Genomic DNA, 144,179 nt, shown 5'->3' with positions numbered 1-144,179 from the left:
CCCACTGAACGCACACACACAGAGAGACAGCCTGGCTGTACCCAGGCTGTCTCAGCTCTGTCAATAAGCAGCCTTTCTAGGGATGAACTGATGAAAGGACGGCGGAGAGCGGCACGTTGAGGGTGGCGATCACTCGTCTCAGGGGGGCCGTGGTTTTAGCTCGGCTGTTTGTTGTGACAACACGGTATTTGTCATTAAAACAAGCAGTCACTTCCTCGTTTGGCGTCCACAAGGCAACCCACTCATTGAAGGAAGAGGGGCCGGCTACCGTCCAGTCAGTTTTGTGATCTCACACAGAACCAAGAATTGAACGTGTGGGGGTGAAGAAGGTAAAACACCATTGACAAGTTCAGTCGCATATAATGAAAAAATATGATGACTGCTGACTGACAACACCTTTTGTTCCTTTCACAGAAAGGTGAATCAATTCATCTGGACACAACGTTTATTGAGAGATGAAGCAGTGGAGGTGGAGGTAGTCTGTGTGAAATTACCGGACGACCCCACCCTTAGCAATCGGACCACCCTTAACACTGACCAAGTGTGTCTGCTCCTGAAGCTGTGTCTTCAGTCCACGTACTTCACATACAGGGGGCAGTACTATAGGCAGAGGCATGGTGAGTATGCTATGGGTTCCCCAGTCTCACCTGTAGTGGCCAACCTGTACATGGAGGAAGTGGAAAGGAGGGCTCTGAAGTCCTATCCAGGGACACCACCAAGCCATTGGTTCAGATTTGTGGACGACACCTGGGTTAAAATTAAATCTCGGGACGTGCCACATTTCACCGACCACATTAACTCTCTGGACAACCACATCAAGTTCACCAGGGAGGATGTGAAAATGACAGGTTAGCCTTCTTACACTGTGAAATTGCAGTTGGTGATGGGGGGGGGGGGCATTTGATTGTTCATGTTTACCCGTGAACAAACACATACTGATCACTACTTACAGTTTGACTCTCATGATCCACTGGAGCACAAAGTAGAAGTCATCAGGATGCTGTACCACTGGGCTGACCACGTCCCACCAACACAGCAGCTGGGAAAGGGGAGAAATCCCACATTAAACAGGCCCTGGTTAAATGTGGTTATCCTAACTGGGCCTTTGTCAAAGCCAGGAAGACACCCGAACAGTGCACCAGCCATTTGAAGAGAGAAGAAGGACCACAGCTGCTTAAGCGTAAACCAGTGGTGATTCTGTATGCGGCGGGAGTGTTGGAACAGTTGAGATGCTTATTCTCCAAACATCGCAGCTCAGTGGCTTTCAAACCCCAAAACACACTGCGCCAGAAATTGGTCCACCCCAAGGATCGGGTCCCTCGGCACAAACAGAGCAATATGGTGTACGCTGTTAAGTGCCAGGAGGATTGCTAGGGCTTGTACATCGCGGAAGCTAAACAGACGCTGGCCAAGAGGATGGCACAACACAGGAGAGCTACCACGTCAGGCCAGGACTCCACAGTCTACACCCATCTAGAGGCCAGTGGCCACTCCTTCAATGATGAGGATGTACACATCCTTTATAGGGAAGAACGCTGGTTTGAATGGGGAGTCAGAGGCCATTTATGTGAAGAGGGAACGACCATCCCTGAACCGAGGGGGGGGGGGACTAAGAGTACATCTGTTGCCATCTTACAATGCTGTAATTGCAACCATTCCCCAGTCCTCTGTGAATAGTACAGATGGCCAATGTAGTCTAGTTAATGGTCACAGCAGTTAGCATATGAAACCGATTGTTGTTCTTGGTCGTTATGCCACTATATATATTTTTTTTATTTTCCCGTTTTTTCTTCCCAATTTTACCCGGCCAATCAACCCACTCTCCAAGCCGTCCCAGTTGCTGCTTCACCCTTTCTGCCAATCCGGGGAGGGCTGCAGACTACCACATGCCTCCTCTGATACATGTGGAGTCACCAGCTGCTTCTTTTCACCTGACAGTGAGGAGTTTTGCCAGGGGGACATAGCACGTGGGGGGATCACACTATTCCCCCCAGTTCCTCCTTCCCCCCCCGAACAGGTGCCCCAACCGGCCAGAGGAGGCGCTAGTGCAGTGACCACAACACATACCAACATCTGGCTTCCCACCCGCAGACACGGCCAATTGTGTCTGTAGGGATGCCCGACCAAGCCGGAGGTAACACGGGGATTCGATTCAGCGATCCCTGTGTTGGTAGGCAACGGAATAGACTGTCACGCCACCCGGACACCCCATGCCACTGTATTGTTTATTAGTGTGGGCATGCCTGCAGTCAGTCCTTCTCCTGGATCGCCACCTTGTCGTGGTGGAGAAGCTTGCATGTACGAATGATCCCAAGAGCTATGCCGTCCAGAGCTTGGCTTCTGGTAGGGTCACCCAAGGCAGATAGGTCAAGGGGGAGGTTCCAGACGAAGCGCTATCCAACAAAGACCTCAATGGCGGAACTGGTGGAAGATGTCTCCAGGTCACAATGGCAGTAAAGGCAGATGAAGGCTGCAACAGAGGGTGGTCCCCAATCGTCTTGGTTCTCCAAATAGCCGAGGCAGGACTGTCATCGTTGGACACGACAGACAACCTTAAGGAAGGAAGGTTCTCCATGCCACTGGACTCTGTCCACCCCCTGGAAAGGACCGTGTGGTGGCTGCAAGTGCATTAGCCACTCCATGTAAAAAGCTGTCACGCGCAGGCGTCCTCCCATCATGAGGCTCCAGGATCGGCCTCTACGCCCACCTGAGGACCCAGAGGGAGGACGGTCATACTCGACCCCGAGTGACCGCCGATGATGACCTGTAGTCAGTTGAGATGAAGCGGTCACTTGAATGAGTGATGAAACATCTCAATAAACGTTGTGTCCAGATGAACTGATTCAACGTTCTGTGATTTTCTTACCTGGATTATTGAGCATGCATAAAGACCTTTTGTTCCTTTATTACATTCATTCTCAGCTCTGTTTAACTACTTGATGATGAAAATGAAGTAACTCAGACTCATTTGGCATCTGAGTTATTTCATTTTTTTTTTATCATGTTCAGATGAACGTGCCGACGATTTCAAGATATTTTACCTGTTTTCGCCCACAAGTCAAGTGTCTTGGTTCTTTCTTTCTGTTATTCAAAGTATACTAGCCCAGACCCACAGAGCACTTTGTTGGAATGCTTACTCCACTATTATATATAAATGCCATGTGTATTTCTACTTGAATCCTGACAACACCAATTCAAATCAAGCAAGTCAAACAAACTGGAACAAGAAAGGCAGCTGGGTACACAGTACGTCTGCCAAAATCTGCCATCTCCACACACCCTCAGTACAGATATTTGCTGCTAACTCTGCATGGTTTGCTGGGGACACTGGACGCTGGACCCCGTGCGTCAACAGCACAATGTAAGGTGTTGGTCTCTTTGATGCCCTGACGGGAAGGGGGGTATTTTCTCCCTCAAAGCGGTCGTGTGATGCATCGCCTTTTATTGTTATATTTACTACCCGAGACCCATAATAACATGTTTTCAGCTCCCAAAAAATTTAATTAAAGGTTTACTACCTTTTTATATGTTGTGCCAAATTGTTGTTGCTAGGATAGAAGAGGTAGAGATGTCTGTTTGCAAAGAAACTGTTCATTTCTCTGGGAAAAAAAACAAAACAAAAAACCCCCCCAAAAAACCTCACATGCAGAGTTACATTACCTCTGGCTTTCCTTCTCATTAGCAGCTTTGTTGTCCCTCCTTTTCGCTCCCCTTCACTTCCCTATATCTCTCGCTCCCTCTCTCCCTCCATTTTTCAGAGGGCACAACTCTCCTGTATCAGCAAACAGGCACTATTCACCCCTTTATTCGAGAGCAAGAGGGATACAGGCTCCTCTCTCCCTCTCCCTCTCTCTCTCTGTTTTTCTTTCTCATTCTGTTTTTTCTAGGCTGGGGTCAGCCAAGGGTCGAGCCTATTAGCCTCTCCGCTGTTAGCGGTCGCTAAACAAGACGAGCTTTTATTTCATTCACAGAGAAAAGACACACACTCCTGTGAACAAACGCACATGGATCCAGACATGCACATTTTCTGTTGTGTAATGATTTGTTGTAAGGTTTTGCCGAGCACTTTCTGAATGATGTTGTTTTGTGCAGGAGTCAACCTGTCTTGACTTTACCCTGCATGACACACAAACACAAGCACGCACTCCAGCAAAACACAGGATCCAGCATAAAGTTAACAAAAAGTTGTTCGTTTAGGGTGATTCTATTGTATGCTTTATGCGTTACCGCTGTTCCAGTTTAACTCTAATTGAAACGATGTGACTTGACCTTTGACCTCTGAACGGAGAGGCCATGTCAGCCCCAGTCCGAAGAGCTTACATAACCTAAAAGCCTCGGAGCATGTGAGGTCAGATGACTATTACGGGATATTTCACGGGGACATGGGGAGGTCAACTGTACAAAAACTCTACAGAGAGATGCCAACTTGTAATCAGAAGGTTGCCGGTTCAAGTTGCTGGACTAGTTCCAAAAATGAAGGCAGGGAAAGTTGTAATGATAATCTTTCATATGTACGGCACTTTTTAACAAGAAATGCTACAAAGTGCTTCATGGCAGGGAAAAAGCAAAATCAGGCATGAATGAACAAATAAAAACCAAAATCACACTAACATTACACATAACGACAAATTAAATGTAATAGATTAAACTGAAAAACTAAATAAAGATAGAATTACAATTTTAAGTCAAAATCTCTCCCCTCCCTCAATAGTGTACCTAGTGTAGTGCAAATAGCTGTAGTACCTCTGAGCAAGGCAGGTAACCTCTGGTAAAGCTGTCCATCTGTAAGAAATATTGGTTTTACATTGCAGTTCCATTCCACAATGATCAATGTGGTTGATGTTCCAGCTACTTCCCCCTAACGGCAAAGGGGGCGGACACTAAGAAATTCCTGAGCTGAGAGAAGCTGTTAGCTTGCTTATGACTAGCAGACTTCGCTAAATTGAAGTTAACGGCTTCAAACAATCTTGACAATCAGTGTTTGGCTCGTAACTCAAAAAATTTAATCTATTACTCAGTACTTGTTACTCTTCAAAAGTAATACTATCACTTTACTTATTACTCCCTGGGAACACTAATTCGTTACACTACTCATTATATTACTTTTCCATTACACCCAACAAAATTCATAATTGCGTCATTCATTCACTCATTCATTCATCATCAGCCGCTTGTCCGGGGTCGGGTGGTGGTGGCACTGGCAGCAAGCTAAGTAGGGCACTCCAGACGTCCCTCTCCCCAGCAACGCCCTCCAGCTCATCCTGGGGGATCTCAATGCATTCTCAGGCCAGATTGGACATGTAGTCCCTCCAGCGAGTTCTGGGTCTACCCCGGGGTCTCCTCCCAGTTGGCTGTGCCTGGAAAACCTCCAAAGGAAGGCGCCCAGGAGGCATCCTAATCAGATGCCCAAACCACCTCAACTGGCTCCTTTCGATGCGAAGGAGCAGTGGCTCTACTTCAAGCTCCCTCCAGATGTCCGAGCTCCTCACCCTATCTCTCACCCTTTCAGTCACTACCCAAAGCTCATAACCATGGGTTAGGGTTGGAATGAAGACTGACTGGTAAATTGAGAGCTTTGCCTTCCGGCTCAACTCCTCCTTCACCACAACGGTCCGGTACAATGTCTGCATTACTGCTGATGCTGCACCAATCCACCTGTCAATCTCCCGCTCCATCCTATCCTCACTCGTGAACAAGACCCCGAGATACTTGAACTCTTTCACTTAAAGCAACAACTCATCCCCAACCCGGAGGAAGCAATCCACCATTTTCTGGTAGAGAACCATGGCCTCAGACTTGGAGGTTCTTACTCTCATCCCAGCCATTTCACACTCAACTGCAAACTGCCCCAATGCGCACTGAAAGTCGCGTTCTGATAAAGCCAATAAAACCACATAATCTGCGAAGAGCAGAGATGCAATTCTGAGGTTCCCAAAACGGACACACGCCTCACCTTGGCTTAGCCTTGAGATCCTATCCATGAATATCACAAACAGAATCGGAGACAAGGGACAACCATGGTGGAGTTGGTTTTTGTGTCATTTCTCCTCAAAATTCAGACTTCGCATGTGCGCCTCTGTGAGAATATCAGGGTAATTGCCGGCAAGCAAGGCTAAGGCTTCAAACCTGTAGCATAGGTAGAAATCACAGCGTGGGTGGGCATAGAGAAAATCAGCTGGGCGTGGCCTGTCGAAGACCAATCATACATAATAGGTTCCGAAGGTTCAGTGTTAACCAAAATTGGCCGTTACAACTATACTTGCCTGAAATCACCACAGTTTAATCACACAAGCCTTACACATCATCAGAGTTAATGTTGCAGGCACCAAGACGAACATTAACAGCATGGCCTGGCACGGCGAGGACACACACACACACACAGCTGACAGACACAACAGCATCATTAATCATTATCTATGGATCGAGGTACACCAGCATCAAAATGCCCAGTAACATTAAAAATAACACTTGAATATAGCCTGGCATGGCGACCACATAAACCAAACATATGCAGTGCACACACACACACGACAGACGTAGCAACATCAGCATGAAATCCAATTGTACACCCAACAAAAGCTATACCCAACATTGAGATAGGCAATAAGTCTTATTAATTAATTAAGGCAATTAAGGTGTGACAGAGGAAGATGCAGAGGACAGGAAGAGATGGAAACGGATGATCCGCTGTGGCAACCCCTGAAGGGAGCAGCCGAAAGTAGTAGTAGTAGTTGTATTGATTGAAATAGGCAATAGGCTACAGTTGAAATTGTAAATTAGCTTACTTTTGATGATTACAGCAGGAGATGACTCGGCTTGGTGTTAAACACTGAAATTACGCAACTACTTGGCACTTGCGCAGGAGTAGGTGTCTGGGTTGAGAGTGATGGCTGAACTTGAGCTGAATTCCGTTCCTCCTCCTCCTCTGGGTGTCTTTTTATGACAAACTGAAGCTAACTGTTTTGCACCTTTGGTGTAAGATGGTTGTGAGACCAGCTATGTTATATAGTTTGGAGACAGTAGCACTGATGAAAAGACAGGAGGCAGAGCTGGAGGTGGCAGAGTTGAAGATGCTAAGATTTTCATTGGGAGTGACGAAGGAGGACAGGATTAGGAACGAGTATATTAGAGGGACAGCTCAGGTTGGACGTTTTGAGACAAAGCAAGAGAGGCGAGATTGAGATGGTTTGGACATGTGTGGAGGAGAGGTGCTGGGTATATTGGGAGAAGGATGCTGAATATGGAGCTGCCAGGGAAGAGGAGAAGAGGAAGGCCAAAGAGGAGGTTTATGGATGTGGTGAGGGAGGACATGCAGGTGGCTGGTGTGACAGAGGAAGATGCAGAGGACAGGAAGAAATGGAAACGTATGATCCGCTGTGGCGACCCCTAAAGGGAATAGCCGAAAGTAGTAGTAGTAGTAGTAGTAGCAGCAGCAGGTGGGGTATATTTCCACAAGCTTCACGTTGTTCTGCTGTCGCAGTAGGCGTTTCAGGAGGTTTGAGGTCGTGTTTTTTTTTTTTACAGTGGAAAGAGTCTTAGTACCTGCACACAATTTACATATGACAACGATGTTCTTGTCATCTTTCCTCCCGACAAAATCCAAGTAATGGGGATATTTCCTGCTGCTGAATGTAAGCGTTTCCATCTTCCAAACTAGTTTGCTTGGTAGTGTTGTGTCATTCGCGAACGAATCATTTGGGTGAATGAACTGAATCACTTCCCGGGACGATCCGTTCATTCTCAGCCAATTGCAAGCAAACGTGCAGGGATACACTCACTCACTGCGTGAGTGATTCAAGTCATTCACTTCGTTACAAATTGTTTAAATGGAGACCGTTAAAAATCTTGTATAATAAACAGACATTAGCCATGAACAAAAAAAAAAATTTAAAAGCCAAGAGATTATTTTTTTTTAACAATACTGTAATGGTGGCAAGAATGAGATTTTTTAAAAAAAATTTTATCCAGTACCTTCAGTGTTTGTTTAGAGTTTATGGAGTCGATGCATTGTTGTGTTGCTTGCCTGAGACCAAGTTGTAACACAATATGAAGAGATGGGATAGTAGATCACAGAGTGCATGAACAAAATTGCTGCATCGTCCTCATTAGATTTCAAATAAATTTAAAATAAGCTACGTCTGACAATCCCTTAATTTTTTTTTTAAAATCTCGCCACCTTTCATAGTTGCATGGTGAAACCTGATATATATATATATATATAAAAAAGAGTGGCTGAGACCAGGGCTGAACTGGGACAAAAAAATGGGCCCTGGCATTTTAGCCCATAACAGCCCACCACAATCGATCACACACCATCCATCTTCGCACTCCCCTGATTTGAAATACCAACCCTGCCACTCCCTAAAAACACTGAAGTCATGTAATGCTTAAGAGGGAATCAAGGAAGAGTAATTAAGAGAGAGGAAACATGATAAATACCTTCAAAAATTGACGTTGCCCTTTTTTGGCACTCTTTGGCTGGACCGGACCAGCGGGCCAGCCCTACAAACGTGAACGTCCCTGAGGAACTCATGTGACTGACTGACTGAGTGAACAAGTAACACGATTGGGCCGCTGGATCAGGTGACCACTGACGTCACTGAAGTTACACAATTGGTCGGCTGACCAACAATGTCGCTGGTAAACACAGAAGTGGGAATTTCCCTATGGTTGATGCTAGATCCAACAGGGTGTAGGCACGGAAGTAGCCTTGATTGGCTGTTGTGTCGGCCAACAGACAGCACGGAACCTCGAACCGCACTGACTTGAAACAAATGATGCGCACTGAAACATTTAGCTAGCTAGCTTCCAACTGACCTTAACATTGCCAGATCGTACTGTAACCCTAACCCTACCGCTATTGCTATCGCTAGCTAACTAACGTTAACTTAATTCGCCCCAACTATTGCTCTGTCTGTCAGTCTGGCAGTCAGTGTGCTTCGAGGTTCCGCGCTGTCTATTGGCCGACGCAACAACCAATCACATCTACTTCCATGCCTACACCCCGTTGGATCTAGCATCAACCTTTCCCTATTGGCCGTTGCTCTTTCAAACTGAGTCGGTGCAGCGGTTCCAGCCCATTTCACATTTATCACATGCTAACGAATGGACTAGATTGCTGCCCCTGGATACTACTGAAACGCTAAGAACAGTGTATTTTGCTGCTCTGTCCATACGTGGTTACGCACTGTAACAGTCCAGCATAGAGCAGAGTAGGAGAGAAAACAGCTCTCCATGTGCCGAGAGGCATGAGGGAGAGTACACAATTAGAGCACCCCAAATAACAATCACTCTGACCAAACACTCAATACAGAGTGAGTCTTAGAAAAATGACAGACATCTGCAGATAGAAACAGATAAAAGACAAGGGGGAGTTAACAGATAATTAGAATAGTTATAAGTACAATTAAATTAAGTTCTCTTTCAAATCAAACATCCCAAGATATGAGTAGAAAGTATTGTTCTTGCAACTGCATTAATCACCTTTCTTTTTACTCTAACGTAGCTTAACCATGTCATGTGATACGCTACTTCAGTACACTTTAACAACAAATGTTACTGGGACCACCACAAAAAATTGCAGATGAACATTTAATATCCAGGAATCCACATTAGAGACAATAACACTGACTATCCCTGTAACAAATTGGCCCCAATTTCAAACATTGAATGACCAAACACGGTCCAGCCATATACTAAGTTTTTACCTAGTCTTGTTTGCAGATGCACTGTTTAATGAAGGCACTGAGCCCAAAGGAGGAGGTGATTGTGCCAGCCCAGTGTCAATTAATAATAATAAAAAAAAGAAAACAATGGGCTGCTCTATCTGAAAAAAAAAAAAGAAAGACAACTGTGTCAGCCCAAAAGGCATGTCGGCCCACCGGGAAAGTGCTGGGTCTGCCAAATAGCCAGTCCAGCCTTGGCTGAGACTGTCTCAGATCCCTTCACTGCAAGGGAACAGTGCATGTGCAGCAATTCGCTCACTGAACGTACAAAGAGAACGTCAGTCTTGAGTGATAGACAGTCGCTGAGTCGCTCAAGCCCGCCCCTCTCCCTCTCATGTCTTGAAGTCTCGAAGTAGGAAGTAGTGCCAAATCATTTATTTAGGGGTCAGGAAGATATAAGTACATAATAGCATAGGACTTGACATCAGTTTGCAAACTACATTCTCAGTTCACTGGCTTATTCTTCATGAGCGACTGTTCTCAGTTCACCAGTTAGCGAGCTGAACTGCACGTTTGACCATCTTTCAGTTCAGTGAGTGGGATTCTACTACGGCTGTCCCGAATACCATTTATACTCGGAGCTTCAGCGGGGGTGGGGGAGCATGACTCGGGAAGGAGTCAGCCAGACGTTTCTCCGTTGTTGGCTCAGATGGACGGCATAGCGTTGCAACACGTGTCTTTCAGTTTAATTAAAGATATTAATTGTTAAGGATTCTGTTATTCTACAGTATTGTTTATATTGTCATGTTCCAAAAGGTTTGGTGTAATCCCGAGAGATTTGGTTGAATGAGGTCTGATCTATGCACTTTTTGTGACACAACAGCTTGTAACAGTTCTTTCTTATTGTGGATAAACTATAGATCTGCATAAATGCTCATTATAATAGGCTCTGAATCCAAGGCAATGCCCGAGAAAGCACTGTGAAACAGAAGCGCAGAAAAAGCATACTAGCGCAGACAAATTCAAGATTTGAGATTTATATTTATAAGATTTATATTTTATTGTCATTTCTCAATACTCGCATACATTGAACTGAAATCTGTCCTCCACATTTAACCCTTCCTAGCCACTAGGAGCAGTGGGTGGGGCCAACTCCAGTTCCACATTCCATCAGCTATTTGCCTAAATCTATGTTTTACAACCTGAACCCAGCAAGAGTCAAACAGATTAAAAACACGCTTATTTCTGTTATAACAATAGTTTTAACAAGATAGCCATAATAAGTTATTATTAGTCTTTTTTAGGCCAATAATTGCCTTAGCCCCATAAGCAATCATCTTTAATAATGATTGCTTATGGCATGAAACAGGCTTGTACTGTCTCATAAAGAATTTACTTGACTCACTGGATTATTTTGCTCCTTATTTGTTGAGCACTTTCCCTACCGTTGAGTGTTTCTTTTAACAAAGTTTTATATATATATATATATATATATATATATCACAGAAAAGTATTCTATTATTTGCAGACCTGATATGTCCACCTTGAATAATAGAAATGAATTGGCCACCAGCTGTACACACCGAAAAAAAAATCTCCTTTGTAACTATAAGTAAAACGTCTTTATTATTCTCCCCCCCATTAGATGACACACATATGACATTTAATAGAGTTTTTTTTAAATATTTTTTTAATATTTTAACTGCCTGTCCTTCTAACTGTTCCCCAATAACACGCCACTATATAATTCACATACAGTGCTGCTTGAAAGTTTGTGAACCCTCCAGACATGGTCACCGTTTTTGTAAAAAACATTCAAATAAGCTTATTCCCAATTTGTAAAGCACACCTTCCAAATAATGGACACACACACACAAAGAGATATATATTCATTATTTAATTCAACAAAGGTGGTTTATTTCACAAAAACTGAAAATTTAACATGTGCAAAAGTATGTGAACCCTTGTATTAGTAGCTTGTGGCTCCTCCTTTTGCAGCCATTACTTCAACCAAACGTCTTCTTTAACCACTAACCAGTCTCTCGCATCTGCTTATGGAGATTTTTGCCCACTCCTCCTTGCAGAACTCAGCCAGTTGAGAGAGGTTGGAGGGACATCTGGTATGTACCAACTTCTTCAGGTCTTGCCACAACATTTCAATTGGATTAAGATCCGGACTTTGACTGGGCCTATCCAGAATACGAATCCTCTTTCTCTGAAGCCATTCCTTTGTAGTTTTGCTGGAATGCTTTGGGTAATTGTCTTGTTGCATAATCCATTTCCGTTCCAGCTCCAACTCCCTGACTGATGGCAGGAGATTCTGGTCAAGAATTTGTTGACATGCCGGAGAATTCATGGTTCCTTGGATAATATGGAGTCGTCCAGGTCCAGATGCAGAAAAGCAGCCCCAGACCTTCACATTTCCACCACCATGCTTCACTGTTGGGAGGAGGTTCTTTTCTTCATATGCAGTGTTGGCTTTTCTCCAAACACGTTGGTTTTGATTGTGACCAAATAATTCTATTTTGGACTCGTCTGTCCAGAGAATGGACTTCCAGAAAGTCTCTGGTTTGTCCAAGTGCTCTCTGGCAAAGTTGAAATGGGCAGCTTTGTTCTTTTTTGAGAGCAGAGGCTTCCTTCTAGCAACCCTCCCATGAATGTCATGGCTATTCAATTTCCATCTGATTGTAGACGCATGCACATTTGTCCCAGATGCTACCAGAGAGGTCTGCAACTCTCTAGAGGTGATGTGTGGGTTGGCCTTTACCTGATTTATTATTTTTTTGGTGCTTCTGGGTGATAGTTCTGATGGGCGTCCACTTCTAGGCAGAGTTGCTGTCATGTTGAAGGCCCTCCATTTGTAAATTATATGTCTTACAGTGGATGGATGGAGCTGGAATCTTTTGGAGATGGTCTTATAGCCCTCCCCAGACTGATGGGCTGTCACTACCCTCTGTCCTCGGATATCTCCTTTGCTCTCGGCATTGTTGATTTGTATGGGACCACAGTGGTTTGGTTGGTTTCCTCTCTCTTTTAATTAGTGCAGGCCAAACCCTTTCCCAAGGATGTCTCATTTCATTGGTCTGCTTAAATGATTAATTAAGCACCCAAATGTGTTTCACCCGAGTCTGTTACCTGCTTGACTTAACCAATGAAGCTGGGGGTTCACTTACTTTTGCACATACACTAATTCCATGTTTCATGTAGTTTTTGGGCTACTTAAACAAGTCTCACTAAAAAAGTACATGCAACTGATAAACATATATCTGACATTTCATACATAAAAACTGGTGATGATGGAATAAGAAAATCATGGTAAAACAACAGAAACATCTAAACTGCTCAAGGGGTTCACATACTTTCAAGCAGCACTGTAAACTACCTTGTTATATTTTAATGTACGCCATTTCAACAGTGCCCTGGCCCCTAAATGCTTTTCAAAACAAGCCCCAGTCCCTTAACCCATTGATTGTTAAGTTTTCTAGCCCTCCATTGGCTGCTGTACATCATAAGTACCTACCCCATTGGTTGTTATAATTTAAATATTTCCTCATCTGATTGGTTGCTGTCCAACCGAAATTAGGGGCGTGACGCTGGGCAACGTAAACTGTATGATTCTTTGTTTAACCACATTAGCAACTGATCAGTGTGCGGCGCACAAAACAGGCCTGTACTGCAATGTATCAAAAACTTTTTTTCCTGTATCTGTGTTGATATATATATACTGTCAGGCTATCCATGAACCAGAGCGTTCATGGATAGCCTGACAAAATGCACCATTGCACCATTGCCTTTGTTTCAGCAGGAGACACCCAGGGTGGGTTGCTTGCAGCAGCAAGGGACTGGCAGTTCCTGGTCGACGTAGGGAGACAACTAAGGTTCCCAGACACCATCGCAGCTACCACATTCAGGCCAGACATGGTCCTGATGTCTGTGGCAACCAAGCAAGTAGTTTTGCTAGAGCTAACAGTTCCCTGGGAAGATGGATGGAGGAGGCACAAGAAAAGAAGAGAGCCAGGTATTCAGATCTGGTAGCTGAGTGTCGGAGGAATGGGTGGAAGGCCCACTGTGAGGCGGTTGCAGTGGGCTGCAGGGGCTTTGCAGGCCAGTCTCTACACCAGGTCCTGGGACTCTTGGGGATTTGTGGGCTGCAAAGGAGAAGACCCATTAGGAACATCTTGGAAGCTGCTGAAAAGGCTTCGCATTGGCTCTGGGTGAAGATGGGTGATGCATGGACACAAGTCGAGGCTTGATCACCCCCAACTGGGTTGCTCGGGCAAAGGTGTCTGATGTTAAGACCCGAAACACCTGATGACCCCAGGTTCATTACTGACGATGTGTCCAGGTTGCACAACATGGTGTATCAAAGAACAAAGGGCCAAGAACTGAACCCTTGGGAACACCAAAGTTCCCTGCAGAGTATTTGGAGTTGATACTACCATGAACAACACATCATCTTCTCTAAGCTAAATAGCACTTTACCGAAGAAAAAACAATTCCAGAAACACTTATCTAGTTCTCAAGGTGATCTAAGTATATGCCACTGTCAACAAAAGCTGCAGTATAGCAATAACACTGTGGGAATGCAGGAAAAGAGAACTGAAAAAGTAGAGAGCACGTAGGAGGCAAGAATGGCAGGACTAAGTTTACTAGAGAAACTTCAGTCATCACAAAACAAGATAAAAAAGCAACCACAAATCTAGAGATATACACAAAGCAAATCACAGCACTGCTGGCTGGCAAGGTAAAGCCTTAAATACACCTTCAAGGCTTTGCTTTGCAAGGGGACTTAAATTCACCTTGGCTCTCATAGGACACACCTGGGTGATGACAGAACAGGATGCAGCTGAGATTATTCAAACTTGTGACCTCTGGTGGGCAAATGAGGACACACAGGGCCGGAGAAAGCTGAGATACTAAATTGGGAAGAGGGAGACAGAGATGAAAACACAACCATAACACAATGTGGCAGAATCAGAGTCGATTGCAAGCAAAATATAACTTTCCAACTCATGTACACAGTTTCTGTAAAGGGAAAAAATTTAAACGTAGACTGAAATGGTTCGAAAAATTTCAGTTAGAATTAAAAACAATTTAAGTTGAGTAACCACAGGGGATTTAACCAAATACCAATGCATTATTTTGGAAATATACAGATAATACCTGTTAAACAGATATGAATGTAAACCAAATTGGTGACATGTTGTTGTTATTTTAATCTTGTATTTGTTTTTTTACTTCGCAGATCCCACCAAAAGCTAGCAACCAATCAGACCAGACTGTAGTTATTCAACCAATCAGCAATGAATTATGTCAGATGTTGTACACATTCCATAATTAAGTGCTGTGAGATGATTGGTTGAGTAAGTACAAGCAGGGCTACCTATGCAGTTACAAGGAAAATCTGCAGGATAGGGGTTCCTTGAGGACTGGGTTGGGAAACGCTGAGATAATGCATGTTAAACAGATACGAATGTAATCCAAATTGGTGACAAGTTGTTGTTGTTGCCCCCCTCTTTCTTCCCAATTGTACTTAGCCAATTACCCCACTCTTCCGAGCCATCCCGGTCACTGCTCCACCCCCTCTGCTGATCCGGGGAAGGCTGCAGACTACCACATGCCTCCACCGATATACATGTGGAGTCACCAGCCGCTTCTTTTCACCTGACACTGAGGAGTTTCACCAGGGGGACGTAGCATGTGGGAGGATCGCACTATTCCCTCCAGTTCCCTCTCCCCCGTGAACAGGCATCCCAACTGACCAGAGAAGGCGCTAGTGCGGCAAACAGGACACATACCCACATCCGGCTTCCCACCCGCAGACACGGCCAATTGTGTCCGTAGGGACGCCCGACTAAGCCGGAGGTAACACGGGGATTCGAACCGGAGATCTCCATGTTGGTAGGCAACGGAATAGACCACTACGCTGCCTGGACGCCGCTGTTGTTTTAATCTTGTTTTTTTTTTACTTTGCAGATCCCACCAAAAATTAAACTTGTGGAAGAAAACTTGCATTACAGGAACAATTTTTTCTCGTAATTTAATGAGCTCTCTGAGAGCCAGCTCAGTCTGGTCTGTCTAAAGGCACCACAAACTCCACTCGTCTGTGACTCACCAGTTTAATCCCTGTCCTGCTCACTCAAACACAGCAGGACTGAGTTCCAAAATAATCAAAAAATAATCCAGAGATGATGAAAATTTACCAAGTCTATAATGTGCCAAGTATATATTTCCAAAAGCCTTTTGTGCCATCAGCCTCATCTTTTAGCAAAACGCCATGTTGAAATTATAAATCCTTCATCTATGAACAGAAAATTGCTATACTGGCTCAATATTTTTGTCATCAAGACAGTTGTTAAAGGAAATGTGTTTTATGCATAAATTTATTGACAATAATACAATTGTCATTTACTTCAGTCTTGCATTTTAGTTGAACGTGTTCTTGTGGGAAACGACTGTTTGCTGTCCAGCTTTATTGTTGAATAGCGGAAAATGAGTACCCAGTGTGATCGAATGATAGATTTTTTTTTCATAGGTGACGGGCTTAGTTGTCATCACCAACTTTGACAACATTTCAAGTCAGTCATCATTAATACTGTTTAAATTTGACCAAAATTACTCAAATTCTTACCAAAATCACAATGTGTCACATGGTCTCTGTGCCACCAAGACAGAATTCCTGATTATTTACTGTTGTAGGAAAATCAAATGATTCTGGATGTGGCTGTACCAAAGAGTGTGAAGGAACGAAGAGGGAAATTAGAAAAATACGGCTGGGAGATGTCATCATCGAAAATGAAAACCACTGAAGAAGTCCTCACTGCTTGTTGCACATGCGCAAGAATGTCTTGCTAAGAACCCCCATGTGCCTGTCATGCATAGCAGGTTAGTTAGCTAATAGCAACATTAGCTAACTGACCGGCTACAAGTATGAATGCAGAACGTCTGACTCACCTTCAGTTGTATGTGGAATAGGAATCAACAGCTTAAATATCAGGAATGTTAATGTCAACACTGCAAATAAAGTATTTTCTCATTTTGATGCATAAATTGACAACATAGCTAGGCTAGCTAGGGCTTCTTCGTTAGCCTAGCTTTTTGTAGCAAAAACCTACCAAGGGCCAAAAATATGTCGTCGATGCACACCCAAAAGATGTTTAATATGGCCTTTTCAAAAGATTTACAGGATTGCCTTCTTAGTTAGATCTATAATAACATTGCTGAGACCACAGACATTCCAAATATGTTGCTCAAAGAAATACGTCTCTTGTACATTTACTGGTAAAGTCCATTTAAAGCGCATTCCATTCATTTCTAAGCTCCGTGGTCTGCATATTTTTCTAGTGTTGATGATGAACATAGCCACAGAGTTTCCCGTCTTGCGTCTTCCTGTCTCCGAATGAGCCTTACAGCTTCATCCCTGCTGTTTTCTCAAGCACCCCCTTGTTGCCTCCTGCTCCCTGATGTGCACTCGGTCTGTTGATCGGGTTCCTCCCGTACCCTGCTCCCTAGGTGTGCCACTGAGGGGTAGATGTAAACTCTAATGCTGGGCCTGATTAGGCCATGTCCCACTGCCGTCATTAGGACACAGAGGAGACACTCATCTTAATGGGGGAGACACATCGGGGATAATTGCCTCAATTTGGATGAAGCCCCTGTGACAGCTCGCCGGTGAGGAAGGGCACACACAAGGTCAATTGTCCTGCGCCTGAATACTAAACTCATTTCTGATGTGTTATGATTGACTGAGCAGACACTAATGAATGGGAAAGGGTCATTATTGCAGGGTTTGGGGAGTACCCAAAGCACAGCAGTGCAACAAGGAGCCCCTTTTCTGCCTGGATGCACAGTGGCTTGGTGAACGAAATCATATCATTTCAACTTCCGTCATTCTGACGTCAGGCCAGGCCATTTGGAAAATGAGGATAAACGATAGTCCGCACACCGTAGCTCACTAAAATACAAATTTATTCAGACATCCAAAAAGTGACGTTTCAAGGTACATGCACTTCTTCAAACTTGACAAAAAAAAATTATTTTGAAGGGGGTACAATGAAGTGGGGGAGGAGAGAAGGGGTGAAAGGGAAAGAGGACCAGGTGAGAGGGGTAACAAGGGATGAGACGGAGGAGGAGGAGGAAACAAGCGGGGCGTGAATTTTGTTGATGAAAAACAATTTCTTTCCATGGAAAAAAAAGGAGAAACTCACAAAATCAAAACTCGTCTTTGTAAATGAAAACCATGACATTTACATTTCCTCATGGATTCTGAGATACCTCTCAGACTGTGGGGGAATTTTGATTCCCTTACTGCCTTGTTTTGGTCCAGTTCTGAGCTAATCCAGTTCTGAGCTAATCTAAAAGCTAATCTTTTAGCTCAGAGCTAACATTCTTTGTTGTTCTTCAGTTTGTCAGTTAACAAGCTACGTCAGTGCAGCCACAACGGAAAATAAAGGTGGAGTTTTGTTGGTTATTGGCTCATTTTCATCACGGAAATGTGGCCATGGCCGAATATTTTTCATCACAGTTACCGTGAACTGAATTAACACCGCAACAGGGAAGGGACAGGGGAGAAGTGAAGTGAAAGAGATGAGGAGGAGGAAGAGGAGGAGATGAGGAGGAGGAGGAGATGAGGGTGAGGTGCGGGGTGAAGCGGTGCTTAGAGATCAAACCGGGTGCGTGTGTTTAACCCAGACACACTGGAGACTCTTCAACAAAGACGAGGCTCATCATGCGATGGGCAGCTAACCGTGTGTTAATGACACACGTATGGACGGCAGCTCTTCATGTCCACACACACAAACTGGACAGGAATCAGAAACATGTGAACATGCTTTCTGACCATCTACAAATTAAAGGTTTCACTTTAGAGCTGTCTTTATCCCCCAAATTAAATATTAATAGCAGAAATGTAAATAAACTAACTAATGAGTATTCCCTCTGAAGTGCTGCTTTTGAAAGAAAAAGACCCTTAGACAGCCGATGACTTCAGTTCTATTCAGTGATGAGTTTGCTCGGAAGGTAATATTTTTCTAAGTGAGCAGTCGCCGCCTTGTTTTACTTTCGAACCCGCTCGCTGTAAAAAGGTGTTCGGCCTCTGAGCCGGTTTCACTTTAATCTGCCAAGAACATTTCTGTTGCCGTGGACGGGTTTACGTTTCCATTGTTGGTGGGTGGTGCTAATAATTTCTCTCACAGCATCTGTGAAATACAAAACTGCATCAACATGTGATCTGTAACAATTTGGTTTGATATGGGGGGGGGGCAGCACAAAATAAATAAATAAAGGAAAGTGAAGAGATTTAACAATAATAATGATAATAATGAAAACGACAATACCATTAGTAGTAGAAGTATGTTATCATTATTATTGTCATTATCATTATTATTATGAATAGTATTAGTATCATCATTATTATTATAATTATGATCATTATTATGATTACTATGGTTATTATTATTATTATTTCATTAATAGTAATGTTCATTTTATTTGTTAGGTTCTTTCTGAAACGGGGTTTCCAAAGGACTTTACAGGTAGAAGAGCCGTGCAGTAAATTGCCACCAATGGAAAACTGACAGTAAAAGAAGAGTAAAAGAGTAGCAACACAAGGGAAAAGAAAAAGAGAAAGAAAGAAAGAATGAAAAAGAAAAGGAGAGAAGGGAAGACAGACTATAAAGAGAAAAAAGAGCGGAGGCGGTGGGGGCGGAGGGGAGGTGGGGGGGTTGGGGGGTTGTGTGTGACATTGCCCTTTCCACTCCGGAACACCACTGGTGGCACATTCAAACACTGAAGCTGCTAGCCAATCGCCTCACCCCGTTTGCCCTGTCACCCTACATCATTAGGGTCAAAGGGCACTGTGCCTCCCAATTAATGAGCCAGCAAGGGCTCCGCCCCCCCCCTCCGCCTCTCTGCACTCCCACAAACTCCCACAATTCAGTGGGAGACAGGAGAGCCAACTACATGCTGGGTTTACCAGTCCGCAGTACCTGAGGCTTCTCTCCTCTGCTGGATTTGACTGCAGGGATCCAGCAGGGCTGGACGGTTAGAGCGCTGGCCAAGTCAAGGTGATATGTTGCTATTTCAAAAAAAAAAGAAAAGGAAAACTCAAGTTTTGTTAGACAAATAAGTGCAGCCGCCCCATCGCTAGTTCCCCTTTCCCCCAGTGGTAACTGTTCACCCTTGTAATCAGATCATGCTTGCTGAAGGGTCAGGAACAAAGACATGCAAATTCTAATTAAATGCGCAGCGTTGGGACAGAACCCGTTTGATCGCGAGCCCTTTCATGCCCCCTAATCACTCCTGACAGCTCCTTCCAACAGATTCTGTGACAAACTTCTCGATTCGACCCAGGGGGATTTTTGAACTTTACTTGCTCCTGTGGCCTCGGCTCTGGGACTGTCAAACAATCCCGTTCAATGACCCAATTGACCACTGGTCCTCTTGTTGATAACCTCAATGAGCTCTATGTTGCCATTCATTGTGTTGTGGGGCTAAATGCCCACAGCATTTTATGGTAATTGAACGTTCGTTTGGTACCTCATTGAATACAAACACTGGGTGGCTGCTTCACATCAAATGGCTGGGCCTTGTTTGTGTGCGTGCGTGTGTGCATGTGCGTGTGTGTCTGTCTGTGTGTGTCTGTTTGTTCACATTTGTGTGTATCAGGCCAGGAGTGTGTGTGTGTGTGTGTGTGAGAGTGTGTGAGTGAGGGGGTTCATCCAGAATGCACAGGGCAGAAGTACAGGGTATTGCAGGTGCAGGCGATGGATGGTACTGTAGGAGGGAGAGTAAAAAGGGAAGAAGGGGTGGGGGGGGTTGGACGTGTTGGGAGACAGGCACGGCTCTGGGACTTTCCCACCAAATATGGCCCCGCGCCACCGGGGCCCTCATTAGGTCATGACAATAAGGAAGGAGGCACTTTTTTGTTTTATTAAAAATCTCATTAATCCCAAAACAAAAGGCGCGTACTGACCTCATTGGTGCCCCTGTTATCTGAATATGCCTTTATATAATGGACTGTCTAATTGCATCTCAGCGCCTAGCGGCTTTCCCTTGCCATTCGGGCCTGCAGTGTTCTGATTTAGAAGGGTGAAAGTGGAGCTAAAGAGAGGTGGCCTCTCAGACTACCACTGACCTAATGAGAAACTGTGATTTTTTTATCCTGCCTTCCACCATCCAGACCTGTTGGAAGTATAGATTCTCTTGGACTCTTACGGAGAGATTTGGAGAAACGACCACAGTTGAAAATACACAAGCAGGCGATGCATTTTCCTAGCGAAGAGATATGACCAGAGAAGAAGAGAGAACTTTTGAACAGCATGACTGAGACAAACAGGCTCGCATCAGTCAAGGACATTCACACAGGTCAATTCCATGGAAAAGACACAACTCCACGAGAGTGAGCAAGGTTATACAGAAAAAGCTAAGCCATGGCTTACATCTGTGAAGTGCAGTGTTTTGTCTTTGTGTTAATGTACTGCTGCATGAGGGACTGTAGTCTGGGATTATTTGTAAGAGGTGGACTCTAATCTCTGATGTAAGGGAAGGAAAAGGTTCTTTGAGCGCTATACGAGGTCTGCTATGTGACTGTGCAGGATCAGGTCAGACCGAAACCAGGAAAAAAATGGAGATAATACGTAAATTCAAAAAACTGCTCCAGGCAATCTCAAATGCATCGATTAAGAATCCTTCTTTACGATTGCAGAGCCATATGAGGGAGGATGCAAACCGGGGGACCTGGGATTTCTGCTTCTGGGGTGGGAAGATGGCAGCGCGAATTCACGTTTGTAGCGGCCTCACCCAGTACCACTCTGGGAAGTTGGCGGCGCAAATTCACATTTGTGGCGGCCTCACAAAGAACCATCCATACAGTTTCTTTGTTCACGTCTGCACTTAAGTTTGTCTTCATTTGATGGCCGGGAGAGCTGGCACTGGATTGGCTGGGGGAGCCTGGTCCGCTGCATCCAATGGGCCCAAGGTCCATAGTCCTGCCTGGAGCTGCACCTAAGGAGGAAGCACCGAGGGTGGTCTGACAGGATGCAGAAGTGCGGCAGGCAAAGCTAACGGCTAGCCTATGCAGACCGGCAGTTCCGACAGTCATCCTGGCTGGCGTTCGTTCCCTTGGACAGTGATTTTTTTTTTATAGTTTGGATATATGTTAGTTTGGATATATGTGTTGATTAGTACATGTATTCTTGAAGTTGTTGTAGTTTTTGGATGTGTTTTTGTCTTTGTGTTGCACTGCTGTGGGCTGGGGGAAACGATGACAAATAAAGTGTTCCTGATTCCTGATTATGGCCCATGTATAGCGGCTGATGCCTGAAGGGTCCATGTGTAATGGGGACTGTGGTAAGGTAACGCCACAGTCAGGGTTCTGAGCCCGTTCTCATCCCATGGCGTCATATGTTTAAAATATAGTGACTGCACTGACAAAGCGTCAATATGTTATGCCCAATTTACCCTTTTGAATGAGACACAGGGCTCCTAGTCCACCACAATGCCACCACAGAGTGGATATACATTACAACCGAGTATGACGGAGCTGATAATGCTCAAGACTGTGGATATGACAGTGGACTTTAGGAGACACCCCTCAGCACTGCTCCCCCTCCCTCACAATATCCAACAGCCCTGTGTCAACCATGGAGACCATCAGGTTTCTGGGAACTACCATTTCCAAAGACCAGAAGTGGGAGATCAATATCAACTCCATCCTCAAAAAGGCCCAGCTGATGATGTTCATTCTGCAGCAATTTGGGAAATGTGGTCTGCCACAAGAGCTGGTGGGCTAGTTCTACAGTGCAGTCATTGAATCAATCATGGTCTGGTTCAGAGCAGCAACAAAACAGGATAGGAACAGACTGCAGTGAACAGCAGGAAGAAAAAAAATCATCGGCGCTCCCCTGCCTACCCTGCAGGACTTGTAAACCTCTAGAGCCCGGAAACAGGCGGGCAGAATCAGAACAGAGCGCTCACTCCCAGGACACAGTCTGTTTGAACTCCTACCCTCTGGCAAGCACTACAGAGCAATGTGCACCAAAACTATCAGACAGCTCTCTCATGAGCACTTAACAGCATGGTGCAGGAACAGACACTTATTATGCAAATATGACACTTTGTAAATAGCCCCCTCTGGCCACGATGTCTCATCTGCATATCTACAATGTGCACGACCGCTTTAAACCAGCTGTGCAACACAAATGTTTGTGCAATACAAATGTACAATTGTAAATACACACACAACTGCTGTATACTGGTTACAAATTATTGTTGTTATTGTTGTGGTTGTAACATAGGTATATAATATAGTATGTATTGTGAGGTGGATGGCAGGTGAATATATAGTGTATACTTCTGGTACATAAGATAGTATAGTGTAATATAGTGGGAGTATATAGGATTGTATATGGGCATAATGGATTGTGGAGTTGTGGTGTGGGATATAGTATAGTATTATTATTACTATTATTATTATTATTATAAGCCAAATTCTGATGGTATAATAATAATAAAACAATTTATTGCACTCAAGCAGTTAGAAGGTCCTCCTGTTTAACTTTTACAGTGTGAGTACATTATATGTAAAATAAACAAACACCCTTCTCCCCCAGAATAAGGAAAAATTAGAGTAAGAAAGACCTGAGTACAGAAGACAACTGAAAGACTTTTTATAATGAATTAAACTCATATTGCTGTACTCTTACATAAACATGTTTCACTAACAACATGTGACACGAGATATGTTGTTTGTAGCGAATAGGCTGAAATTAGCGCAGTATGAAATCCCACAGGATCATCATTATCATCATCATCATTACTGTTGTAAAATATTTCACTGTAACAAAAAGCAAATGGGCTGAAGTGATGAAAAGGACAACTTTCCAACATACTTCAATAATGAAAGTCTGGACTGTGTGTGTGCGTGTGTGCGTGTGTGTGTGTGTGTGTGTGTGTGTGTGTGTGTGTGGAGGGAGGGGGTATGGAATTTATTTCTGAACTTACTGCACCAAATAAATATGCTGAATATTTTAAAGATAGGCACTCTGCGCTCCACATAGCTAAAATTCGGTCTTTCCTGTCCATGGCTGATGCAGAGACTCTAATACATGCATTAGTTTCATCCAGACGTGATTACGGTAATGTTGTGTTTTCAGGTCTGCCACATTCTAGTACTAAAAGTCTTCAGATGGTTCAGAATGCTGCTACTAGAATCCTAACTAAAACTACGAAATTTGACCATATTACACCAACTCTTGCCTCCCTTCGTTGGCTTCCTATCCATGTTAGATCAGAATACAAGGTGCTTCTGCTGACTTATAAAATCCTAAATAGGCTTGTCCCATCTCACCTGTCTGATCTCCTTAAACCGTACATCCCATCTCGAGCTCTTCGTTCTCAAAATACAGGGCTCCTGTGTGTACCCAAAGTTAAAAAGAAGTCAGCAGGTGGCAGGGCCTTTTCCTATCGGGCCCTGTTCTTGAGGAATAACCTGCCTGCTGCCGTCAGACAATCAGAGTCTGTTGAGTCCTTTAAATCCAAACCTAAAACTCATCTTTCAGCCTTAACCTACAGTTAGTTGCCTTTAAGTTGAGTGCTTCACAACCTGTACTGCATGGCGGGTCGGTTTCTGTCTCAATGAATTTACCAACCACTGTTCTGCCCATGAGATTATAGAGTATAGATTATTGACTACTACAAGCTGTTCTCTTCTCTCACGTTTTCTCTCTCCCTGAGTGATGTCTTCTCCTGTCTCTTCTGCTGTGTGTGTGAATGGTGTGATGCGAGTCTCCCTTGTGTGCATATGCAGTCTGTCCTCCTGTCACGTCTCCATGGTGACGGTGGTCGCGTGGCTCAGGTCCTGGGCTGTTCCGGTGGTGTCTGGACACTGCTTGGCATCCTCCTCATCATATTCTTCATATATTTTATAATACCATTATAATTTTGTTATCCTCTCTCAATATTGTGTTGTGTAAATTGTGTAAACACAACATCCATTGCACGTTGTCCGTCTTGGGAGGGAGATCCCTCCTCTGTTGCTCTACCTGAGGTTTCTTCCTATTTTTTCTCCCTTTTTTTTTTTTAGGGAGTTGTTCCTTACCCGATGCGAGGGTCTAAGGACAGGATGTTGTGTTGCTGTAAAGCCCCTTCAGGCAAATTAGTAATTTGTGATATTGGGCTATACAAATAAAACTGACTTGACTCTTTGTGTGTTCTGGCTAAAAGGATGAAAAACAACTACAATTATTTTTTGTTCTTTCCCCCAGCTGTTAGAAATAGACTAAAACACTATAAAGAACACAATGTTAAGAAGAATGGAGTGGGGGGGGGAGGGGTCTAGGGTCTTGGTTTGACAGCGAGTTGAGTTTACAGCCACAATAGTGAACATTGTGTGTCTGACTATAGTTATTATAGGATTATATTAGTAATTAGTATTATAGTAGCTGTATGGGTGTCTGACCACTCCAAATCCTGGAGATCCATTCAAAATGACCCAGAGTCACCAGTGATGTTGTCCCCACCTTCCCCATTGTCAAATGATGATGATGTTGTATTGTCTCAGACAGACGGGTGACCTGTCCTGAGTGTCTCCCTGCCTTTCACCCAGTGCCTGCTGGGATAGACGGCAGTCTCCACGTTTCAGAGTTGGTTTAGGTGGGTATAGGTGATGGATGGATGGATGGATGGATGGATGGATGGATGGATGGATGGATGGATGGATGGATGTTGTAACGGTCCTCCGCAAGCTTGTTCTGCCATAGCTGCTTGTTCGCCACAACTTCACTCCAGCAAACTCACTGCCTCCTGCCCTTTTCTCCCACATTTAGCGGCCAAATCAAGTCAAACAAATGTATGTAGCCCTCAATCACAGTTACATGCCAGAGGGCATCACACTCACATTCCCATTGTTAAAACAGGTAATAAAATGCACAAGTTATGCGTCACATCATTTTTCCTGGGAAAATCCTTCCAGACAGTTACCATCAAAATGAGCAAACAGAAAAGCATGAATACCTCTCTTGTTGCTAATCCCCGGATTCTTGCCACCACATGGATTAGTTATTGTTTTGAATATGAAAGGGATGGACGGTATCAAAAAAGGACATTTATTTGTGTGTAAATCTTCAGGACTGCATCTTTAAGCAGTAGATTATACAGATTTAAGATGCTCTGAGTCAGTCAGATCACCTGGACACACACACACTGTCAGTGAGTGGGAGAGAGACAGAGAGAGAGGGAGGGTGAGAGAGAGAGAAGGAGGGGGAGCGCAAAAGAATGACACCTTTGACATCTCAGCTATCTCTATCTGATAGGTAGGCTATCCACGAGAACAAAGACCAACAGCCCAAAAACAAATTGACTTTCTGCATGATCCAGGATCACCCCCAGCAATGAAAATGTGCAAAAACCAGACATAAATCCGAGATGGTTAAGAAACAACGCCTGCTCCCCTAAAATGATAGGACATGACGGGCACCTTTTCCAGTTATGAGCCCTGTTACTGAGACCTTCCCTAACAAAATGTCATATCTCATTCATCATGACAACAAAACCTGCTGTCTTTTATGACTGACAGGTCAAAATGGGGTAGCACAACTTCATCAGAAAGATATTCTGTGACTGCTTTAATTCTTATTCTATTTTCCATCTGTTGTCGGGGTGCGCTGGCGTGGATGCTTGGCCCCTACAGTGTTGGTCCCTGTAACACAATCGCTCTAGGAATTGCAGTTTGCTGGGCTTTTATAATCAAAGTGAATTATTACAGATAAGCGAATCAAATGAATGGCTGAGATGTAAATAGCGCATGTAAATGACATGTCATTTCCTCCCCACTGTGCGTCACTCTCGGCGAATACATGTCAACACAACGCAGAAAGATTTTCATTTAATCCTCTTTGCATTCACAAGGGTGGACTAGGACACATGTGACGCTGGACATGAGGAAGGGCGCTCGACACATGAATGAGCCACATGACACATGCAAAACCTCCTGTCATAATAAAGAGCTGTGTGTGTTAATGTGTGTGTGTGTGTGTGTGTGTGTGTGAGTGTGTGTTAGAAGAGTGCTGCTGTTGCTTACCTCCTGGCAGACAGCAATACACAGTCTATTCACCAAGCCGTCCTCCATTTCTGGTGTAGCTCAGCGGTGGCATAGGCTGGCTGTTGATGGGAAGTAAAAGCAAAAAGTTAAAAAAAAATAACAAGTAAAACTATGTTAGGCTACCCATTCAATGCAGTCCTTCCATAAAGTACACAAGAATACAACAAACAACAAGTTAACACCACAACGCACCTAAAGAAAGCAGCATGGGGCACAGTCAATTCCCACACCTTCATGGAGGCCCGGAAGTTTGCCTTTGGGTCTGTTGTGTCAACAGTGGCGCATGTTTAGTGTTGTGAAAAGTAAAATGTCATGAGTCACCCCAGTCTTGTGTGTCTATGTTGTATTAACGTTTCTGCAACTGCACACGTTGGAAGCATGGTCGCCTCAAAGCAAGAAGGTCCTGGGTTCGAGCCCCGGGGTAGTCCAAACTTGAGGGTCGTCCTCTGTGTTTGCGTGTCTCCCCATGTCTGCGTGGGTTTCCTCCCACGGTCCAAAGACATGTAGGTCAGGTGAATCGGCTGTACCGAATTGTCTCTAGGTGTGAATGTGGGCCAGCCCTGTGATGGCCTGGCGGTCTGTCCGGGGTGTCTCCCCGCCTGCCGCCCAATGTCATGACCTTCGTTTTTGGCGAGAACGTGATCCGACCTCGGACCGACCCCATTGCAGAAGGCACTGCGCATTTTTGGACTAAACGGTCTCCCGTAGCCAGCTATGCTGTGCATTATGGGATACTCATGAAGCGTCTCGATATGCGCCTTCGGCGTCTCCAGTGCATCAGAACGCTATCTTCAAGCCGCGACTCATTTTCAAACTTTATTGTTTGCCGAAAGTGACAAATGCAAACGATGTAATAATAATAATAATAATGATCAACGCCAAGATCAACCCGCGCAGTTGTCTCTCCATTGTGAAATCACTGCGACATTACTTGTGGCCCGTTGTCCGTTATTCTACTTCCCGGGGTTTCTTTCGCGTTTTCTCGCATGGAAATTCTGACCAATTGCAGAGCAGTTTAGGAGCTACGTCATTGCTCCCGCCCCAGACACATCTGACCAATGAGTGAAATTAACTGTCTCACGTGGCTTGGTGCGGCTGCATTTTGGTTCGCTGCAACAACCCATCAACTGATTCGGAGCAGAGCAAACGAACGGGTGTGACAGGGAACCGAACCAGCCGAAGAAGAAGCGGACTAGAAGCGGACTATCAGGTGTGAAACGGCCCTCTCCTCAAATGAACTGCTATCACGGGGGTCTCGGACTTTTTGTTTTGTTCTTCAGCAATGGCGAGTTGGCAGTAGGGTTTGCAACAAAATACGTGTTGTCGAAAAAACATTTAAAATCCCATGTTCATTTTTTATCGTGCCTAGTAGCAAGCGTCATTTCCTGTGCATGAGGAAACGATCACATCTTGTTAAAATGTAGCACCGCTTAACCTGTATGTCATTGATATTAATGATTGAGGGCGGAAGTTCAATAATGCTGGAGTTTTTGCAACAGCCACTGCGTGTCTATACAGATGTGGAAGGGGACTTTGCACGTCCTATCCATACATGACGCCATGGGATGAGAATACGTTGCAACATGACACACGCTTTGAGGCAGAATCGTAAAACCAAGGGGCAGAAATCTTCAATAAAGGATGTCTAATAGAGGTGACACACCCTCTCCAGCCCATAAATTGAATTGAGGCTAAATTACTGTCCTCTTGTTTCTACTTTGTGTGTGTGTGTGTGTGTCTACATCTTATGACATGACAATTCCTAACAAGGCTATTCCTATGTATTTTTTTTTTTTTTTTTAAATAGTTCTAGGTATATCCCACAACTGAGTGCATGACTGGGTTGGAACAGCTCCCAACCCAATCACTGAGTCTGGGCCATGTGAAAAAAAAACAAAAAAACCTTTGCGTGTCATTAACACTATTATTATTATCACTACTATTATCATTAACACTACACATCAACAAGACAACTGTAAACCATCAACATTTTGTTTAGTTTGTGTTGAGATAGGCGTGTTGTAATACACAGTATGCGGCGGAGAGCTAACTACGCTCACCAGTGGGGATAAGGCAGTCCTGTCCCCTCACTGCTGTGACAAAACATTCAGAAACCACACTGCATAATTATAGTTAATTTTTTTGTCACGACATTAAATATATAATGTCATTTCTCCCAGGCTTTCACAGATACAGAAACCTTTGAACACTTGGATTCAACCAGATGAATAAAGATTAAACTAAGTGCAGATTTTCTTTGCATTTACTCTTTTACAACAGTGCAGCGCTTTAAATCTGCCCCACCTCATCTTTCGAAAGTTGACTTTTGCTTCCTAAGCTGCTTTCTCCTTCTTGCAAGTACCATAAGAATATGCAGAGAAAAAAATATTAGAAATGTATTTTTGCATTATTACTCCTTTTGCTTCATTTGACTTTAAGTGTCACAACCTCTAAATACAATCTCTGACAAATTTGGCATTTGGAAAACACACAATATAGCACGTGCTTCTTAGTAGACCTTAGTTTGTATTTGTTTCATAGTTCAAGGCATCTTGCCCTACAGGCTAAATCAGATTCATGAACCTCATAATGAAGCTGACTAATGTCCTGAGATTTAAAGCTATCCTTAGACCGTTTTAGTTAGACAAAAAGAAAGATATCCATCCATCCATTATCCAACCCGCTTATCCTGCTCTCAGGGTCACGGGGATGCTGGAACCTATCCCAGCAGTCATTGGGCTGCAGGCGGGGAGACACCCTGGACAGGCCGCCAGGCCATCACAGGGCCCACACACAATTGAACATACGGACGAGGAATTTTTGGGACAACTGTAAAAACATGGTGCTAACTCAAGGTCTTGATCTGTTATTTAGAAAAGTATTTTACTGAAAACACAACAGCAAATAGATTCATAAGTCACCTTTGCTGACACATCCTATGAAAAAGAGTAACCTGCATACACATTTTAATTGCAGCCTATTGTTTTACTGCTGAAATGAAACTGGAGTCAGACGCGGCTGCTGCACCGACCCACGGGACGTGCGAACCCAAACAAAGCGAACATGGTGGCGTCTCCACCGAACCACCGAAGGAAGCATTATATAGGCAGCAATGACTCACTATAACCACTAGATCTGGCAGCACCACTTGTATAAAATGTCATGAGAGTTGGTCTGATGGCAAATTCCATTTCAACATTTCAAAAGAGCATATGCCACTTTGTAAAGTGGAAACAAAAAAAAACTACTTCAGCGCAGTTATCACAAAATTTTCTGTTAGCATCTTGCTTGATAAAAAATAACCCTGTTTAGTTATCTCCCCAGTGTTACCATAGAGACATATTTCCAGATGACAATGTGTCTCCAAAACTGTAGGAAAGAAAATGCTGGTAAAATACTGAAGTTGCAAACCCAAAAATTAAATGTTAATATAATGTCACTTACTTAAAAGTTTGATGAAATTGTTGAATGATATGTTATCTGCAGGGGAGAGAGACAAAGTTGAAATGCAAGGATTCTGACAGGCTGGAGCCAAGTTGAATCACATGCAGTCAGTGAGCACATAAACCTGTGCAACAAGTGTGTACATGTACTCACGTAGATGTGTGTGTACGCAAATACAAAATCTGTCTCAACATGCCAATATGTAGTGCATAATCATATACATTGATACACCACCTACATTGCTAATCCCACTGGCACTGGCAGGTTTGGGCTTCCTGTGACAGTTCTAGGAGGATGAACAGCCTGAACTGTCAGCTCTGCTCTGTTTAGTCTCCTTACGGTGCGGTCTGTGGTAGCACCAAACCATGCTGGAGCTGCACAGCTCAGCCACAGAGCAATTCCCTGGGGAAACCAAGAGATAGTTTGTGGAAGTCTGGCTCTGGTCTGATGCTGTGGTCAGGGTGGTCCTGGAGGGGGTGTGAGGGTACTCCTCGTGCTCTGCTATGTCTGGCTGGACTCAGGTCTGAGAGAGAGGGAGGTGGAGTTAACAAACAGTAAGTTTGAGAAATCCCCTTTTGAATCTAGGGTTGGCTTTAATCTTCTCATTTGCCTTTAAATTCAGGAAGTTTTCTTTCTTCAATAATCAAAATTATAAGACTTTAAAAAACATGTATCCTAAATTGAATGAATATGAAGGAACAGAAAATCCTGGGTGTATGTAAAACTCAACAGAATGTTGGCCGTGCACGAGAACAAGGCAGTTGATTTTTGCTGTGATTGAGACAGACACTGAAAATGTCTTGAATTTTGCTTACTAGGATACATTTAAATTGGGATTTTGGACATTAAAGACATCTAGGCAGAAATCAGTGTGGGTGGGCACAGAGAAAATCAGGTGGGCCGGGCCCGTCCAACACCAATCATACGTAATAGGTTCTGAAACGCATGCGTTAACCAAAATAGGCCATTACGACTATATTTGTCTAAATGCACCACAGTTTAATCATACGAGGCTTAAACCTCATCAGAGGTAATGTTACAGGCACCAAGACAAACATTAACAGCATTGCATGGCCTGGCACATGGCCACACACACACTATGCACAAGGCTAACCTAATACAATGAGTCACTGAAGGTGGCGGTAATACACCAAAAAGCTGTGGCAAATACAGCTACAAGGGGAGAAAGGGAAAGAGGCCTTTTTGTTAGCTGTCATTAAATAGGGCGATGATAAGTAAGTATTTGTCAAGTAATTTTGCCATAAATATATCAGTGTCTGTGCTCGTAGAAAATTTTTCAGATTGTACTGTATAATAGCAATAACAAATTTAGCTCCATCAGTATCATTCCATGTCAAATCCCACACCACCATCTCTGTTCTGAAATGGTTCGTGTGGTCATCTGAGACCATTTACATTTTAACTCCAACAGCCAGGTTGTCCTCATTCCCAATATCACCCTATCCTTAATTCAACCATAACACTTAATTTGTCTTGGTTGTGCTGAAGATACTGAAAGCTTAAAGAGCGAGCCAATTCAGTAGGAACTTTATACTTAACATTATACTTTATCATTTAATATAAGATGGACGGTTTCACGACTTAACATTTCGGGTAGGGGACAATGTCAAAACATTCAGTGAAAAAGTACATATTAAAAGAGAGAGACATAGCCCAGCTTCAAACATAGAGAAGCGGTCCCGGATGGATTTCTTACCACTTGTGTCCTAACTTAATCATATACAAATGTCATAGATCTTGTAAGATTACATTGTCCACTTTGGAATCAGTCAAATTCCGTTTTTACAAAATAATTTACAAAGTAATAAGTGGGTTAAGAGTAATTTATCTAACGTTCACAATGTCCAATTATAAAAATCCCTTCAATGCTCTTAGAGTGGGTGTCAGAGTTCACTTTTTGGTGTGATCTGACTTCCAACTCGCAGTGACTTAGAAAGCACTACATCTCAGTATACTATCTTACAGGAGCATGCCACAAGGTATATCCCAAGACAAAAACCCGGTGTGTGGAGGACCTCATTGCTGTCTCGCTGAAGCATGCCCCACAACGTGGGACAGCACCTGAGCAGGTACCCTTCTCAAGCACACAGATGGGTGACAAATTAAAGGAAAACCCCGAATAAATGATTGAAGAAACAAGTGCAGATGCTTCTGCAAAAGTGTATGGCTGGAAGCTTATAGTGGCCTAACACCTTACTAAGACAGTTTGATAGTTTTTCTTTTGTCACCCATCTGTATACACATACCCTTTAAAGGGTCTAACCTATAATACAATATAAAACTGACTTTTGTTAGATTCAAAATTAGCTGATTAGCAGTGGTTGAATGTTACTAACTACATTTACTCAAGTATTGAAGCGCAGCGGGCTAAGCTAACTGCTAGCCCATTTTATCAGGGTTTGTACCCCTGATAAAATCTACAGGCTACATTGTCCTTCTTAATAACTCTGTGACTGTGGACATTAAAGCAGCTGTCAGGTGCGCTGCGCCAAGGTAAATTGTGCCCCCCCCCAAATTGTTAGCACCAGCTGCCACTGCTATTTACATCTGACAGTGCCAAATTGGTTCAGTTTGTGCCAGGCTACAGCCATCACATTGTGTGAGGCAGTTCACATGCACAATTTGGAAAAGCTGGCCATCATGCACATGGACGTTTTATAATTCAATATGCCGGTTCACCGTGTGGTTAACTCATGGCTAGGAGCTGCCTAGCTATAGCGTGGTATTGGGATTCCATTCCATTATCCAAGCCATTTACCCAAATTTGGGTCACAGGATGCTGGAGCCTATCCCAGCAGTCATTGGACGGCAGGCGGGGAGACACCCTGGACAGGCTGCCAGTCCATCACAGGGCCGACACATTCACACCTAGTGGACAATTTAGTATGGCGGATTCACCTGACCTACGTGCCTTTGGACTATGGAAGGAAACTGGAGCACCCGGAGGAAAGCCACACAGACACGGGGAGATCATGCAAACTCCACACAGAGGACGACCTGGGACGACCCCCATGGTGGGACTACCCCGGGGATGGAACCCAGGACCTTCTTGCTGTGTGAGGCGACGGTGCTAACCACTGCGCCACCGTGCCGTGTGGTATAATAGTTGTGTTGGGATCTATTATAACACTGTAGATGTTTACATGTATCCTTTACATTCTTGCTGAAACTATTTGCATGCTTGGGTATGTGTATATTGTTCCATTTTTAGTGACCGCCCCACCTTAACCACTCATCAGCCCATTAGCATTAGCATTCGTGTCACCATTCCACATTTACTTCACAGTCTACACACACGTCAAAGAGATATTGCCAACATTAACCAATGAGGACACTAGCAATCAAATTACAAGTAAAAAAACATAGTTGATAGATTTCTCGGAGCAAAAATGTAGGTCTTCAGTTTTGATTTAAAAACAGGTCATGTGATGGCTGTCCTCAGGGGAAGGACTAGTTTGATCCAAAGTATGGTGGCAGCAACACAGAAAGTCCTAAAACCAAAAGTGGGTCGACTGATATTTTTTCTTTGGGTTTCCTCCTGTAGTCGGGCCCACGTGCTCCTGGATGCAGGCTGGCCTCCCGTCAGCCCGTCTGCCTGCTGCTGAAGGTCTCTCTCATCACGGTGACGTGTCTCTCCTGGGAGGTCTCGCCCACAAGAGAAGACGTGCGTCTGAAAGCCTCTGAAGTTTCCGCTGTCTGGTTAAAACGACTTTTAACAAAAAGTTGCCTGTCAACACCCCCTCCCCCCCGTCTCTCCTCTCCCACTTTACCCCTGTCAATTAGGCACGAGAGAGATGGAGGCAGGAGGAGGAGGAGAGCTTTTTTGTTTGCTTGCATGTATGCATCTGACAGCAATAGTAATGTGTGTGGTTTCAAGCATGAAGGTCTGTCTGTGTGTGTGTGTGTGTGTGTGTGTGTGCAACGTGCTCATTTCAGTTTTGGATTGTGAAGATGTGTGAAGAACAGAGAGGGTAAATTGACATGCCAAACCTCTCACACAGAAAACTGTGAATTTACCTGTTGTAGATGGACCACACACACACACACACACACACACACACACAAACACACACACACACACACACAGAGGACATGGAGAGGAAGAGGTTCACTGTTTTAATGTAAATGTTGCTGTATATCATATAGAATTGTAATCATTCACAGAAACGTCAGTAGTATTTAGTACTGGTTGTGTCAGTATTGAGAAGCTGAACTGTTCTGCAGCATCTCCTCGCCGGCCTTCTGCACGGTTCACGGGAACAATCATCCAAGCCTTCACAAACCACAGTTCCCCTTTTCAGAAACGGGAAACTCACGCTACAGTCAGACATGTCTAAGTATTTCCCGTGAAGAAATATACATAGCAGCCAACCAGTTTGACGCCTTCCGTCAAATTAAAATGAATGTATTTCACAATGAATGTATTTCACACTTCTGCTTAAAGGTTTTTCTTGTTAAATCCACACCAGTCTCTGGTGAACTGGTCTTCATGTCGACTTCAGACTCTCAAGTCCAGAAGTCGACAGACGGCTGAGGTGTACTCCGCCGACTGTAAAACCTTCTTTCCTCCAAATCTAATCAGGTTTTTGATTGTATTCAAAACATATTCTGAATGAATATAGAATAAATGAAGATATGTGCGGCTGTACTGTGAGCCTCCCGTTTCCAAAAAGTTGTATCATGGTGTTTGAAGGCTGAAACGATTGCCCCATTGGACCGTGTTAATGCCCAGTGAGAGGATCCTGCACATTATTATTATTATTGTTATCATTATTGTTGTTGTTTTTATTACACAACAGGATCGGTCTGCACCACCCTGGATGATGCCACACCACATCTCCATGAGGTCTGCATGCCAACAAAGTGAACCTGTTCCTTAACAAGTAGGAGTGAGGATGAGGGAAACGGAGGAAAGGTAAAGAAAAAAAGAAAGAAAAGCACATCAGAAAACACTTCACATGTTTAAGACCTCTAAAACCAAATTTAAGACCATCGTGGTTCCTTAAATCTTTCATTACGCGATCTTTCAATAGGCCAACAGTGTCCATCCATGTGTCAGTTTAAGACCTGTCAATCAAACAATCCCACCTCCCGCCACCACCAACATGCCCGCCCCATCTATGGCCCACCTTAAATTTGAATAAATCACCATTTTCCCCCTCAAATATTTAATCGATTGGGTTTTTTGCAGAGGAGAATAATTTCGTTTCTTTAAACCTCGGTACAAATTCATGGAGTCTCATCCCTCCTATTTATTCATATTTTGTGCCTCTCCTGACTGTACAGCATGAAGCAGGTTTCTTAGACATTATGGTTATATGATTTAAGATGTTTTCACACTTCTTCAGAGCTTATGGATTTCCTGATTCACAGTGGGGTGGGTCTCAACACTGAAATGATGCCATTTTCACATTCATCCGTAACTTAGGACCGCCCTGAACCCTGCCCCTACTTTCCTTCTCTTATACCAACCCAACTCCACCACCACCCCGACCTCCACGTCCATCTCCACCCCAACTTCCACCTTCAGCTTGACCTCCATCCCCACCTCGACCTCTACGTCCATCTCCACCCCAACCGCCATCTTCACCTCAAACCTCCACCTCTATGTCTGCCTCATCTCCATTTCCACCCCACCTCCACCTCCATCTCCACCAACTCCACCCCAACCTCCTCCTTTGACTTCACTAGCTGGCATCAGGGATTGACCCAGTGATGAGCCAATCACGTTACATTTTATCTTTGCCTGTTGTAAGTTTGCCGAACCATGTCTTTAGCGACTACTGATATCTCAAATCTAATCAAAGACCGACGCAAGATCAAGAGCTCGGGGTGTTGTTTTCATCAGCTTTGTTGAAATGTGCTTAAACATCAGTTTTTAATTTCAGCATCCCTAACACGACAAATTCCTATTCTGTGCAAACTTACTCGGTTGTTAAATTAACTTGAACTTCACATTGAACTTCAACTAATTTGGAGGGCCCAATCTGTTCATAAAAAGAAGAAGAAGAAGAAGAAAAAGGTTTGCCGATGAAACAGTTTGAGTGGCCGGTAAATGTTGGGGTGTAAGTAAGAGATACGGAAGCTGACAGGAAGGAGCTGGTTTCCTGCCCTGCTCCATGACCACATGTTGAAAACCTGCTGAATGCCTTCTGTTCAGAAGAGGAGGTTACAACAACAGTTATAAAAGTAAGAGTGCAGTTTGTTGAGTGGGTGGTCTCCAGACTGGGAGATTTTGGGTGGGGATACCCCACTTTAGAACCCAGACACAAGCACTAAAGTATGAAATATGAAGGACATCACCTCATAAGTACAGACAGTACAGTACAGACAGGAGGCTGGAGGACTACAGACATGGGTGAGAAGAGAACAAAGCTCAAGTAATTTAACTTAAATTAACTCAGACATACACAATGGGTTTATTGGTAAACTACTGGTTCTCTCTTTCTCTGTGGATCTGGATTATTTTTGGATAACCAGAAAATCACCTTGAAAAGATCCAGGGTGCTTTATTCCCAAAGCTGAAAACGACTACAGCAGTACAGGTCGGCGGAGGAAAGATGCCTGTTGCAAGGGGCTGTAACACGTTATTTGGTGGTGGTGATTCTCCTCCCAGTGGAAATAAGCACACACTGCACCACGTTCCCCTCAGCATCCTTTCCGATTTGAACGATTTTCAAACATGCACGCAGGCACGCCGCGCGTGTGCACACGCACGCACGCACGCGCGCACGCGCACACACACACACACACACACACACACACACACACACACACACACACACACACACACACACACACACACACACACACACACACACACACAGGCCCCTCCATTAGGGAGGATGGTCCTCCCTTGGGCCACCCTCCCTAAAAATTCAGAGAAAAATAAATACACGTAAATTAACAGACTGATCTGTTAAAACACTGATAACCTGGACTGGCCACCCGGAGAACCGGGAGTTTTCCGGTGGGCCGCTTGACAATCGGGGTCGATGCAACGCAAAATATAAATAAATAACCCCAGCCCCCACTTCAATAAAAATAACCAAGTGGCCCAGGTGAGTGGGCTGCTGGCCCACTGTGGTTTGGGCCTCTCTCTCTCCCAGCCAATTACTCTTGGCCCGATCCATTCTAACATAAAGGTGGTGCTGAAAAGCGGAGAGAGCAGAGGTTGGAGTCCCTTGAGACAGCCAAATGCACTCAAAAAAAATATTTAAGCCCATAAATTAAAACTTATGTATTTCAATTACATGTAAATTTTCCATCCAATTTGATCAAATAACTCCATGTAAAATGGAGTTTTATATGTCATATTTTACATATAATGTAAAATATGACAATTCATGTTTATTCTTGAAGTGTCATATTTTACATTGGGGTTACAAGATCAAACTGGATTGAAAATTTACATGTAATTGAAATACATAAGTTTGAATTTATGGGCTTAAATATTTTGTTGAGTGTGTCTGAGTCAAAAAGTCCAGGGTCACTTTTGACTCCCAGTCTGCCCCTGTCCTGCCTGTGGCATAGGCAGAAATCAGTGTGGGTGGGCATAGAGAAAATCAGGGGGGCCTGGCCCGGCCAACACCAATCAGACTTAATAGGCTCTGAAACGCGAATGTTAACCAAAATAGGCCATTACAACTATATTTGTCTGAATATTCTCGGCTCCTCCTGGCAAAAATAACGGTGTCCCTGAGCAAGACCCTGGACTCCTCAGTGCTCCCCATGAGCAGTTGTTATCTTGCATCTTGCATAGTTAACATGCCATCGTTGTATCAGTGTGTGTGTGTGTGTGAATTATTTAATTGTAAAGCGCTTTGAGTGGCTGTTGCAGTTAGAAAAGCGCTAAATAAAATGTGTAACTTGATTGATTGATTGATTTCACCCAAGGGCGTAAGTTTGGTCTCAGTATTGGTAGGGACACTGCCAAACAGTGCCCCCCCTCCCCCCGCCTTTCCAACCCACACACTGAATTATGCTGAACAAGAAAATACTTTATTAAAATAAGTTACAATTTACATGGCCACTAATTCACCCAAACATCCTTCAATTTCACTGCTCATATCTCATCACAGAACCATTTTAAGACCTCACCTGAAGCCCTGGCGTTCCAGCTGTTGCTTCCTCAACATGCACTACATCTGTACTGGATTTCTGAGTTTCCTGGATGTATTTCAAAATAATGCATCAATGAATAAAACTTTATCTTTATATACATTACACATATCAAACTTATAAGAAAAAAACATTTGGATAACATTTGAAGAGTAACCTCGACACCCTTAATTATGAAAATCAAACATTTATCTTCAAAATAACCAGCATGATGATGAGATTCATAGGTTACAACTGCAAGGCATCCTAAAACAAAGAACTGCAATCATGTCATCTTTATTCCGAACAAAAATGCTAATAGACATTGTCAACACCTCATCTGAAACTCTGTTCCTGATTCATCATCAGCCTGCTCTACATTTGTTGCTTCATGCTGCCGTTTTTCCTGTGTGCAGTGATTCATAGTTACTAGCAGTTACTCACTAGTTTAACCCTTGTAATTGCTAACATTGGTTCAAAGACTAGAGGGGACACAGTTAGCTTTACTACTACCCTCGAAACGTATTAGCTACCAGTTATTTTGTCCACAGTAGAAGACTGGTGATATTACGCTAGACTAGCATGTTTGCATTTGTGTGGGACCGCATCCACGTGTCTTTAAATCGACCGGCAAATATTACAGAACCCAGTCAGTTAGCTTCAATAATAGCCTCCATTACATTCACTACACTAACACCTTAATAACACTTTTCCACAGCAGAATGGGTCATAACGTTAGGCTAGGAGGCGTGCATTTTGCGGGCAGTTAGCTAGCTAGCTAACAACAGCCTAGCAGCTAGTCTACTACTTACTCTCTGGGTGGTGAAAAAGCTTCGGGTGTCTCTTCTCTTTTTCGGTGGCATTTTCTGTCTACAAAGCAGAAACACGGACAGAAGTGTTGAGGCCAAACGAAAAACTAATGTGAGGATTTACTTTCATGATTTCCTGGTGTGTTTACGTCGACCAAGTCTGAGACAGCCAGCCTGACATCTTACCGCCAGTCCCGCTATCTCGCAGCGACTCCGCCACACACACACAGCGCGTCTTCTTCGGGAGAGAGGTGACGAGGGGGGCTTCGATACGCTCACGGGCCGAGAACGTGATAACCCCTCAGCCAATCAAATGGCAGCATATCTAAACGCGTTGCCTCGCAGGTTACGCTGAAGACTGCGACGAGAGGGCACGTCGGAAAAATAGTTCTCTGCATACTTTAATACGACGAATGAGTTTGCGAAAACATATTATATTCACTGCATTATGTAAAAATAAAAAATCGTTATATTAAAATATATCAAAATATTAATAGGGACAACTCTGCCTTTCCCAAACTTTGGTTGTGTAAACTACTAATAAGACACGTTAGCCGCTAGCTAACGGGTCTGACCCTTTAGCCGAGCGGTTAGCGATGTCGCCTTGTGGTGCAGTACACCCCGTATCGAATCCCGCACCGGGCAAGAAAATAACCGGTTACAGTTGTGACATGTCCCTATGGTCCTTATACAAACTTACGCCCGTGATTGCGCCACAATTTAATCATACAAGGCTTAAACATCATCAGAGGTGATGTCACCGGCACCAAGACCAACATTAACAGCGTTGCATAGCCTGGCACGTGACCACATATTCTCACACACACACACACACACACAGGGCTGCTGACACCGGGGGAGTACCGGGTCAGTTGTCCTGGGCTCTGGGTCAAGGAAGGGTCTAACTCCGACGGCTCCCGCAGCCGCCGCTCCGACGACCCTCGGAGCGCACAACCCCAGACGCCGTATAGCTCCGCTGGAATAGGGGGACCCGCCCGAGCCCGGTCGGGATTGAGGTCCAGACTAGAAAAGAGGTTTACATGTGTGGGCTGTTTAAGGTCCCGGTGTATTTTTTTCCCATGTAAATCAGATATATAGTATTGTAACGACCACGAATAAGTAGACTCGCTAGCCCTTGGCTAACGGGTCGGACCCTTTAGTCGACTGGTTAACGTTGTCGCATGTGGGAGCCACGGGTTCGCGTCCTGGCTGCGGCGGTCCCCCCGTATGACTACCTGATGTAGTGAAAGTGTATGACCGACCCCCCCCCCCCGAATCCGCTACAGTATGCTCAGATCATTAAGCAACCACTTTGTTATCAATTTTCCATGGACAACTTCAAAGTATTGTAGCTAATTCGGGGGGCAGTCCGGGAACCGTCACCACAGCCGGGACGCGAACCTGTGGCACCCACACCGCAAGCGACAACGTTAACCAGTCGACTAAAGGGTCTGACACGTTAGTCAAGGACCAACGTGTCTACTTATCCATGCACGTTACAGTATTAAAGTTGGGGTTTGGGGATGATAGCATGCCTCTAATATGACTGAATTTTGGTGGTGGGGCTACCCTGGTAATTAGCCAATATTTGGATTAAATCGTGTGTGGAGAGCAGAGCTCTTTTTGCCGTGCGCAAATGGAACACACGTTGTGCGCGTTATGGCCAGTGGCGCCCCTAGAAATTTTTCATAGGGGGGGCCAAATGGGGCCACTGAAAATCTTGGGGTGGCACACCAAAACCAAAAGCCATGACTGAATTTCGGGAATTCTATGATGCTGTTGTAGTATACTGTATAGGCTAGTGGAAACCTGTCAATATGAGAGTTAAGAAAAATATACATTATTGATTTAAATGAACAGCACCTAATGTAAGATATCAGATGGAAGCATATTATGCATAATCAGAAGCATATTCTGCATATGCGACTCGTGGCTGGGGGGGCCAGCGGGGGGGCCAGGGATAGTATCAGGGTGGCCGTGGCCACCCCTTGGGGGCGCCACTGGTTATGGCCAGTCAGCGACTCGTGCGCAGATCATCTAGTCCTGGGCACGAGCAAGACACATGCGAACATAGCCACATAAACCACGCGCACACACGCAGTGTTGTGCATGTGCACATTGAACGGGCTCGTGTTTGTGGTGAACTGAAGCTGTCTATGGCGAGCCCTTTTAACATTCATTAGCTAGACCAGATATCTTTTAATATGGGAACCACCACCCCAGTCTGCCACTCCACAGGTACTGTCCCTGACCTTCACACGACACTGAAGAGGCGTGTCAACCAAGACAGCCCAACAATGTCCAGAGCCTTCAGCATCTCAGGGCGAATCTCATCCACACCCGGCGCCTTGCCACCGAGGAGCTTTTTAACCACCTCAGAGACCTCTGCCAGGGATATGGGTGAGGCTTCCCCCGAGTCTTCAGACTCTACCTCCTCCCCTGAGGACATGTTAGCCGGGTTCAGGAGTTCCTCAAAGTGTTCTTTCCACCGCTTGACAACAGCCCCATCGGCAGTAATGCGGACATTGTACCGGACCATTGTGGTGAAGAGGGCGGTGAGCCGGAAGGCAAAGCTCTCAATTTACCAGTCAGTCTTTGTACCAACCCTCACCTGTGGTCATGAGCTTTGGGTAGTGACCGAAGGGTGAGATCGTGGATACAAGCGGCTGAAAGGAGTTTCCTCTGTAGGGTGTCTGGGCTCAGCCTTAGAGATAGGGGTGAGGAGCTCGGACATCCAGAGGGAGCTCGGAGTAGAGCCGCTGCCCCTTCGCATAGAAAGGAACCAGTTGAGGTGATTCGGGCATCTGATTAGGATGCCTCCTGGGCACCTTCCTTTGGAGGTTTACCAGGCACGGACAACTGGGAGGAGACCCCAGGAGGGACTACATGTCCAATCTGGCCTGGAAACTACTGAGGATGCCCCTGGAGGAGCTGGAGGGCGTTGCTGGGGAGAGGGACGTCTGGAGTGCCCTGTACTTAGCTTGCTGCCACTGTGACCCGACCCCGGAGAAGCGGCCGAAGATGAATGAATGAATGAATGAACGTTGTCTTGTTTGATTATTCATCTAAAAGTTATTCATTTCATGGGAATTGGTATAATTAGGGAACCCTAACTAAGATGAATGTAAATTGGATTAAAGTGAGAGAACCTAGGGCCCTGCCCTCTGTAGTCATGAGGTAAGAGAGGCTACACAAATGGTGCCTGCCGGGTCTGAAAAAAAGTCCGAACGTCAGCCACATCGAGTTGAAGCTAGTGCAGGTGGCGTAACACATTGTGCGGCACAGCTGTGCTTATCCGTAGCAATACGGAAGTTCTGCGGTTGGGAAAATGTTTTGCCAAAAACTGATTCACTGTCACTTTCTAAATAAACACTCAAGCACAGGACGTCTAGCAGTCCTAACCAATGAGGGAGCCAGCCAGTTAACCCTTTCTCTGCCAAGGGACAACAACAACAAACTCTGATTGAATAACTCGATTTCCATGGTTTCAGGGCAGTAACCCTTTCATTACTGAAGCAAACTTGATAGAGACTAGGGCTAAAATTAGAATTCGAAGAGAGAATTATTATTAAATGAAAGATTTTAAATATGGCATCTAAATGCTGTTATGTTGGGCCTTCTCTGAAGTCCTAGAAGTCCCTAAGGGTTCCCCTCTGCTTGCTAGTCCTTAACCAATAACAACCAGAATACAGTATTGACATCGCGTTGATCCAATAATAATTTCTAATTTCATCTTTAGTTCTCTACTGCTGTATTGTACATGAGTGTGACGAACAGCGGGTAAAGTGATAGATTAAATTAGATTATTTTATTAGCCACACGTCCAAGGCCGGTGTAACTGTTTTTGGTACACAAACTCTGCAGCACAATACAGACACGGACAACAACAGACACTCCACATATTATCACGAACAATACAGTTACACAATAACAGAAATAAACATCACACATAACAGTTAGGTGAATGGTGGTATTTATGCCAATGGTGGGTGAGGAGGGGACTATAGGGAGGAATTCAGAGTTCTTATGGCTAGGGGAAAAAAACTGTTTGTGAAGCGTTTAGTCTTAGTGGACAGTGACCTGTAGCGCCTCCCTGAGGGAAGGAGCAGGAAGAGGTGATGAGCAGGATGTGAGGGGTCGGAGATGATCTTCTTTGCTCGCTTTACAGTCCAGATAGTATGTAGAGATTCAACTGAGGGGAGTGGGTTGCCTATGATTTTGGATGCCTTGTTGATAATCCGCTGCACTGTAATAGAAGATGTTATGATGGACTCGATAATGGCTGAGTAAAACAGAACGAGCAGTTGATGTTTGACCCGGTATTTTTTAAGCTGCCTAAGAAAGTGAAGTCGTTGTCGAGCTTTTGCAGTGATGTGTTCTGTGTTAATTTGGAGAGATAGATTCACACAGTAGCGTATTAAAAAAAAATTAACTTGCATATTGCAAACTACTTTTAAACATATAACTTCAAAAATTAAATTTTATTTAGGAGTTTCAAACAGTCCAAATGTATTTTTTTCAGATTTACGTTTCCCCTTTGTTTTATCGAGCAGTGACAACAGCCACTCTGCCTTGTGACCAACAAGATCCAAAGAAAAGGTGAGCATTCATAGCTCAATTTTGTTTTTCCCCCTGTTCTTTTCCAATCTCTATTAAACTGCCAACGCTTGATTTGTGTTGCTACTTTACTGACTAGACGTCTTCTGACCTTGCGTGAGCCAAAGTAGACAGCCAGCCTTTACTTCTCTCTTGCTCTTGGAAGACTGGATGCAACAACAGGCCTCACAGCAGATATGAAGATAATGTCCCAACATGTAAAGTGAGTGGAAACCTCCCACAGGCAGAAGAATTCATAACACACTTCAGTTTTGCTTTGTTTTTAATAATTACAGATTTTTATCTCTCATCTCTCATCATCAGCCGCTTCTCCGGGGTCGGGTCACGGTGGCAGCCAGCTAAGTAGGGCCCTCCAGACGTCCCTCTCCCCAGCAACGCCCTCCAGCTCCTCCTGGGGGATCCCCAGGCGTTCACAGGCCAGATTGGACATGTAGGCCCTCCAGCGAGTCCTTTGTCTACCCTGGGGTCTCCTCCCAGTTGGCTGTGCCTGGAAAACCTCCAAAGGAAGGCGCCCAGGAGGCATCCTAACCAGATGCCTGAACCACTTCAACTTGCTCCTTTTGATGCGAAGGAGCAGCAGCTTTGCTCCGAGCTCCCTCTGGATGTCCGAGCTCCTCACCCTATCTCTAAGGCTGAGCCCAGACACCCTACGGAGGAAACTCATTTCAGCCGCTTGTATCAAAGGTCATGACCATAGGTGAGGGTTGGAAAGAAGATTGACTGGTAAATTGAGAGCTTTGCCTTCCCACGCAGCTCCCTCTTCACCACAGCAGATTGGTCCTTGGGACAGATTCTTATGGTTTTTGTAAAATTAAATAAGATGTTTTCAAGAAATCTTGTAAGCCATTGTTTTACTGCTTAAATTTTCATTGAACATAAGAAATGGGGGGAGATAAGTAGCCAACTGGTGTAAAATAACATGACGTCATGGGTTGTTTTTCCTCCTGTCCTCCCCAATGTTTTGAGTCACCAGCAGAGAGAGAGAGAGAGAGAGAGAGAGAGAGAGAGAGAGAGAGAGAGAGAGAGAGAGAGAGAGAGAGAGAGAGAGAGAGAGAGAGAGAGAGAGAGAGAGAGAGAGTCAAGTCAGTTTTATTTGTATAGCCCAGTATCAAAAATTACAAATTTGCCTCAAGGGGCTTTACAGCAACACAACATCCTGTCCTTAGGCCCTTGCATCGGATAAAGGGGAGAAAAAATAGGAAGAAACCTCAGGGAGAGCAACAGAGGAGGGATCTCTCTCCCAAGATGGACAGACGTGAAATGGATGTTGTGTTTTACACAATTTACATAACACAACATTGAAAGAGGACAACAGAATTATAATGGACTTATAAAATATATGAAGAATATGATGAGCAGGATGCCAAGCAGTGTCCAGACGCCACCGGAACAGCCCAGGACCCGAGCCACGCGACCACCATCACCATGTAAAAAACAAAACAAAAAACAAACGAGAGAACGGACATATATCCAACAATATAGAAATAAACAGATGGTGTAAATATAAAAAACCTTATGTGCTTAAAGTACAGTAAACCACCCTACAAACATACACTATATACATTTACATACACGTCACAAACATACATTATAGAAATTTACGTACGTCATCCATTACATCCATCCACTACATACACACGCGCGCACGCGCGCACACACACACACACACACACACACACACACACACACACACACACACACACAAGTTGTAAAGACCACAGACAGAGTAAGCAATTGCATTTGCCATTGTGCGGTTCATTAGGTGTTGTGGTTTATACTTCTGACCAGCAGGTGGCAGTAATCCACATTACAGATGGATATCAACCATGTCGAAATGCACGAAGAAGAATTGGGCAAACGTCATCAGTACGCGACAGTACGTGGGAGGACCTTAAAGGACGCACAGTCGAGGATAGATGGACTAATTTAAAAGGTTGTTTTAATTTCAACTATATACCTGACATGACAGCGAATCTAAGATACGAACGGTTGTCAAAATTGGGTTAATTTTTTCTTTACAACAAACGTGGCAAATCTTTACATTAAGTCTTGCCTTAGCCGACACAAGCTAGTTAGTTAGCTGAACATGAAGCCTTAGAGGTTAAGCTAACCAACGTTAGCTTGTCAATTTCTTTGTACAACTGTTGGTAACGTTGACATTTATCCACGGCAATGATGGGTAATGATTAATAGTTAATTGATTTATTGATCAGAATCGCATTTTATTATTCTGACTGGGAAGACGGACGTGCTGACTGGTCAACATTGTCTCCTGCCAAACAACGAGAGACCGTTGTAAGCAGGCAAAGTTATCCAGAAACGTTGGTTGACTTATTTTGCCAGGGACGGGGTAAAACACCCTTACTGAAACTAGGACACTAACACATAAAACCTTTATTATTATTATTATTCTCTTTATTACAGCCGTGTTAAGATAGCGCCATGGCGCTGTCATGTCTCACGCGGGCTCTGCGCTCGCTCTCTCTGTCCCCGCCTGTCGGCTTGTCTTCACAGGTACACGGTGTAGTTTCATTATTGACCTTAATTGAGGATGTTGTCATAAATTGCACTATTGCAAGCAGTTGTTAAGGTTCTGCTTCTACTTGTGTTTACAGGCAGTTGTACAGACTAAACTGAGAGCTCAAATCAGCCCCAACAATCCGCTGTCATTGCCAAGTGCAACTTTTATCAGCAATGTACAACAATGCAGAGGGTTCCTCACTACAGCATCTCTGGACCAGAACCGAAGATACTGGAAACAGAGGGAGAAGTACACAATCAGGCCCATTGGCATGAGAAAGACAGGCGGCAGAGATTATACAGGTGAGAAAATTGACCCGATCACAGCATCCACAGTTGAAATTTGGCTATTGACCTCTCCTCTTATCAGTTCTCTCCTCACCTCAAACTACCTATCTCTACTGTCTTGTCATAATAAAAGCTGAACCCCCCCCCCCAAAAAAAGTCATAAACACACAGGGAGTGGACGTAGTGACACTAATCTATTAAACAAATATTTTATTATTTATTTACCTTTATTTAACCAGGTTAGTCCCATTGAGATTAAAATCACTTTTACAAGAGAAACCTGGCCAAGAATAGCAGTAGTACATCGGTTTCAGCACACACTCACACGAAGACAACAGAATAGCTCAAAGTGCAAAATAGCATAAAAATTAAGGGAAAAGATACAAACCTGTTAGCAATTGAAACATTTACAATTTCCAACAGACTGATTCCATAGACTTAACCATACCTTTAAAGCCAGATAGAGTAACCAAGCCCTGGAGTTTAAGTCTATTCTGCAGGCTATTCCAGGCAGATGGTGCAGAAAACATGAAGGCCTTCTTGCCCAGCTCAGTCCAAACTTTAGGAACAGTCATTTGCAAGGTGTCCTGAGACCGTAACCCATAAGTGCCACGTTTCATGGACAGAAAGATAGATAAATAACAGGGGAGGGTGCCTAGAATGGCCTTATAGATAAAAACATACCAGTGACTAAGTTGCTGTGTTGATAGAGCAGGCCAACTGACTTTGGAGTAAAGGACACAGTGATGAGTGAGGGCTCTAGTTTGTAACAAACCGTAATGCTCTATGATACACAGTGTCTAACATATGGAGACAATGGGCTGATGCGTTCATGGACAGTAAGTCACCGTAGTCAAGAACAGGCAAGAATGTTGCTTCAACTAGTCTTCGCCTGACATTGAGAGAGAAACAAGACTTGTTCCTAAAATAAAAACTTAACTTCAATTTTTTTTTTATTTAAAAATATTGAATAGAAAATGTAACATGAATTTATACAGGGTTGGTAACTTGTGACATTGAGACCCTGTAAGAAAAATTTCAGGCATGTTTGACCATAAGAACAAACAAACAAACAATTTTATTTATATAGCACTTTTAAAAACATAGTTACAAAGTGCTTTACGCATAATATACAAAATACGAATAAATACACAAAATAGATTAAATGAATATACGACATGGCATAGGGAGCAACAGAGAAAGTGGAGCATTTCTGTATGTCTGTTGTAAAGCCACTAGGAGGCACCATGCAGTCTGCTGGAAGAGTGCTGTGTGCTATCACATGCATAGTCAGTCTCAATTCAGGGGCCGCATCCTTCGAAGGACACGGGAAGGCCAGAACCGAGTGTTGTTAAGTTAGACGGTCTGGTCTACTGAGGATTTCCAGCTGCGTCACTAGCTGTTCCTGCCACTCCTGTTGCCTAGCAACCATGACAGCTTCAGTTGACATTCAGCTAATTACGCAGCTGGGAAGCCTCAGTAGACCACCGTGTCCTTTAAAGCTGGAATGCGGGACTTTTACATATAAATGAATGTCCGTGACATTCAAGCTCTTGCCAAATGAGTTCCCACAATAATGATGAAGTCTATCACCGCAGGTAAATCTGTATTTCTCAGTATACTGGAGTCTTAAATCTGGTGTCTGTGGCGACATTCATACACTGCATTCCTGCACTGGTGCACTGGAAGTGATGCATAGTGATGCCTTTTATGTCAACCAGCAATAGATAGTCAGCATTTATGGGAACGCCCACAAAACGTCACATCCGTTTATGCCGTGGGGGAAAACAAATCTTTCGAGTTAAGGCCGGTAGACCTTTTGAGGTCGTTGATCTTTGCTATTACTATTACTTTTTATCTTTGCTCACTACCATGCCGAAAAGTTGTTGTGTAGCGTTCTGCACATCAAATAAATTTAAAAATCCCGAACTAAAATTTTATATACTGCCGAATAAACTTAACGGAACCAGCAAGGTGAACAAAGCGGCTGCAGGCTATCAGGCGGCAGGATATGTCAGGACATTTATGGGATCCTACATCTAGACATGTATATGTGTGTAGTTGGCACTTCATAACAGGTAACTTTGCTTTATCCAAGTGTTATATTATTTCAGAAGTGGCATGAATATTGGGTTAGTTTTGTTGTGGGTTGTGTTGCGGGGCAGGACCCCGCCCCCTCATTCCGCCGGAGTTGGATGAGGCAGCACACGTGTTTTATTTCATCAATGAGGGAAGGGATATATTGGGGCTTTCTTTGTCTACTGGTGCACAGATGTATGTGGGCGATGATATGTTGGCTGTGAGACTTCCAACTCCAAGAGTATAGCGGTATGTGTTGATGGCATCTTGCTCATGGTGTCTCCCCCACTGGATCCATGGCTTCATAATAGGCCTGTGTCTTTGTCGGCATATGTCATTGATTAACGACCTGCCTGGATTGGCAGCAGTCAGGACACGGTGCGCTATGGAGCCTGTAATGCGATCCACTTGCTCCTGAGGCCACTGCACACAAGATGCCTGGCTGATGGTTGCTCTCTCCAACTTGTCCACCTCCTCTTCGGTCACTTCATGCAGGCTGAAATACCATGGCTTCTTGGATGGTGTGGCGAAAGCTTTGAAACTGTTCAGCATCACTGCATGTGATGATTTGCCAGCCAGCATGGTCAGAAATTGCAGCTGCTGTGAAGTAGAGGCTTTTGGGATTGGGGCTTTTATTTTCCCTTTTCCTCCTGCTGATGTTTGCTCAGAGTAGTTTCTGGTACAAGTGCAGGCTCAATTTTTTTTTTTACACAGACCTGATTCCCTGTGCAGGCTTTGATGGTACATGGGACTTTATTAAACCCCATCCTAACGCAAGGCTCTAATTTAAAAAGAACAGCAGCCACATGGAAACACGACTCATCCAGACTGGAAAAGAAAAAAGCAGAAACAGTAGTTGTGGAAATACAAAGTGTGAAATATATCAAGCTTAATAGTCATAGGCACTCCAGATACACCACTTCCCCTGCCATGCAGTCGCAATGACCTGTCAGAACTGTCCCGTCCCCCTGCACCGCAACCCAGGTCCGATGAGGTTTTTCGGTAACCCTCCAGGATGGCTTCACATCGCAGTGAAATAAATAAATGTCGCACCCTGACATTTTGTGACGTAATACCACCCCCACAAATCCACTGGTAAAAAAAGCGTGAGCCTCCAGGGACCTGCTGTAACTCTTCAGGTTGTAGTGCGAGTAGATCCCTGTGTGATATAGCACATCGCCAAAACATAGGCTAACAGCATTGAGTAACGTCGCTGCTACAGCCCAAACTGTGCATGGAATTCACTCATTTTTGTCTTAACATGCTAAGACATACTAGTCTTTATATCATAGCGTTAATGAACGTAGGATACCAATACAGACCGTAGGATACTGATATTACAGGCAGTTTGTGTAATCCTATCTAAGGTTGTAGCTAAGTGTCTCTTACCTGGAGACTCAACCAGATAACAAAAAATGTCAGGAAACGACACCTCTGGCCATTCAGTTGGGTCGTTGGGCCAGTCCTGTATGGACAATCCGACCCAATACGACTCAGTTTTTCTATCTATCGTGCTCTGTCGAGCGGCAGCATAAGCCACGATGGGTTTAAATACCGCGCTTTCCCCACCCACGCAGACTCCGCCCACGCCACGCCCCCAACTATGACTAGCCACTGTCTGTATCTGTGATTGCTTTGTCAGAGCTGAACTTCGCTGTGACGAAAGTGTTTGTATGCCTCCGATTGGCTTGCCTTCAGGGCCTTAGACCAGAAAGCTTCCGGGTTTGGAAGCTATGGCGAAAAAAAAAAACCCCCCAAGAAGCGGCCAAGAAAAGTTCTCTGATGCTGCAGTGAAGAAAGAAACTTGGCGTTTAGAGGAAGGATTAAAGAAAGCGATCGACGGCGAGGACAGACACTGATAGCCATCGGTGTAGCTTTCCTCGGTGGAGAGTGCTGAAAGAAGAGAAGTAATTAATCTCACTGCCAGAAGGGGGGGATAAAACTTCCGCACTGCAGGTTTAACGATGCTGGGCTTAACATTAGAAATGGGGCCAGAAAATGTATTTTGTTTTACCATTTATTCAAAGAATCGGAGATGCTTCACTGCCGGTGCTAGCGTGTGATTTGTCTAATTGATGTCCGCAGTTGACAACGCCATTTTATCTTTTGGGGGAAAAAAAATCCAACCAGACCAAAATGCATACTGGACTTGTGGTCCATGGACGATCCATCCGTTGCATCCTTCAAATTCGGGAAAAGGAGGCCGCATTCCATTATAATTCTGCTGTCCTTTCTCAATGTTGTATTGTGTTTTATTCTGTACACACAACATCCACTGCATGTCAGTCCGTCTTGGGAGAGAGATCCCTCCTCGGTTGCTCTCCCTGAGGTTTCCTCCTATTTTTCCTCCCTGCTAAAAGGTTTTTTTAGAGAGTTGTTCCTTATCTAATGCGAGAGTCTAAGGACGGGATGTTGTATTGCTATAAAGCCCCCTAAGGCAAATTTGTAATTTGTGATATTGGGCTAGACAAATAAAATTGACTTGACAATTCTCGGCCGCATTTGAAGGAGCTTTCAGAACGGGACAGCCTTGGCACGCCGCTTTGATGTAATCGGTCTTCAAATGCAGCATTTGAAGGATGTGGCTGTTGAATTGGGACACGGCTAGAAACTCCCAAGGGCGTCGCTCTTCAATACAGAAGAGACAAAACGTGTAATCAAAATCAGCTTCCACAGATAAGATGGCAGAAAGCAGCGAGTAGGGGTAACGCTGTCTGTCCTTCAGTGTAGGGAAACTGGAAAAATACAAAACAAAATATAATGGCCTCTGATCACAATACTTCAGGTCTTATTTTCTGTGTGCTGAGCCGATGTGACGTGAGAGCCTTTATGTAAGTGATCCGGGAGATTTCTCTTGAGTGGTTAAAATAGATTTAGTGTTGACATTAATAAAGTTGTTGAAGATGAGGGAATTCTGCTGAAACACTTACTTTCAGAGGCAAATCTTAGTTGTGTAAGCTGTTTATTTTCAATCATTCATTTGATGCCACAGTTTATTATATCTTCATAACTATTTTCCCCATGTATTTACCTTTCCTTTAATATCAGGTACCTTTTTTGATTAAGTTTTACTACTTCTGGACTGTGTTTAGTGGAATATGGGCCCGTTCTTCAAAGAAGAAAAGCCTCCGGTTCTTTAAGCGATGAAGGAAGTAGGAATCCACTCGGTAGTTTTCACTCCGGAACTTTCCGTTGAGGTTCAGTGGTGTTTAGATCTGGTGGTTGGGCGGTCATGAAACCCCTCTTGAACTCGGTGAGCAGTGTGTATGGGGGCATTATCTTCATGGAGTATGGGAATATCATATGGGAACATAGGGTGCACTAGGTTCTGTGAAATGGCCTCGTGTTCCTCGGCCTTCATACGAACATGCAGAGAAAGCATCAGACCTAATGACTCCCTTGAGATGTCTGCCCGTACCATTACTGCTTCAACACTATGTTTAACAGTTGGGCACAGATGTGGTCGGTTGAAAGTGTACTTTGGCTTTCTCCAAACGTAAATCTGCCTGGATTCAGGAACAAAAAGTTTAAAGAACTTGTTTTTTCCATTGCTCAGTGGTCCGGGTTTTTTGCTTCTTACATCAGCTTGTGTCTTTGGGTGTTGACTGTAGATGCAAGTGGATTCTTTATGGCAGCCCCGCCATAAATTCCAGCTTTGTGACGCTCCTGGCGTAGTTTTTTTTTTTTGAGACTGGGTTACAGAGGTGTTGACAAGTTTGTGGTGGTATTTTTAGGCCATAGCTTTTTGGTGTTTAGCAACTGTCCTGTTCATTATCTGTCTACCCCTGTTGGTGAGCTTCGACTTGCAACCAGTTCCTCTATGCTGATGCAGTTTGTGTTCGGCTTATGCCATTATAACTTTGGGGACTTCCTCGTGACACACTAAATAATTCAGTATTTTTTTGTGACCAATAAACCTGCAATTTGGGCACTGACGATCTCGCCCCTCTGGAGTTAGTTGCATCATAGTGCTTTGAAACCTCGCATATTGAAGCGCTGAGTTGGGATTTTCTGACCTCCGACTAGAAAAGTATAACCGAACGCCCCCTCAAACTAGAGTTCCTACTTGTAAACTCGGGGCAAATCCATCTACCTCAGCTTCATGGAGAAGCAGCTGTTTGATGTCAAACAATGGCAGCACCCATGGAGGTGCATAGTGTTAATGGTAAACCATGAACTTAAAAGGCAACATAAAGTATATCTGCCTGTATTTAGTAAAAATACTTTCATATATTAAAACCTGTTCTGCATGTACATTTTGGACGTTTTCGCCTATAAAAGTGCCGTAAAATAAAATGTATAACGACGTGTTACTTCATTGTTTTTCCTCCGTTTCATTCTTATATGTAGGGAGGCTGCACTGCTGACAGTTCAGTTGGCTATACATTTACCTTTGTCACGGTCTGCCATGTTTTTTGTTCACATTCGGCATCATGCACCTGTAACGCTTGGAGGTTGGAAATTAGACATTTCAACTGGGGAATTCCGACCTCGAACGTTGAACGGGACACAGCATTATAGTCAGATCTTTGTTCGAGCCAACATACTGCCCACTGGCCTTCAACCTCACACGACTCACCTGTCTAGCTCCCCTTGTCATTGTTATTTAGTTACTTCAAAGTTCAAGTTCTTTTCCACGTGGTGTTTTTGGTATTTTGGCTGCACCGTGCGCATGCTTCTTCTAATCTGAATTTTAAAATAACTTCATCTTTATCTACTGTGAAGGAAAGATACAGACACACGGCATAGGCGGTGGCCACAAACAAAGATACCGCTGGATTGACTTCCAGCGGCTGAACTATGAACCAGGCAAAGAGGGCCAGCCCTTCGATGAGAAGGTTGTTGAAGTCCGCTACGACCCATGCAGGTGAGGTGCCTCTGAAACATCCCTGCTATACAACACATTTCGTTAACACGTCAACAAATGCTGATGGAGTCAATGTCATGCTGTGATAATCTGTTGTGCGCTTTCTGCTCAGATCTGCAGACATTGCTCTGATAGCAGGAGGTAACAGGAAACGGTGGATTATCGCCACAGAGAACATGCAGTCTGGAGACATCCTCAAAACATCTGCAGTTATTGGACGCATGGCAGGTGCAGCAAGAGTTCACCTTTCAATTTAACCACCGGTTTTAGTTAAAACGCCTCTCCAGATTGCTGGTCGGTGCTTTGCAGTTGTAGTGGGAGTTCTTTGGCTTGTGTTTTGCCGTCTGGCCCTCACCAGTTGTTTCCACTCTGCAGTCTCAGCCAATGAGGGTGACGCCTACCCACTTGGGGCTCTACCTGTGGGCTCACTTGTGAACAACCTAGAGATCTATCCGGGGAAGGGAGCAGAGTATATCCGCGCTGCAGGTAATCATCTGTATTGTTTTTTCAACTTGACACGGTTTATTAGCTACTGTAATTTGACGTTTCAGTAAAACCACACTTTTTCTTTTCAGGCACAAGTGGGGTTTTGCTCCGTAAAGTAAACGGAACAGCAATTGTCCAGCTTCCATCAAAACGGCAAGTTCAGGTGAGGTTCTTTAGGCTTATTTGTCATGCAAGGGGGGGGGGGGAAATCAAGATTTTAAACATATTTTTCATTGTTGTGACAGGTGCTGGACACTTGCATGGTGACGGTGGGCCGCGTGTCCAATGTCGATCACAATAAGCAAATCATCGGGAAAGCAGGTCGCAACCGCTGGCTCGGCATTCGCCCTTCAAGTGGCTTGTGGCAGAGGAAGGGAGGCTGGGCAGGACGCAAGATCAGACCGTTGCCACCGATGAAGAGTTATGTTAATCTGCCTTCGATCGCCGCTACATAAGGACACCGTGAGCCTGCTGTTTAGATGTTGTCCTGTTTTTACCGAACGAGTTCGGTAAAAACTCTGTAATGCCATTTATTGTTTGTCATTAAATTGGAAGTCATTAAAAGAGCAGTAAACCTTTTTTGACAAGGCTCAGCGTTTTCGGTTTTTATTGTTCAAAGCCATCCAGCATGCCGAATTTCGCCACAAGAGGGCACTGTTACATAACCTCACACGAACATGAACAACTTTTGGCTCCGCGGAAACATAAAATCCGGGTGAAAATCAGTTTAAATTGATCTGCTCCTTTTAAAACATCTGGGTATTTTTCGGTGAAAATCAGTAATAAGCAAAAACGCTGAGCCTTGGGTATGGACTTAAGATGGTAGAACCGAACCCACACGGCCACCAATGTCCTCTTCATCTACACCCTTGATAATTTTTCTTAATGAGAGCGGGTGGAGACAGGCTAAAAATACGTGCTTGGCTGCACTTTAAGTTACACAGACTGTTGTTCACTGGAGGGAAAAAAAAGTCAGGCGTGAATGCGGACAGCTGTTTGTACACAAGATTAAAAATTTTTATTAAACACAACTGCTTGTGAGAGCATGGAAAGAAACAAAATATAAAAATCCAAAACATATTTACACCTATAGTAAAACATGCAAGAGTAACCAATATTTTTAGTGGTAAATTTAAAAATACTGTCATGTCATTTAAAATAGGGTTTGTGCAAAGACACCGGGTGGCATTTCCAGGAACCGGATCAATGAGGCGGCGTGTTGGAAACCCTCGGAGGCAGGGCTGCACGATTATGGCCAAAATGATAATCACGATTATTTTGATCAATATTGAGATCACGGTTATTTATTACGATTATTCCTTGACTTTAGGGACGAAACATATTTTCTTTTAAAATAATTCTCCTGTGAGGTCTCGTGGGAAAGATGACGTTTGCAAGCATCGACTATTCATTTTAAAATCGCTGTTGATGAAATGAATTGTCAGGCTCAAGTATGGCTCCCTGGTTCTGCTTGACCATAGGTCAGTGGTAGTCGCAAAGTACTCGACAGCTGTGACATCCCTCTCCATTTCCCCTTGATGCTTTGCATACAGCGCAAGTAATGCCACTTGGAAAAACAATTGCGTGAGGGGATCACATATCTGTTGTCCAGTGTGTTGACCATTTTCCTGATGCCTTCATTGCTCACGGTGTTTATTGGACACGTGTCTTTGGCCAAATGGGATGCGACTGCATTGGTTATTTCAATCTGTCTGTGGGAGCTGGATGGATACGGTGACTCGTTGTAGAGGGTTGCTGTTATGGATGTTTGAGTTGACGTTGGACAAGGACGGTGATTCAGTGAGCTAATGCTAGCAATGTTATTCTTCTTGGCCTTCATGCATTCTTCCTACTGCAGTTTGTGGTGTTTTTTCAGGTGGTTGAAAAGGTTAGTTGTGTTGCTTTGTGGCGTGCACACAATTCTACGGCACTTTGGTCTTGGTTGACATCGCTTGCCCTGAATATTTCCAAACAAGGGATGATGATCCGTTTCAAGGGAGTAGTGCGTCGCTTTCTGTTCCATCCATCCATTATCCGAACCGCTTATCCTGCTCTCAGGGTCGTGGGGATGCTGGAGCCTATCCCAGCAGTCATTGGGCGGCAGGCGGGGAGACACCCTGGACAGGCCGCCAGGCCATCACAGGACTGACACACACGCACGCACATTCATAACTAGGGACAACTTAGTACGGCCGATTCACCTGACATACATGTCTTTGGACTGTGGGAGGAAACCCACGCAGACATGGGGAGAACATGCAAACTCCACACAGAGGACGACCTGGGACGACCCCCCAAGGTTGGACTATCCTGGGGCTCGAACCCAGGACCTTCTTGCTGTGAGGCAACCACTGCGCTACCGTGCTGCCCTGCTTTCTGCTCCAGACATTTGATATTCGTTTTGCCCTTACTTGTCTACTCCGGGCTGCCGCTGCCACAACCAGAACATTTTTGCACTGGCTGCCGCTGCAGGGTTGGCACTTAAAGGCAACAGCCGTGATTGGTCAGGCAGTTAGTATACAGTGGAGCGTTCCATGAGCGGAGCACGCATTTTAAACGCCAACATCGCAGTCGATCGTGTTCGTTTAATTGTGGGAAGCCAGAATCGTGACTAATATTCGATTAATTGTGCAGCCCTACTCGGAGGGAGACCGCTGTGGGAACAATCTGTGTAATGTACATAAAGCAGCTAACTTTCTGGAGTGCCATGTTTAAATCTGAAGAATATTTTGTGAAGTTAGCCAACTACCTCATTGATCCAGTCTTACGGAAAACACCCCCATGCTACCACTAGATCTAGGGCAAAAAAAAACAAAAAAAACAAAAAACAAACTGAGGTCAAATACACTGAAATACATGTAACCACTTATGCCCTTATAGTATTGAAAGGGCAAACACGTGAAAGTCCTCTCCAAACGTAGTTCCACCCTGGCTAGCACTTCACAGCCCAGATTCACACGTGTACGAGGGCCAGGTCATCTCGGTACAGAGGAAGAGAGCAAGAACTCCAAAAACAAAGCTAACAATGACAGCAGACACATACGGTGATAGATGGTGAATAAACATTTGCCGCACGCGGTGACAAAAGAAATGACACAGCCGTCAGTCCGAGACCTCCAAAGGCGCTTAATCCCAACACAAACATGACGTTCCCACTCAAAAGGTCATGTTACAACTAAACAAAAAGCCACCTTATGACTACAGGTAGTGGTTAATATCTCAAACATAGATTCTAACACTCCACTTCAAAACCAAAGTGTGTCCTAAATAGAGCCGAAGGATGTAAAAACCATAAGAAAGTGCATTACACAGTGGAAGAGATGAGAAATTACACATGGTAGTGTTTGAATCGTAAAAATCGAACAACGCAGTCACAAGTTATGGAAATTTGGCATTAAGAGTGAGAAACAAACCTTGAATGTTTGTGCTTTCGGTTTCGTGGGGGGGGGGGTCGCGTTTCACAACAGTAACATCTCGAATCGTTATGTACAACACTATAAAAGCAAGCCGGTCAAAGCTCATAAGTCTTCACTTTATAAAAAGCAACAAACAAGTAACTGATTTCAACAGGAAGTCCTCTGTCTTAAGGTTTCCTGTCGCAAAAAGTTTGCCTAAAAAATACTATTCAGGGAGTACCTTCAGACAGCAATTACCACATTCATACACACACACAGATGCACACGCACACACACACACACACACACACACACACACGGGCAGTGACGTGGACATCGGCCAACACTCCGAACATTTCTTTCATCAAATAGTGTTTCTTTCAAAACAAACTGCTAGAACTGTACTGCGCTCGACATTCCTGCCAACGCACACTTCAAGTTGTCTGTACAAAAACGGGCCTACGCAACACTGGGTGGGTAACTTGTCTGGTTAGAGTACATGAAAGGTTATATAGACTATTTGTGCATTTTCCCCCACAACGAGGCAGCTATATAACAGGACACAATAATATTAATAATAATAACATATTGTTTAGGATGCGCACGTTTCACTTTGAGCCAAAATATAAACGACTTCCCACACAGGAAGCCTGTGAATAGTTGGCCCCCCCCCCCCCCCCCGACACTGGTCTCAACAGGGATAACAAGCGTTCTACGTGTGGGCAGATGTTCTTTGTTTAGCAGGTGGAGCGCAGCACTCCGGTAGCTGGACTGTGAAGCTAACTTGACTTTGGCACGACGACCCATCAGGTCTGACGCAGAGCCCTGCTGGATCTCTTTCACCTGACCAAGTTTGTGAAACGGGGGGAGATGCACTTACAGTTAAGCCAAAATACCCCAGGGACCACCTCTGGGACTGAACACGAGCCGGCCACGTTTTCTCAACGTGGAGCGAAGAACCTCAAATTATCCCGGTCAGGGTCCAGATTACTCAAATAACGGCAATTCAGAATCAACTGGAGGGAAAAACGCAGAAGAAAACATCAGGGCCTTGAATCAACATGACCAAGTCCCAAAATAAAGGGATTCATACATTTGGCATTCAGCTGTAAGAGTTTAAATACATCGCCTTATATATCGGATGACCCTGTTTTAAAAGTGGCTGAAACTTTGCGGGCCTCGAGCCGTCGATAATGAACGTATAACCGACACCAACACACCTGTACAAACAGAAGCACTTGACATGAACGGATAAAGGTTTGATTCGACGAGCTGTTTACATGTGTTAAAAATGCATTATAGCTACATTCATAATAGCTACCTTCCAAAATACCTTGCTTATATTTTTCTTTTTTTGATTTGCTTCAGGTACACATTGTGCTTCAGAGCAACAAGGCAGAAAGAACATCACATGTTCCTTGCAACAAAAAAAAAAAAGTTACCTTTTTTTGTGTGAAAAATACACGAGCGGGACTAGTAAGAAAACAGAACACTGAGTTAGAAGGGAAGTTTTCCATCTAAATTCACAGCAATATTCCCACTTTCAATAACAAACACAAACACCGTCTCAAACAATCTCACACACGCACACATACACACCACTGCACATCACCATCACACTCCTGCATTGTCTATAGAGTAACAATAAACATAGGATTTCACAGAAATAATAAAATGTTAACAAAAATCAAAGTGCAAACACAGCTGCCAATGTCAAAATGTGGCAAATTGTCAATAACCCTCGGAATACTTGTGAGGTGGCAGCAACATATCTTACAAAATAGTACTTGTTCTTTTTTTGTAGTGTGTAGTAAAAAACAAAAACAAAAAACGACAACATCAAAACATCAAATTGACAACATGAAATTTGTTCTGTGTATCTTGAACACGTGGTTACAAGTCAGTTAAGGTTTCCACAGGAAAACTATCACTGCCAGGGCTCGTTGGCGTTTCCTCCATTTCGCCTAGGCCCCTCTGTGAGACAAGTGCAGGGAGAGTCTGGTAGCGGTCGGTGGCCGGGGTCACATGGGCTTGGTGTAACCAAAGATTCCCACTGGGAAGTGCTTGACGTGGGTCGGCCACTGGGCAGCCAGCTGGAAAAACTTGACATCGTTCCACTCCACGCCGTCAATGGACACTGAGGAAGAGAGGAAATTCGTAGAGCTCAGAAAAAAATATGGACTCTTTATAGTCACACGGCAGATAGAAGCCTGTTTGAAGAGGCATCTCTCATGTACGATTCTTCACATACAATGGCTATCCTCCCGCATGACCACTAGATGGCAGTAGAACCTCTCAAATCGGATGGCATGTGTGCGCGTGTGTAAGAGAGCCGTTTTGTGGCCTTACCTCTCAGCATCGTGTGCTGATGCTTGGCAGTACAGATCAACCTGCTGATACCATCAATTACTTGGCTCTTAGAGTCCAGCTCTTTTTCCTTGGGCTTCTTGCTGAGAAAAATCACTGTTGCGAAAGGGGCGAAAAAAACATTGTTATTTCGCATCGCACCCTATTTTCCTGACTGACAACTTTACACAACCAAGGGAGAGCCCCCGCCCAATCTCCACTTTACATAAACTGCATACTGTGCTGGTGTATAAATGGCACATATTATGTGGCTGTTTCCTCCTCGCGCTCCTGAACTAGTGGTTTCTTTGACTACTATGGGCATGATCGAAGAACTCCAACCAACTCTACAGCTTGTATGTCACCTGCCGTAACACCCGTACATCAACCCGGGGGTACAAAGCATCAGTGAAACCCACGTTTGATCCCCTGCCCTCGGTCTTCGCCAGTCACGTTACCTTTCTTGTTCTTCTCCTTCGTGACGACGGTCATGGCCATGCTGGGCGGAGGGGTGAGCTCTCCGCCACACGGCAGGCGGCTGACTTGCAGCGAGCGGAAGTTGCTCTTGAGCGTGTTCTTCAGCCCCACATCCCTCTTCTCTCCTTCCTTCTTCTTCTCCGGGCCCTGCCACGTCCAGTAGTCCACCTGCAGCCCCATCACCTCTCCGCCTGAACATGGAGAACTAAGAAGGGGGGGACAACAGGTCAGGAGCTAATTTTAGCACCTCTTTAACAGAAGCGTAAAATCAGTGATACAGGCACATGATAAAAAAAAAGAAAAGTGAGAAGGTTGGAAAAAATAGTCATCACCAATGCACGGCTTTGTTAGCATGATCTGATCCATGACATAGTAGCTAAAAAGAAGCGTAATGCAGACTCGTCATACCCAGCTCCAGAGACAGCGGTGGAGACAGAGGGAGACTGAGGAGGCGTGCTCCCGATCTCCTTCCCGTACGGACCAGCCGACGGGGGCGTCGGGGAGGACAGGATGCTGGTGCTGCCCACCATGGCGTCATCCGAGTCCACTGCGGAGGGGACAGGGATAATTTCACTCACAAGGCTTCCAAGTGAAAACACGCACACATTGCGGGTCTCAGAAATATGTTCCAGTTCTTCAAAAATAAATTGACTTGACTTCTTACCATCAATACCCATGTTGTAATACATCACTGTCAATTCTGCAGTAATCTCATAATATCTGAGCAAACTCAAGGTGTCACTATTTCAGCTAGTGGATCTGATCCATTCTGCCCCTCGGAGCTGATATCTGTGCCCTTGTGCAAAAGTCATTTTTCAGACCACAACTTCTGTCTAAGTATTTGTCCAGTGCTTGTGAATTATTAGCGTAACTACTATAAAGTCACATCAGCGCAGAGAACAGGCCTTCTGGGTGAAGCGAGTTTTCTAGCTGTGTGAGGCAGTTTGTAATGGCTTGTGCCTTTGTGTCAACACACACACTCCTCACCCACTTCTCAGGCCTTGTTCAGACTGCAGACAAATCGGATGTTTTCCTCAAACCAGATCTTTAAGAAAGACTGTCTGCACTGTTATTTGCAAGTGATCAGATCAGATTTGTGAGTCCAGACATCACCAACCTATATGCACGGGTTGCTGTGGTAACGACGTAGGTGTGAGTAACTACATATGCTGGTGATGCGGTTTAACAACACGGAAGCATGAGAAACAGAGCTCCATCATCTCGCTCTCTAAACAATCGCGCTGTCAAATCGTGGCGCAGAGCTCCTCCGTCGCACTAGACCAGCGGTCGGGAACCTATGGCTCGCGAGCCATATATGGCTCTTCCGGTGACGGCATATGGCTCCCAGACAATTTTGAGTTGAAAAATTAAAAAAAAAAAAAAATCAGTTTGTAACTGATTTTAAAATACGTGTGATATTTCTTAATAATACTGTGTCATTTTAAAGTAAACAGAAATTAGTTTTGAAGATAAATGTCACGGGTCACCCGTGGGTCGGGTCGGGAACCAATGGCTCGCGAGCATGTCCGGGTCATTGTAAAGGTGAAGAAATCAATTTTATCAGATAGCCAACTAGTTTATCCGCTTCAACCCTTGTAACGGAAAAGATGGCGAAAAGAAAAAAAGACGATGATTACCGTGCATTCCAGGCTGCGTGGACAGAGGAATTTGCATTTGTGGAGAGAGCAGGATCTGCGGTATGTCTAATATGCAATGATAAAATTGCATCGATGAAACGGTCAAATATAAAGCGGCACTTCGATACGCACCATGCTTCATTTGCATGGAAATATCCAGCGGGGGACAGCAGGAAAAGGGCATGCGAGGAGCTACAGCGGAGAGTGCAGACGAGTCAGCAGCAACTACGTGTGTGGACCAAGCAAGGGGACGGGAATTCCGCTAGCTTTGCGGGGGCTTTGGCAATAGTAAGGAATGGAAAGTCATTCACAGATGGCGAGTATGCCAAAACATTCATGCTTGATGTGGCCAATGAACTGTTTGATGACTTCCCAAATAAAGACGAGATAATCAAACGAATAAAAGACATGCCCCTGTCAGCAAGAACTGTGCACGATCGTAGCATCATGATGGCAAATCAAGTCGAGGAAACACAAATTAAGGACATAAACGCCGGGACATACTTTTCTCTCGCGTTAGATGAGTCAACAGACGTTAGCCATCTATCTCAGTGCAGTATAATTGCCAGGTATGCTGCAGGTGACACACTGCGTGAGGAAAGCTTGGCTGTTTTGCCAATGAAAGGGACAAGAGGAGAGGATTTATTCACGTCTTTCATGGAGTTTGCTAAAGAAAAAAACTACCGATGGATAAACTTATTTCTGTCTGTACTGACGGTGCACCCTGTATGTTGGGGAAGAACAAAGGATTTGTAGCGCTTCTCCGTGAACATGAAAAGAGAGCCATCCTAAGTTTTCATTGCAACCTGCACCAGGAGGAGCTTTGCGCTCAGACGTGTGGCCAGGAGCTTGGTGAGGTGATGTCGCTGGTCATTCGAGTGGTCAACGTTATTGTTGCCCGAGCTTTAAATGATCGCCAGTTTAAAGCTCTGTTAGAAGAAGTTGGGAATCATTATCCCGGTCTGCTTTTACACAGCAATGTGCATTGGTTGTCAAGGGGGAAGGTGCTCAGCCGTTTTGCAGCTTGCCTGAGTGAAATCCGGACTTTTCTTGAAATGAAAGGGGTCAAGCATCCTGAGCTAGACAACACTGACTGGCTCCTGCAGTTTCACTATCTCGTGGACATAACTGGCCATCTGAACCAGCTCAATGTGAAAATGCAAGGTATTGGAAATACAATCTCATCCCTTCAACAAGCAGTGTTTGCATTTGAAAGCAAGCTGGAAGTCTTTCTCAGGGACATTGAAACAGGTCGCCTTCTGCACTTTGAAAGACTGCAACAATTTAGAGATGCATGCTTAGCAAGTGACTCCACTCAACATCTGGATCTCCAGCAGCTAGCTGGCTTTACGTCCAATCTCCTGCAGTCATTCAAAGCACGTTTTGGAGAATTTCGTGCGCGCACTGGTCTTTTCAAGTTCATCACTCATCCACATGAGTGTGCAGTGGACAAAATCGACCTGACATGCATCCCCGGGGTCTCTATCGGAGACTTTGAGCTGGAAGTTGCTGACCTGAAGGCATCAGACATGTGGATGAGTAAGTTCAAGTCACTTAATGGAGAGTTGGAAAGTCTTGCGCGACAGCGAGCAGAGCTGGCGAGGGAACACAAGTGGACAGAAATTAAAAATCTTCAACCTGAAGACCAGCTGATTCTTAAAACTTGGAACGAGCTTCCTGTGACATACCACACAATGCAGCATGTGAGTATTGCCGTATTGACCATGTTTGGCTCTACATATGCATGTGAGCAGTCATTCTCGCATATGAGGAACATTAAGACCAACCTACGCTCACGTTTAACTGATGGAAGCCTCAACACCTGCATGAAGCTCAACATCACCACTTATGAACCAGACTACAAGGCCATCAGCAAAACCATGCAACACCAGAAGTCGCATTAAAAGTAAGACATATTTAATTTATTATACGTTAAAAATACTATATGGCTCTCAATGAAATATATTTAGAAATATTTGGCTTTTATGGCTCTCCCAGTCAAAAAGGTTCCTGACCCCTGCACTAGACAAACTCAAGCTGGTATACACTGTGATTTTGATGTCGTCATTGTGTGTCGTCATTGTGAGTGACGGTTTGAAATCCGATTTGGGGTGGCCAGAGCATCCGGAATAAGATGCATCTGTAGAAATCTGATTGGAATCGCATTTCAAACCATCCCCATGTGGTTTAGATCCAATTTGCAAAAATCACATTTGATGTGGTTATTCTGCTGTCCAGACTTTCTAAAATCAATCTGGATACAAAACGGATTTGGGCTGGCAGTCTGAACAAGGCCTTAAGTAAGGATGCAAGGAGTAGAGGTGATGAAGGTGGATGAGTTTAAATACTTGGAGTCAACTGTTCAAAGTAACGGGGAGTGCAGAAGAGAGGTGAAGAATAGAGTGCAGGCAGGGTGGAGAAGAGTATCAGGAGTGATTTGTGACAGGAGGGTACCAGCAAGAGTTAAAGGGAAGGTTTACAAGATGGTTGTGAGACCAGCTATATTATATGGTTTGGAGACAGTGGCACTGACAAAAAGACAGGAGGCAGAGCTGGAGGTGGCAGAGTTGAAGATGATAAGATTTTAATTGGGAGTGATGAAGAAGGACAAGATTAGGAACGAGTATATTAGAGGGACAGCTCAGGTTGGACGGTTTGGAGACAAAGCAAGAGAGACAAAATTGAGGTGGTTTGGACATGTGTGGAGGAGAGATGCTGGGTATATTGGGAGAAGGATGCTGAATATGGAGCTGCCAGGGAAGAGGAAAAGAGGAAGGCCAAAGAGGAGGTTTATGGATGTGGTGAGGGAGGACATGCAGGTGGCTGGTGTGACAGAGGAAGATGCAGAGGACAGGAAGAGATGGAAACGGATGATCCGCTGTGGCGACCCCTAACAGGAGCAGCAGAAAGTAGTAGTAGTAGTCTGAACAAAAGCCTTAGAGTTTCTCAGAGACCAAACACCACGTGGAGGAAAAAGGCTCCAAATCACAGATGACATTAAAGTAAGGTGCTGAGATATGACTATCATGATTTATTACAAGTACTAAAAATTAAAGTGCAACTGCAGCTTTTGGAAAATTCAGCATGAGGTCTAAAAAAAAAAAGAAAGCAGAAAGAGAGCCTCACCTGAGGTTGACAGACTGTGCTCCACAATGCCAACCTTCACAACCTGAGAGAAACAAGGTGTCGGTGTGAGTCAACAAAAAACAAAGATGCATAGAAGGTGTCCATGTTCTTATTGGCTGGCTTTGTATCAGAACAACTCCTTACCCCAATAAATGGCACAAACTTCTGACAGGAGTCTTCATCGGGGCTGTGGACAGAGACGAGAGGCCGTGAGTCGGGCTGGATTTGGGTGTTTGAACACTTCGACACTCCGGGGGCACACATGAACACAACTCGATGACCCTGAAAGGATGATGGCTTTCGCATCACCTCCACCATGCCCCATCACAGTGGCGATGGCACATGACTGTCTGGGGTGAAATGGGGGTTATTCTGGGGTTCACGCTACGATGAGATGAATGAGAGGACCGCTCCTTACAACCAAAAAAAAGAGAAAGGGGCCGTTTTCAGGAGAGCAGCTTGGGTTAGCGGAGCCACGTATAGCCACGTTAATGGCGACGGAGAGGTCAGGCCCACTGCGTGGCTGGTTTTAAACCTCGCAGGAAAAGCGGTTGTAGCTGTTGCTACATTAAAGACTGCCGACCACATGGACGACCCAGCAGGTCTGACCGTAACACAATAGGGGTGACCTGACTGTCTCCCTGCTCCCCGACCGTCTGAGGGAACTAGGAAAAGCAGAGCACACTCTATCATCTCCACTGAAGAAATTATTTAAGGGGAAAAAAAGCTGCATTTTGCACACCACCATCAAAAGTAAACTTGCAGCTATACTAAAATGATGGTCAACTCATGTCTTGAAGGCACAAGCTTATGTTGCTTACAAGCTTATGTAGAACATCTACATAATTCTGGCATCACATCTGAAAATCAGAAATCAATAAAACAATAAAGTGCTTGGAGAGTTTTATGGTGTGATATTTATATTTCTGTGGCCTAACCGTAGTCCAGGGCAAGCGATGAAACTGGGAGCATGGCTTTGTTTTCCCATATCCCTCAGCAAATGCGCTCCCCCATAATGATCAACAAATGAAAGTCAAGGGGATCATAAACAATTATTCATCTACTTATTTGATCAATATTGACACTTAAAAAAAGAAAAGAAAAAGGAGGCGTGTCCTGGCTGGCGCGATGACTTCGATTCACTTGAGAATGGTGATGGCTGGCTTAAACATTGCAACATTACGAGACTCAGCCTTTCACGTCCACGCATTCCATGTCCACCCAGGTTCTTCCATACTTTCAGCACCATCCATCCCCCAAGAATATCCCATGGAAAATAAAATAAAAAAAGAAAGGATCGTAGACTGTCTGGGACTGTTAGGTTGTTAGGCATGTCTTCACAGCAACAAAACAAGAGGACTGACAGTCAGAACCACGGTCACAACAAACCAAGGAAACGAGTGGGGACAGAGTGCGGCGTGGGGTTAGGGTGAGTATCGGGTGAGAAACGGGGGGATGTGAGACACACAGCGAGAGGCTCGGGCCAGATGGAGGAGAGAGGATACGGAGGGCAGAGGAAACAAGTTGAATTAGATACCTGATGTAAAAATCAAAATACAAACTTCTCTTCCTTGAATGCAAACCAAAGGGATAGGAGGGGGAGGAAGAAGGAATGCAACAGTGTTAATAAACGTGGCATATTAAGTACCTCCTGACCACTATGAGGCCACTCTTGACAAACAGGGGTGGGGGGGTGGGGGTGGGAAGGACACCATTTAAAACCTCACAGGAAACAAGCAAACCGACACGCAAGGCAACAGGCTCTTTGTTCAACAGCTACGAAAACCAACAGGAAGGTGTGTGGGTGTGTGTGTGGGTTTTTTGGGCGGGGGGGGGGGCGGGGGGGTTCTTCCTTTTCCCCCCCAATTGTAACTGGCCAATTACCCCACTCTTCCAAGCTGTTCCAGGGGAAGGCTGCAGACTACCACACGCCTCCTCCGATACATGTGGAGTCGCCAGCCGCTTCTTTTCACCTGACAGTGAGGAGTTTCGCCAGGGGGACGTAGCATGTGGGAGGATCACGCTATTCCCCCCAGTTCCCCCTCCGCCCCGACCGACCAGAGGAGGTGCTGGTGCAGTGACCAGGACACATACCCACATCCGGCTTCCCATCTGCAGACACGTCTGTAGGGACGCCCGAACAAACTGGAGGTAACACGGGGATTCGAACCGGTGATCCCCGTGTTGGTAGGCAACGGAATAGACTGCTACGCTGCCCGGACGACCCTGCATGTGTGTGTTTGTGTCGTCTTGTGAGGCAACTGGATTCTTGTCAGACCACGCCAGGGTAGGGAGCTGCGTAGGTCTGGAACTTCAGCCCTTGCACCACCCTTAAAGCTAAATTAGTTATGAACATGAATTTGAAAGAGGCTTGAACCTCCCATGTGCCTTGAGCTCTGTTGGGCCCGGGTCAAAAGGCAAACCTTCATCTCAGAGTAAACACATGTACGCTCCGACTGAGGATATGAACCAACTGAGACGACAATATCACCCCTTGTGTTTGTGTCTATCAATGTACATGCCTGTATGTGTAAATTTGCATGCATTTGCATTTACTGCAGCCAGTTTCCGCATGCGGTCGAGTTTGTGTTCCACTGAAAGCCGTGCTGGAGTCCAGAGAACAGGCTAGAGCAGCTGATCCTGGACTTCGGTGTATGGCTACATGCCATGAGAGGAGAGACATCGCAGAAACCGCCAACATAAGTGCATAACAACCGTTCCAAATGAGCACATGCGTCAAGAAGACATGCGAAGAACACACATGCACCCACATACACACACATGCATGCTCACACACACACACACACGCAGAGTTACAAAGACAGAACATTAATGTGCATGAACAGCCGTCTGGACAACGGGGCTTTACCTCTTCTGTTTGTAGGTGAGCATGGCTTCTGAGATGGGGAACTGGTGAGACACGTTGGCTCCGGCCAGGTATTGGACAACCCGCCCTGCTACATCGATGTTATCTGCCAGCAACAGGGACAAACACGAATAAGCAACGCAACCCGCTTTACTGATAAAGTCACACGTTTACCGAATAACTAACAAAATGCAAACACACACAGACCACTAGAGGGGTTTTAAAACGGATCAGTCACGCGACACCAAACCAAGGAGGGTGGTTAGTGCAGGAGTGTGCACTGGGTGTGTAATATCATTAAAACCATTTGTGGCTGAGGGAAGCCATAAGATGCTCAAGATAAATGATGTGCCCGACAGGTGGGGGGCGCAACGCTGCCGGACATTTTCTAGCTGAAATTTATAGACTGCACAAACTCAGATTTGCTTCTCCGTGAATTTTCCTGCAATTCTCTACAATGCAAGTATTGCACACGCCTCGCACTTCGACAAAACAATTCTAAGGGCAGGTAAAGTCAAAATACTTTCACCAATGGATGAGGATCCAGTTTTTCCACATGTCCTTGTGGACTGTTTTTGGGATTATTCACACAGTATGCAGGTCCGTGTCTCGGATTGGTGTCTAATGATCAAATTCAGTCTGATCAGTTAAACTGGAAGGTGGGGCTGTGTGAACACTGGACCTGGCAAGGCAAGCGAGGACGGGGGGGAAGAATGGAGTGAGAGGCTTGTTCATGAATGCTGATTTGTCTTTGTGTACGTGTGTGTTCACATGTTTGTAAGCCAACAACACCGAGCCTTACAACCCGCACGTGGCTGTACACATGATGACATGAAAGCCACTTTACTTGACATTGTATTCGTACAATAAAGAGGATTTTTACAATGAACGTGTTCTCTGTATTCAGCCCATCCTCTGGTATAGCAGCTACGGGCAGCTTCAGCGCCCGGGGACCAGCTCCAGTTCTTCTTTCCACTGCCTTACTCAGGGGCACAGACAGGAGTATTAACCCTAACATGCATGTCTTTCTGATAATTGATAATCTTCTTGGTCATTGAAACGCAATTCTAATTATTGCATCAGTTCTAAAGATACCCCCCCCCTTTCTTTACCCTATTCTAATGGAGTCCATATTGGTTATTTAACAACTGGTTTCCTGGTGGCAAAATATAATGAACTGCAGTTCAAGGTGATATCATAGTTGATAAATTACATTAATCGAATAAGAAAGAAAAGGAAATGTGACACAAGCACATTTTTTTTAATCTTAGATGAGTCCGACCTGCAACGCTACGCGGTGTCAGTTTCCAATAAGGGACACTTATGGGAACGGGGTGGTGGGGGAAAAGCAATAACATGGAATCATTCCACCGGGAAGAGACGGCCACAGCTGTTTCCAGCCCGTGCATCCAAACCCACCTTCCCCATCAGCCACCCTCTGACCCACGCTCTGACCCCATCTCTTCCCGTTTCACGCTGGGCGAACACCAGACACACAAAGCTGCCTCAGGCTGTACACTGATCCATACTAGAGACACGGAACGATGAGAAAACACAGGCTCCGACCTACCTGAGGTGGGCCGTTCTGACCTGCAGAACAGCTCCCTCCATGCCGTGTCCATAAAGATGCTGTTGAATCTGCTGTCGAAGGAGGCCACGTACTTGGCCAGGGGATGAGAACCTGTGCGTAAAAAGCAAAGTGTGAGGCCTCCGATGGATTTGGGTATAAAAGTAGCTGACAAGCTAGTAATGGGTACATTTACATGCACACTGATAATGCCACCACAAACTAATAAAAGTGCGACTCCCACTTCAACAGCAGTCATGTACAGTCTATGCCTTCATCTGATCATTTTTATTTGTTTAAGTCAAAACTGAAGTAAGTGTAAAGTGATTAAGATATTTCACCTTGGTGTTTGCTTAATCTTATGATGTAAGGTGCATTTATTTATGTACATGTCTTGGTCAGGTTGGTTTTTTGAATGGCAGAGCCCTTCCACTAAGATTTTACAAGGATCCATTGTTGTCTTTCCATTATGCTGAAGCCAAAATAAAGTCAGTATGTGCTGTGCCATGCTGGTGAGGAGTCATGTGCAGTTTTACCGCTTGTGTTTCCATTAGTGTCGGAGGTAAAATCCGGACTTGAACGTTCCACAGAACAACTACAATGACAAATGACGCCATGCAGCAGTGTCCATTAATGTAATGTACATGACCAAGACACATTCAGACATTTCTGTTGGTTTTGCTTTCTGATGGAAACATACAAACGCCTGCTCATTTCAATACAAGCTGTAGGATCATTACAGGACGACACAATGGCGCTACAGCTGATCATCACCATACCAGATGTGGCGTTACTGGATGTGACCTGGATGTAAAACCAATCGCTGAATACCAACATCATTAACCACTCCCACTGGCAAAATCTGGCTGGGTTGAGCACGGTTATCAGACGGTGCCGAAATCCATCCAATGGGATTGGAACCATTGGATGGATTTCGGCACCAGTGGTTCCAATCCATTCCACTTCAAACTACGAACTATTGGAAATGCAACTGGAATGGTTACTTTACGTGCTCAGAACCATTCTGCCTGTGCTATGGAAATGCACCACATGTAAACCTGGGTATTAGAAAAAAATGCATTGTTATGAACAATGTAAATGCTTTATTAAAAATATCAAACTCCTTAAAGTGATTACTCCCAGTAACTGTGGCATTGGTAAGCATGTGAACGTGCTGACGGAATAGTATTTGACATCTGCCTTACCAATGGGGATGATCAGGAAGCGTATGTAGCTCAGCCAGTCTGGGGTCTTGTTGGCCAACTGCTCCACAAAGAACCTCAGGATGGTGCTGAGGTAGCTCTGATCTCCTGCTATGGCCACCTTGATTGTAGGTGGCGTCTGTGCATTGCAGTTACAGCTGCGAGGGTGGTAACACGGTGATGGTTAGCAAGAAAATCAGGATGTAAAGTATAAGTTTGTCAAAAATAGGTAAATAAAAGAGTCTGTATCAGAGAGGGCGAAGAAGAAAAGGGTGGCTTCTGAGACAACGCTGTGCACCTCAGCCAAAGCAGTGACAGGCACTGAGCACTTGTGTTAACATCATGGGAACAATGTGCATGGCTCTGCAGGACATGACCCCAGCTGGAGTAAATCAGGGTGACTCGGGGGTGGGGGCAGGTGTGTGAGAAAAAGGTCCGCTGTGTGGCAACAGAGAAACGAGACATGGGTTTGACAGAAGCAACGCAGCCTTGTCTTCAGCTGACACAACTTCCTGGGGCTATGGCAGTTGAGAGGACAGATCCCAGACAGAAACGAAAGGCTGAAAGTCAGCCTTTATGGAAAAAAGGGCTTGTTCTGAAGAGATAGAGTTCACAGGCAGGGGGTGCGCCTGCATACGTGAGCAAATGTATCCTCAAGTTGTCTGGCAGACAGCCGAGCTACGTGTCAAATCTTTTGTCAAGGAGCGCTTTCAGACGATGAGCCAGAAGGGACCTGGCTTTGGGATTTGTAATAACTAATGTCACTCATGGAGTGCTTGTGTGCACACTTCTTTGCAAAAAACTCACAATCTCTGGATACGGGTGACAATCGTGTTGAAGGCAGCCTGAACATCAGCAGCAGAGCAGGTGGAGACAATGGGCTGGCCCTGCTCGTGCAGCAGCTCTGCTACGTACTGCACCGAGACACACATGAGAGGGATGGGGTGAGTATATGGACACACACAGACAGGCAGGGCTAAGCACGGTAAAATAAGATAAACAAGACAAATACACTTGCGAAGTACAGGATGGTCAGTCTCCCAAACCTTGTTACTTTTGTACTGCAGACTAAATGAAACTCTTTTTCATAGTTTTTCTAGATATCCGTATTGTTTTTAATGCTGTTATTTTAGTCAATAGGCGGTAAATATGGGGAAATACCAGCTCTGGGAACAGCTACAGGAATAACAATAGACTGGTAACATCGCTAGCAACTTAGCTGTAAACCCTGCATGAAGCCGCATGGCCTGTGTGTATCTGTGGATGATGGGCTGAATGAAAAGGACTCAATGGTAGAGGAATTAGTCCCCGAAAAACACATACACACACTCACGAACCTGTCCTTGCCATTCCATGGTGTTAATGAGGATAATGCTCTCTGGGAGGCGCTCATCGGAGATGAGTATCTGGTTTAGCTGGTCGTACACCGACTTCCTAGGAACCTGGGAGCCAGTCAAAACCAGAGAGTCAGAGAATGGCACCAACCTGCGCATCTCTGTCTGAAAACTGGAGCGCTGGAGAGGACAGCATATTTTAGGTTTGACGCCATGTGCCTCATTTCAGGCGCTCTTGCTGGACACGTGACAATCTCTACCTGCGCTATGAGCCGTGAGTCTGGGGAGCATTCACTTTCCATGCTGCTGGTCCTGTCGCTCTGGGCCTTGGAGTTCTGTCTGTCCTTCATGGAAGTGCTTCGAGGCCGCCTCTGGAGCTTGTTCTCCACTTTACTGAGTAGTTAAAAAAAAATGCAAGGAACTCAAATGTTGTGACAGCAAAAGAAACAGGTCCGATGGGCTCTTATGTGTACTGGTAGATATAAGAACAGAAGTAAAATATAGTCTACTCGTGCCTCCTTGAATTTTATTTCGCTCTGGCTGCCACCAACAACACCTTGAAAACTAGATACAATGAAACTTCATCTGACCCTAGTGGCTTGGTCAGCCCATAATACACAAAGATTAAAAAAAGGGTTTCAATGCAGCATCATTCTCCACGTATCATAAAATAAATATCCAGATCAGAACAGTTTTTGAATGAGAACCCTTTGCTGGACATGATCATGGAATGTGTCCCAGGAAATACTGACTGTACTAAATGTTATGTATAGTAATTTCTAAAATAAAGATCCAGCACAATTTTTCTTCCCTATAACACAGTTGCTGAAATAATGAAGCCTGTCTTCCCACTTTGTTGCTTAAAACATTCATCTAGCAGCATACCTTGGGGACATGTGGTTTTGGGACTCCGTCTTGCAGAGCTTGCCGACAGTGCCGGCCAGCCGTTCGGTGCTGACATCCCAGCTGCCACTCACCTCTGCTGTCCCCGGGCCTCCATCCTCAGGCTCCGTCTCCTAAAAGGGGAGGAGGGTAGGGTGAGGGGAGACAAATACTTGTTAGTTTCAAGGGGTTGCTCAGGACAATGTCGATCCTTGTCTTGCGAAACCCCTCTCTGCTTCAGCTTCTTTCTCTTGCTTTTCCTTTCCTTATTTGGCATGCTGCACATCACCACCAACACATCATAGGCAAGAAGAGCGCACCTACTTGGCAGGTATAGAGTGTTGCAGGCTTAGAGGGGAGTTTAACTCAGCTGTTGAGGCCGGTGTGTGTGTAGTGGTAACAATGTTGTAGGCCCACCGTGACGGAAGAACACGGAAGATTGAGGTGTCTTGGCAGGTGGCCAGGAGATGTTTCTCTTGCCCCCTTGGACAATCAGTACGATGGAGCAGTGAGTTCACCCAGCTAGCATGCTGGTTGTGCGTGTGTGTGTGTGTGTGTGTGGGGGGGTGTTACAGAGGCTGCTTTAGACTAACAAACAGCATGTGGGAAACAAACAAATAAACAGCTGTGCCTCTCGGTCTTTCCTCCTCAAACAAGATTTCTCCAGCATGAGGCCGCCCTGTCTGCTCTGCTCATCCATAATAGATGATGTCAGGGTTTTTTTTTCTTTTTTCTGCCCCACTAGCAAACTATCTCCCCTTTTACTTTCTCGACCTGGGACGGGGAAAGACATTATAGCAGAGGGAGAATACAACAGAGAGAGGACAGAGGACATAGTGGACAAGTGAAAGTGCTGTCATTCCAAAAACAAAATCAAGGGGAAAAAGAAAAAAAAAAGTACCCCAACAGTTGTTTCTGGGACGCTGTCATCCTGATACCTGGCCCCTTGCATTTTACATCTGTCCACGGATAAGAACTCGCCGCTCTGCAGAGAAAGAATGCACAAACGCACAGTTCAGAACCCTTTAAACATTTGGTGTACTGCCGATGTATAAATATCGCAAACTCTGGCAGCCCTACGTGGAGTGTTGTGGTCCATCTGTTCAGGCCCAGGCTGACCGACTTCATCCCATGTGCCAGACTACATACCAACTTCACAGAGGAGGCTCAAGCTCTACCTAGCCAAACTTGGTGACAGTGGTAGATCTGGCAGAATAAATATATACATGTAGGGTGCCCGACAGCCAGGGTGGGCTTCGACGCCTGCTCCCTCTCAGTCAGCTCCAAATTCACCCAAGCAACTTCTAACAAGCATGTGCGAAACAAAAAGTTCTCACACTCGCCTGTCTATTTGTGTCTGAGTGCTTACAGCAACTTCTAGATCTACCTTCCACTCTGCACACTCGAAGCGAAAAGATTTATTAGGTTATAGCTGTCTGCAATACTGTGGACTGTTTTAGGAAAGATTAAAAAAGATTCCCAGATATTCATAAACAATTCTCCCAGTCTGGCCATCCTTCTCCCGGCACCATAAATCACCGGGACCGAGAATCAAGAGAATGCTGCATTCAAGCGCTGTATATGGGTTTGAGGGTAAAGTTATTTGTTTGTGGGGGAGGCAGTGGTTGGAACTGGGGGTCATTTACTGTCTGTCTCTATAAATAACAGGAATGAAGTTTGTGTGACATGTGCCCCCTGTACCCACCATACCCTGCATGGTTGGGGGTTTAGCAGGAAGGAGCCATGTTCTAGGATCACGTTGCAGTCCGTACTCAGAATGACTGGTTAAAAGCATCGCGGTCCAAGCGTGCCCTCGGGAATCCCTGGACCGCTATACAAGGCTAATGGCTTGTCCGGACTTTAAACAGGTACTCGGGGCACTTCTTTTACGCAACACTGAGTCCAAAAAAAAAAAGAAAAATATATATCCACTGATGGTGAGAGGACAGAACGTGAACGAGATGAGGCGGGGTTAGCAGTTACAGGAGTTAGCTAATTAAGACTTGGGTCAGATACGCTATCGTCAACTTACTGGACATGACAGCTCTCTCTGTTGGCTCCTTTGACTGTGAAGGCTTCCGATCTCTGTCTGGGAACTGGAGTGAGACATCCCTTCAAAAAACGGCCTGAAAACAAAGATAAATATTTGTGTTCATGTCTGGATCTATGACCAGTGTTTTTGTAATAACATTTAAAAAAAAAATTTCTTAGCCAGGCTCATCAAATATAGGCCTAAAGAACCTTAATTACAGATACTATGTTAGACATGAATATTTGAACTGGGTACTGCTTGCTGATCTTTTTACAACAACCACACTGCAACTTAACTTGAACTACAGCTCCGTGGCTAAAACAGTTCTTTCAACATTATGGGGCAGATGAACTAACATGTTGGCACCCGTTTTGGGCGTGATCGCAACGTGCGCCTAAAAAACATGGCATGGTATGTATGAACACACCACACATGGCTAAAACCGCATTTTGCCTGCCACACTAGTGCAGAATGACAAGTTGCGCTTCTGCTACTCATGCATAAGCATTCACAGGAGGGTCGAGGGAAAAGTGGGAGTTTTGCACAACAAACATGGGGGAGATGCGCAAGGAGAGACTGATGACCTATTCCGTTGCATGTTTATTTTGCGGTGAAATTTGTCTGCCTCTTAAAAGTAGGTGTAATCCAGGTAGCCCGAGTTAAAAAAGTTGAAACATTAACAATTACCTGCCAACAGCACCAAAATAACTACTGCATCGCTGTCTTTATGCATGCTCAATAACCCAGGTAAGAAAATCACAGGAAGTATGAATCTGCATTTGAAACTGGTGGTTTTCGGTTGTTATGCCCACTGTATTGTTTATAAGGGTGGGGACACCTGCAGCCAGTAGAGACTGAAGAGGTCACGTAGGTGAGTGATGAAATGTTTCTCCCAATAAACATTGTGTCCATATGAACTGATTCATCTTTCTGTGGCGCTGCATCACTGGTTACTTTTAACATGAGTAAGAGAGCGAATAACAAGTCTGAACACAACTATGAACAATAACATCGTCCAGTTACTTTTTAGGAACGTTAGTTGTCCTGCGAGGGTGTATATAAATAAAGAGTGAGGCTCACAAAGCCCAGAAGAAATTTCGCAACAACTTATCTCAACAGACCGAATTAGACTTTCATCCTGTAGAGGGCTCAGTCGTATCTACGCCCTCCACATCTCTACCTGTTCAGTAACCACTGTCCGCCCCCCCCCCCCTTTCTCCAATTATACTTGTCCAATTACCCCACTCTCCCAAGCCGTCCCAGTCGCTGCTCCACCCCATCTGTCGATCCGGGGAGGGCTGCAGACTACCACATGCCTCCTCCGATACATGTGGAGTCACCAGCCGCTTCTTTTCACCTGACAGTGAAGAGTTTCACCAGGGGGACGTAGCGCATGGGAGGATCACACTAATCCCCCCCACTTCCCCCTCCCCTCCGAACAGGCGCCCCGACTGACCAGAGGAGGCGCTAGTGCAGCGACCAGGACACACACCCACATCCGGCTCCCCACCTGAAGACACAGCCAGTTGTGTCTGTCTGTAGGAACACCCGACCAAGCTGGAGGTAACACGGGGATTCGATCCGGTGATCCCCTTGTTGGTAGGCAATGGAACAGACCGCCACGCTACCCGGACGCCCATCAGTAACAAGTGTTTGCTGTACAATTTCTTCCAAAGGTGTTAAATCTCTTTATTGTGGAGGTCCTCCACGTCTCCACCAGTTTTGCTGGCTTGTGCCCTGTTAAAAGCAACCTTTTCCTTTGTTTTCCTTTTGATGTCCTGCCATCTTTTTTTAACTTCTTCCACTTCCCCACGAGTAGCTAATACAGCATTAATTTCATTTGTTATAGCCGTCCAAACAGAATAATTTTTGGGTGGGAGTACAATTACGCCCCTTTAGTATCTGTAGGTTTAAATGATACCCATACACAAGTATATCCATTTCATCAGCGCTAAACTTTTGTTTTCTTTTTCTGAGAGTCGGCGAGTCCACAATGGATGAAGGGAGGCCCGTTCCATTGCTTGTTTAAACCAGGCGCTGCAAATCACGTTTAGAGGGCAATGAAGTGCGCCGAGTACGCGCTAAGCCACAGGTCTGGTACATCCGACATAAAACGAAAAGGCACAGCATACGCTTTCTGCGGACTGGTCAGGTTGCCGTTTGTGCTGCGCTCTCTAACATACGTACATCCGCCCCTATGACTGAATAACAAACCATATATTTACACTAAATAGCTGCAATTCTGCATTGGATTTGGCCTCCCGGCAACAATGACTGCATAGGGAAATAAGGGGTTTAGTATCAGAATCAGAAATTCTTTTATTGCCATGTGCACTACATGCACTAGGAATTCAGCTTGGCAATGTGGTACAACAAAACTTGTATTGTTGTTTAAGTCCCTTCCCTTAATAAAAACAATGAAAAAGGAACAAGGGGGTGACAACAAAAGAATAAAGGGGGGTTACCAAACAGTTCAATAATAGTCCTTCGGGAATAAATATTTTTAGTGAAACATAATCCAGTCTACATGGCACATATCTGCCTGAGACAGGAGTTAAGAGATCATGTGTGGACGTACTTAAGTTTCGGCTTGGGTGTGCTGAGGACACTCTCATTGTCCTCCATCTCTGGCCCGCTGTCACTCTGATTATAGACCTCCAGACTGTCATAGAGCAAATCCAGATCCTCCTCAACTTCTTGGGTCTGGTCAACTGGGTCAGAGTCCAGGACCTGTTACACAACGTCAGAGACACGTCGTCCACAAATCGAATGTAATGAGGCATCAGCAAACAAGGACGTGTTAAATAAGAGCGGGGAATGACTACTGCTGTACATTAGCTAATTACGTAGAGTTGAACTAATGGGGGTAAGAAAATGGACATGATGCATTGAAGGTCGTAAAATTAGCAAATCTACAACATAAATACACCTATGCCTCGTCCCTAAGCAAGCTAATTAAAAGGTAAGTGAGTTAAAGGATGCTAGGAGGGAGCCAAGGTGCTCAGCCTTCATCTGGCGGCTGCACGGTGGGGCTGTGTATCGTAAGCACTGCACACAGGAGGGACGGGGGACTAATCAGGTGATTAATGCCACGCCATAAGCGCAGGAGCTGGCAGGAGAGCATAAACACAGTCTCCCCCTCCCCTCCCTCCCTTGCTGTGTATTTATAGATCTGTAGGCCTGCTGGTCTGCTGCAAGGATGGGATTAGAGACAGGGAACGTGATAAGATACCAGCGGGCCACCTGGAGGCTTCTAGAAACATCCAGCCAAGTACAGGTCAGATGGCCTACGGGCTTTTGGAAGCGGCAGAAGGTTAAACCTCTATGATTCATGGTCCAAACAATGTGAATTAAATGCAGATACTGTAGAGATTACAAAAAAGAAATGCAAATCCCCATTCCATATATCAAATTATAAGTAAAACAAAAAATGCTACAAAACCATGTACAAGCAAGATTTTTTTCTCAGAGCCATTAGTAAACAGATTTTCTTTGAGTCATAAACACGGCCACATACAAGTGCACCAGATAGCTCAATAACTCCCATAGATTATGCTGTTATATGGTAATTATCCTCATATATGCCTGTGGCAGTTCATCTACTAATGGACAGCTAGGATAGATGCATAGCAATGACCTACAGCTTTTGACGACCTGATTTAAAGCCATTACGTAGAGTAATTCAAAGAAAGAAATATTATTCAAAGTGACCTGAGCAAAATAAACACGTGACCCTGAAACAGGACAAGCTCATGAGCTTTCATTCATCAGTAGATTACGAGGTAGAGAATGAGGCTGTTAATGGATTCACAATGCAGATCACTCATAATGGCAATGTAAGGATCATATACACATAAGCAGAGAGGCGATGCAGCCTAGCACAAAAATGATACTCGAACTTCTACTACGGCAATGATTTCTAACAGGCAACTCTCCTCCAAGCAGTCCACTCACTAGCAGCGGCATTACAACACGCTGTTTAGAGATTCGGCACTGAAGCATTTTATCTCCATGCCCTCAAAAGAAAATCTGATATCTGATATAATTCACATCTGAGTGACTGAGAGCACCGTAACAGAAATATTGAAAGATTGTGAGTCCTGTTGAGAGCAAGCATGGAACGGCAGCTGAATGGGAACATTTAAACCCCCCGGCCATCCCTGTTGTTCCCTCATTTGACATGTTCTGCTTGGCAGCAAACCATGTAAACGTGACCAATTCTTTTAACGGCCTACCTCATCTGTAACCTTGAACCTCTTCAACAAGGCCACAAACTTCTGCTTGAAGTTCGGTTGCTGTTGACAGAACAAGGAAAGAGCAGACATGACATTGCTGTGCTAATAGTCCCCCTAAAAGCTAAAAACACTGACTGAATAAGCACAAACCAGCTGGGATGGGATTATATAGTTGTCTCTGTAACTGTCCTCTGGATTACTGATTCACAGCAGGTCTATGTAAAGATCATTATAAACAGTTCAGTGAACACATTGCTTTCATTTACATGCTCATCCACATCCCCCTTAATGGCCTGAACAAATGGAACACACTGCATCGCTCTCCTTAAAAGCTTGCCCAGCGCAAACACAAGTCTTGAGCTACGCTCCCGGTCAATGATTGACGGGAGTAAAAACTATGTGCGTGTGGCGGATGGAGAAGGAGCAGCTAACCCTGGTCATTGAAGTGGTCCGGATCATTTTCCGACGGGCTTTCTTCGGTTTCCTGACTTCGTCGTCCTCATCATAGAGATCCTGAAACACAGGGAGGAGAGTTCCAGTCTGGATAAAATCTCACACAGTGAAATTTTCAACATATGTTGGATTATACCTAGCCCCCATTTTAGTGTTACTGATTGACACCCTGGCCCATAAAAGCCGCAGTCCTCCGTGAACTATGCAGCAATGTCAGCAAAATGACATCTACTGAAGGCATTTGAAAATAGCAGATGTCGGCAATAGTGCTCGGTATTTCGCAACCTATCTATTTCAATTTGCTTCGGTTGTACATATTTCATTTTTTGCTGTTATTCCCATCGCTGAACTCTGGAGATCAGCACTAACAGATTACACATAGACCCTTTCAAAACATACCGGCAAATTAATTAGAAAAAAAAAAAACCTATCTAATACTGTTTACTAATGTGACTTCTATGCAAACAGTTTACATGCATGTAGACTACAACACGGACCTGGCCGTGCACGGCGTCATCACTGGCTTCCTGTTCTGATGAGTAGCTGTCATCGTCCTCCTCAGAGTAGTTATCCATGTCTGGTGAGCGGTCTGAGGAGGCAACACCAAACACAAACAAACACAGACATGTCAAAATATGGCTAAGAGCACGTTCAGATTTATATTCGGGCTGTACTACTGCTCTGTGTACTCAAACTGGCAAGTTACCCTAACAAACATTTATTTTTAATGGCGGACTTGAAAGTAGTCAAGTTAAATTGATGACCTGAAAGAATAGCCGTCCAAGGTCACTGTCTTATGTTGAAAGTCATACAGATGATATTTTTAAGGTCTGCCAGGTGCTTCAATGTTTTACAGTTGTGAAAACAAAGTGGTAAGTACATTTCACTGGCTCAAACAACGTCCATTCCCAGCGGGTTTGAAGATTTGAGTGCACATTTAACTGCGAACAACAGATAAGTTGATGAAAACCATCTTTGCTCTGGACAGCTCAGGTCCAGACAGGTCAGACTTCCTTTTCACTGCGACACATCCTGTCTTATTTTCCTTGACAGGATTGGATCTTGTGAGGGATTGCTTTGGAAATGAGAAAGATAAACATTCTTCCTTTCTCTCCGAGTGACACTGGTTTAATACTTGGCGCATGAGCTCATCCGTTATGTTTGAGATGGCCTCCTTAATAACAACCAGAGCAGGGAGGGATAAACTTTGCAGGACGAAGGCGTGGGCACGGCTGGATCAAGGTCCAACATGACCTCCCTCCTGAATTTGAGCAATGAAAGGCAATAGCCCCCACATCTGTTCAAGCCCCAAATGAATATTACAACCACAGATAAAGAGAATAACATATCCTTGGCCATAGCTTGGCCTGGGCTCAGGGGAGTATACTCTGTCCTTGGTTGGGAAACAGAAGACGTAAGAGGGGAGGGGAGAGAGGGGCCCAGGCATGCAGTGCTACCTCTGTGATGCAGGCTGAAATTACAGGCAGGATTTGGCAGGTTAACATGGGTAGAGGTCTTTTTAATAGACCGGGGCTGAGAGAGGGAGGCTGGCTGTGCCCACCTGAGGCCTTGGTCTTGCGTCCAGCCTGGCCACTACCATCCTCGTGGTCGATGGGCTGGCTAGACAGAGAGTACACACTTATCTCCGCCACACGCACTGGCGCCTCCTTCACGTTGCTATGGAGACCCAGAATCTGTCCGCCGTCTGTCGGGTGTTGCATCACCTGGAGACAGAGAGGAACAACGATGGTGAGACAGTCTTCATGGCCAGGGATAAATCCCCACAAAATGAAACTCATAAATTATACGATAGTAAAACAACGCTGTTTCACATTATCTCACCCTTGCTTTAAATGTTAGCGAAAAGTGAAAAGATCATCTTGTCTGTAATAAATATAACTGTGACAAAACCTGGCTTTACTAATTCGGATTACAAATCTCTTTCAATTGACTAGGATATGTTTTTACGTCTGTCGATTCATGTGTCTATCAATCATTTGGGCATGCTGCCCTCGACATACATGGAACAAATCGAAACAGACAATGACAGACAGACAGAATGAGAAAATTCTCTCTCTTTGCTGAAAAATTGCAAGTCTGACAGAAATAGGGATGAAATTCATTACATCACTGTATGTTTGCCAACTTTTTTTGGGGGGGGTCCTCAAAAAAAAAAAAGCTAAAATGCTGTCGGAGTAGAGCAAATTTTGCTCAAACGCTGGCAGGAGGGTAGCTGAGAACTGCATGCTAAGCTCAATAACTGACTTCCTCCCACAAAATATCCCATAAGACTCAAAATGAGGGAACATGAGAGTTTACACTAAAGCTGATGACAACATAATCACCCATAATGGGATACAACAATGGCCGATCTGGGTTTACACAGAATTCTGTGGCTTGTTCATTGTCGATACAAGCGCCACCGAGGATGTGTTGCATGTGACATTGCAGTGATATGCTACTGTCCTTTTCAGATGTCTACCAATGCCTGTCATGAGACAAACTGGCCATTATCCTAGGTTCTACGCAAACACTAAGTGAGTTAAATGCTGCAATTAATAAGGCATCAGTGTTAGCGGGTCTTGTGCCGGTTAAATTGTAGACCAAATCATGGCATGTATGTGCAAAACTCTTGCACATACAAACACATATAGACCCTACATAAACGTTCATGCAGGTTAACAGTCGGACCCCACTCCATTAGCTGTGCACTGCCTGGTGGGACACACTGTTGTTTCAGAAAAGTGCATATGAAATCAGCTCCAGATGGCCCATAATCTCACACAACAGTATGTGTGATGAGCACGAGTCAACTAAACTGGTGTGCAACACAAGACACCCTCTCTCTGGTGAACGAGACACGATGCGGATACTAGATTCTGATAGCTATGTCAATCATCGCCATGACAGGACAATTCAGCATATTTCTCAAGAAGAAGAAAATAAAATCAAAAGAGTGAAAAAGTCGTGTTGAAGTCCATTTGTAAAGAGATAGATTGTAAATGGCATGCCTGTGGACCAGGGCCATGCTATACCTCTGCCATGTTGATAACTCCCACAGCCAAAGTCTTGTAGCCCAGGATGGTCCGGTTCTTGTAGCGTTTTCTCCTCTGCAACATGATCTGGAGTCTGTTGGCATCTCTCTTCAGAAAATGTGGGTACTGATGATAAAACGAGAAAAAACTCAGCTCAACAAACGCCCCCGTGATCCCCATTACACATATACCAGCTTCTAGATAAATCTGACAAGAACATAACAACATCGTGTAAATGGGCTCGTGAATTTGTTGGAAGCAAAAAGGCCAACATCAGGGGAGGCCGTGTTTTGAAGTGATCCTTACGAAAGCCTAGCAGGTAACTAAAACACAACACAGGGAATAAAAGAAAAGAAAAAAATACGACTTTATTTTGGACATATGGATTCAGTTCACAGTTATTAACACTGATTGTTGGAGAGTTCATTTTGCACATCTGAAATTTTGTCATCTTTCCTACACTTACATTATTTTAAAACAGGTTCACTCCGCGTAATATTTACATGCATTAGCAGTTCTTTAACAGCCTCAAGCTGCGTTGCAAATTAAAACCAACTGTGCTTGCGTGTAGCATAATATGAATATATCAGTCTGAAAGAGAAAAAAATGCCTTCCATCTGGAATGCCAGAAAATACAGAGCATCAGTCGTGTGGCAACAGTGTTTCAGAGCAGGGATTCTTATCTGGATAAGGTCTGTCAAGTAGCTAGCATGCCATGAATATGTAGGAGTTAAACAAATAAGGACTGCGTCTTTTCACCTGTAATGAGAAGGTGAGCTCTAGATCGGTCTCCATCAGGCCGCTGGGAGGAAGGATGTACTCATTTGATCTAAGGAGCCGTTTGGAACCCTGGATGGCACAGAAAGGCCTCAAAGTAAATACACGTGTATTGTGGACATTAGGAAATAAACAGAACAAACAAACAAAAACAGCTTTGCTGAGGTGAAACTCATTGAGACCCTGCTAGATATTTATACAGATTCACACTTGTGGGCTGCCCAGCACAACCACAGTTTAAAAGTGTTTGTCGGGGGTCCGGGTTGCCTGGCAGTCCATTCCATTGCCTACCAACAAGGGGATTGTGGGTTCAAATACCCGTGGTACCTCCAGCTTGGTTGGGTGTCCCTAAAGACACAGCTGGCCGTGTTTGCGGGTGGGAATCCAGATGTGGGTATGTGTCCTGGTCGCTGCACTAGCGCCTCCTCTGGTCGGTTGGGGCGCCTGTTCGGGGGTAAGGGGGAACTGGGGGGGAATAGCATCATCCTTCCACCCGCTACGCCCCACTGGCGAAACTCTTCACTGTCAGGTGAAAAGAAGCGGCTGGCAACTCCACATGTATCGGAGGAGACATGTGGTAGTCTGCAGCCCTCCCTGGATCGGCAGAGGCAGTGGAGCAGCGACCAGGACAGCTTGGAAGAGTGGGGTAATTGGCCAAGTACAATTGGGGAGAAAAAGGGGGAAAAATCTGAAGAAAAAAAAAGCGTTTGTCACTTGAATGTATCATCGAAGTAGCTGGGCATTACACTTCTGGCTCAAGGGCACCTGAAACAGTAGCTGTCAAAGGAAGGGAATCTATTTTATTTTTCCCTGTGATATTTTCCCAGCTGTGGGGAACCAAATCATGAACTTCTTTCTGCTACGCTAAACTACTGCTGCCCGAGGCATATTGACAAATGAGCAGTAAGAATTCTTGATTGAATAGCACCAGTTTTTTGTGCGAGTCAGATATTTCTCTGGCCTGAGAGCAGAACTTGGTCAAAGCATGTTTATGACCAAGAAAAGGGGGGGAAAAGAAAGAAGAAAAAAAAGAAAAGAAAAAAGGTTTGGCTCTTGGGAAAACAACATATTTCCTAAGAGGCAGCACAATACTGCGAGGCCTTCTTGAACAGCAGTAAAGCTCTCCAAAGAAAAGCCGGACTGACAACTCATTTTGAAAACACCCAGAGGATTTTGAATTTGGCCGTTACATTTGAATTTGGCTGTTATCTCCGACCAGAGACCTTTGCCAGCAGCCAAATGACTTAAGCTGCTGCTCGAGCTCATATTTAGCTTAATTAGCCGACACACAGTATCCTGGCCGTGAGCGAGAAAGGCTCGTCACCAGGTGCCGGCACAAAGTCGGAGAGGCCAAATAGCAGAGAGACTTAAATCTCCTAGGTTTCGACGGCCTCTTGAGAACTTGAAAGGACACCGAGATCCGCAGTGTCCTCGGAGGAACTTTTATCCACCTCAACAGCAAAGATCATCGCAGCGTGTCTCCACCAGCCTTGTTCGAAATAAGCTTTGTAAAAAGCTCCATCTTCTGATTTTTGAAGCTTTTCCTCATTTTAAATACCTTGGCAACAAGGTAAGCTGATTGCCCTCATTGGAACAGAGACTGCTCCTCGGTCCTGCTTTACCATTCTGGGACGGTGTCTGGCTCTCCTTAGGAAAGGCGTGCATCCGTCTCACAACCCCTAGCAACACAAGGCCCAAGTTTGGCCCTGGGTTTTTCTTATTATTTTTAGTTTAATATTCACTTCACGTACCTATGCAGTCTCTCAATTGCATAAAATAAATTTGTGAGCACCACAGGGCAGCTAGGATATCCTGTATCTGACTTAGTACCCCGGTGAGCGACCCATTAATAGTCAACCCCAGCGGGAATGACATTAGATCCTAATGCCACCAGCTTGACTGGCAGCGAGCTGCGGAATCATGTAATACATACCAAATGAAATGGCCGGATGTACTGAGGAATCAGTACAGGGACCTGAAGGGGCGCTTTTAGCCTTATTCTACTGAGGAGACACTACACAATACAAAAATCAACAAAACTTGCTGCATTAAAAATGTCCTGTATTCTGGAACAAACTACACAATAAAAACAGATACACGTAGTAATCAACCAGAATAGTCAGTCAATTTCAAACTAACAAATAGCGTAAAATGTTTTTCTCCATGAGACCAATTTTTGGAGTTTTTACTCTGTGTGTAACACACACACACACACACATACATTTATATTAGGGTTATCGATCAATAAAAAAATAATTTGCACAAATTTCTGTGACTAATCACGATTAATCACTTTTTTCTTCTTAACACTGAAGCTTGTTATAGTGGATATTTTTTTTATCCCCCCCCCCCCAATTGTATTTGGCCAATTACCCCACTCTTCCGAGTCATCCCAGTCTCTGCTCCACACCCCTCTGATGATTTGGGGAGGGCAGCAGACTACCACATGCCTCCTCTGATACATGTGGAGTCGCCAGCCGCTTCTTTTCACCTGACAGTGAGGAGTTTCCCCAGGGGGACGTAGCGCGTGGGAGGATCACGCTATTCCCCCCAGTTCCCCCTCCCCCCCGGACAGGTGCCCCGACCGACCAGAGGAGGCGCTAGTGCAGCGACCAGGACACACACCCACATCCGGCTTCCCACCCGCAGACACAGTCAATTGTGTCGGTAGGGACGCCTGACTAAGCAGGAGGTAACACGGGGATTCGAACCAGCGATCCCCGTGTTGGCAGGCAACGGAATAGACCGCTACGCTACCCGGACACCCTTATAGTGTATATTCAAATGTAAAATCACCAAAATTAATGCAGAATCTATTCAAAGGAAGCATATTTAAATTCAAATACTATTGTTTAATATTTTTTAACCTTGAGCACAGATTCTCTCCTGTGAACTTCAGATTTCCAATTAATCCATCAAGGTCATCAAAACTGACTGTCAGCTTGAAGGGCACATTTCTTTTAAACACTAACAGAAATAATAACAAAATCCAGACCTATGTTAAAGTGCCATTTGAATTTCACAACCATCAAGGCCATTACAATTAGATATCAGCTTAGAAGGCAACAATTTGCTGTATGTGCTAATATAAATGATAATTAACAACAAAAACTGTGTTCCACGTTCAAGTGCCAGTTGAATTTAAAGTGCCATGAATGCACAACACTCATTATGTGCTCATAATGGCGCATCAAATAAACCCATATGCGCCCCAATGGCACAGTACTAGCATATCTAATATTGAACTGAATTTATTTAAGGATAGCCCCTTGAGATGTAGCATCTCATTTTCAAGGGGTCCTACAGACAAATACAAAATGATAAAACACATACAAATGAAAACAGCATTACATCACAAACATACACTGCAAATACACAGATACAGAAAACTCCCGAACCCTCTCCAACCCACACCCCCAGTCCTCAGAAGGGGTAAAATTGGACACAATGACCCGGATAATAAATCAATTACACCAACATAAACAGCAATCGAAGTGGTTTGTCTTCAAATGGGTTCCAGACTGACAACCAGACATTGTGGTGGTCGACAAAGAGCAGAACACACTAGAAGTGATCGATGTAGCATCCCGAGTGATGGCAACATCAGGAAGAAAGAGCATGAGAAGCTAGAGAAATAACAAGGGCTGAAGGAAGAACTAGATCGGATGTGGAAGGTCAAATCCACAGTAGTCCCGGTGGTAATAGGAGCACTAGGGGCTGTGACCCCCAAACTGGGAGAGCGGCTCCAGCAGATTCCAGGGACAACATCTGAGGTCTCTGTCCAGGAAAGTACTGTCTGAGGAACAGCTACGATACTGCAAAGAACCCTCAGACTCCCAGGCCTCTGGTAGAGGACCCGAGCTTGAGGAAGACACACACCACCCAAAAAAGGGTGAGAGGGAGAGTTTTTTTAAATATATGTTAGCGATGTCAATGAACGGGTTAATTTTTGCAATTAATCTTAAATATTTAACGTGTTAAAAAAGTAATGCAATAAACAAAGCTGGGTTTTATTTACTTCCTGTGGCAGCTGTGTGAGGCTGTTTCACAGGCATATCGGGGGACCCAGATAACATGACATTGCAAGAATGTCACCATTAAGTGCCCATCTGTAAGTGCCCACAGCCATTCCAGCATGTACCCTGGCTCTGCCGAATGACGGAAGCCCAGCGGGTATGGGCTCGACTGGTACTTTGACAGGAGACCTGGAAAAACAGAGTTGCTGCTGGAAGTGGTGTTGGTGGGCCAGAAGGGGACAGTCTGGTCCTAAAAAAATTTTTTTTTAAATCCCAATGCCCCAGTGCAGTGATGGGGACACTGTCCTGTAGGAGATGCCGTCCTTCAGATGAGACGTTAAACTGAGGTCCTGACTCACTGGGGCTTTTGTTAATATTTCTGTTAGTGCATATAAGAAATGCCCCTTTCAAGCTGACGGTCAATTTTGGTGGCCTTGATGGTTTTATTGGAAATCTGTAGTTCACAGGAGAGAATCTGTGTTCAGCGTTAAAAAGACGCTATTAAACAACAGTATTTGAATTTAAATATACTTCCTTTGTGTTGATTCTCCATTAATTCTGTGATTGTTCATTTAAATATCCATCAATAACAAGCTTCAGTATTAAGGGGGGAAAAAAGCAATCATGATTTATCACAGCATAGTTTCTGAAAAATTCCTTTTTTTTTAATTGATCGACAGCCCTATTATATATATATTTTAATTACCCACACCGAAAGTAATGACACATGAACAAATAATAAGGGAGAAAGGGACTGGGAAAGCCAAGGAAACAGACGGTCTGGGAGACAGTAAAACTGACAAAGAGCCAACACAACAGGGAGCTGTCACCAGTGGCATTCTCCTAATGAGCCACCGAGGGGAAGAGGAGAAGCAGGAGGAGTCACAGCCCAGAGAGCTGGCATACATACCTAAACTTCAATTAACTAACTCATAGGTCAATCAGGCAGGAGAACTGGCACAAAGGGATGACCAGACTATGTAGCTTAATGTCAGGGAAAAACCGACAAGCCCACAAATCCATGCCTTGCGAGATGAAAGTGAGAAGCTCTTAGATAAGAGCACATACTTTTCACCCCGCACCAAAACCCCAACTTCTATTCTGGGAGCGGCTTTGGCAGGAATCTGAATGACGGTTATAAAGACGACCAACGATAGAACATTAACCTGAACCACGAAGTAACTTGCAGCTTATGTTTGCCTAACGATAGTGACCTTTATTGATCCCCTGTTTACAGAGAACACAGTTTTTACAGCTTAACAATAGGTGGGTTTCGGGCATCCAGGTAGTGTAGCAGTCTATTCCATTGCCTACCAACACAGGGATCGCCGGTTCGAATCCCCGTGTTACCTCTGGTTTGGCCAGGTGTCCCTACAGACACAATTGGCTGTGTCTGCGGGTGGGAAGCCGGATGTGGGTATGTGTCCTGGTCGTTGCATTAGCGCCTCCTCTGGTCAGTCGGGGTCCCTGTTCGGGGGGGGGGGGACTAGCGTGAGTCTCCCATGCGCTGTCTCCCTGGTGAAACTCCTCACTGTCAGGTGAAAAGAAGTGGCAGGCGACGCCACATATATCAGAGGAGGCATGTTAGGTAGTCTGCAGCCCTCCCCGGATCGGCAGAGGTGCCCTGACCGACCAGAGGAGGCGCTAGTGCATTGACCAGGACACTTACCCACGTCCAGCTTCCCATCCGCAGACACGGCCAATTGTATCTGTAGGGTTGTCCAACCAAGTCTCAGGTAACACAGGGATTCAAACCGGCGACCCCTGTGTTGGTCGGCAATGGAATAGACCGCTATGCTACCCGGATGCCCTTTGCTGTGATCTTTAATCATAATGTCTTTTTCAGATGTGTTGATTCTCTATAGTCAAATTCACTTTTGAGAACAGGAACAAAGCTTTCAAGAGTAACTAAACCCTAGACCATTTTAGAGAGTCCGCTGACTTCTACATGATACAAAACATGTAAAAAGTTAAAAACATTCCAGAGTGCAGATAATACAAATTTATAATGGCTTGGTTGAATGTAGCTGTGTCAGCACACAGACAGGGCCAGCACTAACAACTGTTAACAGTTGACAATACTGGTTTTTTGACACACCATCCATCAGACCCATTATAATTTTTTACAAGCTGAAGCTGTGTTTATCCTGCTATGCTTACATCACAGAGTACCGAGACCAGCCTGGCATGTTTTAACCTTTACATGGCTTTTAACCTGTAGATGTAACTCACTAAAATGGTCTAGGGTTTAGTTACTCTTTAATGAATTGAAGCAGCTTACAATAAAAAATGCTAAGTGTGGCTTAGTTTTGCCTAACAGCCCGTTTTACAATGTCTCTGCACAACATCATGACTCAGTATGCTTCAGCAACATAGCATGGTGGCAGTGCCTTGACGGTATTCACCGCAGCAGTTGCATTATTCATAGGAAAAAAAGAAAAAAGAAAAGGGTAAATCACGGTGTCCAAGGCTGAATTCTTCACTAAGTGAAGCGCCACAAAGAGAAGCCTTGTATGCCCTCCTTTCTCAAGCTTAGTGGCTTGTACAATGAATCAAGGCACAAAAGCCAAGCGAACCCTAACTGCCTGACATGCATTAACAATACAGAGTCTTGGCAAGGCAAAAGCTTGTACTCAATGTCCTGGAACCCCGGACCACCACCCCTACCCCCACCCCCTCAACCCTTGCACCATTACAAGCCTCTCCACTCTGTGTCCTACTGGGGTCTGATTGTAAGAGTGTTAAGACTTCCCTCTTCTTACCAAGCTCCAAATGCCTGAGGAGAAAGCTTGGCCAAAGCACTATCACTCCGTCTCCAGGTATTCAAAACTCAGACAGGAAGTGATTCAGGGTCAGGACAGGACCTCTGTGTGCGACTGTATTATAAGACATTTGAGCTGACCCTGCGCATACTGACACATGCACACACAAGCTTATAATTGGATCATATCTGAGCGCACTGGAAATGTAAGTGCTTTGGACAGTGGCTAGAGCTAAAATGAGGATTTTATGCTTTTCCTCCCGTAATCCGGCACGAAACGATGTTGCCTCACAACCTCAGGCACTTAGAGGACAGAGTGCATGGAATATTTCCTCTTGCAGTCCTCATGCAGAACCAATGCACTCCATCCTGGTAAGTATGGGAAAAGTTAAGAAAGGTTTGTCTGAGGAGGACCAAGCTAAACAGTGACTCGACAGTCTCCAGGGGCCTCATTCACAAAATGATCAAACACAGAAATTTGTTCTTACACACTCGTGGAATTTTTTCAGCTGTCAAATTTGTCCTAACAGTTATTTGCAATGACTGACATTTATTGTCTACCTCTTGCAAATAGCAATTGCCCTGGCTTTCAAAGACACAAACATTAGACAATTTGTGTCTAAATACAGGGGTTACCCAGGTTCTATGTCTTTTCTATGGGACAAAGTTGGAGGATGAACGATTTCATGAGTGTGTTGGACCAAATTTTTGCAAACATTTCATTAATGGGGCCCCTGGCTAACAGATGGAGGATGAGCTCCCCAGGAACACCAAGCCACCTGGAGACTGAGCTGCCCTCTCATTACCCTTTGCCATCAGACTACCATTGTGGTCTGGGCCCAAAAGTTTAGCGGTTCACATCCCAGGGGGTGACAGTGCACGCACTCCACTTAACCTGATGAGCACACCAGAGAGACAAAGAGAATAGTGCACATATAGAAGAGAACTGATGACATGCAGTAATGAGGCTCTGTCATCCACTGTCCAAAAACAAAGTCCTGTTCTTCTTCCATCATCTCCTCCGACTCCCTCTGCATCTCCCCCAACATGTCTGTTCTCTCCAATGAGAACCTACTGGAAATAAGATTTAATGCTCCAGTTCCTGCGCTCCAACAAACAGAACTCACTCGGCTGTCCTCCGGGCGGCTCAGCAGAAATAGAGAGATTTCATGCTCTGGAGACAACACAGCTCATGGATAATGCCACACTTGGTTGGCTGTTCTCTCCTTCAGGATGAGTATTAAGGGGTGGGGTGTGTGATTTGCTTTCCTTAAAAAGGATGACCTACCATGAATAAAAAAATCAATTAAAGATTTCAACGAGACAATGGGAGGGTTGACTGAGAGCACCAAAGTAAACTTATAATGAAATCAAGGGTATTAAAATGACAGCTTCCTGAATCGACATTACATTTGATTCTACCGGTCATATGGTTCTGATCTGTCCCGAAGCTGCAAAGAAATAGTTGGTGATTTTTAGACACTTTGCACTGCTGGGTACAATTTTAAGACAGGAGGGAGCCATGCTGCAGAACTTGCTCCATTAAGCAAAGGGAGAAAAAAAAGAAAGGATAAAAGTGACAGAAGATGGTATGATGTTTTACAGCACAAAAATACATTTTTTCACCTGTACAATGAGTAGTTTCAGCCAAGCAATCTTGATCAAAGATAAATTCCAGCTATGCTGACAACTCCCGGAGAGCCTTTAACTGCCTTATAAACAAAAAAATGATAAAAACTTCTCTTGTGAAGACAGAGGGAGTCACACTTTCTTGTGTTTCATTTTTAGTACACTGTATTGGAAGTATTCATTTTAGACATTGAGTATTACCTGTTATCTCTGATGGACTCTATGATGTCCGTCAGTGTCATACCCCCCCCCCCAAAAATCACAAGCAAAAACAGCCTTGCGGGTTGCAATTATAATTCTTATGCACTGCCTATTCTAATGCCATTGAAATACGGCTTGGATTCATCCAATTTTCCCTTGATAAAACTGTGTTGCCTCCCTTGCACATGTCAGGCACAGCATGTCTCCCAGAGAGGATGCAGGTGGCACAGGCCATTATACATTACTACTATGGGTGGGGTGTCCGATTTAGTGCAAAATCACGATACTAAGCCATGACAATTCTAATATTGCATAATTTCCCTTGAATCGCAATGCTGAAGCACAATGAACAGAGTTTGATGTACTGATTTCTCCATCTCTGAATGTCCATCCAACCATCCATCCATCCATTATCTGAATTGCGTATCCTGCTCTCAGGGTCGCGGGGATGACTGCTGGAATAGGCTCCAGCATCCCCGCGACCCTGAGAGCATCTCTGAATGTATGAATTTGAATTGTGCAAGTGTTCACATAGAGATGTAAACTTATGTTAAAAGATTTTGTAACACATGGGACTTAAAATAAATGCAGTTGTATATGTACCATGTTCTTTGATTATTTTAGATTTCACATTTTACTGTAGATATAGGTGGAGGGACTGAGCCTAAAAAAATCTTAATATCAAATCATAGTAGTCATAATATCGTGATTAAAGGATCGCAGTATGTATCAAATGGCAGTAAATATTGTCATATCGAATCAGGAGATACCTGCTGATATCCATCCCTAATTAATACCTAAAGGTCAAGTGTGGGGAGAGACAAGGCAACAGAGATTTAAAACCTTAAATATACACTCACTGAGCACTTTTTTTTGTTTTGTTGATATTTCCCCCTTTTGCTTCCCAATTGCACCTGGCCAATTACCCATATTTCTCCCCAATTGCACCTGGCCAATTACCCCACTCTTTCGAGCCGTCCTGGTCGCTGCTCTGCCGATCTGGGGAGGGCTGCAGACTACCACATGCCTCCTCTGATACATGTGAGTCGCCAGTCGCTTCTTTTCACCTGACAGGGAGGAGTTTTGCCAGAGGGATGTAGCGCGTGGGAGGATCACGCTATTCCCCCCAGTTCCCCCTCCCCCTTTAACAGGCACTCCGATCAACCAGAGGACGCGTTAGTGCAGCGACCAGGATAGAGACGCGGCCAATTGTGTCTGCAAGGACGCCCGACCAAGCCAGAGGTAACACAGGGATTCGAACCGGCGATCCCCATGTTGATAGGCAACGGAATAGACCCCTACGCTACCCGGACGCCCAACTGAGCATTTTTTAGGAACATCTGTACACCTACTTATTCACGCAATTATCTAATCAGCCATTCGTGTGGCATCAATGCGATGCATAAAATCATGCTGACACGGTCAGGAGCTTCTATTAATGTTCACATCAACCATCAGAATGAGGAAAGAATGTGATCTCGGTGATTTTGACTGCGGAATGATTGTTGGTGCCAGACGGGCTGGTTTGAGTATTTCTGTAACTGCTGATCTCCAGGGATTTTCACGCTCAACAGTCTCTAGAGTTTACTCAGAATGGTGTAAAAAAAAAAAAATCCAGTGAGAGGCAATTCTGAGGACGGAAACACCCTGTTGATGAGAGAGGTCAACACAGAATGGCCAGACTGGTTCGAGCTGAAAAGAGAGGTAGTAACTCAGATTAGGGCTGGGCGATATAGCTGAAAAATATCATGATAAAATGTTTCATTTCAGTCGATATCGATTATTATTGATAATTTTAATGACCTATTTGTAATAGAGACCAGGAGAAAAAAATGTTGAATTTAACCACTTCATTTTGATCCAAGAAAGTTGAATCATTCATCTGGACACAAGGTTTACTGACAGATACATTTTATCACTCATCTAAGTGACCTCTTCCATCTAAACTAACTGCAGGTATCTCCACCCTTATAAACAATACATCAGTTTCATTGGCAAATCGGGACGTGGCCACTAACTGGCGTTACAGTGGCCATGTGTACTATTCACAAAGGATTGGGGAATGGTTGCAATCACAGCATTGTAAGATAGTGACAGATGTACTCTTTGCCCCCGCTCTCAGTTCAAGGATGGTCTTCCCTCTTCACATAGATGGCCTCTTTGACTCCCCGTTCAAACCAGCGTTCCCCCCTATCAAGGATGTGCACATCCTCATCATTGAAAGAGTGGCCACTGACCTGTAGATGGGTGTAGACTGTGGAGTCCTGACCTGATGTGTTAGCTCTCCTGTGTTGTGCCATCCTCTTGGCCAGCGTCTGTTTGGTTTCCCCAATGTACAAATCACGGCAATCCTCCTGGCACTTAACAGTGTACACTATATTGCTGTTTGTGTTGGGGTGGACAAAGTTCTGGTGCAGTGTGTTTTGGGGTTTGAAAGCAGCTGAGATGCGGTGTTTGGAAAATACGTGTCTCAGCTTTTCCAACACTCCCGCCACGTACGGAATCACCACTGGTTTACAGAGAGCTGTTGTCCTTCTCCTCTCTTTGATTGGCTGGTGCACTGTTTGGGCGTCTTCCTGACTTTGACAAACGCCCAGTTAGGATAACCACATTTAACCAAGGCCTGTTTAATGTGGGATTTCTCCCCTTCCCCGGCCGCTGTGTCAGTTGGGCCGTTGTCAGCCTGGTGGTACAGCATCCTGATGACTCCTAGTTTGTGCTCCAGTGGATGATGAGTGTCAAACCTTAAGTACTGATCACTATGTGTTGGTTTAGCAGGGATAGGCAACATGGTCCAGAAAGGTCCGGTGTGGGTGCAGGTCTCTGTTCCAACCAAGGAGTGACACACCTGAGTCTACAAATCAAGGTCCTTAGCCAAGACTATTGGTTGACTAATAGAATCAGGTGTGTAACTGCTTGGCTGGAACAAAGACCTGCACCCACACCGGACCTTTCTGGACCATGTTACCTATCCCTGGTTTACGGTAAACATCAACAATCAAATGTTCCCCATCACCAACTACAATTTCACAGTCTAAGAAGGCTAACCTGTCATTTTTCACATCCTCCCTGGTGAACTTGATGTGGCTGTCCACAGATTTAATGTGGTCGGTGAAATGTGGTACATCCTGAGATTTAATTTTAACCCAGGTGTCATCTACAAATCTGAACTAATGGCTAGGTGGTGTCCCTGGATAGGAAACAAGAGCCCTCTGTGGCCATCTATGTGAAGAGGGAACGACCATCCCTGAACCGAGGGGTGGGGGGTGGGGTGGGCTAAGAGTACATCTGTCATCATCTTACGATGCTGGGTAACACTTTAGTATGGGGAACATAAAAAAACTTAATTACTAGTGAATTAGTAATGATCAAGATGTCACTTTAGTATGGGGAACATATTCTAAGTAACAAAAACTTAATTTACAGTAATTTAACACTATTAACACTTGTAGTTTTGTGTTTTGTTATGTAAGAACAGACCATATTCATTAAGTGTTAGTAAGGGAGAATAACTCTTCATGTGCTACTACCACCTTATAAAGTCCATACTAAGCAAACCATATTGAGATGGTACTACTAATAAGCAATAATTCTGAGGTTATAGAGGGAAAACTCATAGTTAATGGCTTACTGGTTGTATAATAAGGCCATGCAGAATAAGGCATTAATGAGTACGTAATAATGACCAATTAAGAGCCAATATGTTGCTAATTTGCATGCTAATAAGCACCTAATTAATGGTGACTACGTTCCCCATATCAAAGTGTTACCCAATGCTGTGATTGCAAACATTCCCAAACCCTCTATGAATAGTACACCTGGCCATTGTAACAGTAGTTAATCATCACGCCATATTTGCATATGAAACTGATCGTTGTTTTTGGTCGTTATGACACCATAGTGTTTATAAGGGTGAATAGGCTACAACAGCAGGCGACCACGTCCGGGTCCACTTCTGTCAGCCAAGAACAAAAAGCTGAGGCTGCAGTGGGCACAGGCTCACCAAAACTGGACAACTGAAGACTGGAAAAACATAGTCTGGTCTGATGAATGGATATAAATGAAAGGATATAAAGGGGTGTAGATGTCGAGGACAGTGATGGAGGTGTGGGTTAGACTGAAGGTGTCAGTGTTGTGGTAAAGTCTACCCAGAGAGTTTCGTTGGCTAACGCCGGCATGTCCCCTTTCTACTCAACTCATTTTACTGGTCTAATGTGCTGGACCCCAGATGTTTCGCCCACGTCACAGGAGTCTTGGCGTCTTTGATGCCTCCATATTACGTAGGCAATTTGGAGGGGGATGATTATAATGTGCATTTCCCCCAAAGCCACTGTTTGATGTGGTCTCTCTTTTTTTTTGGTTGAATGTATCACCAGGGCAATACCTTTTACCATATAAGCCAGTTCCAACCCCACTATAGATGCACAATCCTGTCTCACTCAGGGTCGTGATAGGAAGGATTAGCCGCAAAACCTCTGAAAAAGAGTCTGATATAAAGACAGAATTGTCTGGATAAATTGATTCTTTTCGGCAAGTGAAAACCATAATGGGTTGGCAATAAAAACCATCAACATGTCAAATTGTGATTGATAATTTCAAAAGCTTTTATTCAAACTTCCTTCTTGTGTTATTTAAATCCTCAGTTAATTCAGGTATGACCTGCGGTAAGAAAAAAAACTGCTTTTGCTGTAAAGCCGGCACGAGTCTGTTCAAATTCTCTTTGACCTCTTTTCCTTGACTACTGCAGGCAAGTAAGTTTCAATGACTTTTTCCTGAGGAAATTATTTCCACATGACCACCTTAGGGCAGAGAGGGAGAGTGTGTGATTGTGTATGTGTGTGTACACAGACTAAGGTGTAGTAGTACCCGCTGCCCTTAGTTCTCTCAAAAACTTGACTGTCTCAGAGGCAGTGGACCATCATCTCTACAACCACTACTTGGCTTACCGCTGACTTTGTTTTAACATTTTGAAGCTTGAGCGCAGCCCGGAGGCAATGTGTTCCAACAGCTATTTGAGGGACAGTGTGCCAACAGAGATCAGCCTAATAAGTAAAGCCAAGATGTACCCCGGAGGTAGGGTATATTAGTGCATTCCCTATCTTTAGGAGGTACACAGGAAAGGGCTAGGCGACATGTCTTGGAGCTCTACATACAGCCTCACCCACAAAGATGAATTAGCAATCAGAGAAAGATACAAACTCCGCCCCCTGGTTCTAATGCCCCTGCTTAGTCTGTTAATGCTAGTTTGCCATTTAAAGCACCTGAGAGCATGTGACTCACAATCTCTTCCTGTAAGGGTTTTTAAACAATCAGAGGGATTACCGGTATGACTTGTCACTGTCTGAATTTGGTGATTTATATTAAACAAGGTGTAACCCTGGCTAAGCATTGAGCAACAATGAGCAAGCTGTGACACACAGCCAGGAAACATGTTTCAGTGCAATACAGTCATCACCATTCAGTGCAAAGAACCCACCTGTATTTTGACGGCTATTGACAGGGAGTTGAGTTCTTTATCAAGTTCTTTGAGGACAATCAGCTTCTTCAAAGTGAGACTGCAAAGCCTGAGTAGGAGACACCGGGGGGGGGGGGGGGGGGAGAGAGAGAGAGAGAGAAAGAGAGAGCAATTAGTGGCATGACTAACCTTGTGTGAACACACCTTCGTCATTCTTGACTGCGTGATGATGAAGGATGACAGACAATCTTTGGTTCAAGACAAAACAATATGGACTATCGTCATATTCAATTTCCACTTCATTTTTCCATCTTTATTTTTCCTGTGATAGCAAAATGAGCACACACTCAAGATTCATCGGTAATACACAATAAGGTAATAAAGAGAGTGAACAATTGATTGAATCCTATTCTATGTGGCCCCATCAATCCACCCATGATCCAAACCGCTTATCCTGCTCTCAGGGCCGCGGGGATGCGGAAGCCTATCCCAGCAGTCATTGGGCAGCAGACAGGGAGACACCCTGGACAGGTCGCCAGGCCATCACAGGGCGGGCGGGCGGGTGGGTGGGCGCACGCACGCACGCACACACACACACACACACACACACACACACACACACACACACACACACACACACACACACACACACACACACACACACACACACACACACAGTACAGTTGATTCACCTGACCTACATGTCTTTGGACTGTGGGAGGAACCAGAGCACCCGGGGAAAACCCACACGGACACAGGGAGAACATGCAAACTCCACACAGAGGATGACCCCGCCACGACCCCCAAGGTTGGACTACCCCAGGGCTCAAACTCAGGACCTTCTGGCTGTGAGGCCCCTTGACTTCAAATACTTGTGATTCTGAAAGGATGCCGCACAGCACTGTGAATGAATCTTCTTATCACCCCCTCCTTGAAGTTGACAGCACAGATGAATTTTTCAGACACAGTGCAAAAGAACGTCTTCAGCCTTGTACACACTGCCACAATGATGCCACAGAGCCTCCAGTGACTCACAGCCATCTGTTCACTGTTAAATAAAACAAGTACGAACAACACTCCTGCCCCTCCACAGGGAAGTCCACATTTGACAGGCTCACTGAACCTTATAATGCCAAAGATTTTCCTAGTTAAGAGTAACCACACTAGGAAATTTAAAAAACAGAGCCGCAGTTGCTTGGGATGACAAATGCGTAGCGGATGAAAACAGACTGACGTCCAAAGGAAGGAGTTATTTATTGTAAGCGGTTCTGGATAATTAACAAAGATTGCCTTTGCAAGTGGAGAACTTCAACTCCACTTGCAGATTGACTCCGTCCAGGACACGCTGCCATACAAATCCCCCCGTGTTGTATGTCAAGCCTACGCACAGCACGGGCTAAAAAAACAACAACAAAAAAAGGGGCCGACAATACTTTTAAAGAGGTCAACACAGAGCGCTGGCATTCAAAAGAGGAGCTGAGTGAAAATGTTTTCCATCACATGTGGGTCAGAGGGTCAAGCGTACGTCTGCAGGTCAAGTGTAGCTGACAAAACAAAGAAGCAGACAGAAAAACACGAACGGTAACCAAAAAGGAAAAACAGACGCGAGCTCACTTCCACATGTTGGGGGAGTCTTTAGTCTTTCCGAAACGCAAAAATAAATAATTAAATTTTTTTTTTAAAAAGTGAAGAGTTCACATAGCTGACTCAACCACCACCACCTTGCCTCTGCAACGAGACGCCCCACCAGAAGTCCCACCAGCTCCAAGTCTGTCTTAACTTTCTCCTGACCCACTTTTCTCCCGCCGGTCCTGTTGTGTTCAATCGTAACCACGTTAAGCCAAAGTCAGAGAGGGGAAGAAAGTCGAGGCCCTCGGTTACAACGCAAATCAACAGCTGTCCTCTCACCCCCCCCCCCCCCGTTTCTTTAAGGGGGCAACTGAGATGGACTCTCGCTCACACAGGCACCCCCTTGTTGCAGTGTTCAAAACCACCCGGGCCTTATTCATAAAGGCCCATCGAGATCTCAAGCGGCGCCGACACAACGTGGTAGTCGAAGACGGCGGCAACACTGAGGCCGTCTGTTCAGAATGAATGCTGGGAGTTACGTAATCAAAAGCGGAGACAAATAAACAATAAGCAGCGTGGGACCTGCAGGAAAACGGCTGTCCTTTAAAAAAAAGGCAGAAGTCACAACTGCAGCGATGCAAACACCCAAATACCAGGGTAAACCCACTCGTGTATTTGTTTAGGTGATGGTTTTCACAATTAATGAGCCTCCTCCCATTCCCTTCTAATATTTTTAGAGACTTGGGCACAACCCCTCCCTCGCTCAAATCACATCATCTATGGATGGGCTACAACAGATTCTAGTAGTAGCTAGCATCACTATTCATCTTCATACGGTAACTACACCCAAAAATTCAGCCAAATGAAATCCAACTGACCTTGCTTACTTCACCGAGATAAGCCCGCTTTTGATAGGGCAAGAATTCAGGAGAGCATTTTGCTTACAAGGCCAGAATGAAAGACGTACAAATACCAATATATCCAAGTGTATTATTCTTACCCCAAATTACCATTAAATAGTACCCACTGCAGGAAAAAAAAAGCCTTTTCACTACATTAAACTCTGTTCCTGTTTGAGCGATATCGTTCCGAGGCCCACTGGCCTAAATAGGCGGAATTCCGCTACATTTTACAGGGAGGTGATGGGGCAGCTGTGTGTGAAGCGCCAGCGTTGGCGCTCTTGAAAACGTACGAGGTTCACCAGGTCGACGATTAACCTGGTTACCTCATGCACACACAAAATGTGCATCTATTTTAAGGTTAGAGTAATTAAATGTTAAACCTTGTAAGTAGTACACAGATCCAGTTTGGCTTGTGGTGAAGATGGGTCACCGGACGGCCACATTACTGTAAGCGGGAGGGGAGAGGGACAGAACGAGAGCACGACTGACGGTTTCACTATGTCTTTATCCCAAACTGGCTCCGTCTCAGTGGACCTAGGATTCAGATGTAATTAAACAGGCTGCAAGCGCTGAGGGGGTCACCTAGGGAACAGTTTTTTCCCTCTATTAGACAGAGGTGTTATCTCCAGTCCAGCCTGCCAGCGTCGGCCTGTAAGTGAAACCCATGGACATCTGGCTGGCCTGGTACCAGCCTCCCCTGTGCCCCTGGCCAAGCAAATGTCCAGCATGATACCAAAATGGCGACATCACCAGACCAGGTGTCGCACACAATCCTTAAACACTGTGCTAAAATATCTGGCGGCAGCACCACACTAGGTCAGAGATTTAACAATTGGCTGCAGAGAGGAACAGCAGTGTAGACGTGGGGTGTGTGTGTGAGAGAGAGAGAGCAAGAGAGAGCAAGAGAGAGAAGGCCTGAAAGAGGTGGAACCATTTTAGATTTGTGGTCTGGTCTTGTGTCAACCTGTAATCAGTCTCTCAAACCAACAACCGCACAAACACTGAGGATCAAAATGGGGTTTGAAGCAGCCCCTGAACAAAAACGGAGTTATCTTCCCTTTTGGCTCGCCATTCTCCCATTCCCAGAATTGGCCCTGGGGGTAGGGTGGCATAGGGGGGTATGCCCGGGATGCCTCTCTGTGCCAACATAAAAATGGCATTAACAGTAGAACACAGTGGGTGGGTTAAGAGATTCATACAGCTGCCTCCAGTTCACTACTTGTGTGAAAAAGCAGTGGCAAGTGAAGAGAAGTCATAATACAGCTTCAGTCTACTTCCCAGCTGATAAGAGCTCACGGGGGAAATCCCTGCCAGTCTTACAGATTGTGCTGGTTAAACCAGCACGCCTCTTATCAAGTTGTACTGGCTGTGTCATTATTGCTGTAGCCTGAGTTTATTGCACTACACTGCAGTTTATATTTCTCTATTGCAAATTCTCCCACTCTCCACTCCTCTGAATCCGTCTACTTGTCTTCCTTGGCCAGTCTGGTGTGGGTGGGATAAGAGAGTGTGGGCAAAATTGTGCTAAGGTCAAAAGACAGAGAAAAAAGCTAGTTTAGTGGTAGGTAGCGTAGCCAATTTTTTTTTTTTTTTTACTTTGGAGTAAAGATATACTTCATGGCTTCGTAAAGTATTAACTCCCCATTATTTCTTATATCGCAGTGTTCTTAAGTTAAACTAAAATAAATGTAAAATTGGATTTTCCTATTCTACATTTGTAATCTATACCTCTTCGATGTCAAAATGAGATGAGGTATTTAGAGGTCATTAGAATTATATTAAAATAAAAACCCCAAATTCCTTCATTGATGTTATTCACCCTCTTTGTGTAACGACTTAAATTGGTCCAGGTGTTATTTTTCTTGAGATACCACTGAATACATTAACAGCATCCATCTACACTGATTTTGAATCCGACAGCGTTCGTGTCCACGATTGCATAATAAATCCCCAACTTTATGAAGTCTCACAGCGAAACAGTAAACCAAATTAGTCCCGTTGTCATTAACACCAAGGTACTGCCCAAAACATTTAGTTGTCGGGAGGCAAATAGCTGGAGGTTATATAAAGAATGGCAAAGTCTGGAAAATTCCTCGAGTTGCTGTAAAGTCAACTGTAACAAAAAGGAAAAATTATGGCACAACCCAGACAATACCAAGATCAGTCCATACCACCAAACTGAGCAACTGTCCGAGAACTGAACAAGAGACCGGCTGCAGTGCACTGACAGAGTTGCACAGCGCACTGGCTGAAATGAATGAAAATGTTTAGAGACCAAGAATTACATTAGAGCCTCGACACAATTACATTTACACTGATCTCGAGTCCTGCCGTGACAATGTCATTTTGTGTCAGAAAAAAAAATTCCACGAAAGCCATTATGCAGTTACACACAAAAACATTGTCCATAGTGTTTTGAAACTTTCACTCGCCCAATTTCCATGTGGGATCAAGTGCGCAAGCACTAAGGGCGTTCAAGATGGAGTGATTTGCTGCCCACTTAATGCCTTTATGAAAGAAGGAGCAGCTTGCCATAATTGCCTAATTGAAGTTGTGCAGTGCACGTTAGAAAATAATGCATATAAGTGATTACAAGCTGGCCACTCCAGTGAGGGCGCTGAAGCCATAAGCATCTTGAGGGCATTGAGGGTATTCTATATAGCAAAGTACCATGATCAAAACATAATCCCTTACACAAAGGTCTGGTTTATTGTCCATCCTACACGGCATTGTTATGGGCTAATCTTAGCTCTGCAGACAGGCGGCTTGCTAAATGATCCAACAACACAGCAATTAAGTGGAAATCACAACAAATTCAGAAAGCCTCTATTATGTGTCCTAGTAAACCCTGAGGTAGGCCGAGGAAATAACAGGAAAAGTTACATATCACTTATATACAGCTTTATAATTTTTAAGACTATTTCCCACCATGCAATTGAAGCATAAAAACAGAGAGACAGTTGTTTGTGTAAGTTATACCCAATAAGTGGCCTCTAAGACTCGGAATTCTGCAACTGTTTTCTTTCCACTGTTGAAGTGCACAACAAAAAATGGTGACGGCAATGTCTGGCATCTCAATAACATGATATCTGCTGCAGATGAATCATTGATTTTTGAATTTCACAGTACCTACTGTAATCATCACCTCATTAGATAAGAAAATACTGTGTTTATAACCTTTTTAGTGCCTTTGTGGGTGTGTGTGTGGGGGGGGTGCTTTCTGGATGAACATTTCTGAAAATAAAGATAAAATTAGATAGAAACAAGCCCAACAACCATCTTAAAAAGATAAAATGGTCACTTTTTATGCTCCCTCGGTGATGGCTACATCTGTTTAACATTAAAAATACTGAACATACGGATGCAAGTCATTGTGGAAAAACCCTTCAGTGGTTTGCAAATTTCTTCATATTCTGTCAGTGCAAAACTATTGCTTCAACGCATCCAAAACAGCATAAACAAAACAAAAGGTAGCTAATTTAAGTACTACAATGATTAAGATATCTAGTTGTCATTCAATGGATTTGACCAAACAGTTACAATTACAGATAACAGGATTAAGGTCACCATTTCAAATGACAGCTTGATAAACACATCATAACAAAATGAAGAAACATTTATATTGGTTCCTGCAGTCTTAAAAAAAATGGCCATGAATCACCATTTTACTTCTTTATGAGAGGCAGAAACCCATAAGCACCTTGCTAAGTTGTCATGGAAACTAAACTGGGCTAAAAACATGGCACCTGACGACAGACTCGGTACTCTCAGCATAATAAAGACGTAAAGCTCAGAAAATAAAAATCAAACTGCTTACGAACATCACAGTAAACCCGATCATTGCCCTCTTCAGCAGTACATGTATAAGACAAAAGTTGTGAATACAAAAGCAGTCACGTAAGGGCCCCTCACTCCTTTACACCGAAGTTGGTGAAGGAAGAACATAAAAACAAAAACAAACAAACAAAAAAACCTTGTGGAGTTACCTGGAGTTGTCTCTTTCAAAAACAAACAATCCAGCAAATAAGGATTCAAGGATGATATTCATCAAACTGATACTCACAGCTTGCCAAGTTAGGTAACACCCTCAACTTGCCTAACATGTAGTTTAATACATAGCATTCTGATGGTTTCATTTGTTCCATTTCTAGGGAATCGCTACGATACACTGATGAGCCAAAACATTATGACCACCTGCCTAATATGCTGTTGGTCCTCCGTGTGCCACCAAAACAGCTCCGACTCGCCGAGGCATGGACCCTACAGGACCCCTGAAGGTGTCCTGTGGTATGTGACACCAAAACAATAGCAGCAGATCCTTCAACTCCTGTAAACTGCGAGGTGGAGCTACCGTGGATCGGACTTATCAGTCCAGCACATCCCACAGATGCTCAATTGGATTTGAGATCTGGAAAAATTTGGAGGCCAGGGCAACGCCTTGAACTCTTTTTCATGTTCCTCAAACAACATGTGCAGTGTGGCAGGGTGAATTATCCTGCTGAAAGAGGCCACTGCCATCAGGAATACCACTGCCATGAGGGGCTGTACCTCATCTGCAACGAAGTTTAGGTAGGTGGGATATGTCAAATTGACGTCCACATGACTGGCCGGACCCAGGTTCACCCTCCACCGGCTTATCATCTTCCCACATTGCATCCTAGTGCAATCACTTCCCCAAGTAAACATACATGGTCATCCTTGTCATCTAAAATAAAACAAGGGCTCTGCTCTCCTATCCAGGGAAACCACCTAGCAATTGGTTCAGATATATGGACGACAAAAATTAAATCTCAGGATGTACCATATTTCACTGACCACATTGACTGCGTGGACAACCACATAAAGTTCACCAGGGAGGATACAAAAAATGACAGGTTAGCCTTCTTACTGTGAAATTGCACTGTGCCGTTTATAAGGTTGGGATACCTGCAGTCAGCTGAGACTGACGAAGCCACTTAGACGAGTGATGAAACGTTTCTCCCACTAAACTTTGTGTTCAGATAAACTGATTCAACTTTCTGGGATTTCCTTACCTGGATTATTGAGCAGGCATCAAGATTACCATCTAATCTACACAGACCTTGACATGTGCCTTTGTTTGGAGATGGTCAGTATCATTCGGTTCACTCGTGAGTGGTCATAATGTTTTGGCTCATCAGTATATGTCCTAGTTTAATGCTTAAAATAGAATTAATCATCCTGCCGGCTTGGGAACATCCTAGGGTATCTTTCTACAAATGTAGGCAACTTTGCTGAAATTGACTGCGTTCAACTGACCATTTGCAAACTAATGTTTGACAAGTGATGTAACCTGGATAAAGACTGGAAGAGCTAATAAAGATATAACGTATCAAAAGATTGTAAAGAAAATAAGTAAACGAAAGGTAAATTACAAGATACTCATGTCACTAAACATACAAGTGGCTATCAGCAATCTTAATTTAGGACACTTTTTATATTATCTGGTCAAAAAAAATTTTTTTTTACATCCTGACAGCTATCAAGTAGATTGACTGAGAAAAAAAAAATCTAGCCTTAGGCGCTGTAAATGGAGAGAAGCTCTCTGGATCTGCTCCTTATCAGCCAATCAGGATGAGCATTCACGAGGCTCTTAGGCAGACGTGAAGGGGAGGATTCTTTCGCCATGTTTTCAAAATAAAACTAACTTCTGCCAAGGATCACTTATCCCCACTTCAATATAATTTATGTTTATGATAAGCAAATGTAAGATAAGAACTGGGGCCATATTCGTGAAAAATCTCAAAGGCCAGAAGTAGCTGCTCACTGTCTGGTTAGGAGTAAATACTAAAAATAATGGGCATGTCACTCCTAATTCTAAGACTCCCAAGTTTCTTGGCTACGATTAATTTATGAAGCATTTTAGCTCTCAAACTAGCACTTAAATCTGCGACATGTTAGGTGTCCTTCTTGACGATTCCGAAGTCAACAAGACCAAATCATAACAGTCCAACAAGTGGCTGCTGTGATTAACAGCTGCTGTTGCTGGACTGGAAGCTGACCATGGGTTTGATTACTTCTTTCCTTTCATGGACAAGTTGTGAAAGAAATAAAAGCTGGTCGAGTCCATTTTGGTTTCTGTTTGTTTGTGGGGCGATATGCCCAGCTTGTTCCCATCAGCCATGGTCCTTCTACATTATTAAGCTCATGAATAGGCCGCATTTAGAAACCTATATAGCCTATCTGATAATTATTTTAGGAGATGCTATATGTGGAAGAGGCTTTATTAATTGCCTGAAAATAAAGCCTACTTGATCAGGTTATTCTAGTTTTGATTTCACGTATGTATTTCATGAATGTAATCAGTGGTATTTACATTTTCATCCATCCATTATCCAAAGCGCTTATCCTGCTCTCAGGATCACGGGGATGCTGGAGCGTATCCCAGCAGTCATTGGGCGGCAGGCAGGGACACACACACACAAGCACGCGCACACACAGTACGGCCGATTCACCTGACCTACATGTCTTCGGACTGTGGGAGGAAACCGGAGCACCCGGAGGAAACCCACGCAGACACGGGGAAAACATGTGAACTCCACACAGAGGATGACCCGGGATGACCCCCGAGGATGAACTACCCCTGGGCTCAAACCCAGAACCTTCTTGCTGTGAGGCGACCGCGCTAACCACTGCGCCACTGTGCCGCCCATTTATATTTTTATTACAACTAAATTCTTTATTTGACTATAGCAACAAGATCTCTTGCCATTTTATATCTCACAATTTTAGTCTACGGTACTGTATGCTGTTCATAAGTTGACAAAGACGTGGTCAAAACATCAAGTGAATAAATTCAGCAAGTGTGTGGACTCTATTTTTCTTGTTTTCTTTTGTCTTTTTTCCTGTTCGGCATCTGACTAGAGATTTCTTAGTGGATGCATCCGATCAAATAGTTTTATTTAATTGTCTACTGTAATAATAATAGTCTACTGTATAGACCATGTTGGGATCACTTCTGAAGTGTTTCGGGATCCCGTCCGATTCCAACTTCAGTTAGTTTTGTTTTTTTAAGAACCCACTGACACAGACCGGTCCCTGTCAGCCAATCACTGTGAGTATAGGAAGTGAGCGTGCTCATGAAACACGATGTCATCCATAGCAATAAGAGTCAACCCCACCCTCTCCTCTTAGCTTAAGACTTCGCCTAATTCCTTGGTAAAGGTTGGTCTCAGCAGCTTGAATCGGGCACGGTCACTGTTTGAACTGACTGTGTGAACTGACTGGCTTTCAGTGTGCTAGATTTTCAAATGGCCTGTACGGCTTGTCACCTGTACACCCAGTGGCATAATGCCAGGTCTTCCAAAATAGCAAAGAGCTCTTTGCCTGCATGTGTGTGTTATGTATGTACGTATGTGTATATATCCTTTCACTTTGTTCAGCTCAAGACTCAGCTGATAGCTCTGGGCAGGCATAAAAAAGAGAAGCCAAGCAATATGTCAAGTACTCACACAACCCCACTAAACATCTGGGAAAAGATATTTCTTGGGTCAAATCTTTGTTTTTCAGGTTTATTATCCTAGTGCCAGATAACACCCAACTTCAGGGCATGTTGCCAAAGAAAACTGGTGGAATTGGTTTGGGAAGGAAATATCTGCCAACTGTCAAGCAGTGTCTTTCTTCAGTGATCCAAGACATTGCTACATTATGTTATTTGTTCCTTTACTTACCACAACATAGCCTCGTTTTAAAATTAAACCACACAAGTAACTTAATGAGAAGTATTATATTTTAGAGGACTCATTTTACTGCTAATCCAAAACACTATTTTCTGACCAAGTATTCCAAACACATTAGAATACTGTCTGAGTTATTTTGTTACAACTGCTCCTCAGTCCAACAAAATACATAAAATTAGTTAAATACAGTAGGGACTACGAAGCCACTGTCACATCCATTGTGCTATGAAAATAAGGCTGCCTGCTGCCACCCTCACAATTATCTGCACTAAGTTACTAAATAACCTTATCAGGTAGCACACTAACAGCCATGGACAAATAGTTGGCTTTTGATAAGAGAGACCTGTGATTGTAGGCAATGATGCGTTATCTTATCTTAGGTGCTTCATTCAGTTTTTGCAGTTAAATAAAAAAGACTAGATAAAAAAAGGTAACCAGCCCAACAGTCCACACAGCGCTGTCCAGGCCAACTACTAGGCAACCTATCACTCAAGCAACACCGGGATTACAAAGCATGCAGAATAGCTGTCGATAGGATTTTCCAGAGTGGCGGCTTGTTTACACCAGTGTCAAGGCATGTCTGTCAGTGTAATAGGGTTGGGCGATGTCTACCAAATTGGCATATGACGCCATCCACAGCGAAGCATGACGATGGATGATATAATTGTGTGTGTGTGTGGGGCTTTTAAATCACGATGTTAAAATGGCAGAGGGCTAAGTGGTCGATGAATGTCAGCCATCGGCGATCGGCCCAAGCCTACGGTGTAACAGTCCGAAAGGGCTAAACGTCAACATCTTTTTTTTATTTTGGATTATTTTTCTCCCCAACTGTACTTGGCCAATTACCCCACTCTTCCGAGCCATCCCAGTCGCTGCTCCATCCCCCCTGCCAATCTGGGGAGGGCTGCAGACTACCACATGCTTCCTCCGATACATGTGGAGTCGCCAGCCGCTTCTTTTCACCTGACAGTGAGGAGTTTCGCCAAGGGGACGTAGCGTATGGGAGGATCACGCTATTCCCTCCAGCCCCCCCCCCCGAACAGGCGCCCCAACCGACCAGAGGAGGCGCTAGTGCAGCGACCAGGACACACCCAGATCCGGCTTCCCACCCGCAGACATGGCCAATTGTGTCTGTAAGGGCCGACCAAGCCGGAGGTAACACGGGGATTTGAACCGGCGATACCTTTGTGGGTAGGCAACGGAATAGACTGCTACGCTACCCGGACGCCCCCTAAACATCTATTTTCACTCAGATTATTTAGTGACAAAACCATTTTCATTTCAAAGCACAAGTATTGCGTGCTAGGTGGGACAGTTCAAAGCCTATATTGTTTAAGACATGATTTATATATGCTCATGAAGTGTATCTCAATGTATATTTGTGAAAGCCATTCGCAGAGAAAACAGACTAGATGCCAAAACTATACTTTAAACAACATGTATGCCACACAGAATTGCAGCTGGTGTAAACACTAATAACAGGCCTGCCGAATGGGAACAAACAACACTATCTGGCTGTTCTGCTGTTGGTCTATGTGCTGTGCAAACCCAGCCTTAGGCATGCAATTTATAAAAATATTTTACTTAAATGACAACTGAGTTTTTAGGACAGAATGGAGACAAATGATGGCTCTGAAGAAAGGATCAATGACAGCTAGAATGTGAAATTTTTCAGACAATTGCTGAACAACATGATTTCAGGGTTGAAATCACAATATACACTTCCAATCACATGACAAAGGATGCAATGTAAGGCAAACTGGGCCCATCAGTCCTGTTAGGGCTTGAACTCTTATTTCTTAATAGAGAATGAAATCGAGCGGTCTTTTTTTATTATTATTATCAACACTCGAAGAGAAAACTTCTCGCATATATACCAGAAAACTGCCCAATTTCACCCTTTAGAGCAGGGGTGGCTAACCGTGTGCCATGGACAGCCATGCATATGCAGGTTTTCATTCCAGCCGGACTCCACACCAGGTGATTTCACTGATTAGCAACCCTTCAACCAAAGAGGAAGAATGTATCAGTGAAATCACCTGGTGTGGAGTCGGGTTGGAATGAATGGCTCTCCATGGCACATGGTTAGCCATCGCTGCTTTAGAGTCACTCTAAAGCATTGCTAGTGATAATTTGTTTGCAAATGGAGCATTGAAAGTTAAAAGTTGCATATACCTGGTGAGATTCTGTAACTTGTTTCTAATCTTGAATCATGCAATAAATATTGCAAAAAACAAAAATATCAGTTTTTTTTCCAGTATCATTCAGCCCTAGTTCCAAATTACAACCACATCATGCCTGTCACTGCTGTACTAATATCTCAGTTAGACTGGCACAAATCAATCCTGCCATGTCAACACACTGTCTCTTTATCCCTGTCAGCTTATTCTGATTAACTGATTTGGTCTGTATTGATGTTAGTCTGGGGCTTTGGAGGGAAACAAATTAATTGGCAGGAGGCGGATTACAGACAGAGAAGTGGAAGTCAAGGAACAGTGCCCATGTGTTCACAGCTCATGTGGTGAAAAATTCATTTCATCCATTGGCCCTTCTCTGACCTAGTCCTCCCAGAACTCAGGGTGGCCAATTTACCCCATGCAGGAGCCACACACAGAATGTTTAGAGTCCTGTCTCAAAGAACACTGCTGGCCCATCACCAAGCATCAGTCACTTTGCCCTTTGAGCTGCGTACTTTGGTAAAATAATATGCCTGTCAGGAGACTGCACATATGCCAGTGGAAGCAGTTTTCATTGCAGTGACATATAAAAAGGTATTAAATTAAAAAAAAAAAAAAAAAAATCAAGCCTTAAATCGGAATCGACTCCCCAGACTCCTCCAGCTAGGCTTCAGGTCTTAGAAGATGTGACTGCGTGCAAATGAGGGAATAGTAGTCTGGACTGCACGGGAGAACCAAGCAACTACATGACTTCCTTTAAGTTCAGCCATGACTGTAAAACCACAACTCCATCCAGCCATCCATTATCTAAACCGCTTATCCTGCTCTCAGGGTCGCGGGGATGCTTGGAGCCTATCCCAGCAGTCATTGGGCGGCAGGCGGGGAGACACTCTGGACAGGCTGCCAAGGCCATAGAGCCAATTCAAATTCTTCCCTAGAGATCTTTCTTCATAAGACAAGGAGGAATAACCCAACAGGTGTAAATGTAAAGCGTTATGCTTTCTGATTCATGTATCATCCAGAAACTCATGCAACAATAGTTCAATTGACACGAGCTATTATGAGGGGGGTGGGTTAAAAAGGCCATCTTTACTATGTTAAAGCAACATCCATATGCCATCACATGGGAATTATCAAACACTAATGACTGGCTCTTGTATGGATTCAGTGAGTTCATCAACCTGTAAAGTATAGGCTAGTATATCAACACTTCTATCTTTCGTCCCTCAAAGCCATTAAGTCCAGGATGTGCTGCTAGGGAAAGAGTTGGGATGACTACTCTATTTTAGGACCACTTCCATTACAGCAACATCTAAAATTAATTAGTGATGGAAGCATCCTAAAATTGAAGAGACTGGGGATCGTTGTCCCACGGCAGCCAAAAAAGAGGCCTGAGGATAAGAACACGGATCCATCAGTAGCAATGCTGAGACGAGTCAAGTTGAGCTGACTGTTTCTGGGTATGTTTCAAAACCGCTTGTGCTTACATTTGCCAAGTAGACAGATCAGAACATTAGTAATTGGTTTTCTCCACATAACTAGTCACAGTGCAACTATTCCACCTATTTATTTCTTCATGGTATAAGCAATTAAGCAAGCATCAGGGTCAAAAACGGAATTTATCAAGTACTGTTGCAAAAACGGCCATGTTACACATGGCGCTGCATGGCATCAGCAGAGGCCAAAAAAATCTCTAGATTGAATGATCTGCTGCCCAAAGAGTGGAAAAAAAAACCCCACTCTTCCTCCTGGAAACATTTGTTTTCCTCCTGGTCAGCATTCTAGATGATGTTTTGCCAGTCCCTCTCTTCGGATCAGTGCACAGCAATAGTTAGAGGCACAAAGCTGGGGGAAGGGGAGAATAGAGAATGAGTGACGTAACCCAGGGCTCAATGAAAAGAGGCAGTCATGTTTGGTGTTTGCCAGAGGAGTGAAAAGGCCACAAAAAAATTTTTTTTTTTCAAATTATTCTTTGAATGCTCTGAATGTATTTTCTCTACAAATTTCTGCGGTGGTTAAAATTATGGTAAAAATCTTTTGATAAAACACACCGAAACATATTGCTCCGAGTTGAATTGATCCAGGAAGCTCTGTGCAGAACATGGCTATTTTAGGAGAATCGTAGAAAAGCTCTTTACTTACCAGTAACAACCCGTGGTATAAAGAGCAGCAGCACTTTGTTCTTCCACAACATGACTACCTGCTCATGTCTAGCACTCGTTTAAAAGGTGCTGCTCCTGAATATTGCATTCCCTTAAAGAGGAAAACCTCAGAGGACAGTCTACTCATGGTTTGGCCTTGCCTAGGCTATTTCATGGTTTCTTTCATTTCCACAGTGCTTAGACCACTACGGCAAAGCAATGGAGTGTGAGGAGCTTTAGAGTAGACGGAGGAAAGAATGAATAAGTTAAGAGATTAAAGGTAGGTTATTTGGGAGCAGCTCAATTAATTTTTCAATCCGGTCTACATTATGAGTGTTGAAAACCAATCCAGGAGATTGAAGGGCTCGGTCTTGACAAGTTCACACAGTGGGATGTGCCATAACAGATTAGTCTGCACTTAGGATTGCATGCAAAAGCTATTTTAGCCCCCAAAATATCTGGTTATCTGTGCCAGATGGCCATATGCTGGTCAGACTTTTAATTCCCTGAATAAAATCTCCTCCTGTCCAGTACGAGAAGAGGAGGAAAAGGCTGTGACTAGGGTACCAAAAGGGACCAAGAGGAACCTATTCATTTGGCAAATCCCAGTCCCAGGGGCTACCTAGTTCACATCAGATTCAGCCAGGGAGGAAAGTCTGATGTCCACCATCCACCGTAACAGCAAATACTGTATTTAAAAAACACATTTTAGTCTCATTATTTCAAAATAAAACAATTTTCAGAAAGAGGAAGAAGTTGTAGTCATCCAAACAAACTAACCAACTTCAGCCAAAACCTAACAAACCTAACACTTAATACGTTTGCTGGTGGCAATATCTCAAACTGGACTATACACCATGCCCAGCTGATAACATTTCCTCTTAAAAACTGCATCTCTACCTGTTACTATCCAAGACCAAGGACAGCACACAATGGATGCTCTATACATTACAGACAGGACCTTTACACGTTTGACCATTCAGAAAAGAAATCCCTTCAATTGTGTAACAAACAGCAATGCCCATGCAACCCAACAAATGAAGTGCAATAATGAAAACATGTCAAAAAACCACACCTAGAACTGCTGTTTGCATTTATTATTTACATAAATGGGTAATGATGATCTTAAATCATATCTTTTAGTCACTTTGGTATTACAGTTTCACTTCACAATGTGTACCTCTTGTTTTTTGTTTTTTTACCAAGTCCGTAGAAAATATTGACTCAGATCACCAACCTTCACCTCAGTGTTGTGGAAACTCTTAAACATTTAACTTTGTCCACGTAAAGATAAATAAAAACACATCAAGTATTCGACAAAGAGCTAAAATATCAGACTTTAAAGAATTGGTAAGTGAGCACCAGGGTAGGGGGCTGGCAGGCACCTCGTTGAGTGTTGGTAACTTGGCTTTGGCTCTTCTTAATGGCTTCATTCATTATATAGCATGTGCTCTGTGTCACCGCTGAGCCGGATTTTAGCCTTGTTGAACCAGCTGGTGTTGGGATGCATGAAGCAAGGGGATGGTGTGGAGCAGTCTGGTGGTAGGACAGATGTCATCCCTCCGGACCGAAATTGCCTTCAGGGATTTCATCAAAAAAAAAAAAAAAGACTGACGATCACAGAGGCCGATGAACCTGTTATGATTTTAGTATACACAATATATTAAGGACAATAGCTTTCTGTCATAGTTAGCTTCTGGAATATGGATTCTACAAACTCTGTGGTCATTAAGTGTCCAAGAGCAAGAGCAGATTCTGGCCGGAGTGAGGATTACAAGCACTTTGTAAACAATATAAACTAAACTGGTTCTCAGCTGTGGTGCCAGATTTTATTTCAACCTGGTGCAGCAAAATTACAACCAGTTTTTTTTCCTGGGGTCATGCATATTACAGACGTTTCAGCTACAAACACAATGTTGTTATGCTGCTGTCTGGGGAAAAACCTTTAGAGCATCGTCTGATTAAAAAAAAAAATACGGCGAAAGTTGTCTTCACATTTTCAGACAACAAAAAGCAGAAAAAAACAGGGTTTGTGAGAGGTAGGGGATGAAAAGCAGAATTCACTGACTGATATGGACAATAAAAGGGATGAACCTGTACATTCATTTTATTGCCAAGCGACTCAAACCACAAATAAAGGATTACATAAAGTGTTTTACAAAACCATATTGGAGCAAAACCAAGAAATAAAGCAGTCCAAACCTGCACAAACGTGAAAATACAGACATTTTATATTAACAAATATTAATTATAACAGCAACAGACCACATAACACTGGGCTAACTGTGCACCACAAGTCCTCTGTAGGTGAATGTAATCATACACACAAACTTCCAGTTCAGACTATTCTTAGTTTCTTTCCCATCTCTTCGGCCTCTCTGGAACCAATTACACATATACAACTGGGTTGCATTCACACCTCCCGATGCCCGGCGAAGTGCTCAGACATGCTCGAATAATTACAGGAATCAGATCGATGGCTGCTTGTGTTGAGTATTTGCAGCTGAAAACAGTCTCTTTTGTTCTACCTTAACCTCTGACTGTTGAGGTCCGCAGGTCACGAGGTCATCTTTGTTGTGGCCACAACCAGATACGATTATAGGCACGGCCACAACCAAGATAGCTCATTTTTTTCAGGCTGAGCCAGCTTGAACAGGATTGGCTAGGTTCTAACGCAGGAGTCACAGAGGGTTATGGATAATATTTTCATAAGCAGACCGGAAGTAAAATTCTTAGTGAAGATTACATTATTGCATTGCCTCAGCAATATCATTTTACAATAGATAGGAAAACAGGTACACTTGTTGGCCCAACTACAGACCTAACTATGGTTAACCTATCCAGTTCTATAATATAGGCATGTAGAAATGTATTATATCAGGATAAACCCCTTGATGTATTATCTCGTTTTCAAGGAGGTTCCAAATACAGGCATGTCCGTTGTGAGAATGAGGGCCTTTGACACAGTTACTACTGAGCTATATAATCCCATCAAGGTGGGTCATCTGTGCACCCTAAACCGTTCTTTGCATGCTGTCCACTGATGGGATCATAACAAGCTTAAAAGCAAGAACCTCCTAGAAATGACCGCTTTGTCTGACCTACAAAGCAAACCGTGAAGCTCAAATGCCTTGAATCTTGTGACAGCATGAAGTCGCCTGGAAAAAAGTATGCATACATATGATGCCTGCGTACCACCCTAGTTTTGGCCTACATCTAAACGAACAAAAAAAAAATGTATGTTGCAACCACAACACTGAAAACAATATCTAACCTCTTAGCAATAAAAATCAAATGGCCATATTTGACAGACTGCAAGTGCTAAGGAGAATGAATAAATTAAGAAGTGAGACTGCTTGTGCAGACATTTAAACAGAGCTGTATTTATAACTCCTAAGTCTAATGTACACCTGATATTATTCTATGCTCATAATTTTAAAGATCACTGAGGATGATTCCTCTTTAAAAGCCCTGATGGATGAGGTGAAGTGTATGAAGATGAGAATGAAATGAAAGGAGTGAGTGAAGAAGGCTCTGCAAGACTTCTGCATTGACCCTTGGGACTTTAGTGCACAAGGACATTTGTAGCTCCTAGCAAAGCAAAACAGAACAGCCAGTCTCCTTTTGCACTAAAGGAAACTTTAAGATTCTTGGTTCCCTGTGATGCTAAGCTTCATCCTTCAAACCTTGATGGACAGGGAAGTAAAGCGGGTTTTTGGATCCCCCCCCTTTTCTCCCCAATTTTACCTGGCCAATCACCCTGCTCTCTGAGCCGTCCTGGTCGCTGCTCCACCCCCTCTGCCGAGCCGGGGAGGGCTGCAGACTACCACATGCCTCCTCTGATACATGTGAAGTCGCCAGCCGCTTCTTTTCACCTGACAGTGAGGAGTTTCACCAGGGGGACATAGTACGTGGGAGGATCACGCTATTCCCCCCCAGTTCCCCCTCCCCCCCGAACAGGCGCCCGGACCGACTAGAGGAGGTGCGAGTGCAGCGACCAGGACACATACCCACATCCGGCTTCCCACCCGCAGACACGGCCAACTGTGTGTGTAGAGACGCCCGACCAAGCCGGAGGCAACACGGGGATTGGAACCGGCGATCCCCGTGTTGGTAGGCAACGGAACAGACTGCTACACTACCTAGACGCCTAACTGAAGGTGATTTTACTATCATAGTTTTTATCAGTCCCTTTTGTATCTGGTATAGAATTTCTAAATCATTTCACCGTTTTACCAGCTGACGAGATTTTTAGAATGGAATAATTTACTTCAACTCATATGTTCTGTGACATAGAAAAATAACCTAACAGCCACAGCAAGTTTCCAAATATTTGGTTGGCCCTGAAACTTGCATAGTAAATATAAAAGTCACTTTCAATAGAATGTCTGAGGAGGCTGAGTACAGCGAGGTTATACATCGTCAGTAACTAAAATGTTGCTGACCAAGAAGCCTCCCAGAAGTTCAGTTTGACTCATGATTATTTTGTGCCAAGTTGACAACACTTCCAGAAAGACAAATGGAAGAGTGCTGTGCACTGGCTCTACAGGAACCAATAACTATGGAATGCCAAGCATCAGCAAGTATGATGCGTCACTTCTGAACATGATGAGATATAGTTACACACCATGATTCATGTTATCTTGATGACTCTGTCAACAAGAGCGACCAATGATAGTGGCTTAATGTAATTAACAAAATTCCTCAAAGTATCCCTTAGCATCAGTGATGCTAGTTTTTAAAAGCCTAACATTTTTAAAACGCCATTATATTTGACTGTAATGGTTCTGCAATGTTAGTATAAAGAATTAGTGGCTTAATACAGTACATCTAAATGACTAATCGCTACACTTTCTGCGGACTGACTTTGTTCTTTGTATCAGAGTATCTATTAGTACTTCAATGTTACCAGGGTCAAACTGAGTGGAAACTGAAAGAATAAGACTAATAAGGTCACTGTATGATCAACAAGCTCATTTTGCTGCCAAAATAAAAATAAAAATACACCCAATTAAAAAAAAAAAAATTCTGCACACAATGCAAAAAAAAAAAAAAGCTTCAAAAGGGCACCAGCCATTTAGCTGATGAAGACAATAGCTTCGGTTGGAATAAACAAAGTATCATTGAAGAAAGAGGGGGAATAACTTGGGGGTAGAATGACAAGATAGTAGGGGTTGAAATGTAAAAAAAAACTGTGCAGCATATGATTTCAGACAGGGTTTCAATTTCCTTTGTATATTTTCAGAGACAAGGACCACAAAGAAGAGTTGCCACCCAACAGACAACTGTAGTGTGTCTGTCAGGATGATGCCATGGCAGTGCTTCCACACTGCTCATTCAGTAGGGCTCCAGGTTGCAACTAATAAATATAATAAACCATAGGAGCTACAGATTATTCTTCTGAATACCTGTAATTCTATGGTAAAAACAACTTTATTTATACGGAGCTTTTCTTACCATTGTTACAAAGTGCTCGGCCAACATAAAATAAATAAAAATATAGGTGTATACACACACACAATGAAAATGATACAATAAAATTAACTTTTGATGCACGTGGGATTTTATTTTCATTGCAAATGAAAACATTGATTTACATATTTTACTGATGGGGGGCTTAGTGGGTGGGCCGCCAACTAATTGCTATGGTAGGGGAAATGCTGATCGAGTTGAACGGTACCAAATATCACCAAAGAAGAAATGCCATTCACTAAATTTAAAACACAGATACTCCTAAAAGATGGGTTGAATGTAAATCTGTCTTACAGTAAAAATACGGCATGTGTGCAATTTATTGGGGTGATAACAAAATGGCAGGAGACACAGACGCAGTCACTCAGTAAGGTGGCACCGCAACAAATTTCTGGAGAAACCAAATCACGTGCTCGTGCCACTAACTGAAAAATGTAGCAGCACTATCTGCACGAGTGTAAAATGTTGGCTTGGAGCCCTGTACAGATATCTTTATCAACTGACGTCCCCTCCCGTATTGCTGTAATCAGCATGTTAACAGAGCTTGACACTTGGGCCACTTCCAAGAAGTTAACTTGTTCGAGCTCTGAACTCGCCCAAAATGGAAAAAAAATACAGTCCCATTAAAAAACCAACTATTTACAGTTCACCTTTTACAATTATCGTGATTTATGGAATGCAAGAGCATAAAATTGAAATTAACAGAAATTGCGGTCTTCCTTGCTGGGAAAATCCATGGCTCGTAATGGAGCCACGGGAAGAAATCAAACTGACATAAACGTTCTCTGCCTCTATGCATACATCGTTTTTCAGCGTTTCCTCTGCTATTAACACGAAGCAGTCTCCTCACGAATCCTCATCAGTGAAATGCGATCGTGAATGTTTTAAATGAAAAAGAAAATCTATTTGTAACAAACGTTCACTTTACTGTACCAGAATTACACATTTTCAGCACAAAAATCTGCAGTTCTCTGATCATCATTTTCTCTACAAAACGTGTCTCATAATAAATCCATGCACGAGAGTTGCAGCACTGTTGACTCTTCAGATATCACCTGGCGTCTGGTATTTTGTTGTTGATCAGACCACGGTGGATGGCTCGAAACACAGTCACTAAATCATGTCATCCTTCATATTCAGAATTCATTTTCTCTATCAAAATTTATTTAATATTTATCTAGTTGACAGGTAACTGCAAATTCTTTTTATTACAAAATTCTAATGTTCACGTACCCCTTTAAGGCTTCTGAACCCCCATGTTCCTACACAAGTGAAGTGTCTAAAAACGCCAGGGAAAATGTAATCTGGTTTTAAAATGGTGAAATAATGATTTTTTTTCCACTACCTGTTAAGTTAGCCGCTGTGCAGATATGTGGTTCACACCAAACGATGACAATAACTCCCACAGGTGAACTATAATGTGGTGCGACAGAAGGCTGTGACCTTTATGCACCAGTCTAAACAACAGGTAACACTGGCTTGGACGCTGTAGTGATCGGAGTGCTTCAGATACGCACCACAGTTGTAAATAGAGAAGACTCACTCACTGATGTCAAGCGCACACACAAACAAACTATCGTGTCAAGTCCTGGTAAGAAGCAGCAGGGATTAAAACATATTTACAGGGGACCTAAACCAACTAGCTTTTCAAGTGAGGGTTGGGCCTTTTTTACATGACACACAAATTGTTGTGTGCAGTTTGACCTACAGAGTGAAGGTACACCAACACAGGGGTATCCTATCAGTTCTACCCACCTAAAGCTGATTATATCGATTCACCATTATTGGAGAAATTACACTGCATGAGAATGGATATGTCTTCATAATAACAGCAGCGGGAAACATTAATGGGGGCCAATTTTTTTAATGCTTATTTACATGAGAGCACAACAGGAATGTAGTAATTCTATGGGAAAGCCTGTTTGTTAACGAAGAATAAACTATAATGAAAAGTAGCACATGTTCTCTGGGAGCTACTGTAACAGTGCAACATGGTTTTATATGATGTGTCATGTGCATTCATGCATTCACCACTGCAAAGGCCAGTGTGTTTTGTTGTTGAAATAAACAGTTTCTGTGTTGCTGCTGGCTCACATAGCTCAGGAAATGCCTGAAGGGGAGAGGTGGAAAATTTGAGAGAAAGAGAAAAGACAGGCAGAGAGATTTTATGTCTCTCTTCCCAATGTACTTATTTTGATAGGATCCTCCCTCTATCAGAGGACAGTTTCCTTGCCACTTACTTCTTGGCTCATGGACAGGGATCTCCCTCCACAACAACAGAACCTATTATCAAGCCTCACTTGCAACTGGTCTTGCTCCCATTCTGAGGTGCAGAGAGGCCTGGATTTGGTGGTGGTGGGGGGCCTCTCTTACCTTTGTGAGGAATTCTTCATGGGCATTCAGCACAACTCCATTCTCTGTGAAGCCATGGGCCAGTTCAGCAAAACTATTCAACAGGGTGGGCAAACACAACCCCACCTCCCAAGGAGCAGGGTGTTGGTCAACAACGGGATACATACAAAAAAGATGAACGGTACAGCAGGACAGAGCTGCCTTTGGCTGCACACACAGCCCTCTGGTTGTGAGGAATGTGCAACGTTTCCCAAGGAAATTCCTCTTTCTCCAGGAAGTTGGGGGGAAGGAAACCAAGAGAGGCTCGACACATTTGGGATGGTGGGAGTAATCAGGAAAGAGTGAAGGGGTAGGTAGTGATGAGGGTGTGTAGTCTATCGACAGGAAGTCTCATCTGGCGAGCAAGTTAGTAGAGCCTGTAGCCTCGCTGAGAGTAAGAACTATTCAGTTCTAGTCCAACAACTTTCTTCCGAAAGATTTAGAACACAAAATGCAACAATGGCATTGCTGAAGCAGCATGCATGTGGCAACCGAAAAACAAAGAGATACCAAGCAGGGGTGCACTTTGTAAAGATTCTCCTTTCCCTATAGTGGTTGAGTTAAATAAATAACTGGTAAAATGTGACATCTCTCTTTAGGCCTCAATTGCAGGACATCTCTTCTTTGATGCATAAAACCACTGCTCTTAACTACTAGCATATTTAACTATAAACCATTAATTATTTACAATAAGAGGCCAGTCAACTTATATAAAATGCTCCAAGACTTAGACAGAATTGGTCTGCTACATTTGGCCTCAAGACCCTTGGGTCAAATACTATTCATATGCTAGTGTGTTCTTACATTTACTTCAGCATAAACTTTCACTGCAAAAAAAGACAAAGATATCAAGGGATTCAAGATAATTCTAGCAAGATTTTCCTACCCCAATTGCAGATATTACTTGTTTCATGATAAAAAGACTTGATAAGAAATGTTCACTAAACAGGAAAAGAAATCTTAAAACAAGAAACTAGATTTAGGATAGTCTTTCTTGTTTAGTGTAAACTTTTTATGAAATAAATCCATTTCTTGAAATAAGTAATAATATCTGCCAGCAGGCTAAGAAAATTTGCTAGTAATATCCTGAAATAAGCATTGTAAGACTTAAAACAAGATAAAATACCTTGATAAACTTGCCTTTTTTGCAGTCAATTCAATGCAGTTAAAAGAAAGCTCAGTTCAGTAACAAAATTCAAAAATCTTTCAATTTGTTTATTAGAGGTGCTCACACCTACAGTTGATCCTTGGTTGTTATCTTTCTTAAAAAAGGATGCATTCAGAAGTAACATGAATCAAAACCAAGGAGAAACAAGAGAAATCGATACATTATGAAGCCCAGAAGACTGAGCAGGACCTTGATCTAAATCACCATCCCACAGCAATAGAACTTGTTTCTAAAACTACGGTCAGTCCGATTACAAAACTCTATTAAATCTGATGCTTTAAGGAACAGGCCTTAGCCTGCCGCTGCTATTCCCTTTACAGTACGCACCAAGTCACTTGTCAATAATGTTTCAGCCAGAACAGTGCTCAAAATATGATGGAGATTGACATGGAGTGCCATGTCACATTCCTGGAAGGCCCTGAGGATGGCCACCGGGTCCTCGTTTATGATTCTACACGGAACTAGGGGATTAAGTGGAGAGGGCCTGTGTGCGGCGTCAGATTACTGGTTCATCTTCTTTTCCGGTTATGAAATCAGATTACTGGAGCTCCCTTGCTGGAAGAGACGATGTTTTGGGAAGGTTGTCTGAGAGGTCAAAGGGTAAAAGATTCCACATTATCTGATAGACCACCCCTCATTTATCTGTGTCTTGGCTTAACATAGTTCCATCTAGGGGTTTTAATTTAACATATTGTGTATGAAAAATTAAAAACATTGAGATTAAAGCCAGGGATGATGCTGGAGATTGCATGCTTACATTTCAAATTACAGGGGGATAAATGGCTTCTACTTAACAATACAGAATAAGGTTTACAGATTCATCTTTGCAGAGTCATTACAATAAAAGACATTGTTGGTTAAACAGAGAGCACAGTTTGTTATTTGGCACCTTCAGTTGTGCACAGCACACATCTATCTCATTTCTGCTTGGACAAGGCAGCAGAAACAAGACTCAGCCCCTTGCCAGCACAGCACACTCAATTAATATCCAGATAAGGCATGGCCAGCTACAAGAGAGTAAGGTCATCTCAGGACTCAAATGAATCAAACAGGAAGAGGTGCATGGCTCACCCAAGATAAACACAAGGGGCAAAGTGTTTCTTTGTGCCCACACATTTCAGATAGCTTCCCCTCCCTATCCAGACAGTGAGGCATGAAAATCTGAAGAGATGTTTTTTTTAAAGTTGAGGGGAAAAAACATGACCCATTTCCTACAGAATCTTGATGGCAATCATGAGTTAACTGCTTGGTAACCCCCATCCAACCTAAGATAAGGATAAAAAGGTCCCAACTTTTGACCCAGAGCTGTCAAAGACTTTTTGACTTGTTAAGGAGCAAACCCTCCCTTGATTTTAGATTCTACAGCTTTAGTAGACCACACAGCCTTGACCTTTGCATTACTGTGACTCCACATGCCACACCAGTCCCCCCCCCCACCATGGCCATTAGCCCACTAACACAACCCCCCTCCCTGATGAAGCAATTCCACACCCCCACCCTGAAGTTGCCAGAGCCTGAGGTGATGTAAAAAACTGTCAACTTAGACCACCCTGCACCCAAAACCTCCAAAATATTAATTTTATAACTATGAATTGAAAGAAGGCAGGCAAATCTTATGATAGCTGAAGCTGCAACCTGCAAATGTTTGGTATTATACTTGATAAATGACTAACTACCAAACTTGTTAATTTTTATGTCAACCAACTAATAGTCTCTGCCTTACAGCATTGGCCTCAATGGTTTCAAGATTGATCTGTACCTTTCCATATGACAATGAGTGGAAGCTCTCCATTATTATGTTCACAAAATGCAACCTCATAAAATATAGGGAAACTGCAAGCTGTTGACAACGTGTTTGTCATGCATTGCATGCCCTCGTTCCAGTGGTGCCCAGTGGACCGTGGTTGACAATTTATCACTTGTTTGGCAAGATTCTACAACAACAACGATAACATATGACAACATACACACACACGTTCCTACAAGAAAGAAATGGCAAGAGAAAGATGCATGGACATGAACACACAATTCCCACCTTCTTGGCCAAGTCTAGTTTGACAGCACTTTTGCTATCAATCTGTCAGCACTACAAAGTTAAGAATTCTTAAAATTTCTCATGCAGACAGCCATAGCCACAAAAACATCAAATTAAGTAGAGATAACATTAAAAGATGAAATAAGGACAATAAAACCAACAACTGTGCACCCACTTTTGTGTTCTGCCCACTTAACCAAATTAGCAAGACAAAAAAAAAAAAGTCTTAATCTGGGAGTCGGTTTTACAGAAAATGTCTAGTTGTACATGGGGCAACTAAAAGCTCATGTTAAAGTCAGACCTCAAGAGTTGAGGTTGTCGAATATAAAACTGTAAAACAGCTAAACAACCACAGTGAGGGCAAAATTATTTTATTAACATTAGTGTTATTTTTAATCATCTTTTTGCTGCTCAAATATTTTGCAAAAGAATCAAGCAACAAAGTAAAGGTCAATACATGCGATAAACGAAAAGAAGTGTACAACCGCAAGCAGCACTGAATGACTCAAGTCAAATGATCAGTTGAATGACTGCAACACAAGGCTTGATGTTCTGAGAAACCATCTCAATTCAAAAACAGTGCCAATCACAAACCTGCCTTCGCATGTTGAGCTGGAACGTGATTCCATACGTTTTGTAGGCAAAGCAGCATGTTTTATTGAGAACAATCGCTTCATTTTGACAGTAAGTTTAGCCAGTTTCTCATCTGAGGGTTGGTTGAATGTATTTGATAAGTTTGCAGTTTGTTTATTTAACCTGTAGCTAATCAAAGAAAGTTTGGGACATGACATGAAATCAATAACAATGGATCAAAAACTTCGCGCTGCAAGCTGAGCAAGCATGCAGTAGCAGATACTGGCTTTTTCAGACACCAAGTTAATATGTTGTCTTTCAAATGAAACATGAAAAAAATATCAATGTTTTAATAACTCACAGATCTGATGCTAGATATAATTTCATTATATATAATATTACTATGTGTCATCACCTTGTTTTGTTAGTCATCCAAAGGATCCTAAAGTGTTCCACCTTGGTTGCCCTGAGGAAATTCCGGTCGTCAGAGACAAGTGGATGATGACCAGAAAAGTTGTCAAGTTGATTCATGCCATCTGACGTTTCTTGTAACTAGTATTGAGGCGCTTTTTGGGAGTGCCATCTCACACATTTTATCCCTTGCTTATTTCAGATTATTCAGCAGCATTTCCAAAACATTGGTCAGCTATTTGTCTCCTGGGAGAGAACGGCAGGTCCGAGAGGAAAAAGACCTGACTAGTCTGCACCCCTAAACAGAGGTCTAATGTTACTTTGGAAGAATGCAGGGGTTGGAAGGAAGACAAAAAAGGAAAGAAAAATGGATAAGGGGGAAATATTTAAGCATGAGGCAATAAACTGGAAGATAGAGTTTGCCTCAAGGTAGTAGAGACACTGGTCGAGGCAAGTAGACATGGCAGTGCTGGAACGAAACCAATGGTAACTGTCCAAAAGGCAGCAGTAACAATACTTGGCTTGGAGCTGCCATGCAGCACACTATCAAACATGGCTACAAATGTAGCTCACACTCGGATTTCAACATTACAAGCTGCCTATAGCAAGGAGGGCAAAGGTCAAAGGCAAAGCTCCCTGACAGTCAATGTAAAGAGTCTTTGTGTTTGCCTAGAATCATCACATATTATAGAGAAATAGGAAGCAAAAAGAGAGGAGCCATGGAGAAAAGGGAAGGACAGGAAAGCATTTTTTTTAAAGATGGAGTCTTCTCATGGCACTGAGCCAAAGGTGTGTCAACGGCAAAGCTGTCAGGAGTTACAACCCCACATTGAGAGAGCCTTAAGAACTGACAACATATTTTCCAATGTGGATGAAATATTTTCCCATAAGTGCGGCTTTCAAAAGCACTGCAAGATAGAAAAAAGTTGCGTTTCCACCGCAGGAACTTTCCCCAGGAACTAAGAACCTTTTGAGGAACTCAATGCGTTTCCACTGCAGGGCACTGAGTTCCTCAAAAGTTCCAGGGACAATATTTAACCCCCCAAAAGTTCAGGTGGTAGTGCTTTCCAAAAGTACAAGAACTTTGGGGGTGGGGCTTGCAGCACTGAACACTTCTGATTGGTCGAGTATTCGCAGCATTTTATTTCAACCGCCATTTTTAAACATCTGCCGCTGCAAACCAGTTCGATACATCAACATGGAGTTACATAAGAAATCATACGACAGATGGACCGATGAGGAAGTTCGGGCCTTATTGAGCATTTATGCGGAAGATGAATCCAGTTGGAATTGGAAACAATGACCTGCAATGACAAGGTGTACGCCAGGCTTGGGCGATTGGACCAATATATCTGCAATCGGCAATTGGCTGTGTCCACTCGGCGACTGTTTTATTTTTTTTGGGGGGGGGGGTGATTTTTTTGCTCAATTGTTGTCCCTTTATTTTGTTAATATAATGGTCTGTCTCCTCAAGAATTCCGCTCAGTAAATAATCAATATGTAAAGTGCAATTCAAAGAGTGCGCGAACAGGAACTGGCAGTTGGGAGTTGTGCCATATGTGCGTTCTTGTTGCACTGATTTCCGACGAGTCTTTCACAACACAGGGCAGTGACTACATGGCAATTAAGCCGTCTTTAGCAGTTGTTGTCTGATCAATTGGTGCTGAAAAGCAAGGTCAATTCATAAATCATATTTGAGAATTAGACCAAAAACTGTATGTGCAGATGTGCACCCTCATTATGGCATAGTTATGTTAACCTGCATGATGGTTCACGCCACGCACACAGCAGTGCAGATAGCCACAGACATACTTGCCACAGTCGTGGCAATCAGCAGGTACCGGTCATGCGGACGTGGTTCTATTCATACTACAACTTAGGGTCTGTGTTGGTCTGGCGTTCCATGCATGTGCATGTCCCGATCCACACTCCATTCCCGTTGGTGGCGGGAATGCCACCACAACGTTGTTCGCCAACCACAAACCGGCAGGCATTTTCATCTCTCTCAAGCCTTTGCAAGATTTCGCACCAGAGGTTAAATGCCATTTGGCTCTTTTTATTCATTCAAAGATGAATTATATAAATGTGGGTAATGGCGGACCTCCTCACAGAACCTCTCTTCAAAACAAGCATCCATTTTGTTATCTGGAGCATGTGGAGTCGGTGTGCGTGTTATGTGTACAGTCCACGCGGTCATAAATTTTGGACTGCGCACGAACGTCCGCATAGGTGTCTGTGCAGACACTTGTGGAAATGGGTGGATGATGATGTCACACGGACCAAAGAGATCCCTCCGTGGGCACACGGACATTGTCACAACACACATGCTAAAACATGTCGTCGAAAACCGTCGTTTACTTAGGGAAAGTAAAATACGTTAGATAAAGTGGGATATACTACATTTCATTTTCAGTTGGATTTTATTGTACAAAAAAACCTGTCCAGTAGTAATCTGGGGCACTTTATTTTGACATCTGTTTGAGTAAGAGAAGGTCCTGTAACCTGGTGCAGTTTTGGAGAAAATGTGAGTTATTTAATAGTCAGTGTTTTATTATGAACATACAATTGAAATTTCCATTAAAAAAAAGGTGCAAAAATGTTTGCATATGTTGTCAATTCTTAGAAGAAAAAAAAAATCAGAATCGGCAGGTCAGACTTTTTAAAAATTGGAAACTGGCCAAGAAAATTACAATTGGTACACCTATAATTGTTTGTTGTCTTCCAATTGTATTGTAACGGGATGGATGTTGGACAGTATCGTATCATGATACAAAATTCTGTCTCAATCAACTATTATACGAACATATTATGTGAAACGTCTCAAAATAATTTCTGAAATATTTGAGGGAGCATTATTTGAAAACTAGTTTTGGTTTGATATCAGGCTATACTTCGCATTACCAACAGTTCAATGTGATGAACCTAGGTGTATTAAATTATATTTTTGCATATGTAAGCAGATATCATGATGTATAGATATTGTATAAAATGTCTCATGATTAGAGATATTTACCATACTGCTAAGCACCGACTAAAAACAACCATATAAACAGATATCACTACCACATAGTACACATCTAAGATATTACACATCTAAGATAAAAGGATGATTTTTTTTAACAACACATCATCAGAAAATTATATTTTAACAAATTAGATGAATGATGAGAAGTAAAACACGCACGTCACAAAAACCTTATATCTGTTGCTGGACCAATAAGAAACTAAAATGAAGATAAACGAGGTCTGCACACTGTAACTCCCTAATATGCAATTTATTAAGACATCCGCAAAGTGGTGTTTTGAGCTACACGCTCTCCTTCAGACTACCGAAGACCACTGTCTTAATAAATTGCATATTAAAGAGCTACAGTGGTCAGACCTTCGCTTATCAACATAAATCAGATGGGCAGATGTTGTGTTGCGGTGTTGTTATTCCATGTTAGGTACACCGAGAGAGCCACGAAACCAGAGTCAAATTCCATGTATATGCAAACCTACATGGCCAAAAAACATGATTCTGAGATTATCGTCGAGGACATCGACAAAACCTCATGGTAAGCAACCTGTGTACTCCTATGTTGCACAGTGATGAGTGGTTAAATCTTTAATCTATTCCTCTATCCATTAATAACCCATAATCACCATCACCCTGCTCATCTTGAATACAGTCTGCACGCTGTGGAGAGAATATACAGAGTAGTCAGGCAACGGCATTAAAAAGGTAGCGCTGTGCCTCATGAGATAGTGGACAGAAGAGCATGTCTTACAACTTAGCTAACGGACACACCAACCAGTGGCCTTCTTAGTAGGACCACCTGACAGAGAGTGTCAAAGCCTTACATAAAGCAATGGTTGTAAAACATTCAGTATGTAGTCCTAAGCTGTTCTGTGGCGAAAACAGCTATACAAAAGACACAAACTCACTCTGTTTCTTAATAATATAACACCAATGATAAAACATGTGGTCACTGATGCAATTATGTAAAACAACAACAACACTGAGCAAGGAGCACTTTCAAGACCAAATGCAAAAATTAGTGAAGTTATCTTCTCTAGGACAGGGCAGGAGGGAGTGAAGGCCGGTCTGCCTCTTTAAAGACTAGTTTTCACAGGCATCAATCACCCTCAGTTAAACATCGACTTCAAATCAGCTGAACCATCACAAATTCCCCCAACAGAACAACGTGCAAACACAAATTCGGAATTTCCACCAGTCACTGTAAATTGCCCATGTTTTCACTGCGGTCAGATTTCATTCACGCTCAAATACCACCAGTACCTTCCCCGAGCAAGTAAAGCAAGTGCATGCACACGCATTCATTGTGGAGGAAGCCCTCCCATGTCTGCCCCCCCCCGCCCCTCTCTCCCAGTGCAGAACAGATCTAGGTCAAAGCTGATTAATGTGCCCACAGCTCCCATGAGGTCCCTGGTCAGGTGGCAGCAATGCCTGCCTGCTTTCCGATTGTGAACACCAACCGAGACAAAATCTGTCGCCAATACTACACAATGTTATCAGCACTGAAGAGAGAAAATGTGGACGACTGTTTGCGGGGGGGTGCGGGGGGGTGGTGGCACGCAGTCCGCCACCAGATTCATACGGCAGGCCTAATGGAGTTGGGTTAAAGTGGTTCACGCTGGGCGCGTTCTGCCCAACACGCAGAGCCCCGAGCGGTCCGCTAGAGCCCCGTTATTGACCGGGTACTCTGTCGGTGTCAGTCAGCTTCAGAACTACCATCGACCTGGTCCAAGTTAAACCAGAAGGTGAGTTCAATCTAAGAACGGATGGAAACCGGACCTCAGCGGACTCGAAGAGGCGTCAGAAAGCACGAGGAAGCGAAGCACGGGGACGAGGGCGGCTTCGCTCCCGGTTCGTTCGAGAACGTCTCGAGCGGCCGCGTCATAACGCTTTGGTTGAGTATCGCACATCGGACGACAGCGCGGGGTAGGGGGGCGAGAGAGGGGGGGTCCCTTTAGCATTAGCTCCCCTAGCCTAGCCACTTAGCGCGCTAGCCAGGACCACCGTTTAGGAAAGAGCGCCGCAAGCTCAATAGTTTGGACCCACGAAACTCCGTACGGAGGTGTTCTGCGCGTGTCTGGTGGGGGGGGTTTCCAGCGCCCCACACGGGTGGGGTAAGGGTGGGGTAGGGTGGGTGTAAGCACGGCGTTACCTCGGAACACAGCTGGGCGACGATCGGTCGATCTCCCACGTAGCGAAGAGGTTCATAGGCACGGGCATGGTGCCTGCCCCCGAGCCCAGGAGCGCGGAGCCGGCGGCCGCTCCGCTAGGAAGGCTGGTCGGGGCAGGGCCGCTGCCGCTGCCGCCGCCGCCGCCGCTCGGGTTCAGGAAAGCGGCCCGAACGCCTCCTCTCTCCACAGCCGCCGCCATCATCACCTCCACACCGCCTGGGGAGCAGCTCTTGCTTGACTGTCGGAGTGGCGCTGCGTTCGTCCGTCGACTCTCCTCGTCTGCGCTCCGTATCCACGCGCCGTCCACTGCCACCGCCTGCGCCCGCCGCGGAGCGCCTGATGGGCGGGGCCTGTTATCGCCGATACCTCGCGTCGCCGACAGATGGCGCCAAATCGCCGTTTTTCTTTGGTTTTGTTTAGTTTGGTTTTGCGCATGTTGCCCTCCGTTTACTAATGGGGTTTGCGTCATCACTCCTGACCAACATTAAAAGCGTGCTATAATATTTTGCATCTTCCAGATGCGGTTTCTCCCCCCCCCCCCACGTCCCTGGGGGCAGCATCTGGTTTCCATTGGTTTCAGTACAGCAGGGAAATAAACTTGCGGAGACTCGGATGTTGCGTGAGACGGGTCCGAACTGTCCCGCTGACCGTTTGCTCGACTTGAATCGCCACCAGAAGTTGCGTCGCCGTTGTGGGGTGACGCGGCCTAGAACGCGGAGTGATCTGAGAAACTAGTCCCTGGGGGAGGAGGGGGGAGGAGGGGGGCTTTGTTTTTCACAGGAAACTCGTGAAGCGGGAAGTTCATCATCTGAATTGTTTATTTCAAAAAGGGCAAACTGGGTAGTTACTGCCAAACCCAACTTCTTTTGGAAATGGTTGGGAGCAAAGTATACGCAATTTGAAGTAAATGGGCTAAAAATACAAAAACACACAGCTTTGGTCCTTTAAGGGTTGAGCCACCAATCAAGGTATAATGATGATGATGATTGTGATGATGATTAATTATTATTATTACCAAAGCGGGTCTGAAAATGCAGCGCTCTCCACGATTTATCTTAAAATAATCACACAACGACGGCATGATGGATGCATGTAGTGGCTTTGCTGATGGATAGATGTAGGTCATGTCAGTTGTTAATGTAATGACTTCATGTGACCATAGGGCGCAGTGTAATAAACGGTTAAAACTTATTTTAGAGTATTTTGCGTTTTAATCAGTTTGACATCACATCATAAAACTGTGTACACATTACAGATGATTGAGGTAACTGTTATTTGTTTTGCAATTGAGTTTTATGATCTGTCTGTTTGTCTGCCTGTCAGCCTAGCGTCAGTTACCAATTGAATTGGTTTTGCAAAATCGTTAGCATATAGATCCATATGAGCATAGCTTTAAGGATAAAATGCCAAATTTCACATAAATCAGAATCAGAGTACCTCAAATTGATTCATAAATTACTCAAACTTCTACAATGTCTCCATGTCTTTCACCAATTCATTTTTCTCCCACAGTCTGATCCTGTGGCTTTTGAGTGTGGCTTTTCAGAAATTGTGTTCAATTAATACGCAGTCTTGTAATGTTCAGACAGTGTGGTACAACGGTTTTGACACAATGGAGGGGACAGAATGAAGAAGTCATAGGCATGTACCACAGCAAGTAAATTAAATAACCTACGTGGAATGTAATTTCTTTTTTTCTTAAACTGAACGCAACCAGCTATAACGTCATCGTTTGGATTTCAAAACCTAATTTTTAAACTGTTTTACAACCAGACAGCTTTGTATGCAAACTTAACACCAGAATTACAATTAAAATGCTATGCACATTACATTAGAACACCAATTATACTATTAGAACACCAATTGGTGTTCTAATAGTATAATTGGTGTTCTAATGTTTCCTTTTTTCATCATTTTAATTTAACACTATTATGAAGACATTTGTACCCTTAATTTAGACTGGGTAAACTCAACCTGCATTTATACTATTAGCATAAACAAATTGCAAAGAAGAGAGATAATTCTGAAGGCCATTGAACTAAGATGATAGCTTACACTGACCCCTTATCCACAATCAAATTAGAGCAGTTTCAGTTCACGTCTTTATGCACATTTACTACCTGAGATTTCAACAAGTCTGAATCCCCAAATGTGGTTGGCTTCTGGTTGATTATCATGTCATTGTAAACAGCGCCACATGGGGAAAAAGTGGTCTTGGCCAGCATGAGTTTATGAGGGGTATTGTGATTATGCCCTAACCCACCAAGTCTCAACAGTAATACGGTGGAAGAAAACAGTCATTTATGGAGCACACTGCCATCTAGTGTTTGAATGCCGGAGTCAGCGTAAGACCATTAAACACATGGGACGACATTTGCACCTCCAGAATTTTCCAGTGGGTGGCACACTTTCTCTATTACTATTTGATAAGACAAGGCCACCCCCCCTTGTGTGTGTGTGTGTGTGTGTGTGTGTGTGTGTGTGTGTGTGTGTGTGTGTGTGTGTGTGTGTGTGTGTGTGTGAGTGTGAGTGTGAGTGTGTGTGTGTGTGTGTGTGTGTGTGTGTGTGTGTGTACACGTCATGCCAAAGTCCCATCCTTATAATTGGGGAGGGGAAGGTCGCTGTACACAGTATATCAGAGAGAGGACGTTGACATTTTTACAAAGCAGCCTTTTGATAGGCTGTGACACGAACTTCCGGATTTATTGAATTTTGCAAAAGAAAAAAAAACCAACAGGCATCATTTCCTCACAACACGTTTCCACCCGCTGACACCTTCGGGCAAAAGCCTACGAGTCAGGTCACAGTAGGACAGTTTGGAAAATAACACCTCAAAATCAAATTAAAAGTGGCTAGAGGGAATCCAGGGATCTTGGATGGTTTTATTAAAAGTTAAGGTTTGTACTGGCGGAGGAGTCGCCGAAGAAAGCGGTGACACCAATATTACCATGGATCGCAACTCTGTTCAATTTCAGTTTTCTGATAAAAAGACCTGGGGAATGTTGCGAGACTGGATATCTTGGGGGGGGGGGGGTTTGAGGTTGTTGTTTTTTGGCTTGTCACTCTATCTGGGCACTAGCATCAGCCCGTCGGATATTTCATGGCAAAACCTCCAAAAATGGATGTCATGAGCATCAGGCCACGAGGAGATAGAGGATTTCCATCGTGCCTCTATGGCGTTAGACACGGTTATGGTAGTTTGAGCAAGGCATCCCTTTGACGGTTCTGTCAATCACGCAGTTTGACCCCTTGCTAATAACAAATCCGATGTAATAGCACGACCCTCCTTTATAGCCTCCCTCCCCCCATCAACGCCTTTTGGTGACGCCATGCTCAGATAAATAAACCGCTTGACAAGATTAGAAAGGCAAAGGAAAACATCCTGCATCTCAGTGTGACTGGCCCGTCTGCATTCATAGGGGGTTGTTTCTTCTTCTTCTTCTTCTTCTTCTTCTTCTTCTTCTTCGGGGGGGGGGCGTAGCTGTTTATGGTAAAATCTGCTCTGGCTGTCGACAGACATTTAGCATTAAAGACGCTCTCGCGTTTCCGCGCTGCTCTCTTTGAAGCCGCTGCGCGTGTCGGCTCATATCAATAAATAATGCTCACGAGAAGAGGGCGTGGCCCGTGGCCCCGTCTCATCCGGGATGACGCTGCGGCGCAGAGCGAACGGGTCGATGTCACGGACCACAGGGCTCTCAAGTTTTGAACCGAGTTCAGAGCGAGACTGCCTGGACACAATAGTCATAGAGAGTAAAAAGAGACAATATTCCCCAGCAACGGAAATCACATGATGAGGTAACTTCCTGTACACACGGGATATGGTCTTCTCCCACGTCGTTGTCGTCCTACTTCGGATTTGTGACTAAATTAGTAGATAGCTGTCCTCTTCTGTCACGTTGTTGTAGTGGGAATATCTAAATCTTACCCGGATACCGCAATGCTATTATTTGATTGGCTGTTCGGCAGCTGTATTCTTTAATTTGATTGGCTGGTGCGTGGCGGGCCCTTCTCGACGCGCTATGGGGAATCCACTTGATTCCTACCTGTTCCACTGTTATAAAAAAAACAGCGGCGCAACTCGGTGGGCGTCGCCCTGCTTCTCTGCGTGAGAAATACTACAAGGTGTGGCGTGTGAGCGCGTGAACGAGTTGAAATGCGCGCGTCTCACGCCCAGTGCGTGAGACTCGAGAGCCCCGGGACTATCGAAACCAGGGCCTCTTCGCGCCGCTTTAGAGACGAGGTCCCATTCGTCAGGGGAAACTGCACAATGTCGCTGCTCTGGATCTCATTTCCGCGCACCCATATTACACTGGGCTGCAATCGCAGCTCGGAGCTATTGGTCTCCGGTGAGCAGTCAGACACCATTTAAAGATCTTGTCTAGTTGTAATCTGCTGAGAAGATTGCCACATGCCCGGACGGGGCAGATCAATTCCAGGCACGTCTTCTTCTCCTTGATAAAGGTCTCTCTACGCCTTCCCCGCCGCTAATCACGCCTCCAAACACTTAGGGGCTGCGGGAACGGCTGCTCATCTAATTAAAGTTTTGTGAGCACAGCAAATTAAGGATACTATAATGTCCCGCGGATCATATCCTTTCTAACTGAACAATCGATACACAATTTCCCTCTTTTTTTTAATTATTATTATTTGTTTGATGAATGACCCGCGTTTCCGCCGTTTCTTCGTGGGACCGCGCTCTCGCGCCCGCTCGCCATCTCGTGTTGTGAGCGATTGAATATTGACGTTGCTTATGAAAACAGGAGCAGAGCGGGAGAACGAGGGCGTCTCGTGCTCAGGGCGAGATGGAACCACGGCTCACCTCTACTGCCCCGGTGTGGACATGACGACGCCCCCCCCCCCCGTGTTAGGACACATGAAGTACACGACTGGAGATCACTTGGACGGGTATCTCAGGGTTCTTCTTTTTCTTTTTTTACCCCCCCCCCAATTTTCTCCCCCAATTGTACCCGACCAATTACCCCACTCTTCTGAGCCGTCCCGGTCGCTGCTCCACCCCCTCTGCCAATCCGAGGAGGGCTGCAGCCTACCACATGTCTCCTCCCATACACGTGGAGTCGCCAGCCGCTTCTTTTCACCTGACAGCGAGGAGTTTCGCCAGCGCGTGGGAGGATCACGCTATTCCCCCCCAGCCCCCCCCCCGAACAGGCGCCCCGACCGACCAGAGGAGGCGCTAGTGCAGCGACCAGGACACATACCCACATCCGGCTTCCCACCCACAGACACAGCCAACTGTCAAGTCAAGTCAGGTCAGTACAGCCCAATATCACAAATTTGCTTCAAGGGGCTTTACAGCAACACGCCACCCTGTGCTTAGACCCTCGCATCAGACAAGGAACAACTCCCTAAATAAAACCTGTAACAGGGAGAAAAAATGGAAGACACCTCAGGGAGAGCAACAGAGGAGGGATCGCTCTCCCAACACGTGCAATGGATGTTGTGTTTACACAAGTTACAGAATACAACTGTTATGTCTGCACACATCGACAGTGCTGCATTTGATTTGGTGCTGTTCTATTGTGCTGGGATCGATAGGTGATGCCTGCGGGCTCTGGGTTGTTTGATCGGGTCTGCCTTTGATGCTGTGTCAGTCTAAATAAAGAATGCCACGGAGAGGTTGTGGCGAGCGACAGCGCTGTGTCCTGACGTGATTTCTAAATACAATAACAACATCGGAAGAGGATAACTGAATTACAATGGAATTATAAGATATATGAAGAACATGATGAGGAGGATGCCAAGCAGTGTCCAGGCGCCACCGGACCAGCCCAGGACCCCAGTCACGCGACTACCATCGCCATGTAATAAATAAATAAATAAATAAGCTTTGTGTAGTAGTCCTGTAACCTATCACGTTACAGTTGATACGACAGGATATGACATATGACGTACAGTTGATACAACAGGATATGACATATGACATACAGTTGATACGACAGGATGACATATGACGTACAGTTGATAAGACAGGATATGACATAAGACGTACAGTTGATATGACAGGATATGACATAGGACGTACAGTTGATACGACAGGATATGACATATGATGTACGGTTGATACAACAGGATATGACATGACGTACAGTTGATATGACAGGATATGACATGGGACGTACAGTTGATACGACAGGATATGACATATGACGTACAGTTGATACGACAGGATATGACATATGACGTACAGTTGATACGACAGGATATGACATATGACATACAGTTGATACGACAGGATGACATATGACGTACAGTTGATACAACAGGATATGACATATGACATACAGTTGATACGACAGGATATGACATAAGACGTACAGTTGATATGACAGGATATGACATAGGACGTACAGTTGATACGACAGGATATGACATATGACGTACAGTTGATAAGACAGGATATGACATAAGACGTACAGTTGATATGACAGGATATGACATAGGACGTACAGTTGATATGACAGGATATGACATAGGACGTACAGTTGATACGACAGGATATGACATGGGACGTACGGAAGTACTGGAGGTCAGAGATGTCATGGGGATGCCCCGATGGCGTTCATTAAAGACAAGCAATTTGAGTAAAGTGCCTCATTCATTATACCGTAACAATGAATACGACACTTTGTGTCTGTAGGGACGCCCGACCAAGCCGGACGTAACACGGGGATTCAAACCACGTACCTCCATGTTGGTAGGCAACGGAATAGACCGCCACGCTACCCCCACGCCCTGTCTCAGGGTTGTGATCGTGATAACGAGAGACGAGTGAGACGAGGCCGATTGGAGCAGGAAAAAGACTGGATTTTACACAGATTCGTTTGCCCCCGCTCATACAAACTCTCAAATGAGCGACTAAACTAATTTAGAAGCAATGAGAGACACCAAAAGTCAAGATACACAAGCCCTTGGCCATGACGCTAAGCACGACAGAGGCTCGTCTTCAGATTTGTACGTTTTTGGTCCCTCGTAACTGGCGCTTTATCAAAAGACACGTGGCTTTCGTGCATGGAAACTCCATTTGCGGTACATTAACCATGGTACATAACGAAATCATCCCTCCCTGTGTTTTTTCAAGACATCTGGAGATTTGCATGAATGACAGGAGGCTGAGAAAGAGGAGGAAGCTTGACAGCAAAAGAGAGAGAAGGGGGGCGGAGGGGGGGGAGAAACCACAGAGAACAAAAGTGGATGAAATGGACAGGAGAGGAAATCTCACCAGAACACGCATGCAAATCATGCCATGGGAAGCGAGGCTCGTCACACGCCAGCTTCAAATCGCCTCTCAGTCCCTCCGCATGAAATCTGTTCCACGTGCATCCATAATCATCATGTGGCGTTTCCCATGGCAGCAGTGCAGCCCCCCTCATCTGCAGAGAACCCGTCGCCAGGTTCATCCGAACACACCGTGCGTTGCTGTTGGACGACGTACGCTACTCAGAAAAGAGAACAAAGGCTGCAGAAAGCATTAGCACAACAGGTAGCGGGGGGGGGGGGCAAGTGTGCAAAACTTAAACAATTTAAAAAAAAACCTGCAGGAATCCTTGATACCCCTCCATCCCCTGTGAGAGGAGCAAGGGGCCCTGAGAACAAGCCTGGCACGGGTGGGACGAGGCGTCCCGGACTGCCACATGACAACACATCGCTGGACAGAGGCCAAGATCAGACAGGAGAATTTCTCCTGCCATTAGAAATCCTGTTAAACCACAAGCAGGAACCGCATCTGCCAGGTCGCTGTCTCTTCCGCTCTCCGTGTGCCTAATGGGTTCGGATGGGAACCGTTATTGAAAGGAACCATTTTGCATTTAGAGTTCCCAAAGTAACAAAAAACAAAAACAAAAGGAGCAGCCGGGGAGAAGTCCCCTTGCTCACCGGTGTGTTTCTCTAAGAGAAAGCCTCTCCTAATGAGTCCTCTTCAGCTTAGGTGATTATTTCCTAGCACGGGGATGTTACCGACTCCATGTTTTCTCCTCTACTAACCCAGATTTCCTAAATGGCCGCCCTGGGCCGCGTTCGATTGCTGTTCCCAGTTCCTTTGAACTCCGCTGCAATCAGACGACTCTACATTTTGGCTCGTTTCCCCCATGAAATTGAAAAATTAAAAAAAGAAGCACGTGTCTATCACGACATTCGCCGTCACCAAACAAGGAGCAAATCTTCCTCGAACGCCATCTTTGAGTGGCAGGGGCACCAGGGGCCACACTCGCCGTCAGGCCCGTGCACGGTACTGAACGGAGCCGAGGTGGTGTAGAGGATTTAATTGCCTCTTTGTCTGATGTTTGCTTGGTGACAATGGCTTTCATCGATTCCCGTCACCAAGCGTGTTTATCACAGCCGCTTCAGCAACAGACCGCCTTACAAAACACTCACGCTTACAGCCGCCGCATATCTGTCCACTTGACACATTTTCACAGTCTTTCTTTTCGTTTCTTCTTGAATTCCAACTAGCTAGCAGAAATCATATTCCATCCATCCCTCCATTTTCCAAGCTGCTTATCCAAATAGGTCGTGGGACGCCGGAGCCTATCCCAGCAGTCATTGGGTGGAAGGCGGGGACCATCACACACACATTCATACGTAGGGACAATTTAGTACGGCCGATTCACCTGACCTACATGTCTTTGGACTGTGGGAGGAAACCAGAGCCCCCGGGGGAAACCCACCGCAGACGCGGGGAGAACATGCAAACTCCACACGGAGGACGACCCCAAAGGTTGGACTCCCCCGGGGCTCGAACCCAGGACCTTCTTGCTGTGAGGCGACCGCGCTACCCACTGTGCCCATGTGCCCCCAATATATAATATATTCTTCTTCTTCTTTCGGCTTGTTCCCTGTTTTTCAGGGGTCGCCACAGTGAATTTTAGTTTCCATCGGTGCCCTGTAAGGCAGGGGTGCCCAACTCCAGGCCTCGAGGGCCGGCATGTCTACGGGTGTATGTTCCAACTATGCACTACACCACCTGATTTAACTAATTAGCTCGCCTCTTGGACCAAGGAGGGAAAGGAATTAGTTAAATCAGGTGGTGTAGTGCATGGTTGCAACGAATACCTGCAGACACTGCGGCCGCCGATGCCTGGAGTTGGGCACCCCTGCCTTACAGGGCAAAGCACCAATGGTGGCTGTTGTTAACCCGGGCCTCGACCGATCCTGTATGAAGCCTCAACCGATCCGGTACGGTCTTGTCAATCCGCATAATGATTTGGCAAAATGTTACGTCAGATGCCCTCCCTGACACAACCACTGACCCTATGGACAGGGGCACATGTAAAGCGCTGGACGCTATCCCAATATTCATGGACTTGCACCCATCCCTGTCGCCTGCCCAGTATTATATATATATATATATATATATAAAATCCAGTGAGTCAAGTGAGACAGTACAAGCCTGTTTCATGCCATAAGCAATCATCAGCTGTCAGTAAAGCTTCTCGGGGAAAGGACATAGCATTTACTGCCTCGTCATGCACATCACATGCACAACGTCCGATGGGGAAGGGAGAGGTGTGACATTCAAAAACACGTGATAGCTAACGGTCCAATGTGTGTGTGTGTGGGGGGGGGGTATTTGTCTGTCGGCATGATTTATTTGTAAATATAAAATAGGTGCTATGTCTGCAACTGCTGGCCAATTCACTCCTGTTATTCAAGGTGGACATTTCTGGTTTGCAAATGATAAAACGTGTTTCAGTGAGACATAGATTGCACATTTTACTGCTGGTTGAATATGCTTTGTTTTGTGAGAGGATTTTCCAGGTGGTTGAATAATTAATGCTTCTGTCCGCCAAGGACCAAATACAACGGCTTAAAGATGTTACACTCTTTAAACCGCCGTTTCTAAAGCTACACTACAGTGACGAGAGATGACAACGGCCAAACAGAGACATACGCCGGTCTAAAAAGAGGTTTAATGCACACTTGTGTAGCTTTAGAAACGACCGTTTAAAAGAATGTAACATCTTTAAGTCATTGGCGGACACAAACATTAATTATTCAACCTACCTGGAAAATCCTCTCCAAGAACAAAACATACTCAACCAGAGCAGCTTTACTGACAGCTGATGATGTTCATGGCATGAAACAGGCTTGTACTGTGGCATTAAGAATGTACTTGACTCACTGGATTTTATATAGATAGATAGATAGATAGATAGATAGATACATAGATACATAGATACATAGATACACATATATATATAGTTATATATATAGATATAGATACATAGATACATAGATAGATACATAGATATTTATATATCTATAGATAGATAGATATGTAGATAGATACATATATATAGATAGATAGATAGATAGATAGATAGATAGATAGATAGATAGATATATATAGATATACACTCACCGGCCACTTTATTAGGCACACCTGTCCAACTGCTCGTTAACACAAATTTCTAATCAGCCAATCACATGGCAGCAACTCAATGCATTTAGGCATGTAGACATGGTCAAGACGATCTGCTGCAGTTCAAACCGAGCATCAGAATGGGGAAGAAAGGTGATTTAAGTGACTTTGAACGTGGCATGGTTGTTGTTGACAGACGGGCTGGTCTGAGTATTTCCCAAACTGCTGATCTACTGGGATTTTCACGCACAACCATCTCTAGGGTTTACAGAGAATGGTCCGAAAAAGAGAAAATATCCAGTGAGCGGCAGTTCTGTGGGTGAAAATGCCTTGTTGATGCCAGAGGTCAGAGGAGAATGGCCAGACTGGTTCGAGCTGATAGAAAGGCAACAGTAACTCAAATAACCACTCATTACAACCGAGGTATGCAGAAGAGCATCTCTGAACGCACAACACGTCAAACCTTGAGGCAGATGGGCTACAGCAGCAGAAGACCACACCGGGTGCCACTCCTGTCAGCTAAGAACAGGAAACTGAGGCTACAATTCGCACAGGCTCACCAAAATTGGACAATAGAAGATTGGAAAAACGTTGCCTGGTCTGATGAGTCTCGATTTCTGCTGCAACATTCGGATGGTAGGGTCAGAATTTGGTGTCAACAACATGAAAGCATGGATCCATCCTGCCTTGTATCAACGGTTCAGGCTGGTGGTGGTGGTGTAATGGTGTGGGGGATATTTTCTTGGCACACTTTGGGCCCCTTAGTACCAATTGAGCATCGTGTCAACGCCACAGCCTACCTGAGTATTGTTGCTGACCATGTCCATCCCTTTATGACCACAGTGTTCCCATCTTCTGATGGCTACTTCCAGTAGGATAACGCGCCATGTCATAAAGCTCGAATCATCTCAGACTGGTTTCTTGAACATGACAATGAGTTCACTGTACTCAAATGGCCTCCACAGTCACCAGATCTCAATCCAATAGAGCACCTTTGGGATGTGGTGGACCGGGAGATTCGCATCATGGATGTGCAGCCGACAAATCTGCAGCAACTGCGTGATGCTATCATGTCAATATGGACCAAACTCTCTGAGGAATGTTTCCAGTACCTTGTTGAAGCTATGCCACGAAGGATTAAGGCAGTTCTGAAGGCAAAAGGGGGTCCAACCCGGTATTAGCAAGGTGTACCTAATAAAGTGGCCAGTGAGTGTATATAGATATAGATAGATATATAGATAGATACATAGATAGATACATATATATATATATATAGATATATACATATATACACATATACATATATATACATATATATATATAGATATATATATATATATAGATATATAGATATATCTATATATATATGTGGTGGCTGATGCTAACAATTATTATTCATTTTTTGGGGGGGGGGGGCAATTTACCTTGGCGCAGCACACCTGACAGCTGCTTTAATGTCCACACAGTCACAGAGTAATTAAGAAGGACAATGTAGGTTTTATCAGGGGTACGAATCCTGATGACTCTGTGACTGTGTGGACATTAAAGCAGCTGTCAGGTGCGCTGTGCCAAGGTAAATTGCCCCCCCCAAAAATGTATTAGCACCAGCCACCACTGATATATATATATATATATATATATATATATATATATACTGAATAAAAAAACTGCTGTCATTACTGCCCTGTACTTAAATGAAAAAATGGACACCAAGCCATATTCACTATGGGGAAAAAAGGGTGTCCAAACCTCTTCCTCGCTTCCAGCCAGTGAGCCGTCCTGTTGCTTGGAAACCTGGAGGCGCCCACCTACAACATGGCGTCTCAGTAAAAATACAAAGGCTTTTCCATCAGCCTTCTACTAACCACGGATTTGGTTTGCAGCACTGTGTTGTACCACTGAAGGTTTGGGTTTTTTTCTGATGTGGTCGGCGCTCAATCTTGCCTATGCGTGACACATTTTGCAAAAGTTGCTGAAGATAAGGCTCCTGAGCTTATATAAGGTATGACGTCTCAGATGTAGGCGAGGAAATCACATCATAATTCAACAACACAATGGTGTCTTTGTGACAATGCTCCTGCTACAGAAAACTATGCGTACATGTACTGTGATTACCCCACTGAAACAGGCCACAAGTTTGGGTTTTGCTTGAAAAAGAGGGGGGGGGGGGACCTTGTTCTCTTCCAGACCCTAACTAAAATATTAAAAAAGGCTTATTACTGTAAAGCCGGCACCGTAAGGTGGCATTTCAACGCGCCCAGATATCATCTGACATTTCCGGGCTCGAAAGGAGCCCGTGCGCTTTGAGCCTCCAACTTCTCGTTTCTCTGTAACGTTCAAAGCCTGTCGTGTGCCGAGCGACGTTCACACCACCCCCCCCCTCCTGCACGGTCACCCCATTGTCTTAAAGAGGCAGATCGAGAGAGAGACGAGCGCACCTGTATCCCTCCCATCTTTGCACTGATGTGGTCCGGGGCGGACTCCTCGTCAGAGAAAACGACACAAACGCAGCTGGAAGTTAAGAAGACAGTCGGTCTTGGTGAACAAGCAACTAGAGGGGGCTGCGTGTGCCGACCATGACGTTTCAAGCAAATCCGCTTTGAAGTGTAAATGGGGGCGCCCGCTCCCAGCCCTCGAGCCTCTCTCTGTCCATAGTTATCGAGCTGTGGTGAAAGGACGGATGGGGGCGCTTGAAGAGAACGGGGTACTTCTGATAAAGCCTGACAGCATCCTGCCGTTTGTCTGTTGCCACCCACACCGCAGATACGGTGCGTTTTTATCTAGGCTGCCAGTTACAAAGCGAGACTGCAACTTTGCCCTGAGCGAAGGGCTGTGCCACTTAGAAGATGCCGGAGCTAGCTGCGAGATAAGGCGATTGCTGTGGAGCGCGTCCTTGCCGGGAGACATCCTTCAGCCGGCGATGAACTGTGACAGACGCCACGGAGAGCGCCCTGCACGTCAGAGCGGCGGAGGCGCCCCTACTCGACCACACTCACCTTTGACCCCTGCCCAGTCGCAAGCGGCCGTGGACACTTCAGGGTAGGTAGAACAGGGCACTGAGGCGTCGCATTTTATTGACAGAACAAAACAACAACGGGGCAGAAAAAGATCACTCCGCAAACAGACCTCCAGAGGCAAAACAGAAAGAAAAAACCAGGGATTTGAATTTATCTCATCAGGGAGTTCGAAATGTCAGCCGAGACTTTTATCTGACCCTGTCAAATTCAAACTGTGGAAAATGAGCTCTTCAGTTGTGCAGGATCAATATATCTTGTCAGCAATAGAAACCTCAGAGAATGACATAAAGTAATAAGAACTGGAGACAAACGTAATCTGTAAAGGCAAAATGTAATCGGCAAAGATTAAAGCTGACAACAGCCATGCAATTTCTTTCCAAAGACATGAAACTAATAGTTTTGTGTGCAATGCGAGCACAATTCAGACATGAGTTCGTCTGGTTTGTCACATGCCCGTATTAACAAAAAGATTGATTGACCAGATTAATGTTGTTAGATTGATGCTCTCTAATTGTAATTCTATTTTGATTGGCTATGGCGGTGCGAATTCACGTTTGCAGTGGCCTCACCCACTACCGGTGCGGGAAGATGGCGGCACCAATTCAAGTTTGCGGTGGCCTCACCCACTACCGTCCATGCAGTGTCTTTGTCCACGTCTGTGTCTAAGTTTGTCTTTGTTTGATGGCTGACAGAGCTGGTGCAGGATCGGCCGGGAGAGCTGTGGGCCCAGGGACCACGGCCATGCCTGGAGCTGCACCCGAAGAGGAAACACTGAGGGCGGTCTGACAGCACACAGAAGCGGGGCAGGCTAAGCTAACTGCTAGCCCATGCAGACCGGCAGTTCCGACAGTCATCCTGGCTGGCCTTCGTTCTCCTGGACAGTGATTTGTTTTGTTTAGTTTGGATATATGTGTTAGTTTGGATATATGTCTTCTTGTAGTTCTTGGATGTGTGTTTTTGTGTTTGTGCTGCACTGCTGTGGGCTGGGGGAAACGATGTTTCCGTTTCATTTCTTGTGCGCAAGTGCATGAACAGAAATGACGAATAACGTGTTCCTGAGTCCTGATTTGTCCAAATTGAAATTTGTTTTGCAAAGCCCATGATTCTGGGATGACCTTGGAGCTCGCATCCCAAACTTTAAACCTTACAGTAATTGCAGTGTATTTGCATGGTACATAATAAAAGATTAAAAAAAGAAAATGCAATGAACGTATTCTAGGTGACTGTCAGGAATCAATTGCCAGGTTATGATGAATATACTTGATCAGTATTTTCTATCTGAATATTTAATATGATCTTATAAATAATGGACAGCGCTTCGTTGTATATGATGTGATTTGCTTTTATATGACCCTTGTTTTGTTGATATTCACAGCACGTATCCACGGAGTATCAAAGAGCAGACCTTCATCTGGTTATGTGTACAAAATAACCTGATGAAGGTCTGTGTACCGCAACATTGTCTACACAGTAATTAAAAGATCTCGGACTGCAAGAATAGAACATGTGGGAGTTTATTTTTTGTTCGCCTAGGTATCCATGGAGTGAACTTAAGAGCACAAGTGATAGTTCCTTGTAATTCTCATTTTTGATAAAGAGATGAATAGCTGAAAACATTTTGTAGCACATGAAATGAATTGA

At 44.3% G+C, this 144,179-nt stretch overlaps 2 protein-coding genes across 3 annotated transcripts; one reads left to right on the top strand and one right to left on the bottom strand.

Annotated features, from left to right (window-relative positions):
• The first annotated feature begins 45,607 nt into the window (after positions 1–45,607).
• On the top strand, positions 45,608–54,845 carry mrpl2 (mitochondrial ribosomal protein L2). Its single transcript, XM_056291361.1, has 8 exons — positions 45,608–45,687; positions 46,179–46,268; positions 46,370–46,577; positions 53,367–53,508; positions 53,621–53,736; positions 53,884–53,994; positions 54,084–54,157; positions 54,240–54,845. Exons 2-8 carry the CDS (start codon positions 46,197–46,199, stop codon positions 54,447–54,449), a joined length of 933 nt encoding a protein of 310 aa, XP_056147336.1. The 5' UTR covers positions 45,608–45,687; positions 46,179–46,196; the 3' UTR covers positions 54,450–54,845.
• Positions 54,846–54,985: 140 nt separating this feature from the next.
• On the bottom strand, positions 54,986–129,422 carry LOC130122440 (phosphofurin acidic cluster sorting protein 2-like). Of its 2 annotated transcripts, none has more exons than XM_056291359.1 (24): positions 129,128–129,422; positions 97,442–97,529; positions 83,341–83,430; positions 82,582–82,707; positions 81,108–81,270; positions 80,044–80,135; positions 79,526–79,606; positions 79,094–79,153; positions 77,437–77,588; positions 74,859–74,952; positions 73,728–73,811; positions 72,830–72,960; positions 72,205–72,337; positions 71,948–72,124; positions 71,418–71,524; positions 70,614–70,768; positions 69,412–69,522; positions 67,845–67,947; positions 65,120–65,162; positions 64,976–65,018; positions 60,621–60,759; positions 60,194–60,417; positions 59,739–59,852; positions 54,986–59,526 (listed from the first exon to the last, which is right to left on the bottom strand). In XM_056291359.1, the coding sequence occupies exons 1-24, from the start codon at positions 129,346–129,348 to the stop codon at positions 59,411–59,413; spliced, it is 2,847 nt and encodes a 948-aa protein (XP_056147334.1). In that variant the 5' UTR covers positions 129,349–129,422; the 3' UTR covers positions 54,986–59,410. The 2 variants fall into 2 exon arrangements, with proteins under 2 accessions (XP_056147334.1, XP_056147335.1); XM_056291360.1 differs by having other exon boundaries at positions 71,948–72,052.
• Between the last annotated feature and the right edge of the window lie 14,757 nt (positions 129,423–144,179).

This window comes from Lampris incognitus, chromosome 13 (assembly GCF_029633865.1).
Source record: "Lampris incognitus isolate fLamInc1 chromosome 13, fLamInc1.hap2, whole genome shotgun sequence".
NCBI classification, from domain to species: domain Eukaryota; kingdom Metazoa; phylum Chordata; class Actinopteri; order Lampriformes; family Lampridae; genus Lampris; species Lampris incognitus.
Note: the sequence above shows the minus strand (reverse complement) of the source record. Positions and strands in the feature narration are given on the sequence as shown.

Excerpts from the sequence above, each read along its gene's own strand:
- LOC130122440 (XM_056291359.1), bottom strand. The coding sequence starts at position 129,348 with ATGATGGCGGCGGCTGTGGAGAGAGGAGGCGTTCGGGCCGCTTTCCTG. Across the intron at positions 80,136-81,107 it reads ACGCAAGACCAAGGCCTCAG|ACCGCTCACCAGACATGGAT; the intron begins GTGGGCACAGCC and ends TTGCCTCCTCAG. Across the intron at positions 79,154-79,525 it reads GGACCACTTCAATGACCAGG|CAACCGAACTTCAAGCAGAA; the intron begins GTTAGCTGCTCC and ends TTCTGTCAACAG.
- mrpl2 (XM_056291361.1), top strand. The coding sequence starts at position 46,197 with ATGGCGCTGTCATGTCTCACGCGGGCTCTGCGCTCGCTCTCTCTGTCC. Across the intron at positions 46,269-46,369 it reads CTGTCGGCTTGTCTTCACAG|GCAGTTGTACAGACTAAACT; the intron begins GTACACGGTGTA and ends TTGTGTTTACAG. Across the intron at positions 53,509-53,620 it reads GTCCGCTACGACCCATGCAG|ATCTGCAGACATTGCTCTGA; the intron begins GTGAGGTGCCTC and ends CTTTCTGCTCAG.